This window comes from Plectrocnemia conspersa, unplaced genomic scaffold (genome assembly GCF_051122295.1).
Source record: "Plectrocnemia conspersa isolate PC_06_02 unplaced genomic scaffold, ASM5112229v1 ptg000010l, whole genome shotgun sequence".
In the NCBI taxonomy this organism is placed as follows: Eukaryota; Metazoa; Arthropoda; class Insecta; order Trichoptera; family Polycentropodidae; genus Plectrocnemia; species Plectrocnemia conspersa.
Window position 1 is genome coordinate 6,060,906 of NW_028277174.1, and position 144,179 is coordinate 6,205,084.

The 144,179-nt window shown below is 28.6% G+C and overlaps 2 protein-coding genes and 1 long non-coding RNA gene across 6 annotated transcripts; 1 reads left to right on the forward strand and 2 right to left on the reverse strand.

The window, feature by feature from the left end:
* The first annotated feature begins 1,682 nt into the window (after positions 1 to 1,682).
* LOC148230484 (uncharacterized) lies at positions 1,683 to 71,969 on the forward strand. Of its 2 annotated transcripts, XM_088195037.1 has the most exons (8): positions 1,683 to 1,771; positions 1,889 to 2,040; positions 41,331 to 41,487; positions 41,558 to 42,649; positions 62,267 to 62,823; positions 65,637 to 65,722; positions 71,197 to 71,364; positions 71,427 to 71,969. In XM_088195037.1, exons 3-8 carry the CDS (start codon positions 41,350 to 41,352, stop codon positions 71,645 to 71,647), a joined length of 2,262 nt encoding a protein of 753 aa, XP_088051163.1. In that variant the 5' UTR covers positions 1,683 to 1,771; positions 1,889 to 2,040; positions 41,331 to 41,349; the 3' UTR covers positions 71,648 to 71,969. The 2 variants fall into 2 exon arrangements, with proteins under 2 accessions (XP_088051163.1, XP_088051164.1); XM_088195038.1 differs by lacking the exon at positions 1,683 to 1,771 and having other exon boundaries at positions 1,858 to 2,040.
* LOC148230485 (uncharacterized) lies at positions 40,145 to 40,698 on the reverse strand. The gene is made up of 3 exons (XR_015811198.1): positions 40,583 to 40,698; positions 40,438 to 40,483; positions 40,145 to 40,369 (listed from the first exon to the last, which is right to left on the reverse strand). It is a non-coding gene; the product is annotated as an uncharacterized LOC148230485 (long non-coding RNA).
* An 11,749-nt stretch (positions 71,970 to 83,718) lies between the features above and the next one.
* On the reverse strand, positions 83,719 to 118,683 carry Blimp-1 (PR domain zinc finger protein 1). 3 transcript variants are annotated; one of them, XM_088195186.1, is made up of 9 exons: positions 118,344 to 118,683; positions 93,053 to 93,128; positions 89,855 to 90,049; positions 89,643 to 89,759; positions 89,439 to 89,480; positions 89,171 to 89,319; positions 88,994 to 89,094; positions 86,680 to 88,926; positions 83,719 to 86,438 (listed from the first exon to the last, which is right to left on the reverse strand). In XM_088195186.1, the coding sequence occupies exons 2-9, from the start codon at positions 93,059 to 93,061 to the stop codon at positions 86,149 to 86,151; spliced, it is 3,150 nt and encodes a 1,049-aa protein (XP_088051312.1). In that variant the 5' UTR covers positions 93,062 to 93,128; positions 118,344 to 118,683; the 3' UTR covers positions 83,719 to 86,148. The 3 variants fall into 3 exon arrangements, with proteins under 3 accessions (XP_088051312.1, XP_088051311.1, XP_088051310.1); XM_088195185.1 differs by having other exon boundaries at positions 89,828 to 90,049; positions 118,344 to 118,682; XM_088195184.1 differs by lacking the exon at positions 118,344 to 118,683 and adding an exon at positions 99,402 to 99,534 and having other exon boundaries at positions 89,828 to 90,049.
* Between the last annotated feature and the right edge of the window lie 25,496 nt (positions 118,684 to 144,179).

Here is a 144,179-nt window from a genome sequence, read left to right on the forward strand (position 1 = left end):
GTATTTTTCTAGTCAAATTTAAGCGTTCATATTAAGACTTTTTATAATAATATTAGGTCATACAATAAGTGAGAGTCGCATATCTGAACCAAATTTTGACCAATAGAAGAGCGCAAAAAACAATTATCCCTTCTCAGAAGTCAAAAATCCACGTCAAAAGCAATAAAATCGTGCCGTCGCCGTCGTAGTGGGAACGCTCGTTACCGAGTGTTCCCACTGCGACGACGCCGACACGATTTTATTGCTTTTGACGTGAATTTTTGACTTCTGAGAAGTGATAATTGTTTTTGCGCCCTCTTATTGACCAAAATTCGGTTTGAATACACTTTGAGCAATACTATCATCAGAAGTCCGTAGTAATATCGGTAAGGAACGCTATTATATTTTTAAAACATAGTGTAACATCGAAGTGCAGTCATGCTATGGAGCAATATGCGAGATGCGATGTTTCTCTGTACTTATTTTCCGCTTATTTTTTCCTGTAAGATGAGTTGGCTTAGTTTGTATTTTGGAGTTGACCTAATAAAAGTTCTAAAACTATAATTACTTTTAGAACTTTCATTAGGCTACGCTTGGCTTTGAATAGCAAATGGACGTTTCGAAATTGTCATATCCAAACAAACTATGAAAATTCACATTCAATGCAAATATTTTTGCAATAGATTCGAGACTGATTTTTCTAGATTTTTTTTATGAATAACCACATGACAGTTATTTCAATTTTTTTTAAATATTTTTATTTTAATAAGATTCATAGTAAATGACATGCATTTTTTTGCCTTAATTCAAGGGGAGGAAAATGCCCCCATCTGTCCCCTTCTCAAATGATGTCCCTGGTGAAGACGTTCGATCGATTGCTCTCAATTTGTTTATTCTCTGATTTTATGCTCTTTACGTAAACTTAATTTTTAATTTATGTATAATTTATAGATAATTTGCAATTTTTATAGAATGTATAGAATTTTAATTTTTTTTTTATTTTAAGTACTCTCACGCTATATATTTTATATATTGAAAAAATATCTTTATTATATATTTATAAAATATATTACTGCTAGATCTATTCTTTATTTATATGCATTGATTTTAATATACAATTATGAATTAGTATTGAAAAAATATAGTTTGCTGTTTAGTAATGTTTATTTATTTAGATTTTATTAAGACCATCGTGACATAACCCAATTCGTCACGATGGTCAAAAATAAACAATACATTATATTATTACAATACACACAAAATAATATAAAAACAATAAACAAAAACTAGAAATATTTATACACATACACATGTATAATTAAATTATTTATTAATAAATAAAACCACTGATGCTACAAATAAAATAATACTTGACTCATTCTCCATTGCAATTAAGAAAGTATTTGTACAGATATTTAAAAATATTTTTTTTATTGTTTTTTTCAAATAATAATTATTTGAAACAAAAATCGTGTGCTACCTACCAGTTCCATCCATCATTTGAACTGATTTACACCTCCTTTTACGTGTTAAGATCGTCAAACGTGTTAAGATCGCATAAAGCTTAAATTATGCAAAAAAAAATAGATTCTATAAAGCTCTTAATGTAAAAAAAACTTAAGCTTGCCTTATCACGTAAACACTCGATGACGTCAAGAGACGCACATTCGGAGCGCGGGTTAATTCGAAAGCCATTGAGCCTCAGATTGTCAAGAGCGTCCGTCCGTCGAGGTTGCGTCGTAGCACGCATGCTTAGTTTTTACAAAAAAAACATCATTCTTACTATGAAAAAGTGAACTTAATAACTTTGAAAACACTTATATAAACATTTAAAAAATATATACTGCCATATAAAATTAAAAATATATATATATATATATTATTTTATAACTTAATATATTTTTTTAAGCATGTAAATAACATTTTTATTGCTGAATTTGGAGATTGTTGTTGATATTGTATTATATTGTGTGTGCTGTGCTAAAAACTTACAAGAAAAACTCCGTCGGCATGAGAGTGACAGTAAATGTTTGAAGCAAAGGCGTTGGACTGTAACAATTGGTGAGTTAAAATAGTATTTATATATTTAATTTTACTAATAATTAGTTCACACTTGTAAAAGATAGCTTAAAGTTTAAACTGGTTTACTCCATAATTTTAAACTTTACAAAAAGTGGAGTAAGACAATTTATATTAATCAATATGTTACATAAATAGCGATAAACGAACGGTTAAGCTGCAAACCTTAATCATCATTTTTTGTATATATATATGCTTACTATAAGCTAATTATATTTGTTTATAAATTAAGCTTAATAATTAAGCCTCTAAACAAATTTATTATTATATAATATTTTCTTCATTACAATTTGGTAGTTATTAATTGAACATGTCTATTATTTCTGATTTATATTTAGAGCTCAGACGAGAGACATAAGCGTTTTAAGTTCATGACACTAATAAAGTGTATTATAATCCATTGATACATATTTTAAGTAAGGATAATATAAAATTTAACTCCATTCAATTATTTTCTCTTTAACTTTTTAATTAAAACTAAAATATTAACATTAACTGTATTTTGATTTTAATGATGTATGTTACATCTACTATTACATATGTTCGTTAAAATCAAAAGACAGTACAAAATACGCATTTTAGATTATGATTCAAAAGTTTAAGTAACAGAAATTAAATGAAGGAAAAAATCAGTTATTATGTACGATATAAAAATAATGTACAATTCAATCCATCTATTTATGATTTTATAGACGATTAATTTTCAGTATTATTCGTCGTATTGCATGCAGTCTAATTAAAGTGGGTCCATGCCAGATGTTTGAAAATATGCTTTATTCTTAGAAGCTTTCATAAAAGTGGGAAGTATTTAATTGACACAAAAATTGTTCACGATCTTTCTCAACTATTCTAATCGGCTTTATCTTTGCTTTGGTATTATAAAAACTGCATTAATAATCAGATAAGATAAAACCGCTCCGCGTAAAAATCGGCAGAATGCAAAAAATTATGAGGGCCTTCCGCAAAGTTACGCCTTAAAATTACCTGTCGGCGAACTTAAATCCAAAGATGTTTTTTACCTTTATCTTGTTTAAAATATGATAAATTTAAAGTCGGAACAACTGTTATTGACAGTTTTTTCTACGATTCGAGTATAAATACGGGAGTTCGAAATTTCTCAGTAACTCGACGCCCTGTAATCAGTCGAAGTAGTTCTTTGATTATTCGCGTCCATTATAACAAATCATCGTCTTATTGAAATTTTTTCACATTATCACATACTATAATTTACATATATTTTTTTATTTATCAAAATTTCTTGAGAAAATCTAGAAGTGAAAATGCCTAATCGTAGTATTATTATATATACATAATATATATCTTTATCAATTTTTCGTTTGCTAAACTCTCTGACTGTTCAATTAGATCTAAACTTAATGATTTTTATAATTATATATATTAATATAACCTTTATATATGTATATTATATAATGAATTTATTTTAATTAATACTGACTCACTTTTAAGCACTCAAATGAATCATTATCACATTTCTTTATAAAAGTCAAATAACTCCATAAATTAATCAATTTGTCCATATTAAATGTTATTGAAGCGACTTTTTGCCACTTACCATCCAGCTTCAATACAAAATGGATGGTTGCAATTAACTCTATGAAAGGTTATGGATGAAAATGTGAAATCACTTCGATCATAGATTACTTGATTAAACGAGCAAATCGATTATCGTACATTGTTGTGGCCTTACACTTAAAACGCACTGATTGAAAAAGGAGAACAGAAGCAGACAATGGAGTGAGTAAAAAATAAATAAAATGATGTTGCCTTTAAGATCACTTGCTGGCCATGGAGACATTTGAAATGTCACTCGCCAATTTTTTTCCACATGGAACACGAAGCTCTTAAGATCATCGGACGTGTATGTAGATCAATTATTTTTTATTGTATATGTGATCATATGTCACTGCGATTATATTAGCATTTAAAAAATCTGGTTTGCAATTAAGAAGCGTCAAGATTAAATAATCTATTGTAGATTTTATTTACAAATTTATGCCCCACTCATATGTCGCTATAGTATGTAATATATTATTAGCAACTAATAAATTAATCTTTGAGTGTAATTTAAACTTTTTAATCTAATTGATGTTCAATAAAAAAATATCGACTAATAGTAATCTTCATTTTTTACTCTCTAAAATTTGGGTTTCTCTAATTTGACACTCACATGGCTTATCATGTTTTGAAATCTATGTATCGCTCTGTCAGAAGCGAAACGCAATTATTATGACTCATAAATATATTTATACATATTAATCTAATTCATAAAAAATATTTGTGGAATAAAACACAAGATATTGATTCATTTTTGTGGTAACCGGTTTTATTTTTATATTTGATTAATTTTATTATTAAAATGAGATTTCTTTGCACAGCTCTAGATTAAATTATTTTACAGTTAAAATAAACCTTGTAGTAATTCGATATATGACACAAAATGGCTTTGTTATATCGTAAATTTTTATTGGAAATTACGTTTTACATTTACGATCGTGCTGCGGTTGAAATACATATCTGCCATATATTCATAATGGTACATGATTACCAATATTAAAGTATTAAATGCTTCATTAAATTCAATTGTGGTTTATTTTTACGCATGAAAAAAAAAACAAAGAGGAGAACTTGTTTTACACATGAGGCGTAATCACACTTTATAAAAAAAATATGGATCTTGATTTTTACATTTTATGTAACACGCAAGCGTTTTGCTAAAAAATGCTAACAATTATAGCCAGTGGTCATTTTACTTGACTTGGTCATGGTCATGCGTATATGATTGGATTTGGTCATATGTCAACGCAAAAACACATTTTTCAATAATTAGCTATGGAAAGGCTATGTTATTTACCGTAAAATTAAATAATTTGCAGTTTAATATATTAAGAATTTAATTTATCTAGTTGTAGTTAACTATTCTCATTATATAAAAAAATATAACATAAAAGCTTTTTATCACTCCAGAAGCTCTACGGCGGTAATATGACATAGATATCAGAGTATTGTATTATATCACTATTCATAACATAACAAATGAGTATTTTGCTATTGTATCACTATCGCAACATCTATCAAATACAGTCAAATTTACACTATTCACATTTGTATAAAATGTTAAAAAAATACTTAATTCTATGGTGAATATTTACCGCGTGTATCAGCTAAATTCATTTTCACAAAATAATTTAATGAGTTAGCATTAGCTGACGTTAATTATACAATAACATAAAAAAGATTTATAGACGTACATTCTAAATGAACTATGATTACGTATTAGATTTTTTTTGCTGATCTATAATGTAACATGTTCATTGTTATATTACTGTTACCTATCATCTATAAAAAGCGACAGTAGCATTAAAATATTTTAGATATTCTAAGCATTTTTTCAACTCATACTAATCCAAAAATGCAAATTATTGTATGTTCACAATGAACTCTTAAATATAGTGAATTATCCCTCGGATTTTTCTTAAAAGGCTTGTACTAATTCTGTTGTTGAATTTATATTATTTGCATACCTTTTTTGTATACGTATACTTTTTTCTAACTTCATTATGTTTTTTTAGTGCGGCAAAACCATTATTCAAATCTAGTGTGTTAATGTTAACAAATTGTCAAAAGAAACAATACATACGCGTTCGCAAACGTATAGTCATGAATGACATTAATTGATGACACCGAGAGAAAGAAGTATATGGGAAAAGAGAAAAAAATATCTACTTGCGAGAACAATTCAATTAATAACTTGAATGGAAACTTAATTTGTGATTCGATCTCCTCGATATATATCCAATATTGATGAGCATGTAATTTTCAGTGTTGTTAGGATCATTTAAATGTTTCATTTATGATATGATAAATTCTATCAAATGGAACATGTTCGAAAAGATAATTAAGTGGCCTTTGTGTATAAAAAGTACCTGGTCATTGTGACAAATTATAAAATTGTATCAGATGTAAATGAGTGCTATAGATGGATGAAAAAAAATGATAGCATTTCTAAATAGATTATTTGTTATTATTTTTGGAGAAGGTTATTATTTTCACAGCTATTAGTTTTAGAAAAAAAAACTAATATTGTTTTCATTAAAATAATTAGGTTCATTGATTGCACGCTGCTTGTTCTTTGTTATAATATATCGAAGTCGTACTTATAAAGGTCTATCGAGTTTTTTATATAACTTCATATAAATCATGTGTTAAATTTATTAAGTACACTTTGAACTTATATTAAGAAATTTTACTGTGTTTCTTTGGGTTATAATAAAGCTGTTAAAGTTTTTAGATACGTTATTTAACCTATATTGCTATTTTAATGATGTGTGTATCAGAATGATGAGGGCAAAGTTGAGAATATTAACTCTTTTATCCTCAATAATTTTTAGCGGTATATGCCAATAATCTAGCAGTTGTTTTCATTAAAAAATACTTCGTAATAAGTATATAGGATACAGATTTGACAGTTTTAATTTAATTTATAATACTTTATATATGACAGATTAGGGCTCAGAGGGTTAGATATAAAATAAATAAATATATATATTTATCTATTTTTTAAATCTTAATAAGAATTAATATAAAATAGTTTAATATTCACTATTAAAGATAATACTTCAAACTAGAAATAAAAATAGTAAAACAAACTATACTACATATAGATTTGAAAGCACTATATAATTTAATATTATTAATCAGAAAAAAATTAATAATCTGTAATTAAATCAAATATAATTTAATTATATTAAAAATATAATACATAATATAGTGTTTTACACAACATAAATTTAGTCAGTGTGTAATTTTGTATATAAATATTTGTGGCAAAAATCATGTACGATTTAATAAATCAAAATAGTAAAATCAAGCTATATTTTATTTTATTACAAATCTGATCATTATGACTTGACAGGTTTTCCCAATGCGTCATGATGGCCATTATACAATTAAACATTAAAAAAATATGGTTCATACCAAAAAGTGCTGGGCATCATACCACATATTTATTTCCAGCTCTTCATAGCTATCGCCGAAAAGCAGTAGTATTTTTCAGTATTAATATTTAATTCATGGTATTGAAAATCTACCATGAAGTTTTTTAGAGTTAGTATACAAACGTTTTCCATATAACGCTTTATTTTAAATGAACTTAGAAATAAATTAATACCTATTTATGTTACTCCAAACCGAGAAAGCGTATGTTATAATCGGTCTAATTTGCTGAAAATAGTAAAATAATATTTTGGTTAAATATTGGTTTTTGGTTCGCAATGGCAGCAAATATTTTGTCAGATGTATGGCACGTTCAGAATACTCGAATGAAGTCGTACATATTTTATAATGCTTAATTTATTTTTATAAAACATATACATTGTTGCACTAATTGAATCCTCACACGTTGTACGATAAAAACGCGTGTTAAACACTTCTCAAACAATAGCACTTTTTCCGCCTATTTTATAAGCATATAAATTGTATAAATATAATGGTGTGATCAATTAAAGTCGCCATCCTCGTTACAGATGCAGCTCATTACCAGATGAGCCCATTGTTGTGCAACGACATCATAATTAAAAGTAACCAGTCTATCTAGATATTGTAATTGAATAAATCAATCGATTGTGAGCAAGATAATGTGTACGCTTATAAATAAACCGAGACATTATTAAAACGTCGTTGGGAGTTTGTAATGGTCTTTTTGTGATAATTTATCAAGTACTTCACGCAATTTTTATATGGACTCATTTAAATTAAACTGAGATAATGAGTAATATGATTACTAACATCCCACTGTCTTCAAATCGAAGACGAAACTACACGTGTTAATTTCGAAACTGTTGTTAAATACAACAGTATTACTTGTACAGGTGTAAATTACTCAATTAAATTCGCTCAAATCGATTGTGGGCTTAATTAACGTCTGTTGTGATACGATTTGAATAATTTGTAGGATGGGCACGAATAACACTTTAACAACTATCGCGTTTTCAAGGTTCGTATAGAAAAAAGAATATACCAATCTAACCGCTCTATTCTATGTTAATTGTAATTTTTAATATTTTCTCGATTGCCCTGCGAAATAACTGCCAAGGCGAGCTTGTCCCGGTTACGGAGTCATTGTTCTAACCCCCACGGATTAACTAACTTTTAGCACGTTGGTTTAAATATGTGAAAATAACATTTTATCAAATACGTGCTAATGGATAGATTAAGGTGAAATTTTGTGACTCAATATTATTTTTATTGATTTTTTAACATAATAATAAACTGATTTCTAATAACGGTAATTGTTTAAAATGGCGAGAAAAGTGTTATAAATATATTGCGAATAATATTAGATTTCTAATTCTTATTTTGCTGCTTTCATTTTCAATTGCTATTTTAATTTTGGAATTTATAAAAAATACAACTAGTTTTTAAATTATTTTTTTTACGTTAAGGATGTATTAAATACTAATTTTTTTATATCTTCAAGTACATGGAAAATACTGCTGTTTTAATTTAAAAACAAATTTTGCTATTTACTTCTTCTGACTAGTTATCTACTTTTTATTAAATAAATTTATTATTATTATTACATCTTAAAATATGAACAGCTTCAGTACATCAAAAATAATTTTAATTCCTTATTACTGTTTACTCATGAACGAATAATTTTGTTAAAGTTGACTATGTGTTTTTTCATTAATTCGTAATAATATATTTTTACTATATAAAATGTTAAAAAATAAGGATTTTAGAATTACATATTATATGTATTCATACAGTTATTAGCAATTTTAATATTATATTAAGTATATATTTGTAATAGTATTTATTTTAAGTTCTCTTGCACAATATATATTACATATAAAAGCCTCTCAAACTCGATTACTGGTGTGGGGCAAAAATATAAGATTTAATTTTATGTAAACCGCAAAAAAAGTCACACCAAGAATTTTTATTAGTAAAATGTCTGAGGTGTGATCTTTTTTTAGCCCCCATCAGTATCCCTAAACAAACGAAAATTTTCAGGGTGACCTTTTTTGTCCGGGGCGGTGAATATTTTAAAAATGGGTATGACTTGAGATTGTTTGTGTCTCAAAAAGTGCAAAAGCTTGTTCTGAGGCAAAAAAGTGGAACTCAATAACTAGAAATATTAAAGTATTTATTAAATTTCTACGGTAACTATTTTTGATATTCAAAATGTTACTTGTTTATTTCTGATACAAATATCATATTTAAAAAATCTTGGTAAAATATGTTTGATCTTTCTATTATTTTAATATATATATATAAGGGTTATTATTATTATTATTATTTTAAATTAGAAAACAATGATTGGTATAATTATATTTAAAAAAAAACTTTATGTATGTTGAAATAATAATTTGTCGTGACATGCTGCACATGGTTTTAGAGATTTTTTCACAGTTCTCAGATTAAAAAAAAAACATACATCGGGTCACGATCGGTAGAAAACCGTTCACGTTCAAAGTGTGAACTTCGTCATTTTGCCAAGCGACGTTTTAACGGTAATCCGGCAATAAAAATAGACAAAAGGAAAGATTGTGCGTGATTGCCTAATTTTATACCATGTTTCGCAGATTAAGTACGCTTTGCCTAATGTTTATCGCACTTTTTGTCTCTCGCGAAACTGTTTCCAGAATAAGAAAGTGTGCCATCTTTACACCATGGCCAATCGAAATGGCCAAAGAATGCCTGCTGGGTTTTAATGGATAGGAATATAAAAAAAATATCACGGAATGAAATGCTGACTGATCGCATTGTGTATTAGATGTTTTTTTTTTCAGACGCCGACTACCGGTGTGTAACAGGTACAAACATTTTTTAATGTTCAATATGCTTTCAACACTTGCTTGATAAAAGTATATTATCGTTTTTTGCGATGCGTTCATTGAGTCAAATAAATGCAAAACAAGTGTTCGAAGTTGTGTCTCAATCGATTTTTAATAATGTCATTATGGCGATGTGCTTATTATGAGTGAAAAGTTTTTTTCACTGAATGACAGTCACGTTCGATAATTAACAACGTCTCGTTACCGAGTTAATTGTGATCATGACAGGTTAAAACTGATTACATGTTATATATAAAAGGTTTACTCCTACGCAAAAAAATATATAGTACTACAATTTTTTACACAAAATTTAATCATCTGTAGATTTATTTTTCTTATTTTAGCTCTGTGAGATTCATTCTTACAAATATATTGTTTACTAGACAGTTTTTCTAGTAGCATATATTTCTACTATTATACTACTATTATGTATTTATAGTACACTTTTTTACGAATCTGAAATCTAATTTTATTTATAAATATTTTTGCCGTAGAAAATTTTCACTTTCCACTGGCATTCTGCCGCTGTCAAACTTTCTTACTTTAACCCAAAATGATTCTTCTTTTTCAGCGCAGCATTAGTCTCAGAATTCTATTATGTTACTTACTAAGATTTTAATAAGTAATATTTGATGGATCACTGTCTGAATATTTTTTTTATTAGATGAGAACTCCTAGCATCAGTTATTCGCTCCATACTTTTTTGAAGTGTCTAGAAAAAATATCTGTATTAATACTAAAATAAAAATAACCATGAGTTTTGAAAATTGTAAGTCTATGTTCTTTGATTTTTATATAAGATGATGGAGATTTTATATTATTTAGCTTTTCTATGATGTGAGAACATTCATAATAACACTATTAGCTTACATTAAATTTGTTACTATTACTTGTATTTAAATATAAATTTAATATTTACGAATATTAAATTTCAATTAATACTGTATAACTTTCTTGGTTAAGAAATCTAAAAAACGCATAAATTAAATGGGTGCGATTTAACAGAGAATTAATTTAAGAGTTATGTGCATTTAAATAAATACTGTTTGAACATTTATTCGAAAAAGTTATTTATAAATAGTATAATAACCAATACTGGCTCGCAACTAATCTGTCCAAAAGTAATGCACAAACAATTCGTTTTATGGAACAAATATTTTATATATTGCTCATTTAAATTATTCACAAAATAAATTACGTATTTCTAAAACCTGTTAATTTATTGTTGTAATTTATCAACTATATTAAATAATATTTTATTATATAGACAGTATATAATATATGCATAAGATTTTATTAACAGTTTCAGTTTATGTATGTCTAGACACTAAGAACTTTAATAACTTTTGCAATAATAAAACGCCAATCAAAAGCTTGACTTGATGCAATTTCATGAACATACTTTTTGTATCGTTTAATAAATAATTTTATGAGCAAGTTTTGCTACCGTACATCTTTAATAAAATACATCGAGTGTAATCGTGCATCGTAAGAAATGGCTACTTATCATATTTGTATCTCCAGCATTTCGAATTATACCGGTACATAAATGACTCGTACATTTTGGTTTACAGTGCAGTTTTTTATTGCTGAGTGTTTACTTTATTTTTTCAATATAAATATATTGAATTTATCAATAGCTCTGAAATATATTGAATCACGACTATATATTATAATAGTTATTACTACATCTTTGATAATTAGAATCACTTTTGATAGATAAAGTTTTGCTTTCAGTAATAAATTCATTGAATCATCTCTATGCATTACTCAATAACAATATACACCACATTATGCAATCCAATTAATTAGAATATTGCGGATTCAACCGCTAATTAAATTGTAAAAATATCATCTCTATTTATAAGTAAGATATTATAAATTAATAGTAAGTGTTGTATTATAATCTGCTTAGTTATGCAAATTGGTTGTATATCACATAATTTATTCGAATCACTATGCAAATCGTGCAATTTCGTGTCGATAATTGATCATTTAACTTAACTCGAATTAAAATATGATAATCTTTGAATTAGATCTTTTATTATACAATGTATAATATATATGTTTTAATGCAATTTTATATTACACGTATACTATAATAAATAAAATAAAGCATAAAACTGAAGAAAAAAATATAGTAATAATATATATATACAATATATAGCCTAAGGGGTTTAATATGAATATGTGGGTAGAAAACATTTTATACTATAATATATTTATGCAAATTTTATGTATTTAGTTCAACTTTATTTTTAAATTAACGATTGATAGATGTTAAATCATTTCATGATTCATGATCGTCTTCTCGTATAAAAAAATCATTGATTAACTAACTAGTTATTATTTAACCCATTTTTTTAACATTCCTATGTTGTAGATGTTTTATTGAAGACAACAAACACACACGTGTGAATCGTAAATTTTGTACCATTTCTCCTATTAAAACAAGTTTGTTAAATAAAATTCTTTATGCCCTATAGCAAGACATACTAATTGCCCAGTTTTAGATAATAAAAACTTTAGTTGAAACTCATGTGAAATAAAACATTATCATTGTTTTAAGATTATGATAAATATTTTTTTTTAATTTATCCTTATTAAATTTGAGTAATTCTGTTAACTGACATATGTAGTTACTTACCGTAATGGTTAAGTGATTGTTTTTATAACATAATTTCCTGAATTGTGGAAATGTTCAAAAGTCACTCCGATTCATAAAAAGGGTCCCAAATCTCAGATTAACAATTACAGGCCAATAGCTTTGATCTCATCACCTGCAAAATTATTTGAAATTGTTTTGCATAAATACATTTTTAATCATTGCAGGTGTATGCTTCTCGACCAACAACATGGTTTCCATAAATCTCGATCCACTGTCACTAATCAAATGGTTTTGTCTAACTATGTTTCAAAATCATTGGACTCTGGTGTACAAGTGGACGTCGTATACACAGATTTTGAAAAAGCATTTGATAAAGTTAACCATGCTTTACTTCTAAAAAAGTTATCTAATTTCGGGTTTTCTGAAGATCTCATAAATCTATTCTCAAATTACTTGACCAATAGATATCAATTCGTCAAGTATAATAACTCCTTTTCAGAACGATATAAGACCCCTACTGGAGTACCTCAAGGATCCAATTTGGGTCCATTGTTGTTTTTATTGTTCATTAATGACATAGAAACAGCAATAGAGCATTCAGATTTTTTATTATATGCAGATGACTTGAAAATTTACAAGAAAATGCATTCGATTTCTGATTCCCTCGACCTACAGGAGGATCTCAACTCTATATGGAAATGGGCTTGCTATAACCAATTGCCTTTCAGTGTAAAGAAATGTCACACAATTTCATTTTCAAGGTCATTAACGCCGGCAAAATATTCATACCATCTAGGCGGATATTTTCTGGAAAGGTTTTCTTCAACTAAGGATTTAGGAGTGACTTTCGAAGAACGTTGGAAATTTAGCCAGCACATTGCAGAGACTCATAGCAAATCCTTAAAAATGCTCGGTTTTATCTTGAGAAATGCGCGTTACTTCAGGAATACTTTAGTATTGCGCACTCTTTATGATACTCTAGTCCGCAGCATACTAGAAACTAGCTCCATCATTTGGATCCCAGGCGTAATGAATCAATGTAATGAATTGAAGCTGGAAAAAGTACAACGTAAATTTCTTCGATATTTATACTTGAAGGAATACGGGTATTATCCGTTCTTGTTTCCCAGTGCTTTTATTTTGGGAGCCCTGGGATACGTTTATTTGTCGACTCGCAGAAGTGTTTATGTAATTAAACACTTCTGGAAATTGCTCAAGGGCATCGTAGACAATCCTTCAGTGCTCGAGCAGCTTCAAATGTGGGCTCCTGAAGGTGGTTATAGTTCTCGATCGCGTCCACTATTCTTGCCTGTTAAGTCTAGAACTGGAGCACTAGCCAACTCTTCTCTGGCCAAGGCTATTTATCAGCTCAATTCTGTCCATAGTAATATTGACATTTTCTCTTGCACATATGGAGTTTTGGTTCAGTTCGTATGGGACAATGCACACCTGTTGAGGTGATTTGTGTCTGTTGTTTTGTCTTGTTTATATTTGTATGTATTATGATGTATTAGTACTTTTGACTATCGTGACGCATTGGGTTTGCCTGTCAGGTCACGATGGTTATAATTTTAATAAATAAATAAATAAATAAATAAATAAAAAAATGAAATTATTATTTCTAACTTAAACTGTATAAAATAATGTTGGTGTAGTAAGATTATTTTTAAATAACTAACACTCTTCAAATAAAACTATTGGTATCTTAAACATCTTTATATATTTGACTTTCTATTTTTTATATATGTATATGTTCTGTAAATTACTATACATATAATATTCGATATTATTGATTTTTCTATGCATAAATAATTAATAATAAGGAGCAAAATTAACTATAATTGGCTTTTATAGAAAAATTATTTTGAATACTTGTTATTAATCTCTGAATAACGACCATATATAATCTTTGAGAAGCAAAGAGCACACGAAGATTATTCTAACGGATACTCATCTGTACAAATGTGTTAGTTTAAGCATGTTATAGCCATGGGCTTTTCAAATAGCGTGGCGTTATAATATATATGGTCAATAAAACGTTTTAGTCGCTCACTTTTCTTTGTGTGTAGAATCGAAGAGCAATTAAATACACTTTTTGTGCAATCGATATCGTAAAATGCGAATATATAACTCACCTTCGTGAAACCCATTAAGTCATTAAAAACAATAGGTTTGCTCTTCAAATTTCTCGTTGAACAAATCATCGAGCGGTGTTATTTTAACTTCACTTATAGTGCCAGTTAAAAAAATAAACGACCAGAGGTTGATTGTTCGTCGGTTCATTAAGATGTATGCAAAGAACGACGCATGACAGTCAAAATCTATCTCTCGTGGTTAAAGATACAACTTTAGCGTGACCAACCAATTGGTTTTCCGTTATTATTTACTGGCGGTACATGCAAAAGGGTTAATTGCGATTGAACTTGAAACGAATAGACGATACGTATTACATGTCTATATGATCGTTTATTTTTTATGCATTTTCAATGTCGTTTATGTCTATAGATCCTATTGTATTTTATTGGACAGTATCGTTTTTTGTATATGTTTTAAATTACATTTATAGGTACTTTTAATTAAAAAATATATTTTTAACTAAAAGTTGATTATTTGCATTTGAGAAGTATTAAATTTGTTTAATAAACTTGGAAAGATTTATAAATATATTTGCATGAAAATGTTTCTAAGTTGTCACTGTGATTTAATTTTTAAGCCAACATCCGCAAGCTTTCCTCAATCATCTTTGATACATTCCTCGACAAACACGGCATGTCACCCGCACACGGATGCTCATTTGTCAACGGGCACAATTAACAATCGTCGTGAATGACAACAATAAAAAAGCTCGTACACATTATGTACATTTACGTGAGTGGGACGAGTGAAAATGCAGTGTCTTTGTGGAAATTAACATACGAGGTGTTCGACTCGATACGATTTGTCAGACGTCCTTCTAAGGTCGCACGTGGGTGTACGACCTCACCCCCCATTATCTCCTCATTACAATACAATCGAATTATTTCGTGGCTACACCCCGGTTTAGTTATGAACCGGCAACCGGTTATTAAGTACACGTAACTCACGTACTTATGGGCGGCGACAATTTGAAATTGTAATCGAAGACCTTCAAGCGTTTCTTTCCTATATTTTTCCTCTTATTGTATACTATTCACATTGTCTTTCAAATCCACCTGTCATATATGATATATATCTTCTCAATTTTATGAAACAATCTAAACAGATATTTCACTAAGTCTCATGATGACTGGTAGAAATGTGTATCTAAATTAAATCGACAATTTGCACCTAATAGATTAAATAGTTCACACGTGTGCCCTAAAACTCGACTTCTCAGAATAACTAAATGATGCCGCTCATTACTTGCTTCCAACCGAGAAGTTAATGTGAAAATCTTTGTTAAAGAATCACTTACAACTCTTTGCCGTGCATATCGTTTCGTTATCGGTGAAATCTAGATTTGAGAAACACACGTTTACATTGTGTCTAGTCAGTGAAAAGATATTAAAAACATATTTCTTACAAGGTCGGTGTTAGTGACCCGTAAAGAAAGTACTACAATAATCGTTCGAACATTATGGACTGTGTATGATTTGGTATAACTATAATGCGTATTGTTAATATCTGACTGGTGTTATGTTACTTTACGACTTTTTTTTACAAAGTTGTATGTTTTAAATAAAGCGTATATATTTTTTTAGTCAATATTTATGTGTAAATATAACATGAGTTATTATTAATATTTTTTGATGAATAGAGACAATTTCATTATCTATTAGATTGTAAAATTATTTTTTACTTAATAAGCTTATTTATTTTTTGCCAAATTTCAACAAGAAATATTTTCATTGCATATTTTTTAAGTGTTTCAATTTCTTGTGGTTGAATGCGTTTTCGCGGAGAAATATTTGGTTAATATTTCTAGGAGTCGGATTACTCCGAACAACCACATACTGGGCTTTGCCCACACCGGATGTTCATATTCTCAATTTTCCCCTGAGGATGGCCGGGCGAATCTGGCCGAAACGTAGGGACCATGATTCCACATGGAATCAAAAAAGTACGCGGAGTAATCCGACTCCTAGAAATATTAACCATATATATATATATATATATATATATATATATATATATATATATATATATATATATATATATATATATATATTTGAAATCTCGGGATTCATCGCGATTTTTGCTTACTTGTATTCTATATTTCGGCCGTGATTTTCCGGCCATGATCACGAATTATTCGCTTCATTTGCGAATACTATTCAGTTGCGAATAATTCGTGATCATGGCCTAAAATCACGGCCGAAATATAGAATACAACTAAGCAAAAATTGCGATGAATTCCGAGATTTCAAAAAAATAAAAATTTATAAAATATTCATTTAATTATCTATACTTTGGAAAACTAAAATATTTATATAATCCTTAAGATATATGTACATTGAATTTATTATCCGGGAATAAAATCGCGTATCTATGTTGTCAGTGTACCGCTACTCTTTATGTACTTCCACGTGCGTGTGCATATAATTTAGTGCACGCAGCGGGACACATTTGCGCACGACAATATCGCACAGGCGATAACAGCTAAATGTTGACATCGATACACATATCAGCATTCCGTTACTTCGCAATTGGCATACAAATGTTGTACTTTTTTGTTTTCATTTCATCGCCGATCGATTCAAACGGACCCATTAGCATACGTTGGACGTGTGACACTCACATTCTTCATACATTATGGATAAAGGGTTACACGATTATGTGGGGCATGTATGTATGCGATTCGCGGGGTGAGTTCGATTTACCGTTAAGGCATTTTGGACAGATCCTGGTTCGAAAATATATTACAATAGGCAGTTTATATGAGACATGTTTAATTTATCATTTTTATAATGTCTATTTATTATCACTTTAAATTTATTTTTACTAAACTTAGTTATAATGTATATACATATTATTATAAATGTATGAAAAATATTTAGTTTGATTTAAAATTATTACTAGTTATATAGTTAAGCAAATTTTCATATCACTATGAATTTTTTGCTAGCTTATTATTTTAAATTAAAACATATACATATATATATATATATATATATATATATATATATATATATATATATATATATATATATATATATATATATATATATATGTATATATATATATATATATATATATATATATATATATATATATATATATATATATATATATATATATATATATATATATATATATATATATATATATATATATATATATATATATATATATATATATATATATATATATATATATATATATATATATATATATATATATATATATATATATATATATATATATATATATATATATATATATATATATATATATATATATATATATATATATATATATAATATATATATATATATGACCATTTTTAATAACTTACGCAGAAAATATATTTACACAAATGGGTAAAGTTCAAAACATTACACATATACTGTATTAGAAATCTACTTGTGTTACGTATATTGACATACACAGTAAGAGAGTTTCCAATGTCTTAAAATAGAATCATTGTTATATAAATCAACTCAAAATAATGATGCTTCTCAGAGAAAACGATAAATGTGTAAAGATTCACATATCAACATTCTCAAACGTTATTTTATTTAAAAATTACGTTCATATTTTTTTTGGGGTTCTATCAGATACATTTATAACAATATGCTTTTCTTTGATTGAACATAAATTTAATCTAAAATATATTTAAATGTAAAAGTATTTTTAATACAGGTATTTTTTACATTTAAAAATAAATAAATATAAACTATACTAAAATTAACTGTTAACAATTACTTAATATAAAATAATATACAAAATTAATCAATATTATAAATATAGATTAGCAAAATAAATTTAAAGTTATTTATAGATATCTAGATTTAAGATCGTAGAATAATTGCAATGAGCACTGCAGCTTTTTCAAAAAAATGTATCATAAAAGAACGTCAGGAAAATGAGGTTCATTTTAAATAATTTTTAATGATTGTATATAAGATAAGGCATTGTGTGAAAAGTTATTTTGAGTAACTATTGATTCTAATATAACATTGATATGACCTTGCACATTGAGTTTGAAATTAAATTTCTTTTTTGTATGTAGTATAAACGGTTTACAAGATAACAGCATTAAAAAATGTTTAAAAAAATGCTACACACGTGCACAACGTTACCTATTAACATATCGATTACAAAGCATGAAAATATACTCGAGTAAAAAATGTGTAGCTTTTGAGTGAAGTTCATCTCGAGGCGTCTTTTTGTTATGAACAATAGTCAATTATAGAAAGTTGGTATCATCGTCTGCTGTTAGAAGCACGACTTTAATTATACATATAAAAAAAAATATATTTGTAACAGGTTGTCTATATAAAATTAGTAATATTATGCATGTTTTAAAATTAAATATTAAATTTAAAATTTACAGTTACAAGGGTCAGGCAGCGTGTCAAAAATATTACATCAATTATCACAAATCATGTCTAGTAGAAGTCACTCGTTTCATGCGACGAATATTACATTCCATAAATAAGTGTGTATGTAAATTGACCCATACTCTTCGGGCATTGTCCGGTCTTATGTGGTTATATCCAAATATTCTCGTAGTGACACTAGAAAGTCTTACTAATTTTTATCAATCGACGTTGACGAGACGTGTCTACAAAAGGGTCGATTGTTGTATTATAAAAATGGCACGCCGAACACTAATAACAAGGCTCGTGTATTGTGTTTAATAGTGAATATAAAAAATGTATAAGAATATAAAAATATGCATATTCATGTATGATGTGATGATGATGTGCTTGAATTGAAAAATTAAAAGAATGTATGAAGAACGATAAAAGAAAATATCATCGATTGTATATTTATTTTATTTAAAAATACGGCATTAGAATTATTGCGTAGAAAAATAGTTGAGATGATATCGATGCTATTGCTTTAATATCTTACTACATTTTCTCTTTGTTTGCATATTGAATGTGGGAATATGAAGCAAAAATATAAACATTACTCAATTTTCGATATAGAAACAATATCTGATTTGTTACATCTTTACTAATTAATATCACATTTTAATTTAAAATATATTTATCATATTTAAAATTTAATTTATTTTCAATAAATATATATAAATATGTATATCTATAAACTACATTTATATATATGTTTTTAAACAATATATTTAATTCCCTTCTTCTTAAATTCTTATATAGATTTTCCAACAATTGTAAGATGCATTTTTTTGACATGTTAAGTGACGAGAGTGAGTGAGAGATAAGGGCGTGCGGAACGCATGTAACGCACGCCCTTATCTCTCACTCATTCTCGTCACTTAACACGCGAGCGAGCGAAAGGGAAAGTATCTCACGGTACGCGTCTGGATTTTACCCAATTTATTGTCTTTGAATTTGGGAGTGCGTCTTATAATCAATTACTCATTTAAGAAATGCTGCATTTGGAATAATGAAGAGATTAATAACATTGAGTCGAAATAAGATTTGATAAAATCGTAAACTAAACATGCAAAAGTTCAAGATTATATACTAATTTTATTATTGTATTTATAAATGTAAATTTTCCTTTACGTTTTCTTACACAATATATCCGTATAGAATGGCTACTACAAAACTGATTTTTCATATTTTCAAATTCTCCAAGTTGTAAATTAGCAACTTTTATTTAATTTAAATAATTTCCATTGAATACAATATATGGTTAATCTTATTTGCCTTTTTTGTCACCTTTACTTTTGGTATAGATACTATTATTAATACTTTAAATTAATGTAATAAAATGGTGAAATGTAATTGGGCGCAAGTACTAACTGGACGCAACCCTTGCCGCTCTCTATGATGAAATTTAAAGTGTGTTTGAGCAATGTTTTCATAGAAAATAAAACCGCACGAGTTGTTATTGAAATAATTTTTACAAGTTATTATCTATTTTACTTTAAGCCATCACTATATATCAGGTGTGATTAAAAAACAAAGATAATTTATTTTTGGTTGAGATCATGTCAATTGTCAGCCATATTGAACGCATAAATTGTGCATTGAAAACGCATTTTGTCATACTCTGTAATTATTTTTATTTTGAAAATAGTAAGCAATTTAGCATTTTAAAATAAAATAAAGTACAGTGAAAGAATAATATTTTCAAGCAATGGGTTCAAATATTTAAAAATGAAAATTTGATACTAATCTTACTAGGAAAAATTTGATAATATGGTTTATGTGAAGCAAATTTAAATGACATTTTAGACTTTTTTTTTTAAAACTGTAATTTTAAAGAAAAACAGCATCACAAATAAATTTACGAGCAATTGTTTGATGAAGTTGCTGACGATCCAAAATTGCTTTAATGAATCATAACAGGTGACGAATCATGGGCGAATGACTATGATATCAAAACAGTCTTGAAAAAACAATATCAGAAAAGCACGTCAAGTTTGCTCGAATGTCAAGTTTTTATTTATTTATATAACAGTATAGTGCAATACTAAATCTTAAAGTACATAAAGTACATATCATGATTAGAAGAAAGTCTAGTATAAGTGTATTATATTTAATAGGGACTGCTTTGAAGGTGCCAATATCAACATTGAAAAATAAATTTGTCGTTATTTTTTTTATAAAATAAATTGTTTGACTGTTATTATATTTTAGCAAGAGTAACTCAATTTATATTATGTTTACAGTTTGTTACACTATACACGCCATAATTCTTTAATATAATTAATTAATTCTGAGCATGACGTCTTCCTTAAAAGTCTCACAATTGCTTAAAAATGATTGATGATTATTTTTGACCGCGCTGCAAGCCATAAATTAACACAGAATCACATAGCGTGTTCGGCACTTCTTTTTGATAATTAATTAACACAGAACTGAGCGAAAGCTTCGTGAGCTTCAATTGACGTATAATGAACCGAATCATTTTTTTCACCGGCGACGAAACTTGCTGTACATATTGAAACGCAATAAAAGCGATTCGGGTTAACGGCTTTCTGTACACTGCTACACATTTCGAGGGCAGAATTAAGTGTATGCTGATAATTGGCGACGTTGGGAGAACGTATTTTTACCATTCACTGAAGCCTAAAAGTGTATGGTATCATGTCGATTGTATCTGGATTGTAACTGTACATTCGGAACGAAATAACGATGATTGATTTGTAAGGGTGAAGTTTATTATACATTTTGTAGTAACACAGATTAATCCGCTATTGAAAAAAAAATACTAGTCGATGAAGTGCGATTTCTAACACGTCAATTTTCGGCAGTGTGATTAGTATACAATGGTAAAAGTTTTTTGTTTCGTATGTATGCATCGGTACGTAGGTATCAAAAGTGATTAATTGTGAACATGTGGACATCATTAGTGAATCTTGTTTTTTTAAATGTATGTGCACGTTATTAAGATTAAGATTAAGTGATTTTTGGCAGACATTTTATTACAAAAAAATGATACTTGTTATTATTTTGTTTGCTATTTATTTTGTTGCTATAAATAATGCCTAAAATATAACTACATCAGTTTAACAATCAATTTGTTTTAATTAGTGCAGATAAACATTTTTTTATACTATTTATTCATTACGACTTGACAGGTTTTAATTCAATAATTTAATAAATTATCGATATTTACAAAATAAATAAGAAATTAAACTGTACCTATGTAATATAATTATTTTTTATTTATTTCACGGAGAGTCTTGTGTTCTTTATTTAATTTTCTTATTTGTAGTCGGACTTAATTTTTACGTTATATGTTTTCACTACAATAATTTAAATATCTGTACGAAATTTTTAGATATACTTATGCTTTTATTTCAAAACTGTGATTCTGTTAATTGCTAAAATTTAAAACACTATAATCTAGACGTAAAAAAAATAACACAAATGAACTAGAATAAGAAAAATAATAATTTTGTAAAATAAATACTGAGCATTTTAAAACAGAAAATCTCACATTTTACACTTTTAATATCTATAATATGTATCCAAGCCTAAACTTAGTAGTAAATAAATTTATTAAATTTTATTATTTAATATTTTTAATATTAATTTCTACATTAATTAAGCATAAACTGATTTTTTTGGTATTTTGTTCAAAGTAAAGTAGTGTAAAAAAATATTTTTAAAAGCAGTATTAAAAACATAATTTTATCAAAAAAAAACATGAAAAATTAATAATCAATATGTACGTAAAAAATGCACAATTATTTTATATTAAATATTTTTTATTTTTTATAATACTTTTGGCCGAATAAAAAACAATTTTTAATACTATATTTTAATCAAGTAATCTTAATTTAAATTGTTACGTTAACACATGTGCGCGTTTTAATTTTTTTTACTAAGCGCCGGGACGCGCATATGTGCGCGTTTTGACTCTTTTTATTTGGCGCCGTGTTACGCGCACATACGCACACTTAGATATTTTTTAATGCTAAATGATGTCACTATTAGGACTTGAAAAATATTAGTAAAAATCTTAACAAATCTTAATTACCATTTATCTAGCAGTAAAAAGTGTAAAAATAAATACAGATAGTAATTACATGCCTATGTGTATTTTTTTATCTACAATAAAAAATAATAAACTCTTTTCTTAAACTAGAAAGAATCTAACGTTTACTTAACCCATAAATCTAAGAGTTTGCCTATATTAAAATAATAGTTGACACATCGTGTTATATAAAATAGTCGTTTTTTTGCAAACGAGGTGTCTGCTGTAAAGATTTATTTATTTTAGTCATCTGTCGGATGACTTTCGTTTGGGGGTGTGATTTACGGTTTATTACCTGAGACCTCCGTTTACGGTTATCAATTCATTCCTGCCACCACGTGAAAGCGTAGTCGATTTAATATGTCCAGCGCCGGCTTGTAGACAGGATATATGGCATTTATTAAAAGCTCGGGGTCCACTGACAGCCGAGGTCCAATATGTATAATGGTAAAGTACAGTTAGCGCTAGTGGTTATATTTTAATATTTTTTAACATTAAAACACGTATTATACGGTATATTGATTAATCTTAATCAATATACATTTATTATTTAACTAAAATTATTATAAATTAATTTTATTACTGAATATAAATTTATGGTTATTGTATCTAAATTATGTTTATTTAAAGTGATAAACCATACTTTAAAGGTCAATACTGGCTACAAAACCATTAAATTTATTATAATGGTAATGGTATATTACTCGATAATGAGTATTTTAATGGCAAGAAAGGTTACAGTTATTATTTATTTTATTTAGAACATTAGCCTTAATATAAATTTAAAAATATATGTAAAATTTTATGTCTGAAATTGAAATAACATTACTATATAAAGTTAGTATAGTAAATTAATTATAGCTTTTCAACAAACTATTTAGCTTTTCAATAAATATCTAGTTTTTGTTATGGGCAAAATTTTTAGTTCAGTTTACGTTCGATTTAGTCCAAATATTTAAACTTTTACAGGTGTGTCGTAGAAATAAAAATTATATTTTGGAAGTCATAATTTTTTATTAAGTTAAACAATTTCAGGCTTATAAAGTCTAGTCGCATAAGACAATTTTTCTCCAGTTCTTATGTACGATGACGCGTACAAACAAAACCATAATGGAAAAAGCACATTTAACTAATGCATAAGATCAAAATTTTATCAAAAATTCTCCTCGCATTCAGACAATGCTACTAATATATAGGTAGCGCTATATACACTAATGACTATTCTGCTATGGTTTATGTGGCACACTTTATTTAGCGATACGTAATAATATTTTCGTTCTAAAACGTTGTGATACCTGTACCTTACAAAGCCATCAAGATAATAAATAATTGTCTAAATAAAATAATGCTATACAATCTGTACAGCGTCGGAAGAGATAGGATAGAATCGCCAAATAATTTAGAGTAGTAAGACACGTGTTTTTATTAAGTTTTCCGTTATTGTACTGGTTATGATATTTTAATTTAGATAATAAAAATTAAATAACCTCTTCTCTAATCACATAAATTATTTTGGATCAACGATGCGAATTATAATTTAGAGAAGGCATTTGTCAATGACAACAGCAGCAACTTCACATCCTAGCAATTACTTACATTAACTTCCTCAGAACATTCAGGAAGCTCATTCAAGTTGATAGGATTATGATAATCAACGAGAGATATATTTTTATTTAAGTGAAACTATATTGTAACAGATTATCATAATTTTAGAGTTACTATAAAAAAAGTAGCTATTTCATAGTATGTTCTTAGTTTCAGACATGCAAACTTTTCACTATTACCTCGACTGTACTGTTGATAACAGCAGTGACTATTTTCCTTGTACATAATAAAGTGAATGGCGCCTTGAGCGATGGCTAAGAGCAAAACCAGCAACTGTCCGCTGATAACATCTCCTATCATTGGTCGCATAAACTCACACGCTAACTATCTCCCGATAACCGACGCCTTTAGAAATTGTGTACACGTTCACATACTAGCTAAATTCTACTATGTTTCCGTCAATTAGATGCAAATACTTACGAGACCGACCGTGCCCAGCCCATATATGTCCGAGACGAGAATCAAATAACGGACCCTTGGGAAGCTTTCACCTTTAAATCGACCTCGATTTGAAATAATTACAAGTGTTCTATTCTAAAAAAAATGATTTTATAAATTTTAAGACGAAGTTACTATATAAATTGACGAAGTGCCAAATGAGACGATATCGAAGTACAGTATTAATTGCTTTAAATGCATAAAAAAATATATACTTTTACTTATAAGATAGTATACTATTGAAGTAACGTAGTTAAACATTCATTAAGCAATTAATAACCGAGTCAGCTAAAAAAAAAAGTTTCGCGTTTATAGCGCGTCGATATCTATTCAGCATTTTCATACAATCCGTGCAGTTATCGTATTAAAAATTAAAAAAAGCATTTATATTGATTATTTATAGCTATAAATAATAATAATAAGCATTACTATTATTAAAATACCTGTATCAAAACTTCTTCCTTTGAAAAATTATAATATTTGTAAATATGTGTAATGTTTAATTAAATATGTGCATTTATATATACATATGTACAAAGCATCAAAAAGATTTTAAGGTTGTTTTATTCATCATATTTATATATAATTTATAGTCATAATATATAATTTATAGTCAAGGAATAAATCAATATGTGTATAAAAACTTTTTTATGAACATAAATGTAATAACTAATTTATAATATTCTAGTTTATCGATTTCAATAATCACAGATTGAGGTGCACTTAAGATACCGCATCAAAATTGATGACGACTAACCCGTTTTTCCTGTTAGTTAAAAATCGCATCATGTTACTTCGATTTTTAACTCATTATTTGGTACGTGTTTTAGAGTCGATGTATATGCATACAATTATACGGCTTTGATCGGCAATAAATATGCGTTAGATGAAGACGATTATTTTAGAATTTCTTTCATAGGCTTTTAAAGTATGCAGTTACGTCGTACGTGGTAGTGATTTAATTATTTATGACCGTTTCAATACACGACCCGATTACGTCTCGTGAATTGTGCGCGACATATAGATAAACTTTCTTATCGGACATCAAATTGCGTTATTTGTGTCTTGCCGTTGAGTACATGGCATTAATTATGAATTGCGCGTTGATTGTGTCGGCTTCATGTCATTATTGCACTAATCGATTCAAAGCCTAGCAAAATCATTTTCAATTCATTGCTGATATGTTTATATTGAGAATAAATGCTGTGAATATTTATTCTTGTTTTTATGGTCTACGATTAAACGGTGAGCGTTCTTTGAACTAAAAGCGATGTAGGTTTTTGTTGTTGGATCTGCGTAAGACAATAATCTGAAATTGTTTTTTTTATATATATATATATAATATTATAACATACAGCTATATATGACGCAAAAATTTAAAATACTATTCAATGAAAAGCAAAGATCATGGACAGATATATCAACGTATAACAAGCAAAAAATATAAATATTTAAAAACATGATTTTATTATATATTTTAGGGCAATAAAAAACTTTTCCTCAAATTATCATATAAACAATAACAAAAAGTAGATATAAAAAACTTCTTAAAATAAATATGGTATTTTTATTGTATAATATTATTGTAAAAATAGCAGATATAAAAATAAATAAATTGAAAAATCTTGCAAAATTGCTTAGAATAATGATTATTAAATAAAAGCTCGGGTTATCTAAAATATCTTTATACAAAAATAAAAATACGTATTTTTTAATATATGAAAATTTAAATTACACGTATTTTCTGTGCAAAAATAGCTACGTGTCATAAGTAGCCGCTGATTAAAAAATCAGCCTCAAATGAAAATATTACTTAAGTAATATTTTATTAAAATGTTTATTTTTTTTATATACCTGGAATTTATTTAGGTGATTTAATTAATAAAATCGTTAATCGAAAGCCTATATTTTTTCTTATTTAAACATACATATTAATAATGTAAAGCCTAAAATTCTGTATTAATAGTATAAATCATAGATTGTAAGACGATGCAAAATTTTCAATTAAAATATGAATTTTGCAAAAAAGTTAAAAATCAGAATTTAAAAAAAATAATATTTTATCTGGACGTTTATTATTTAAAAAAAATACAAATTTTTGAGCAACTCAATTAAAAAAATCATTATTCGGTGTTAAGTCTAATTTTATTTCTTATCTAAATATTCATATTTATTATTTAAATCAGTGATCACCAACATACGGCCCGCGGGCCGGATCCGGCCCGCCAAAGATTTTCATCTGGCCTTCCAAAATTCACATCAGCGAATCGTCAATATTGCGGCTTCTTACCAGCTATAAATTGTACCTATTAAATCTTTTCCAGCGTATTTTTCTACAAATTAACAACCCTTCTATATATCTTTGTAGCAAAAAAGTGTATAACGATAGTTAGTTAAGGTTAGATGTATTATTTATATTTAAATAATAAAAAAATATCTATAAATTAAGGAAAATAAACTGTAAGAACAATCTTGATGCTTTCGATTCTAAAAAAGTTTATTTTTTAAAGCTTTATGAAAATTACATAAATATATGCTTTTTCAGTCCATTTATTATATAATAATATAAATTATATGTCGTTACAGTTTAATACGCAACAGATAAACACACGCAAGTAAATGACCGCCGATTAAAATAAATCTCGTTTACGTTCGTCAACAATTAACGTTTCAACGTTCAGCAATCGCAACGACGATCTCGTCGTTAAATTAACGAGTGTCAGGGCGGATTCCTGACGTCAGGGTGGAGCAATTCTTGACTCTATCGTGTGACATTTTTGCCCTAGTTGCTCTCGAATGGTCACCGCGATCTATCATATATAATATTTTCCACAATAACGAAAAAATTCTTACACACGACGCTGAGTTGTCGTGTGACCTGAAAGGGCGCATTTTTATAAAGTGTTGATCGATAAGTGTTATCTAATATCGGCAATTACACGCGGACTGACACGATATATTGAAAGTAATTGCTCTATTATGACCGCTTGATCTTTCGGATAACATACAGCAGCGTTGACGTTCTGAATATGAGTTATGAATATTAAACGATCGACGGATTGATCAGTAATAGCGATAAATTTACCAGAGCAAACATTACGTGCTATTTTGAGAAAATAGTTGGATTAAAAATTAATTTATAGAATGATTTAATCTGGTAACGTGATATAATTTATACTATAATATTGGACTTGTTATGTCATTATGGAAATAAAACTATTGAGGGTATTATTATAGTTAATTTAATATAAATCCATATCAACTTATTATGTATTATAAAATATGCTAAATTTTACTTGAGTAATGTATAATGTGATCTATATCACTTAATAAATATTTATTTAAATTCTTTATAAACAAATATTTATTATGATTCATTAATTTCAAATATAATGTACTTTCACTATTTTTATATTTTAAATATTTTCTAATGGATATTTTAAATTATTAATTTATCACTTTCGTTAATACAGGAAATTAAAGAGTTTATTAACACAATTATTAAACATTTTTATTCATAATGCAATCAAATGATATATATAATTAAAAAATAAAAAAAAACTAATTGGATCGGAAATGTCAGAGGTTTATTATTCCAATTTCATGCAGAATACTATTGTATATGAGACGGCAGTGTGAATTCTATCGATTCAAAAGACTCGAATTCTATTAGTTTACTTTCATATATACCTATTTAGTTTATACTAATACGTTTTCATTCATTCATATTTTAACAATTATTAATTATTTTACATTTATCATTGGCTTTATTATCATATAAATACACGGTGCTCTAAATTTGTAATTGATTAACTATTTTGTTTCTGCGAGAAGCTACTTTAATTAATATTAAAGTAAAACTTGAATAAAAAATATAATTATAAGTATCAAATGATCAAAATCAATCAGGATATATTTTAATTAACAATAATTCTCATTGTTATTCAATATAATAATACAATACATGTTTACAATAACAGTAAGGTCTCTTAATGTAGCAAAAAGAAAATGAATTATATTTTGTAATTATTCAACCCTGACATTTCATTGTAAGTTAAAATTATTGTAGTGCTGCAAAAAATGATATATAGTTTTGTATAATTATTAAATTAAATTAATTATATTAAGATCCGCGTTTATTATAAAATTATATCCTACACATTTAATATCTTAAATAATTAATTTTGATTATATTTTTATAATAAATAAATAAATTATAATAATACATTGCATATATACAATTGAAATGCTTTCGGTTTTTATGACATGTATATACAGGTACTTATTTCCCGTGTGATTTTGAGACACATCGTTGATCATAAAATTCATTCCACTCAATTTGCTTTGATTTTTTTGTGCTATTTATTGTTATTGTCATTAACCACAACCGCAGAAGACGTATTGGCGTCACGGTAGAAAGTTTACGTTTTCAATTGACAAACGAAAGAAATTACTCGAATATTTCAGTAACGAGTTTGGATCAACGCCTGCTCTTAACTTTGCTATTCGAAATCGGTTCACAAATTACCGGTTGGATTTTGGATCATTTTGGTCTTATAGCATAGTTCGTTTTACCGGTTCTGGTGCATAAGATCTAATTTTATACCATACAAAAAATAACAGAGGCGTGTAGCTTATTATTTGATACAGATCATCACGAATTTATTTATGTGTATGTAATTATTATTCACATACATTATGATGAATAGAATATTTACTTAAATGGAAATACGTATTTCAGATCATCCGTTTGTGAACAACACAAATTTACTGATTTTAACTGGCTTAGTAAAATTATATTTATAGTTGTGAAAATATAAATTCACTGTAACACATACAATCTAAGTATGTATAGTGTATACGGAGAATTATATACATGTATGTACTTTAGAGACTGTGTTACTACTTTATATATTTAAAACAGCGGTAGATAGTTTTTACTATCATAATCTACTAAAAATCGTGAACGTTTATTCAGCCATAAAAAAATGAAATATTTGCGCCCATGCAAAAAAAATATTAGCCTATAATATTATTAAAAATATTGCAGTTTTTATATATAAGTTGGAAAATAATATATTACCAGAGTGTTTTATTAATATATAAAGATGTACATGCTTTTAATACTAGAAATATAAATAAGTTAAAGGTATATAGGGCATATAGAAAATGAGTAGGTTTAGGGGAATATAGTACGGAGGTGTGAATTTGTATAAAAAAATTCCTGGGATAATCCGCAAAAATAAAACTGTAGCGGGTTTCCTAAACAAAATAAATAAAAATACATAACTTTTTGCATTAAGAAATATATTATTTTTTATTTTTTCTGATGTTTATATTATGTATTATATGTATGCTTAATTAAAATTTGTTTAGTATAAAAATTGTCTAAATAAATAAAATAAATAAATAATAAATAAAAATAAAATACTACTAAATTTTAAACTAGAGCGGTAATAGCATATTAATAGCTAGTTTAAAATGAAGAAAAATGGTATGAAAAAAGTTAAGCTCTAATTTTAATTTTTTGATTCCTACCATTTGAGTGGTATCGCCGTACATGTACGGCGGTCAATCTTTCACTGTTTTAAGGTACCCCATATATTTATATATTAACATATATAGCTGAATAAATAATTAATATAAACCATATATTTATTTAATATTTAAAAAAATGTAATTTGATGTAAATGATTTTTGTAGAAAATAATACTTATAAATTAACAAAAAATATGTTGAAATATTTATTTTTTTAAATATTAAGAGCTTCTGAATTGATATAAAAAAATTCGTAAAAGGCAAAAAATATATAAAGTCGATGTAAAATAAATTAACAAAATTTGATAATAGAAAAGTCTTAAAATAAATTATTAAAACACAAATAACAACTACTACATAAGTAGAGAGATATCAAGCTAAAATAAAAGTTTGTGTATCAGTCTATTTTATTATATAAACTATTTTATAGCTTACATATTTACACTATGAACGATATAACATATTTATTACAATTATTTATCATGATATTAATTTGTGAGATAAGGAAAATATAGAAAAATCTATATATGGTGATCAATCAAAATAATAATTATATAATAATCACTAATTTAGATCTTCTAGACTTGATAGAAATTGTAAAACACTAGAGTCTTCCAGATATTAGTAATGACTAGTCTATCGTACAGATTAAATATATAATAAAATATATAAAGCTTGTAGACCTATTTATATTGTAATCCAAATAATCCATTAAAATCAATATACAAACATGTAAATGGCGCCTGTATTAATACATTTTTACTTTTATACTTATATATTAAATTATTAATATACATAGATCAAATTGTATCACTTAATTAAAACTTTGTAGGGTATGTAATTAAATTTTAAAGGTCTGTGTTGTTGATATTTTTTTAAATATTCAAAGGGGTTTTACTTTATCGTGATACTTAGAATTGTTTCTAGTTTGTACGTATGGTTTTCTACATAATTTTAATACTTAACCCACGTGTACACCTGAATACGCACATATTTCTTAATTACGCACATTGTCAGTTCGAGTGGAGAATATCGTTAATTTTGAATAATATATTTGACTGAGAGCTTTTCAACAGAGCTGGCAAACGAAATTGTGTGTGCGTGTAATAACAATTGGCTCATAACTATTATTTTTCATGACTCGATGATTTTATTTTGCTGCGTACTTTGCAAGTGTCCAACTGAGGAAAACTGTTAAGAAAAGAGCACTCGATGATTTTTTTTACATTTCATCTTTTAAACAAGTTAAATATTTAATGTCGAAATGTAAACTTAGCCACGTTTTATAACGGTGCGTTTGTATGTACAATACAAGTGAAGCGTTTTTCAAACACGACACTCGACACGAATGTTTTTTGGCGAAATTTGGAGAATGTCAAAGTTTCGGACTTACGGTCGACTCGTCGTGTGACTATGGCTAAAAACGCCAATTGACCCGGTTGCTTCTATGTACAGTTCACTTGGAAGCACTAACCAGAAGCGCGTGTCGAGAATATCAACAATGGGCGGAACGCTCAATAGGAATGTTGCAAACTGCTTCTGTCGCGGAGAAATTTATTTTTTGGCAACGTTTTTGACGCTTTTGGCCGCATATTTTGAAAGGCTGCTTTACGAGTGTGACCTGCCGAGATTTATTACTTTGTGTGGATGCATAAAAGCGGCAGTTTATTTTGTCCGTTATGCCTTTTTGGATGAAAGCTTCTTATCAAGCTCATCGCATGTGCAAGCCCTTTGCGAAACGTGTTCTGGTCGTGTATGCCAAGTTTTATGACAGCGATGAGTGTATAAAGTTGCGAAAACAATTGTAATAAACGTAACTCATTTTTTAATGTTCAAGATAGTCAAGAGACATACATATATAAAAGATTAAAAAGTGATTAAACATATTTAAAAGAGTGGTCAAATTGATTAATACAAATAAATTGCGTGTAATGCTACACCGTAAGCCTTTTAACATTGTTTTCAATGATAATCAAAAATTTAAATTTTTTTAGCATCACTTAACTGATATGGAATTTCTCTCTTAGTATCTAAAAGTTATTCATTTTAATTGATTGATAAAAATAATAATTAAAAAGCTCCATAACATCGTTATACATCTTAAATAATTCATTATTAGTCTTATACTACTATTTTTTTTCATAAACAAACATTAACAATACAGCAATAAATATTTTTTTATTTTTATAACGCTTTTAAAGTAGTAAAATTTAGTATATATTTATATGTAAAAATTGTTTTAGATATATATTTTTAATATGATATTACAGTATGTTGAATATTTTTGTGGCTATTTTTAATGCACATTTATCGTGATATTCTGCATTGATTTAAATATATTTTTTATTGCAATAATGCCTCAATAACCTAATTTATATTTAAATATTGTACTCTGGCTTACAATAAATAAAAGATTATATTGTTTATGTTGTATATACTTAGTCATTTAATATGAATTTTTATATTTTTCGCACCCTTAAATCGACGTGTTTTAAAAAATAGATTTTTTATATAGAGATATTTGATATCAATAAACTAATTTTACAATTAAAAATTTGTACTGCAAATAAAAAATAATGCATACTATATAAATTAATGTGATTGTAGATAATAAATATATTTTTATTGCTTAATTTCACAATAAAATATTTTAATGGTCATAGGTCATTTATAATTTATACTTTTAAGTTAATACTGTAATTAAATATGACAAACTTAAGTATCATTATATTAATTAAATATGAACGAAATATCAAACAATATACAATAACATTTACGACTAAGTAATTATAAGCACCATAAATTTACTTAGACACACAATTTACGATGAGCCGCTGATTTATCGACATTATATTAATTGCAGTCTATCTTTGACCCACAACTAAGCATTTAAGTATAGACTGGTTAAACAAAGTAGTATGCCACACTAAATTATTAGCAAAAAAATTGCAGTCCGTGAGGAAAGTTTGATTTATGGAATATATTCGGACCGAAGCATGACTTTTTATATATTCATAATGCGTTAGTTGCTTGCAATGAATTGTGCATAAAAAAATAGCATGTACGGTAACTGAATGTCAATTATGATATGAGTGGGTAAACACTTTTGGCTCGTACCTTATGCAAATTGGCAGTGTGCATAACCGACGATCGTAAGGCAGGCTTTCATTCCGTCGAATATAAGTAAAAAGAGAGTAAGTCTCCTAATTGTATGCGCAAATAAGCACAGCCGGCAATGTTTGACCTTAAAAAAATTACCGTAAATTTGCGTCCGTGATATGGAAAAGTCTCACGAAGTGCGCGTGAGTGAGGTACCATAATAGGCATTGTCCAGATAATGCGTTTTTGAGTCATTCGTGCCGCGTACAAGGCTTATTTCAATACGAAATTTATTAATAATATCATGGTTTGTATTCAAGATGAATATGGACTGGAGTACTCGTATATAAATATGTATATTTTATGGCAATAGTAAAAATACTTTCTATTTTTAAAACGATCGAACGTTGAAGTTCAATAGATTAGTGTTTATATTTTCGAGGTACATACATACTATTGTAGATAGATATAAAACATGGTTATAATATAAATAAATTAAGTAAGTAGAACAGGATATAACGTGACAACTTATTCAAAGCTAATCGTTCATATAAAAAATATTATATTGTTTTAAATTAAAGTACATATTTAAAAAAAAGTTTTTTGTTCCGAAACAAGGTTAGTATTATGAGTCGATCGGCCCACCATACAATTATTTATAAGACTTGCAATATAGCTAAGGTCAGTATATGCTTATTTATATCGATTAAGAGTTCAATTTTGGTGACAATGTAGAATTCTTAAGCATCCTGTATATGTTTGCTAGCAAAATCCAATATGTAATTTTTTTGCAAAATGACGGTAAATTTAAAAACTTAAACACTGATAACTCCGTAGGTTTAAATCTTACGTAAAAGATTTCTATTTATAAAACGTTTAAATGCTAAACCTGCATTGAAATAAAATATAAAAAAATTGCTTTTTGCTTCAAAACAAGCGATGTATCAGATCGATCGGACCCCCATACGAGCCTTTTTGAAACTTGCAAAAAAGTTAACGCTCTTAATTCCTTTGTTTTGAAGATTAAGATTTGAATTTTTAGTTTCGTATAGAATGATTAAGCACCCCCTTAATATTTGGTATGAAAAATAATATAAATTGTTTTTACAAAATGGCGGCCAATTTAAAAATGTAAAGTGTCACAACTTTGCGAAATGAAATCCTACTAAAAAATGTTTAAAAGCTTAATCTACATCTAAAAAAACAAGTTTTATTGTAAATTGATTGGACCCCCATACGAGCTTTTGTGCGACTTGAATTTTTGATGCAGAATAGAGCTTTTGGATACAGGGGTATTATCATAAGGATGATACACTAAAAAAAATATTATATGTATATTATCAAATATACTTAAAAAAGATAACCCTTGAAAGTCATTAAAATTTTTAATTAATTTTTTTTTATAAAACAAAATATAAATAGTTTAAATAGACGTTCATTTCTTGCGGATATTTTTCATTATAAAAATATTTGATATTTCGCAAAGGCATTTGTTATAATTAATTGGTAAAAGCTGGGCAAGGCTTAATAAAACAACCCTAAAGCATTTGGTTTGCTATTTAATTGTCTATTGATGTCACTCACAATGTGCTTAGCCTTTGCTTAAAGTTGATAGATTGAAATATAAATATTTTCCCGTGACACATTTTTTTCCACATGGCGGCTATCATCGTAAAAAAATGTTACAACGCTCATCTTGATTTAACTTATTTTTTATCCCTTTCAAAAATATGATTGGATGAAATTGATATGTATTCATGGTTTTAAAAATGTGCTAGTGCGTAAAATAGCTAGTTTGTTTATATAATATTATACTAAGCATATTTAAAGCTTCTAAAAAATTGGGTTGACTTGAGATGCATGTGCTTTACTGCTTTAAGTATATTTAATTAGTATGCTATGTAAATATATTTTATTTATATATTTAATAAATAATTATATGCATTATAAATATTTTCCCACGCTTTATAATCAATTAAATACCATTTATAGCGTTGGTATCTAGGTGAAATTATAACACAATACAATTTTTAATCAGTCAACGAATGACTCGCATCATTTTTCTTCGTCATTATTAGATTAGTTCTCAGGAATTCAATTAATTTCATTAAACAGCTCGGTGCCGATCACAAAGGAGCTTCGACACGTATGATTTATTGAAATTCGATATTATTCACCTAAGGCCCTAAGGGCTAGTGTTCACTCAAGGCGACCGCAACTGCCACTTACGATGATTTGGCCTATTAGGCTATTGCTGATACCGGTTCGCAACACAAACAAGGATCGTTCGCCTTATGATATACCGACCGCCCTAGTCGCAAATAATGAGAAAAGCCCAGGTTAACATCCTCGTTGGAAAATCATGACCCATAATACTGTTTTATGAATGAAAATAATAACACATAAACTATGCACTATGCCGGCAATAAAATGAGCATCAGGTGCCATTAACTTTTATTAGTTAATTTATATAGAAGCTGCAATAGCGCTGTGACTAAATGATTTTATTACTATACTTTAGTTTCTAGTTCAAGTGAAATTAAATATAAAATGTAAAAAAAAACATTAAGGCTTTCAGGTTTTGTGTGATTTTTATAAAATAAAGAATGGAATGAAAGCTGTATTTTAAAATTTAAAAAATATTTTAGAAGTTTTTTTTTACTTCAGAGATACTATTTTTTATTGTTTAAAGAGCTTTAATGATACTAATAATATGTAAACCCTGATTATTATTATTTATTTTATGTTCCAAAAGAGAATATAAATTTTAATAGTGATTCATTAATATTTACAGATTTAAAACCTGATGGTCTATTTATTTGTTTCGGGTTTTGAGGCTGAAGGGATGTAACTTTGTAACAAAAATAGACGCTAGAAAAGCTGATAACAGTTTATTTTATAATCATATATTAAATATATAAATGTAACTGCCGCTATCCGGTGGGCGAGTAGAAATGGCAGGTCTTGGAAGTCGGAGAAGCTGGAGTGTCGAGTTGTATTCTTGTCAGCTGTGATCAGTTGTGATGTGTTATTGTGAGGTGCTGTAAAATCTACTGATGCGTCTCGTGTTGTGACTTTACTCCTTCTGCATATCTCTCTCTGTCTCTATCTACTCGACACGCCCACGCAATATGTTTACGCCTTAAAAGTTAACAAAGATGTAGAAACACAATAGTCCATTTGCAAAGGGTGGAATGCATTGTGTATTGCACATCCTTTCCAAGCAAAGATTAGTTTTTTCCGGTCCTTCACGCCTCGAGAACGATGTGCTTATAGGTGGTTCGTAAAATAATAACTCTTACTTTCGAGACGAGTTGATATGTCTTTTCATTTAGTAAGAATTGTCATGAGAATGATCTTTAAATTAATTATGCAGGTGCTTGAAACTCCAACATTTTAATTTATTTAATATTGTAACATGATTAGCATACATAAGTCCAATGTGTTATAACGGGGTAAACCTCATAAAAAAACTACAAAATTAATAGTAAGGCTGAAATCAAAGTATGTAAGTCAGTGACATTTTTTATTAATTACAAACAAATAATATATTAAAACAAATAAATTTTACTGTGATTCTTAACTTAATTTTATTATAATTATTCGTTCGTGAGAAATCTAGGAAAACATAAAATATGGTGATCGATAGAATTTATAATTATATAAAAATCACTAGTTCCGATCTTTCAGACACAATAGAAATTGTAAAAATTAAGACCAATGTGAGATTACTAAGGTATATGTTCCATATGAATAATTATGTCTATACGGTCCATATGTAATTATTTAGTCCCGAAAATTATCAACGTGAATCTTAATTTCTGGATTCTAAAAATTGGCAATAATCAGAAATGCAGGTAATTAACAATAAAAAGTTACTTGATTTTACAAAAATGTTAGAAATTATTATGTAAAATTACTTTTTAAATTATTATTTAAAATTAGTTTATTGCAGTTTTTTTAGAACTAAATATTTATATTTGCCCCACTTATAAATATTTTAAAAATCACTTTACTTATTAGGTATGATAAGGTGAAATACTAAATATTAGGGGTTAATTTTACAGGGTGTGTTTTATAATAATTTATTATATAATACTATTATTTAAACCTTAATTTAAGAATATATCTATATAGTAAAAATAATAATTTTATGTAAAATTTATTAAATTTATAATAAAATGCTTGAATAAATTGTAGCATGCATATACTAAGTTTTTTCTTATTTTTTTAATAACTTCATAGTACGATATTTTAATTTATATTGTATAATAAATTTGGAAGGATTTTCCGAAGCAGGCTCAATTTAAGTCATTTTTAAGTTGAACAGATCGATTTATTGCCTGATAATTTAGAGTAACACAAAAATAAGAAAGCACTAGAGATAGAGCACGGTTTATGGAGCATATTATTAAGGGGCACAGACCCCCGGTGACGCGATGATAGTTCTCATGACGACGAAATGGCTTAGACTTTTGGCTAAACGTCAAAGTTGGGTCACTCTGTGGAAGCAGCTCTCTGGAGGTTACTATAAAAAAGACTCGCTCCGTAGATACTGAAGTAAAAAGGAACCTCGATATGGGCCTTTCTCTGGAGGATACCTTAAATGGGATCCGACTGGCCAAAGTTTGAAAGCTCAGCTCCGAATCTTCCATGGGGGCGGTCAATCAAGACAGTTTGGCAAATAACTGCTGTATTGTTTGCTATGAGGCCTTAATGAGGGGGACAATAAGTTAATGGTTAAATAAACACTGGCTATGAAAAATGGTATGGGGTGCTCTCTCTCTTTTGGCGTCTAGTCAAGGGAAGGGTTTTCTCGGAAAGTCTCAGAAACGTGTGACTTAACGAAATATAAATTATAAATTTGATCACGTTTTATAATCTTTCTTGAATTGCAGTTTTAGTGGTTCTAACATTTAGTTCCAAGAAACTGCGATATTTTATTTAGCGAACGGTCCAAAATTTGTTAATGTAAAAAAGTCATACTTTTTCATAAAATATTTGTATATGTTTTTATAATAGTGTACAGAGTCAATTTTAATAATTATTTTTGGCTAGAACCGTTTTATTGTAGTTGGTATCAATGTCACTATGTTTTTTACCGCTTATATTATTAACAAACCTAGCGAAAAAAATTAGCGGAAAAAATTTATTATATGCATACATTTTATCATATATAAAAATACATAAACATAAGAGTTAATATAAAATCAATCCATATTTTTGTGTAGTTCTCTTAAGTAAGCCGCGAGTAAAATAATCCACAAATAACTAATATTTGGTATATTAGGATAATAATATACTATTTGATTATATAAAATACAATAACATATTTTTAATTGAATAATTTAAAAATAAATATGAATTGGAGCACAAATTTTCATTAGAGTCTTGCCACTAACTTTTTATCAGTAAAATAAGAACATGCATTTTATTTTTATTTATTTTTATACGATTTATTCAGACAGATTGATGTCCATCCAAGCTACTCTTACTATGCTTTAAAATCAAGGTTAATGAAATTTCGCTTAATCAGTAGCTGAAGATTATGATTAGACACATAATATAAAAATGATACAAATATATTTTTTGCACTTAGTGCCTATTTTATTTTTAGTATGGATTTGCATTACAATTAATACTATGATATATATTTTACTCAATAAAACCGCAACTCGGTGTGTGAAGCTTCGTACGAGACGAGTTTTATTTGTATGGTCAAAAGGAGCAACAGTAACTTGTTGTGTATTAAAAATTCACACTATGTCCAAATTTACGTTTATACGTGAGAACTGGCACTGACACGCCTACAGAAATCCGGGTTAAATGGACGATAAGCACAGTGAGGTATATTTTGAGTAGGCAATGCGGATTTTTGGATTTCTATGTACAAATATCGTTAGGCTAACGGAACCGTGTCGAGTGCGGTCATGTTTGATTTTTTGTTAAATTTGGAAATTTGGATAACGCGTCTTGCGTATTGAGCTACGGTAGAACATGTCAATAAGTCGATAAGTGCGATAAACAGTGATATTAAATTAATATGAATAAGTTAATTTAATTATTATTATAATAATATAAATAAAATATTCAAGAAACTGAAGCCCTGAATTTTAATATAAGTGAATATATATATATCATATAAGTGAAGGAGTTACATTTTTATAGTGTCGCTTTTAGTGGCAATAGAGTTGCCATTTTTTTTTTATTTTAATAATTACTTACTATTTTGGAAATGTAATTTTTTTATAATATTTCTAATTTTATATTAAAGTTGGATCAATCAATCAATATACACTCATTTTTATAATCATTTTATTTAATAACCAATTTTTGGACATTTATGCGATGTTGCATATAGCTCAATAATGATGGTGATAATCGTCGAAATGTTCATCGTGGTGATCCCAATGTCCATGGTCTGGCACTGGCACTGGATACGGCACATGCTTAATGACTGGTACTGGATATGGCACAGGCTTAACGACTGGTACTGGATACGGTATAATTTTCTCGATCGGCTCTTTATATTCTATTATTTTCGGTTCATACTCGTAATCATCTCCTAAAATTTTAAATTAAAATCAATATATTTTATAATAAATTATAATTTTTACATAAACATATTATTACCGTATACTGCGGCGATGCAAGCAATGAAAGCCAAAGCGACGAAGATCTAAAAATAATAATTACATAATAAATATAAATGCACATTATATTTATTAGTTAATAACACAAAATATATAATACAACATATATTTTAAATATAGCTTACCTTCATTTTGATTTGCTTCTGTATGTTAACTTCACAAGTGAGATACAATCACTGAACAATAGCTTCGCCTTATATACAAATATAAAATATGGTATAACGTATTTTTAATGTTTTAATAATGAGTGTCGCCGTTTCTAATCAATATTCTAACGAAAATTGGTACACGAATTATCATTAAGAAAAGAATTTTCCTTATCATCAAAATTATTTTCTTAAATGCTGTATGATAATTTCTATTACTTACGTTGCATCTTATTTTTTATTTATTAAATTACTACTTCTAACTTATCATTTAAATGTTATACACACATTTATACTAAATTAATAACAGTAAAACAGTTGAATAAATAATGCTATTTTTAGATCGATATACATCATCCGTTACCACAACAACAAAGTATTTTTTACTGCTTCTAAAAAAGCTGTCAGATTTTTGGACTATAGATAAATTATAAAACGCAAGTACCGTTATTGATACATCATAAAAAATCAATATCTACTATTTACAAGGCAAACAACGCAACATGATGTATGCAAAAGGTTTTTTACCGTCATTTTTTAACCATCGTAATTACAAATTATACATATTTTTTTCCGGTGCACTATGAAATTATGATTAATTTAATAATCTGTCAAATGATTGATCAATATTATTTTAATATTGTATCAGATTGATTCAAATTAATAATTTATAAGCAGTCAGGTAGGATGTGTTGTAACACTTTTTTATTATATTTTTTATTTATAGGGAATGATCTTGGTGAATCATGGAAGAGATGGTGATTGGAAGATGGCTGTCGGAAGCAGTGATGTCCAGGAAATGGTGTGATGTCAGCATTTTGTGCAGCGGAAGACACTTTTGGGCCCATAGATTGGTTTTATCGTCAGCTAGTCCCTTTATTAGAGTAAGAATAAACATAAAACAATAATATATATAACAATAAATATAGATATAATATAAAAAATATTTTATAGGGTCTTTTATTATCGAGGCCTAGTGATGACATTCCAACAACTATAGTACTCGCTGATTTTTCACACGAAATTGTAGAAGCTTTACTTCAATACATATACAGTGGTGAAGTGAGCGTTTTTCCTGAGCAAGTCCAAGATTTTTTGTCACTGTCAGAAGCTTTAAAAGTTCACGTGGACATTGCCAACATAAAAGGAATGAATATAAATAATAAAAAAGTTGTTAATTCAAGACATTTTGAAGAGAAAATAGACGAAGTAGATTATTTTAAGCAATTTGGTGCTAATAAAGATTACTACCTATCGAGACTGATACATAAAAAATCCGATGATATGAAAAACGGTTGTTATGAAAAATTAGAAGTAGTAATAAAGAGTGACAAAAGTCCTATCGATAAACTAGACAATATCATAGAAGATAAGCAATCGTTGCAATTTAACACGAATATGATTGCCGAAAACAGTGAAGCTACAGATTTGAGGAAGAACGCGCAAAATGGTTATAATGCGAATCGTGTTCATCAAACTGCCGAAAGCTATTCAGCTCTAAATTTATCTAACAATGGAAGTTTTGCTTCACAATTGTCTATAAACTATCCTAGTCACGTGCCAAATTTACAAAGCAAATCTGACGGTAGACTGAGCCATACTTCAAGGAATGAAAAGTTAGTCAGACCAATACCTTCTCTGATGCCCATCGATAGTTTAGTTTCAATCCTAAATCCGAGTGAGAGAAGATCGCCGATGAAAAAAATGCCAGATCTATTAGATCTGTCGACTTTAAGAGGAAGTTTGAGTTATAATAAAAATAGTGCCTTTGAACGCGTTAAACATTCGTCCAACGTAAATTTGCAAAGGAATGGATATTTACAAAACAATTTCGATCACGTTAACCCTCAAGCAGTCGAAAGCCATAAACCACCGTTACGATCAGGTTTCGAAATTACAATAAATGAAAATACAAAAAATGATTCCCGAGTTATAAAAAAGATTCCATACAATAAAGTATTGGATAGTCCATGGAGCGCTAGAGGTCCGATTTTCTACAGATGCAAGAATAAATCAGTCGTAGTTGCTGGTCCGGTATCTAGTCAAGTAAGTCTTAATACTATTTGCTCTAAAATCATAATTTATTACTAACAATGTTCCGTAGTCTAAGATAAATCGATCTATATTTTTTATTCAGAGAAATTGCTTTTGTATCCGATTAAAGTATGCAATAAAAACTTACACACATATGGTGTGAATTTATCATTTAAAATTTCAATACAATTATTAATCTATTTCATCTATAACATTGTATATGTAATATAAATTAAAGTTAAAATTATTTTTCATGGTATTAAGAGTAGAACTCTATTTATCATAACGAGTTTTACATAAATTGTATTTATTGCACTCAGATAAAATAATATTAATTTTCAACCTCCGATACTAAATATTGGCTTACATAATAATGCATAATTTATTTATGTATGATAAATTTAATCTGAGCAAACTTGGTATCATTTCAGAAACAGTACCGTTTAATTTATTATAAAGTGAATTCTTAGACTCGTTTGGAGACTTTTATAATATATAGTTGACAAACTTATGGATGGATAGTTTTTTTATAAATATAACATCTTAGATAATATACATTTCATATGAATATTTTAAATAAAAAATATAATAACCAGTTTTCGTCATCAATCATTAAAAACTAGTTTGATATTTTTAGCATTGTTCATTTTTATGAGAATAATATACATATGTATAATATATACATATATTATTTTGTATATGTGCTAATATTATTTTTTTATTTAGAAATTTAAATTAGATTATGAAATCCATGAACTTTTAAAAATTGTTTGGTTTATAAACGGAAAATAGCGATTATTAGTGCATTAATTTTAAAATGATTTTTTCTGTACAACTTGCTTAAATAATAAAGCAGCAACTTTGGTAAATTTCATTTTCTTGAAAACCTAGTAAACATATCTAGAACTGGACATTTTTGCATTTCGTTGTATAAACAGTTATCAAATTTATTGTAAAAAACTGATACTATTAATTTAAGTAAAAACCTGTCAGATATATGTATAGTGCGACATACTTGGAAAGAATCGTGACGAATAAAAAAAATGCAATTTTTGGCATTCATTTTTACCCATAAATTTACCATTAGTCATTTTTTTTATTATATTTTATTGTAAAAAAGGGGAATATTTTTAAATTATAAAAACAAATCTAGTCTTATGAAACAGTTAACCTGTAGTTTTTATTCCTGTTTGAATATAGTTATAATATGTATTTAAAAAATGTGTCCGCGATTGCGTAAAAACTATGGCTTAAAAAATCGTACTTTTTTTTATTCAAAAATTAATTTTGTGATTTGAAAGTCCTTTACCGAATCTATAAAATTTATCATTGCAACATGGTAGACCCTGGCTTGTCGTGAGGGTAGGGAGGGGGCAAATTCCCGGGAAATGTTCTCCTTGAGGGGCCCTATAAGTAAAAATCGAACTTAAATAATGAATATGAACTAAACTACACTTGTTTGAGATTTACTGGTGTATTTCAGGTATATGTTCTTTCAGCTCTTTTTATAAATATAAAAAATAAAAGGAGCAGAACATTGCCTTCAAAAACACCCACTTCTTAGGTAGTACTTTCACAATAAACATTGTTATTCAAAGGGATTTGTGTCTTTCTTGTATTAGGATAAGTCCAAAATACATACTAAGCTAACTCATCTCTCAGGGGAAAATAAACAGAAAAATAAGAACAGACAGACATCGCATCTCACATATTTCTCAATAGTTCATCTGCATTTCGATATTACACAATGTTTTAAAAATATTATAGCTATCCTTACTGATATTACTATAGACTTATAATTAAGAGGGTTGATCAAAGTATATTCAAACCAAATTTTGCTCAATAGAAGAGCGCAAAAACAATTATCACTTCTCAGAAGGCAAAAATTCACGTCAAAAGCAATAAAATCGTGTCGGCGACATTGCAGTGGGAACGCTCGGTAACGAGCGTTCCCACTGCGACGGCGACGGCACGTTTTTATTGCTTTTGACGTGGATTTTTGACTTCTGAGAAGGGATAATTGTTTTGTGCGTTCACCTATTGGGCAAAATTCGGTTTAGATGTGCTTTATTCCATTCTCATTTGTAATATCGTTATAAAAAGTCTTAATATAAAAGCTTTGAAAAACATTGTGAATAAAATATTTATCAGCTGTATCTACTATGACCGAAATTCGCAGAATGCATTCGTTTAACGAAACAAAATGTTGAAAAGCCCACTCTTTATTATCTTTTAACGCTTATCTCAAAAACATATGTGCGTCGCCAATTTTTGTGAAGTTCGTGTTACGTTGTTGTATTTGTTAAATTATTATTTTTATATGAATTCGCACAAAACAAACGCCGATACTAATCCGATCTTTATGTACATATATAAAATTCATAACTTAGCTATTGTATATTCAACAAAATTGTGTAATTAAAATGTTCCATTATTTTTTCTGAATTAATTTAATCGTAAATTGTTTTAAGTCTGGTGATTTTTAAAGCTTTAATGATGTTCATTATTTCTTTTGACGTGCTCACTGATCAGTAATTTGCACAGCATTGTGTTATGCATATTTTATGAAATTAATTAATAATTAAAATAATTAAGTAGTAATTATTTTTTAATTAAAAAATATTTTAAAAACATATAATTGATTTTTTTGCATTAATTGGTTAAATAAATTATTATCAGTCAAAATGGAAAAATAAATTACAAATATATTCGAATCTATTTTTTATTCAATATTCGAATAGTTGAAAACTACGAATATTTGAGAACTCTAATTAAATTTTAATTCACGTATTAAATTTAAAGGTTGGATAACAATTTATTGACACGTTTTATCATTAAACTTATCGAAGCATATAAAACGTTTTTCAATTGAAAATTCCAATTCGCTGAACTTGATATAACGAATAATTAGTGTCGTGTGTTTCTAATGAGATGAATCTGGAGTCGCATCAGCAATAATATCAAAATATTCAGCTCTTTTAACATCTTCAATGATCGCGTTTTGAACAAAGGAACCGCAAATATAAATTAGCTCATAATACACAGTAACAATCACAAAACTGACCTGCAAAAAATATTGTTATACACTAAGCCATATTACAGGCAAGTGTTAAAATAATCATACTATGTAATGATGAACATTATTATTGAAAAAATTATGTATGTAGCACTTTTAGGATATAAAAATCCAACAACTAAAACTGTTCTTTAAAGATAATTCACTGTAGGGAAAACTTTTAAACCACGAAAAAAAATGTATTTTGATCGATTGATTTAAATTAATCATATTATTATAAAAAAGTAAAGCAAATATTTTGACGAAAATTTCTAAAAAAAAAACGACGGGCGATATCTAAAAATAGAAACTAATATGTTCAGGTTGTAAATTTATATTTAAACAAAAATTTTTGTAGTGTTTTTTTTTATCTAACCGACTATTATAGATCATTATCTTAAGTGTTGTTAATTAACGATACAATAATTTAATAAAATATTATTTTTATAAATTTTCCCCTTGTGCGAAAAATTTCCAATTTCCATTTTTGCATCACTAATCTCCACACAAACGAATCATCGCTTGAAAGATTCGCTTCCGTCGACGTATGCGCGACCATTTCGCATCAAATTCAGCGTAAAGTGGTTCTCCTTTACGCGCGAACAGTTTTCTTTTGATTCACTGTCGTAAAGCCATGTTTCATTATCAGTCACAGCCACTGGAAAACTGCCCGTGTATTTTCTTCAGCGTTACGTTTTTGTGTTTTCGGTGACAGTTGACCGACGGCCTGTTAACGGGTCGTTAGCGTAATGCACTTTTCTCGCATTCGAGCCATTTTCGCCCTCGCCCACGGGTCGTTACCGTAATTACACGCCATAAATAACGATTTAGCGACCAATGCTGGAAATTTGGATAATAATCGACACCAAATAAAATGATAAATATGCGCCGTAAAATGCGCCAAACGAGCGCTGCCATTCATGTCGTATGCAAATGCGAAAAGGAGCGATTTGTGACGTTAAGAACACATTTCTATGGATCGTTTTGCCAAATTTGAAGAGTCCAAAGTGTGATGATTTATTGTTCTACTTGCGGAATTTCGGTAGCCTCGCGTGGATAATGAGGCGCATTAGTTATCCCAATTGGGTCATGTCATGGTTTAAGGGGAAGCATGTTAGAAAATAACTATTCTAAAACTGTACGTAACAACGACCTATCTGACGATTTATGAATGATTTTTTGTTGTTCCTTATATTGTATAAAATCACATTATTTTATTTTAACCACTTTCAAGCATTATACTATTTATATTATAAGTTTTGAATACATTTTTAATTAATAGTCAATGTTATCTGTCATGACTTGTTTACATGCAATTTATTTTTAAAATGAGTCATTTAAACTTTACACCCTTGTATATTACAAATATTGTATGAGGACCAGTTAGTAAATGTGCAATTAGTAACACTACATTTAAAAATCATTATTAAAAATTTTCACATAGTACGTATGAATTATTAAGAATGTTTTGTATAGCAATCCATCCTGATATTCATCAAAACTTCTATCTTTAAATCTCACGTGGGCGAATCAGCGATTCATCCGGACAACTATAAATCAATTTTTCACTTCAATCTTCCTGTCGATCTCTTCGATTTAATTTATTGGTATGTTTCTCCAGTCATTCCTTGTATTTCCGTATTTTTTCTAGGCAATTTTTTTGAAATATTTACTTCCTTCTAAGCAATGCTCCATGAAATTTTTCATTTTCAAGTCTTTGTGAATATGGAAGTTTGGGACATACTATACTTAAAATTTATTTTAGAACCTCTCAATTATTTATATGTTGGAGTTGTTTGCTGATCCCAAAAGTTAAATACTCTACATCTAAATTGTCTTTAAGATGGATTTATATATGAGCAGCTTTATCTCCATTGTCAGTTGGGAGGCTTTGCCCATATGCCAGTAATATTTTCACAGAGTCCTAGTTGTTTCTTTTTACTACAAATATGCGTTTTATTAGTATGAGTTGCATAACCAAATACTTTGAGAATAACTTGTGACTTCGTTGCAGTTAATTTTTTTAGATAGTCTTTTTTTGATTGGTTCTTAATGTCACTTAAGACTTGTTTTAACTCTTTTGTTGCATTATTAAGTTTGGTTTTAATGCTTGGTTCTCATTTTAATTACCGCACTATTTTAAGTATTATTTTCTCTGCAATTTTTTGTTTCTCTTTTCTTATGAAGAAAATTGCTCATTTTTATTTAGAATTTTGAATAACAGAATAAATATAAGGAGCTATTATATCACTACATTTAAATCCTCATTAGTCTATGTATAATACTACTTTAGTACTATTTCATTAGGAAGGACCTGAATTTTGTTTGTTTGGATACTAACTCATTTTTCTTTATTCACCAATTCATAATCTTTCAATTAATGTAAATTTGTGTCTGAGTAAGTACAACTTAATTGTACACGTTTTTTATGGTTAAGGTTAAAAATAAAATATAATATAGAAAGATACATATGTCATATGCTGAGATAAAAAATAGTGCGTAATTGTAGATCGTGATTTTTGTTAATTATATTATTAAAATTAAAGATAATCAATAGTCAATTATTTTTATGTATAATATATACATATTACAATCAGTAAGACGATGCTTTTTAAAATTGAATTTTAATTTATGAAAGTAGCGAGGACAACTTTTTCCGTGCAGCGTGAAATTTCCTGTAAATAAAATAACCGCAAGCTAGAAAATAACAATTTGTATAGAACATTTTTTTATTAAACTTTAAATTATATATTGTATATGTACATACACATGTACATATATTTTTTTATAAAAAATAATTTTAATATTCTGATTGAATTAATCTATTATTGTGGGGCGTTTTTACTAATTCTTTGTTGTGCGTTTGCGATTGTAATATTATATATTTTTATTTATTTAGAAAATATATACATATTCATTCATAGATTATTGTATTTATTAACTATGTTTATTATAGCGTGATATCATATATACCATATTCACGACTAAATATATAAATATTAACTGAATTCCAGATATAAGTTTAAAATATATAATTAAATTACCCCAGCGTTCCCCGGAATTGATACAAATTCATTATTTATTAATTTTAATTAATTTTCATCCTGTTGCAAAAATATTATATTTATTCGATTGTTTTTACGTATTGCAGTAGCACGTAATCGGTCGTCAGCACGTCGCTGTTAAGTTTATTAAACGATTTCTTTGGCACGTATTGCAGTATAGCCTGTCGATGTTTAGCTCAAATTTTACCTTTAAATTTTAAAGTTTAAAATAGCACAACTGACTTATAAATGGCAGCCAAAATGACATGTGCAAAAGTCAGGTCGCGACTGTTCAATAAGCAATATTCTAAACGTATTAGCATTATTATTGTTTGCCTCACAATTATCCGCATGTTAAAGAAAGTACGATGTTCTGCTCCCTTCCAATTAAAAAATACGACATTGAGATACTCTTTATGAAACAATAATAAGTGCATTGTTGTGATATTTCAGTAATTTAATTTTTTTTGTAAACATATTTATGTTGAAAACCCAGAAAAATAGTAATCATTTAACTTGCATTCTGTAGTACTGATCATTAATGAGCAATATAACTTAGGCTGCCAATTAAAAAAACTTATTTATTACCCATGAAAGTTTATTAATACAACATAAAAAGTAAAAACTAATTAGTTCAATATGAAAATGAATTAAATATGTAGATACTTATTAATTTTTATTTTAATTGCTTCACATTATTATAAATAATTGCTATCAACGTTCAAAGTAGTAGTAATTAACTAAAAGTTTTATTATTTAATACTAATAGAAGGAATAATTTATTTATACAAAGTAATAATAGTTTAGAGGTATTAATCTAACAATAAATATTTACGAACTGGGTTTTAAAAAAATAAAGATTCACTAAGCTATTTATGATGCATGATAATAATGTTAAATTTTATATAGTATGTTGCTTTATGCATTTATAAGCATCTACTAGCAATATGTTGTAGATTTAATTAAAGCGAAAATAATTTAATAAAAAAAATATTGTTGTACTTAAAATAAGAATCAACTATATATTTTCACATTTTTTTCTTAAAAGTTAAATTTTTATCGGGTTTTAAACTATTATGTTTGATATAAAATTTAAAATGATTTACATACATATGTTTATGAGCTTTCTTTGATTTTCATGTATACTGCAATACTGTATTTTTATATTGAGAAATTTTTCATTTATAATTATAAATATGATTTACATTAAAATTTTGTGTTTATAAAATAGATTAAAAACCATAAAATTTGATTTATCATATCATTTATAAGTACAATATTTGTTCTCCGAGTATAATAATATTTTCGACTCATATTAATATATCATATTTTTAGCAAAATTCTAATTATTCATTATTCATTGTCATATATATTTATTATTAGGACATTATAACACAATATGTGTAATACGCATGATATATTATAATACTTTTATTTCATCATCAAATCTGATATATTTTATCGAGTACGAAATCTGATACTTCTTCAATATACAAATTTTTCATTCATATTTATTAAGCACGAACGTCGCGAGAAAATTGAAAGTTAATCGTCCACGGTTAAAAGTACGGACATCCCGCCGTGACCGAGACCATCACTCTTTTCAACAGTTACCTTGCCATAATAAAAGTCACATCCATCTTTCGTAGGCGGTTCATCGCACAAATTCAATTTTAATTTACAAGACATCCGCCATTTTTCATAAGAAATTCATTAATATCAAAGTACTGGGTATTTTTTAGTAAAATTGTATGGTATATATCGGCTAAAGAGCATGACGTTGAACCGGTTATTTTATTTTGGTGAGTGTGTTAAAAGTGCAATAAACCTCTGAACCGGTCGTTAGATCTCAAAAACACTGATATCATATTTTTATACATCACGCTCGAACAGCAAGTTGGAAAAATCGATCCGATATACCTACTACTAGAAAAGAAATTGCATAAAGAAACCGTAAATTACATTCCTTTCATGTCGAAATCGGATCGCGAGAAAGAAAGCGGATCTTTGTACACTTCGATGTTAGAAAAATATACGGCAAAAAATTTAGGTCGTTTACAGTTATCGATAAAAATAAATTTTAAGGATATAACTAATGATCAGTGTAATGACTTTTCTGTGAAAATATGCTAAATTATGTTAATAAGGTATTTTTATCATTTGCATTAATAGCCAGTGTATTTAAGTTAGCTGTAAAGCATAACCCGTTTCTAATTAAAAATATTTTAACCGACAGTCAAACAACATAAATCATAATTAAATGCAAACTCCTTGCAGCAGGAAAAATGCATAAATCAGTATTTCATCTGAGACATTTTGAAAATTTTATTTATATGATAAGTATTGAATATCACATTTATACCTACACAAAGTATTATTTATTATATATTCTAGAGCAGAGGACCAATCTTTTGGATATTCTGAACCGCATTTCCTGATAAAAAATTATCAAGGGCCGCATATAGAATTTAATATTTATTTTCTACAGTTTAATCCATATTAATAAAAGATCATTTACAACTTCATTTTTTTACACAGAAAATCTTACAAATTATTCTTAATCTGAACATTAAGCTTATTTTTTCGATTTCAGTGCATCGATATATTTTTTAATAATGAAAATATCGATGCAAAGAATATTTTTAAGATGCTCGTATTACGTTTTTGTATGCTATATACGGGAAAAAAATAAACGTACTCTCCATAAATAGAGCATATTGTATTTTTCATTATGCAGTAATACACTTGAATAAATATATCTTAAAATTATATATTTGCTTTCTAATCAATACATTTCCTTAAATTTGCAAGTGCGCAGGCAATGTGTCGATGTCAACTAATAATAGAGTAGCAAATATACTGAAATGCAGTTTTGAACTTTTAAAATTTACTCTTAAATCGTGTGATTGAATATCAATTATAGCAGCGTATTTTTTGCTTTTTACGTGATTTTGTTCAGACAGTATCTGGAACATTAAATTTATTAACAAATTTAATCTTGGAGATGTCTAATATGTTTTTATATATGAGCAGTGATATGCACTAAATATGTTAATCAAGTACTGGTTTTACTTTTGAATTCATAACTTAACCACTTTACTGCAGTTAGTTTTCAGAGGAGTCATAAACTTAAATTTATAGTGATTTGATTCAATTGATTGTAATTCAATTTATTTTATTAATGACGACGTTTATTAAAGTGCTTATTTTTAATGTCGCTATATTGATGTAGAATGCAGTGATACTTTTTGATATTTTTTATATCATTATCCATTAGTTTCGCTAGTCTTTTCTACAGCTAACCATCAGTTTTTATATCACACATGTGACGGTCAAGCGAATTCTTGTTAATGTCGTTTTTTCTGCTTCATAACAATATGTGAAAAACTTGCCATTTAAGGGAACTAGGAAAGTCAGTTTTTCAGTTCTATGAATTTTACATAATATATATTATATGTACTATACGAAATTTAGAAAACATAATAATTTACAGCCTGTAATTTAAAAAAATTATATTGTACATTTACTATTAAAAAGTAATTTAAGAAATTATTTTTTTAAATTTCTTTTATATAAAAAGTAATTTAAAATAAAACAAAATTTATAGTTCTTCAATTTTTTTGTTATGTATATAATAAAATTTTTAATAAAGTAATTAGTGCTCAATATTACATTTAAAACAGGTTATTGAACCTTTCAAACAAAAACATCGATTTATGCTACGCGTCATGCGTAGCAGTAAAAGTGCCACAAAAAATTAATTACAGCTGTTGATTCTACACTTTCTTGTGAAGAATTCTTTTTCTGCTTAAAAAATATTTCTCAGTCCAAAACTAAGCCATATAATATTATTTATATTAATTTTAGAGTTTTTAAATAAATATACAGATAAAAAAGTAATTTATGATTCAAAATCATCACATCTATTTGCAGTTTATAATTTATTAGAAAAGTAATATTAATTGTCTAAGATTTAAATTTGCTAATTTCACTGAAAGATTTTAAGTATAATATGCTTCTCAATATTTCTAACATTCTAAATCATATGCTATTAAAATCATACAGCAAAAAAAATAAAGCAATTCTAAAAATTGCTTTTAATAGTTCTAAAAATTATTAAAAAATATAAAAAAAAATATTTATTGCTTTATTTTAATAATATTTATTGCTTTATTTAGGCTACCTTTAATTTTAATTCAATATATTTTTAAATGCGCCGTATTTCTTATATATATATATATTATATTATATAAACCTAAAATTTATATAATATTTTATATACATTTATATTATATTTAATACAGGGCCGCCGAGAGAGAACTCGGGCCCTTAGAAAACAATGATTCCGGGCCTCATGACAAAAATGGCACTGTAAATATTTTTAGCATCAAAATTTAATTTCTTAAATAAATAATAATAGATACGAGCTAACCCTTTCTATGCTATAAATAAATATACAAATTAACCACCGTTGCGATATATTTTCTGAAAACATATTTTATTCGAAATATTTTAATTCGGCATTAAAAAAAATTATTATAAATATCTACTCGAAATCTTTACTTGATAATTAGTAGTGTTTTTTTAGCTGCTCAGTGTTGCCATATAGTAAATTTTCAGCGCAGGTGAAAAGCAATTAAATCGTGTCTTCACGGTGAAAACGCTCAATTATCAAGCGTTTATATTAAGTATTTTTTTAACAATATTACAAGTGCAAATCAATTAAAGAACACCTAAATATGATAATGATAATTGTTTTTGCGCTCTCCTATTGACCAAAATTCGGTTTGAATATACTTTGATCAGCCCTCTTAATTATAAGTCCATAGTATTTATTATCAGTAAAGAGAGCTATCATATTTTTAAAACATTGTGTAATATCGAAATGCAGACAAACTATGGAGCAATATGTGAGATGCGATGTCTGTCTGTACTTATACTTTCGCTTATTTTTTTCTGATAGATGAGTTAGCTTAGTATCTATTTTGGACTTTACTTAATAAAAGTTCTAAAACTATAATTATTTTTAGAATTTTTATTAGGCTAGGTTTGGGTTTGATGGCTGCCATTTTTAGGGAAAATGTGATATTTTTAACTTTTAAATTGCAAATTTTTAAGTTAAAAGTTGAGCTGAACAACGACATGCTTATGACTGATTACGTGCTACTGCAATACGCGAATACAAGAGTCTTAAAATATTGTAAAAATTATATTATTGAAATAAACTTGTAATAACAAGATAAATAAAATTAATTTAAAAAAAAATAATTGAATAAATGTTTTAAAACTTTTTGAAAAATCAATTTTTCAATTTTTTTCTAACATTGAACCAAGCATTTGTTAAAAAAACATTAGTTAAAACCTAGCTCATTTAATTTAATTTTAAGATAAATTATTGAATTTATTTTTAAAATACGATTTTATTATTCCAGAAAAATTAATATAAAAAAAAATTTTTTTTTTACTGCAATTTAATATAAGAAATAGTATTATTTTAACCATCAGACTATAATTTAAATTTATATTATTGAATTAAAATTTATATTTTATAGTATGTTCTTTACCGTATTTTTATTTTAGTTTATGCTATGTATGATTAATAATTAATGCCAGTCTTGTGTCAGCCAAATTGGCCCTTGTCGAATTTTTTCCTGATTATACTGAGAAGCTGTTAAAAAAATGAAATTTCACTTGAGTCTTTCATCAACAAGTATGCGTATCACACGATCTTGTTTCGATTTGAATGGAAAGGACCTCGACCATAACGGGACTTCAGGTAACCCGTGATCCACGTGTATTTTACTCCGTTAACCGTCACGTCCGTTCCAAATATTTCGTCTCTCTCTTAAAAATTAATAAAACCAGAGCAGAACCCCCTTGCAGTCCTTATTTATATGCAACCGGTTTTTTCAAAAGACACATATCGAACGGGATGCACACGTGATTTGCGATATGCGTTTACCAAACGACCATCGCCGAAACACGTTATATGTTCAGGTAACTTTTTTGGATCGTTAACGTAATTTGTTACACGCTTTACGGCGCATTAATGTTACAATTAAAAAGGCCAATACATAATTCAGCGTCTTCTTTTATGGATTTTTAATTTAACGGTCAGATAAAGGGAGGCGAAAGCGTTAATATAACTTCATCTTATTCACAGGCAAATTGAAATAATAATAGCAGTTGGTCTTCGAAAACAATTTATTTTTTTGCCAGTGCCCATTTCAAAAGTTAATGTATATGCGTATATAAAACGATTGTTGGATTTATTATGATAGCAGATGCTTTATTTACGTGACACGGAATTCCAATCTATCGTTCAATGGTCGACCGGAAAATCCAACAAAGGGAAAAAAGTTCTGGTGTATATTCATACCTATTTTTTTATTTGGCATTCTACTCTCTAAAAAAATGTTTTGATATTTTGGCGTCACGGATGTTTTCGATTGTGTGCTGAATTGATTGCGATTTATGACTGTAAATTTTAAGGTTCATACGGTGCAATTATTTCTGACAAACGTGCACTTACATGTGCAGCAATAAATTCTTACTGTCAACCGTTTAATAGCAGTTTTAAGTTCTAAAGATCAAGAAGTCAACATTTGTTTTATGTGTATATGTTTATAAATCATACTAATAAAAAAATTTGTTCTTATTTAGTATTTATAAATATTATTTTACTAAGAGATAATTAAGATAAAACGGAACATGCTTTTTATTTATACATTTAAAAAAAAAACTAAATCAATGGAAAAATTATAAGTTTAAGCTCTAAATTATTCATATAATTAAGATTTATTCATGTGAGATCCATATAGTTCAAGAGCAATTTTCTTATAAAAAAAGCCATATCCAAGAAAGGGCAGAAACTGAAAATAAAATCGCTGCGCGTATAAATCGCGCATAAAAATACAGCGATTGCTCACGATACTATTCGACCGCACCGGAGCGACAATAACGCAAATAAGTTAATTGGCATTCCGGAGATTTCATGTTTGTTAAACGAGACGAAAAAGAGAAATTATTCGAATCGACTTAAAAGCACATAACGATAGCTAAAAAAGTTTCTTGATAAGCTCGCGAGAACGAGCTTTTCGTTCAAGTACCAAAAGTATTATATGTTTGTATAAAAAAGTATGTACATATGTGAATGCACTACAATAGATATAAAACAAATCGATTCGCGTATACAAAAGCATTTTTTTAAATTGTAATATAAATATAAATCGCATGATGATTTCCAGTATGTCTAACAATGGATCGGTCAGTGTGATTGTATGTTATATATTGCTGATTTTTTTTATCTTATCGATTGCTATTCATATGTAGAACATGTAATCTTCGCAAATTTAAACAATTGCCTCCATTGTCCGCATGAATCTGTCGATAGGTCACGAGGAAGTGGATCGAACGTGTCGAATTATGCCTCCAATTACCCCGTCAAACTTATTCGCTTATTACTTCAATCATTTTTTTGCATGCGCATTATGGCTATGGTTATTCTTCTTCGATGAAAACTTTTCATTTATAAAAAAATAGCATCGTGCGTTAAATTGTATACATTACCGTTAAAGATGTTAATTATCCATCTTGCTTTTAAGACGTAGCAAATTGCAATAATTGGTCAGAATTGAAATATGTTTTAACATTTATAACACTTAGATTTAACGGTATTTGGGAGTGTTTCTCAAAGAATGCACTCGAAGGTTGAAAGGCGTCGAACGCCTTCGAACATACCTAATCAAAAGCAATAACTCAAAGAGAAGAGTCGATGGATTCGTTTATCTGATATTTGACATGAATAATGCAGATGTTATAAAATCATCGGGTTGATTTATATCGCGCTATTAATGAGTGATTAAAATGCATTTGAGCGTTCGCCATCCTCTTGTGTATGATATCGTATAAATTAATGAAACATACAAAGTTGTGTAATAAAATTAATTTATAATGCAATACTAGCATGTGAATTATTGATATAATAAAAAAAATACGATTAAATAAATGGATAGATAATTTGTATGTTTCAAAGTAACAGGGCTAATTGATTTTAATATATTACTAATAATTAACAGATATTATTTCTTATATATATTATTCACATATACCAGATTATAGGGTTTATATTTAATGTTCATTCGATCAGTACTTTAAGATTGACGTGACATATCCTAGATGGCTTTCTGATGAGATAATTTTATTACTAAAAATAAAGCAAGCCTTCCATAAGTTATAAAAGAAATCAGGACACTGTCTTCTCTCAAGGTATTTCGGTCATTAAGAGATGTTTGATGATTTCCTGTCATCGCAATTATTACAGAATTATATTATTGTAATTTTTAAACAAATATGGTTTATTTGTTAGTACATATTTTTGTTAGATTTATTTATTTTGAGAATATCGGTTCTGTGAAAATACATATTATTGTAAATTTGACAGCAACTTTCTCTGTTGGATAATTAATGGTTTGTGTTTGAACTGATTTAAAAATATTAGTAAGCAATAATAGACCTAATTTATATTGTTTACAGTATTTTTTCATAAAAATTTCATATGCAATAATAATGTTATTGAAGTAATTTAAACAACGGACATGTTTTAAATTGGGCCCAATGGTCTTACCTCACTTTCAAAAGCAATGATTTTATAAAAATGTTTATTTCCTGTTTTCAAGACTTCAATTGTAATAAGAAAAAAAATATTTCTTTACTTTTCTATTTTATTTTAACACTTCATCTTTTTTTCGAATAGGTGCAATAACCCTTAGACCGCCAACCGGTAAATTCTTAATTACTCGCTGTACGCCATGCGTTTTTAGCGATATCATTTTTTGCCTACTTACTCTGTTTAACACATCATTACAGCCAAAATACTCAATTTTTATATTTTAAAATAAAAAACGGATGATTAAGACGATTTAAACATTCTAATAATATTAATAAACAAACATTTTTCATCGTTTTGTTGGTAATATGAAGTAAACAAAACTTATTATGCACTTAAATCAATTGGCTGGCCCGCGCGTTGGCCCGCGTGCTTACACGTACACACACATGCACGCGCGCGACACTATACAAGCTAATGACAAGCAGGCTCATGCTTCCACACTGAGACAATTTTAATATATAAATTTGCAACGCATTTATTCGTCGTCTGACCCACATTCTGTTACAAAATTATTATTATTATTTTATTAATTATATATTATTTTTATTTATTAATAAGTATTTAATAGTAATTATTATTATTATTATTTAATTATTACAAACAATAAAAACCAACCATAAAAACAGTTGAAAATATTAAAACAGTCGAAATAACGTATAACTATATTCACAAGTATTTACAAATCACAATAATTATTAAAATATTGATGACATCATTAAATTTCGATTCATTAATTAAATTATAAAAAAACGAATTTCCGCGACGCGTTTGTGCCAACCCTAAAGTGGCGCTGCAATATCACGATCAAAACCGCGCGCAAAATACAAACGACTAAAATTAAGGCGTGACTTTATAATTATATATACCACTGTTTCATCGCAAATTCTATAAATAAAATCACTGAAATCATTTACTGGGAATTCAAACGGATTTTTAAAACATATATTGCTAACTTTTACCATTCCGTTTCTTTAAAAAACGAAGGTTTTAAGGAACGCATCATATGATGCTCATGGCGTGAGAGAGTCGATTCACTTGCGCATCATATGATGCGCGTGGCGTAGAAAGGATAGAAAAGAGAGAACAACAAAAATAAAAATATAATAATTATATACATAACACACAACAACTTAAATACAATATAACAAAATTCCTAAAGGAATATTACTACTATTTTTTTAAATTAAGATAGTGCAAATTTTTGAAGTACTTATGATGTATGGATGGTACATAATAAATAAATATATTTATCATATCTTTATATTCCTCTTCAGTAATAGACCTAGTTTTCCATTTAAAGATGGCAATGTTATTTTGTAAAAAATCTTTGGTCTATCCCATTTTGGCGATAAATCAATAGTTTTAAATTGTGAATCACTTTCGATTGATGTTTTACAATTTAATTTATACGCTTCTTAAAAATCGTATTCAGAATATTTTCAGCCAGTTGATTTTTGGTACTTTTCAAAATTGCCTCTTCTAGAGATTTGGTTGAATAAATGTTTTCATTTCGTGTTTCATGTTTGTATTAATTTGTAATAATAAAACACTTCGACTGGCATTTACAATTGAACATCCGTTTCAGATCTTAAATTTTTACTACATCTATGAGAAGGCCGACTCAACTTTAAGCCACTGAAGATTGCAGAAGTCACCGCTTCTCTCTTCGTATCCACCTGTCACGAAAAACATTTTTTAATTGTTTCAGAATTAAACCCCTGACGCCACGGTCCGGACAGTTTTGAAATTAAATGTGACAGCTCTCTTTTTATCCAGATTTTTTACTACATCAAAGTTTTTATTTGATTTAATAATACATACTTATATTAATAAAAATACATAATTAAAAAATAATTAAAGATTTTATTTAAAATGTATTTAATGGGGCTACTGGTGTTCAATATAGCATTAAATATAAGGTCAAAGAAAATTTTATAATAAAAAATTAAAAAAAAATCTGTTTGAGCTACCATATACAGCACAGCTTTGTTTCGAAATAAACATATTATTTTTTGTCTCGTATTGAAAGTTGAATGAACACATGATTTTTTATAATGAATTTAATAATATGTTACTAAAAGTACATAGTTAATAAAAAAAATATATATAAATACATATTTGCTTTGAAAGTTAGTAGGATTATTACTATAAAATATGATTTTAAAACAAAAATTTCAATGAAAAAATCTTATTTGGGTTGCTACATATGGAGATATTTGTCTTGATAAAATACAAAAAAAAATTGTTTCAATTATGAATAATCACAATGTGCATTTTTATGCAACAACCTATTAAGTTGAGTTGCGGTGTACACAATATTATATTTATTAAATAAATAAAAAAACTGTATTTAATGTCATATAATTAACTATGTCAAGTAGACATTGATCTACAATAATTCAATTCATATCAGATACAGTTTCATAACATTATTTTTTTATTACGCTTACAATTTATTGTTCCGGCATTGAATAAACAAAATCTTTATACTCGTATTAACATTAATGTATTTTTCAACGTTACATCAAAGCTTTGTTGAGATTTTGTATGGGCGGAATGTTTTGTGTTATTTTTTCACCTATCATTATGCGATTATAATATTGATCTACGCATTTTTTGCACTATTATTCTCGTTATAATGTCTAGCAGTGATTATTAAAGCATTCGACTACAAATTTAATTGATAAAAACTAATGCAGGTTATAGGTGTATTCATGTATTTGTATGCAAATAATTGTATTGCAATGTATTTTTATATTTACATTAAACAAAATCTCAACGGGTTGCGGTCGAAAAATATTGGGACCAGTGGGTGGTTGAAATTTATGTGTTCGATTTTTTAACCGTTGAATGTCCAGGTTGATAATGAATACAATCGATTTGTACCATATAATAAAATACGGAGCTGATACATTTTATTATTAATACATTCTGTGTTGGCTTATTAATGAGATGCGTGTAGGTGGAGATGGATATAAATCAAATTTATCTTGGCGGGCTAGATTTAATTAATGATACACGGAGCGATCAAATAACGGCAAATTAGTAAGAAAGTGAAAATTGGATCAACAATGTCGTGGATGTTGTGTATATAAATATTCCTTGATAGGCGTTGTTCCGTGTATAATAATTATCACGATAAACTATCATATTTTTACATTTAACTTGACTATGTGACAAGTGTAGTAACAATTTATTTTTACGAAAAAAATGTATTTATATATATATATATGTATTTATACAAATACATGATTAGAGCACAAATGAGTGACCTTCATTAAAAATATAAATGACAATTTAAAACAGTTAGATAATATGTTTTTTATGTCTGTAATCTTTGGATACAATTGGTTAGTGCGTTAGAAGAAATCATTAAAACATTAAATTTATTTTTAGAAATAAATACATATTGATTATATGGTTTTGGTTAACCACTATAATATGCCCCATTTAAAAATATCATTACATAGAGTATTTAAAAATTAAAATTGTTTAATTAATATATACATAATTAGTAATAGTATTATATTTCTTGATTCATATATCTTAGACACTCAAAAAGTAGTAACAGATAAATAATTATGAATCAATTTTAAATGCTGATTAAATCGCATATTAAAATATTTTAATGGCAGTGCATTTAAAAGTAGCCTTTAATAGTTGCAGTATATATATTTAAAGAATATTATTTTAAGCTTGGCATAATTCTTTTTTACCCTACAGTCTGAAAATTCTGATTTTAAAAATATTTTGGAATCTTGGGAATAAAGATGTTTATAAATAAATCACATAATTGTTACAGAATTTCAGTATGAAATGGACTTTGTGTTATGTGTTTGTATACATAAAATGTGTACAAACACATCAATTTTTTCTTAACAAATTCTTAGGCGTAGGTACGATTTTTTATAACCTCTTTATTATGCATTTTATTTTATAGCTTTCTAATTTTTTTTTTTTTTTTTTGGAAAAAATCGTAGCATTAGTTAATTTGAAAATGTAATTTATTTTTTACATCATATAAACAAAATCAGTGTTAAAATTCGGAATTCATAAAAAAATGTATTTGTATTTATATTACAGTTACGAGTCTTATTTACACGTTTTATATACTTCTTTAAAGATTATTAACACAGTGAAAGATTTATAGTATATTATTTAATTTGTTTTTAAAAATGGTGATATAATTGGAAATTTATTCATTTTTCATTTTTTGTCGTATATTTTGCCTTTTCATTTCACCATTTCTATAAAAAAATAATGTAAAATGAGTGTTATAGGCCGCATGCGGCCACGCGGGCCGTAAGTAGATTAGATTATCACTGTCTAAATCGATTTTGACAGTATTCTAAAATACAAATATTACATATATCATTATATAATAATTAACTTCAACGGTATTAGCAGTTTTACATTTTTTGTATTAATTTAGTGATAGCTATGTTAAGTTCATGATTTAAACATAGCTCATTTTGTAATTCTGTAAATTAAACATACCAGAATTTTCATTGTATTGTACTTATGTTTTCTTAAATTTAGTTTTAATCCATTTAAATTTTTTTTTATATTTTTGTAATCACTACAAAAAAATATTTTTCGTGATTTAAGACAGAATCTAAATATTATCTTAATTTTTCCTTTTAATATTATACATATTTGAGTATTAACATTAATAAAATAATTGTTTTGAATTTCTGCATATTTAGCTACTTTCTTAGAATACAAGAAACATACAAATATGTCTAATAAGAATCTAGAAAATATCTTATAAGCGTGTGGAAAATATATTATTAGAGTATGGAACATTTCTAACAAGAAACTATGTGAAAATTTACTATAATATTTTTTTTATTTTTTAGCAATCGCTAAACGATCACAGGCAGCCTAACGACAAAAACAACAATAATTTCGAAAAAAATGAAGTTGCTACCATTCAACAAAAAATCATCGAGGCTAACGGGCCGAAATTTGTCAACGGAACAATCGAACCTAATGACACCGGAACAAGAAGAGACAATTTTATGTTGGCAAGTATACTGGACTCAAAAAAAAGCAAAAAAACTCCTGAGTTCGTCAAAAACATAGAAGAAATTCCAACAAACGATGTCAGACTTCTACCGACTTCCACAAATCAAAACCAGGAGGAATCCACCGAAGGCGATGCCTGCGTACTCAAGTGTCCTTCCTGTTTTAAAATGTTCACCTCTAGGGCTGTACTTAGCGCACATGCAGCTACCCACGTGGCTAGGGCCAGATACAGGTGCGACCAGTGCGACAAATCCTTTTCACAGCTCAGGAATTACAAATACCACGTGTCTGTGCACAAAGGCACTAAAGAATTTGCGGCCACTTGCAACGTGTGTGGGAAGTATTTCAACGACAGGGGGTACCTAAGCAGCCACATGAAGATACACAGGTAAGATATTCATATAATCCTGCCTCCAGTTGAGTTAAATTTGCATATAAAAAAATTATCTCCAGGATCAATTTAATAATATAAACTTGTAACATTTTTTTAGTTAATAGTTTGACTGACTTTTAAACATACACTATTTTATAGGGCAATCACGAACGTATATACAACTTTTAAATACACTCATTGATTGATAAATGGCATTAATTTATTTATTTAAACACACTTTGGACATGTTAAATTAATAACTATCGTAAAACTGCGTAGAAAATTTGATGCGTATAAACAACTCGTTAAGTGGGTTAACTCGGTCGATCCCTGTATTAATCTAGCATTTTTATAACTCGTAGAGATAAAACACATATGTATGTATTTTTATCGTCTTTAGAAATTCTCGGCTATGTTTGAGAATTTTTACTAAAACTCACCGGAGAGAAATCTGTTATTAATCATCCTCGTCGCGGTAGGTCAGCGTTGACATTTTTCCTTCAAATTGGCCACGTTTGCTTACGCTGGTTATGATTACGCAAGCCAGGCACGTTGGAAATATTTTTATATAGTCTCAAAGAAGCCGACGTATAACGGATATGTCTTTCTCAGGAAAAGGAAAGATTTCGATTAAGAAAAAATCTCATATAGTTAAGCCGGATTGTGATGGGGACGTTCCTTTCTTAGGAATTCACATCTCACTCGCCGTAATTGCTCTTGTGCTATGTAGATATTTATACAGTTCTTCATTAAAAATACTATCAAGGATCGCTGAGATAACCCGTAAGGCGAGAATATTTTCTAAAATTCACAGATATTTTTTATGTTACATCTTTAATTTTCAATCTATTACTTTATAGTATTTTTTTTTGCTAATGAATAGATTATTTAAAATAAAATTTACTGCTACTAAGACAGGCAAGTAAATTTTATTAAATTGAGTCCTTATTAAGTCATTATTACTCTTTTATCTTGATAGAATTGTCTCAAATATGCTTTATGAATGTCTTAAATTTTTACAGCATGAGTTACCTCATATGATATTAAAATTTCATTAAAAATATTAGTGAAAGTTATATACTTTTTAATGGCCAAACTATAGTTGTATCATGATAATAAAATTACTAAAGTGAACGCTCTACTTATTTTTATCATTCAATCTATTATGTTTTCCTTTACGATCGAAAATTGTACTCATTACGACTCAATTAATATTAAATGCAAAACTGTCAAGATGACATAAAATTACACATTTTATGCTATAGTATCGACATAAATAAAGGTATATAATTACAAGAGTGAGACGATCGTTATCAGATTTTTACTGAAAGTTAAACACAAGAACGGTACTTTGCTAACGACCTTTTTTAATCAAATATTTATTTTATAAAAATACAAAGTTATCGACAATTATAAGTAATTAATAAAATTACTTTTATGATTTGCTTCCCACTCATTACGAAAATACACATTTATAATAAACGTTCGCTTATAACAAATTATATCAATTTACAGCGTAATGAAATTTCGTAATGTTTACACATACATATAATTACGGTACAACGATTGGGAACGTACTATGAAACTTCAATGGGCGTGTATGCGTTCGCAATCCATTGACTATGATAAACTTATTTCTTATTCGAGATTACCATTTTTAATTAGATACATGAAAGATTTATTTGATTCGATGTAAAATAACATTGTATCGCGAATTCAAATGCATCAAAACGATGTTAAGTGAGAGATAAACTTTAGATGCCGACTTTCATCTCCTCGGGGTTTATGTTAGAAATTATTTATAATACACGACTGTAAAGCTTGTGATTTCGATAAAAAACTGTATTGTGAATAATATATTTTCTCTTAATTTAATAGTATAAAAACGTAGCATATATTGAATTTTATGTTTCTGAGTTCTATGCTAATGCATAAAAAATGGTAGCTTAAATGCCACTCGTAATGCCCACACACTAAAGGATTCAAGACTCAATTATTTATTTTGAATTACTTGAAGTTTATTAAAATTACTATTACTCGCGTTACTCCACACTGAACTAACTTACGCTTGTTCAGTGTGGAGTAACGCGAGTAATAGTAATTTTAATAAACTTCAAGTAATTCAAAATAAAGCCATAAAAATAATTTATAATACACCGTTTTATACTAACCTTAAAAAACTCCACACCAAACATTTAATTCCTACCATTAAAGAATACTGTTATTATCAAACCGAAAAATACTATAAAAAAATCTCGCGAGACCACGCAAACCCACTAATTTCAAGAATCGGTGATTACGACAAAGCAAAACTTAAATTTAAATACAAACATAAAATGCCTAAGCACATATTGCTTTGATGCAGTTAAGCTCATCACAGTGTCATCAGTTTCAGGTCTACAGGGCTAGGTTTATTTACCTTTGTATGTGTTTTATTTTGTATATTATGTATTTTGTATAATTTGTTTTTCTCATCTGCTTCATTCTTTTCCAAAATTTTTTTTTTTTTTTTTGGATTTTTTTTTAAATTTGTAAAAGGTTTTATGTATTTTTCCTTTAATTTAGTATATTCTCGTATAATTTATTATTCTTTTTATGTTATTGTATAACTTAACAATTTGTAAACAATGTAAATGGTTATGAACCAGTATTGTGCATTTAATATATCTGTATGCTATTTTACCTATGTCTATTTAAGAAATAAACTTTTATAAAAAAAAAAAAAAAAAAGACTCAATTATATCCCATGTCATAAATATTTTTTTATCTACCCTTCGCTGACAGCCGCGCCAAAGAGAAATTTCACTGATGAAGATGTTTTGTTACAGAAACCGCAAGGAGTACCAATGCCCACATTGTCCCAAATCTTTCAACCAGAGGGTCGCCTACAACATGCACGTGAGAATTCACACAGGTGAGATACAATCACTCGAGTAAAAAATATATGTACTTATGAAAAACGTGATGCAATTCCAAAAATATAAATATACCAATCATCCGCGACAATGACGGATTTGATTGAACATACCTTCTACTGAGTTCAAGATCAAATATGTGTTAACGAAAAATTCAAACGGTATTCAATGGTACACGTCGAACGATATTATTACGCGGAAGTGCTATCTTGCCGATAAAGCCTTATTTGGAAACGTTAAAAATTCGAATCGATTTCCCATCTAAATAAATCCAGTTATTCATATACTTAATTGGGTACAAATTGTATGACTAACGCGAGCCTTTATTTATTTAAGATTTATTTTTAAAAATAAAATTTCACTATCTGTAAACTTTCGAATGCGATTTAAATTTGTTTTATAAATTTAGATAGCTCAAATATTGGAATTCGCAGTCAACGCCTAAGGTAATAAACAATAATAATTAACGAAACCTAAAGCTCATATACGGGTTTTAACCGTTACTTGTGTAAATTACAAACGTAACCAAAATCTTGCTAACGCCTTCTTTATATACGTATATATATATATACATACATATGAAAAATGTATATGATATGCATAAATAATAAATATGTTGTGTTACATTTTTTTCGAATGATCAGATAAGTTGTAAAAACAGGTATGTTCTATTTAAAATAATAAAATATTTGGTTAACTTATTTTTTTTATTCTTAACTTCTAACTTATATGATGATAATAAATTATTAACATCGTTCATTTATTTTCACAAAAAACCTAGAACATGTATTTTGTAAAGATTTTAATGAAGTGGGTTAAGAGGTTTGTTTGTTGTTGATTTTTTATTATAAAATAATTGTATAATATATAATATATGTATATGTATATATACGAAAATAAAAAGCATAAATATTTTATTATTTAGGCAGACATTGTTGCAAAACTATCTATATAAATTTTACTACAAACTTTACTATGTTACTACAAACTTTTTTTTTTGCCCTAAAAAATAAATAAATAAAAGAGAGAACGAATTAATAGATACAAACTTTATTTTAAAAATACTACTACTCAAACCCGTATTATTTATTAATAGCATAATTTAAATGATAAAATTTTAACACCATATCGTTTAAAATATTGCAGTCATCAAATATATATTAATATAAAACAATATTATTATTTATTAAACTACATAAAACACTAAAGTAATTCATATAAAATGACGACTTTTTATTCGATTAAAATGAAATTTAATTCTCTATAGTAGCTTCATAATAAATAAAATACTTTATTAGCATTATTGTCATTACACGCTAAATACAGCCTTTTGCCTATCATAACATATCTTATGCTCGACACGTCCTCGTCGTTTACATCGAACATGTCGCCTTTCGTTGCGTAATTTTCCTATGTTTAAACGCCGCGCGATATATGGTGGAAATTATTAAAAAGCGATCATTTTATTAAGCCCGGGTTGCTAGACATTTTCTTAGAAAGCAACAAGGGCCACCAGAGAGCGATTACGGATAATCTCCACAGAGTCGCCGGGCAAATAAATTAACCTCAAGAGTCGCGATTACCAACGGCGACGGCAGTTGTGATTCTCACAGGAAAAAGTAGCCGGTAATCATAGGTTAGCCACTTTCCCTGAGTCGTTAACTTTGTATAGATATAGAAGACCCTAGATTAAATTGGATAATGCTGCGTTCAGGCGCCGTTGTGAGCTTACTAGGATTTTAAGGTTAACTGTTGGCAAATAAATCGATTTAAATATAATATTACTCAATAAAGAATCTAGTAATATTTGTAAGATTTTAGAGATATACAATGTAACGTATAAAAAAACTTAAAGAATGATCTTATCCGGAGATGTCTAACCTTTTTGATATTCTCGGCTGCATTACACAACAAAAAAAATTCGAGGGCCGTATATAGAATTTAATATTTATTTTCTATCCATATTTCCAATGGATCGATTACAATTTTACTTTTTTCAAAAAACAAAACAATAACAAAACTTGCTTTTTTAATTTAAGTTAAGCGTTATCTGGTTTATAGGTCAGTTTTTCGATAATATTTAATTCGTTGTCAATTCCTCGAAAGAAGTTGAACCACATCTATAACAGTGGTTTTATCCAAAATTATGTAGCAAGACTTGTACGTTCTTAGAACAGATTTCTGCAGCGCTTTCAAAACACAAATTCATTGTCAGTAAACGAATTTGCTTTGTGTAGAAATGAAGTTTGTTACCACATAACCCTTTATTAATGAATGAAAAGTCATTTTTCGAAATACTTTTTGTTGAGACCTGAGATTTTTTCTAGATCTACATTTTTTTATATAAGGCACATTCATTGCAGTTTATTAAATTTTAAAAGAAATGAAATATTATGACTTACAAATTTAAATTTTATTGCATTACATAAAAATATTTTATTTTTTTCTACAAAAAATAGTAGTCAGTCTTTTTTTATGAAACGCTTTTTGCCGTATATTTGAAATGAACAGTAATTTTTCAAAATAGTTTTTGCTGAGACGTGATATTTTTTCTAGATCTTCAACAATTTTTGTAGAAGGTAGAGTACGCTCTTGATAAGGATGCCGGTTTGTTATTGTGTACGTGTACATGTATATGAGAGGGAGAAGCGATGTAGTGTGTACTTCGTTGTCTCGCTTTCTCTTTTAAGGACAGTCTCTTTTAAGGTATTCGTTATTAAAGTGCAGTGTGGCACAGAAGTTGGATCTTCTCTAGTGATTTATTTTAAATAATTTTGTGTTGATATTGGTTTAACCCAGATATGCCCACTGTCCCATGGGTAGGTAACTAAACTCGTGCCACTGTTTTTTATTTATAAATTAAATTTTAAGAGAATAAAATTTCTTGGGTATATCTGGGTTAATTGATATCAAGGCTTCAAATATACACTGTAAGTTATTCGTTCTCTTACCCGTGGATTAATATATTTTAATTATTTTTCCATTAATCCGTAAGTTGTTGGGTTTTTTGTTGGTTGGTAAGGCTTATAAAAGTTATTATTCTTATCGTTGCGCCAATGATATTTTTTTAATTTATTCAATGGATTCTAATGATTTAATAGAGTCATCGAGCCATTAAACAATCTGCGAATAATTTCTTTCTCCATTTTATATATTTTTGCTTTTGAAGAATAGCTAAAGACTTCATTATTTTTTTGACTAGTGGAAGATTTTGAATTTTGCAAATATTTAATTAATGACATCAATGTCTGGTTTCTTCGATTATAAAATATATTTTTAATTGTCCGTTGAAATTTCCAACTTAGCTCAGATGTATGTATGTTAAATAAACATATATTTTCTTTTAAAATAAAAAAAATTAAATATTCTGAGCGAAATTGTTTTGAGTCACACAGTTCACGCACACAATAACAAACCGGAATCCTTATCCCGAGCGTACTTCTACCATTCATTGCAGTATATTAAATAAAAAAAAATAAAAAAATATCATTACTTTAAAAATGAAATTTTATTGCATTATCAAAAAATATTTTATTTTTTTCTACAAAAAATAGTCGTCAGTCATTTTTTATGAAAAGATTTTTTGCCGTATATTTGAATAGAAAAATAATTTTTTGGAATAGTTTTTGTTGAAACGTGATATTTTTTCTAGATCTTTAATTTTTGTATAAGGTATATTCATTGCAGTTTATTCAATTTAAAAAAAAAATATTACGACTTTAAAAATGAAATTTTATTGCATTACAAAAAAAACAAAAAAATAGTCATCAGTCTTTTTTTATGAAACGCTTTTGCCTTTTTATTTCACCAGTTTTATTCAGGAATTTTAATATGTAAAAGCCATATCAAAAAATAATGAAAATTTTTGAAATCCTATTACATATTAATATTTTTTTAACAATATTGATATGCGTATTGTAGGCCGCTTGCAGCTCAAGCGGTGCGGATTGGACATCCCTGATCTAATCCATCGTTTTAAAGTCGTTAATATATTACAAACAACTGATACGAGCAATTAAAATTTACTTCATGTCATAACCGGTTCATGAGATATCGGTATTTAAACTATATTTCGGTATAATAAATTTTAGTATAATTGAATTAGCTTGTGTTCATTCAATTTATATCTAGTTAAGTCTGTGGTTTTATTTGTATACCTTTTTACTATAATTATGTGGTAAAGAATTATGAAAAAGTATAAAAGTTTCATAAACTATAGTTCAAATGTATTTTGTTTAAAATTATGCATTAAAATTATACATTCATTAAATTATGAAATAGAAAAACGCATAGAATTGTTTCTAATGCTCAAGAAATCGTGAGAAATCTTTTTTCTTTTTAACTACCTTTTAACCCTTTGAGTAGAATCGCCGTACATGTACGGTGGTCTTACTTTCATTATTTTAAGGTATTTACATATATAACTAAAGAAATAATAAATAAAAATCTTTAAATTTATATAATATTTTTTTTAAATTTGATTCAATAAACACACAAAAAATAATATATTAATTTTAAAAAAAAATTCACTAAATTGATATAAAAAAATCCAGAAGAGGCAAATAAATAATAAGTAAAATAAATTAACGAAATGTAATTAAAAAAGAGTGAATAATTTATTAAAACATACTAATACAAAACAAGTAAAATAAATCAAACCAATAAAATATTGAGAATCACTAATTTTTTTCAATAATTTGCTATAAATGCAACATTAAATAATAATAAATAAATAATAACGAAAAAAAACGTAAAATTTTCTTCCTCTCAGTATATTAACAAATGCGTATAAATTTACTCACTACTCAAAGGGTTAAGGGATTTCTTATCTACTTTTAAACTCTTTTGTTATTTTTAAAGTGATAACTAATCTTGTTAAAATTTATTAACACAAAAGGATTTAAAATAAGTATATTTTATTTATTAATAATAAATAAATATTTAAAATTATGTGTTAATAAGTTATTTAATGATTGATAAAGAAGTGAAATAAAATACGTAATATTGTAAGATAAATTTATTTACTTTTTAAATATTATTTTAGTTCTTTAATTTTTATATTTATTTTTGGGGCGCGAATAAAGTTATTAGACGTTAGTAGTAAATTTATTAATACAGATCAAGTCTGTAATGTGTTTTTTTATATTTATAAAAGTCTACATATTTATAATATCAGTACAGATATTAAATTTCAATGCTATAATTATTTATAAATAAGTCATTTTTAATATTTATGTGTATAATTTTTTTTTTATAATATTTTAATAATCTTACTCTTACAAATATGAATAATAAATTGTATATCTTACGTAATTGTACACAAATATTTTTTAAGTGCCTACCGTTTTTATCAGTTAATCTAAGCGTTGAATAACTCGCATTTTTAACTTTTCTCCTCAGTTATGGAATTTACACGGTAGTCGCTTTCGAGAAGCGCTTAATTTTTTATTAATAATATCATTTTTATGTCTAGGAGTAAAACCACACCAATGCGAGGCCTGCGGAAAAGCTTTTTCGCGAAAAATGCTTCTGAAACAACATTCTAGAACTCACAGCGGAGAAAAACCTTACGCTTGCAGTTCATGCGGAAAGAGATTCGCTGACAGGTCTAATATGACCCTCCACATGAGACTGCACTCAGGTATTATTAACATTTCTTTTTCATCGTTTTTGACGTCAAATCAATTTGAAATTTAATTCCAGGTGTCAAGCCTTTCTCTTGTAACCTGTGTCCGAAGTCATTCACCAAGAAACATCACCTGAAGACGCATTTAAACTATCACACCGGCAACAAACCGTACGCATGTTCCAAATGCGGTTTGACTTTTAGTCAAAGCAGCAACATGAGGACCCACATGAAGAAATGTTCAGTGGTAGGCAATCAAGACGAAATGAGTCCACCGAACGAGCCTATGGCTACTTAATTATATTTTAATTTAAATTGTAATATATTTAGATTACGTATAACGTACTATCTGTGATAATCGAAAAGAAAATATAGAAACGAAATAAAAACGCCATTATATTTGTGTTAAAATTTGTCATAATGTAAAGTATATTTTAATAAACTTTATGTAAACAAGTTGATTAATAATATGTTATACTTTAGCAATAATTAAACTAAGTGTTCATTAATAAATGATTATTATTTACAATAGTATGTAAAAAAAACTTAACCATTTTAATTTGTTTATTTATATTATACAATAGTTTCTGTTGAATAAACTTGTATTAATATTAATAATTGTTTTATTTCTTCTTTATCAAGATATTATAAATTTGTGAGTGCATAAAGAATGGCTTCAGTATTTGAGTGAACGTCTTTTGTCTTGCTTACACCAAAGCATTTCGTTATCAATACATTGCTTTTACTCGGAATTATTAAACAAGATAAGGGTTGCCAAAAATCGTATGATAGATAAAATACAGTCAGTGTGCTTTGTACTGTTCAAGGGGTAACTTGAGCAGTGCTGCGTATATTTTTTAATAAATTCTAATTTGCCATTATTTTAAATATAGTGTTTATTCATTTCTGCTTAATAGTAAAATCAAGTGTTTGTGAAATTATGAAGTTGAAAATTTCTGTATAAATTTTCATCTAGTTTGCTGTAAAGAGTAAGAATTTGAGTTGAAAATAATACTTCTTTAAATAAATTAAATATAATAAATATAGACAATAATACAATAAAATTTTGGAGAATTAACACGAACAAACCATTAGTTGTTTTCACTTTCATACACGAGTCATGTCCAAATTGCGCCAAATACAAATCTATTTTTCTTATCTATCGCTTACCACTATTAGCAATCATTATTGATCAAGATATTTTAATTTAATATGACAGCTAATAGTTTTAGGTGTTCTTTATATTGGGTAGGCCAAAAAAATTTGTTCAATTACACATAATATATTTAAAGAATATTAAACATTTTAGCAAGTCCATATTCATAAACAAACCTTAACTATAATAATCATATATTAAATATTTTATTAATTGCTATTGATCAGATTAAATAATTATCAAAAACATTGTGGTATTTAATAGAATGTTATTATTATAAATTGTGTAATTTATATCTAATAGTCCTGTTTTTTTTATAATAAAATATTTAATAATTTACATAGTCTATAAAAAATAATATAACTTTCACTTTTGCACGAAAAATTTCTTCATATTTAAGAACTTTTTCTTATCGCCATCCATTAGTAACCCCGATAAAAGATATAAAATAAAATGTTAAATATAACTATCCTGTAAATTTAAAATAATATTTTATTTATTTCTGACTTTTTTATGCCTTTCGTAAAATTTAAAGTTTTGATTGCACTTTTAGCAATTAATATCTGTCGCACTGTTTTTTATATATTAAATGTATTAAATATATTAAATTAATAAATTAAATGGTTTTCTACCGCTGATTATTATTGAATACGCATATAATCTCTAATGCTCACAAAACCAAACAAATTTGTAGTATTTGATTAAAAAACGCCGGAAGGAATAAACAGGTATATTCAAGAATTTTAGAACAGTTACCGTAAAGTTTCAACACAATTTTAGCAATATAAAAACTAGTTTTGATGCGTATTTATTGTCAGAATAATACTAGGTGTTTTTTATTTAACTATAATTATTAAATATATAGCAATTATTAGTTTTTATTTTGTTACAATGATCTACTTACATGATGGCTTAAGCAAAATATATTAACTGCTATATAAACAGAAATTAAATAGCATACATTGCAGTAGTTATGAGAAAAGTATAGCCCTTTTATTTGTGGCCCTTTTGCGTCAATCACTAGTCAAATAGTTGCATGAAGAGGCAGTTTAACAAACGTATCGCGGTTATCAGTTTTGGTTAAATCTTAATTCACGCATCAATCAACAGAGGCCCTTCGAGTTACATACATTCTGATATCTAGATTAAGAAATCAATTCTTGAAGAGCGGATGAAATTGCTCAATTTTCAATTTGGACTCTAGAATGACTAGTACCATTTTTTTCCATTAGGTTGTTCGAACCCGATAATATATATTGTAATTAGTGAGTGAAAGATTAATTGATAACAATGAACTTCGGCAGTGTGACGTTTAAGAGAATGACACAGAAAACGTGGGTAAGTACTGTTATTTAATTACGTACAATGTTTATAAAGTATCTAAAATGACATGCATAATGTATGAGGCAAATGTTCTTTCATTGACGAATTCTTTAGAAAAAATCCCGTAATGCATAAAAATTTAAAATCAACGAGCGTCTATTTTTGAGATAACGTAAACATTTCACGTTTCTATAAAAGTGTAATATAAGGAAAAATATATTCTGGGTTTTTAGTTTTAATGGGTATTAACGAGTATTAATTATTATTACCTAAGCATATAAAACCATTGATTTAAAAATATTTTTGTAATTTTTTTTTTATGGTAAAGTAGATTTATTAATCTACAGTGTCTAATATTTATTTTTTTCCAGTTCCTGGCCAAAGCCATTTACCTGGGTATCTATTAATTGGTTCTCACTTTTATTTATTTATTTTTGGGGCAAAAAAAAAAAAAAGTAAAAAAAAAAAAAAACTTTGTTTCTTATTACGTTAGCTAGCACTTTTTTTTACAAATATTCATGTTACCTTATTAAGGTTTTTAACTAATGGGTTAGAATGATTTTTATTTCTGTCATGATAATTTACTTTAAGTTTATCGAAATAATCGCGTAAAGTGTCTATTTTTAAATCTTTATGTATAATTGAGTTTCGGACAAACCATTGGGCATTTGTCGCCATTCTTAGCGCAATATTTTGTTGCGTTTGTAGTGATTTCGAATAATTACGACTAAGTATACCTCCCCAGACGGGGGAGGCATATGAAATAACTGGTCGGATGATCGATTTGTACAGGAGCAGTTTGTTTTTTACATTTAGTTTGCTCTTTCTGTTTAATAATGGATATAGACGAGCACGAGTTGTTTTGACTCTTGAAGTTATGTTATTTATATGGGATTTCCATGTTAATTTGGAGTCCAGAGTTAATCCTAAGTATTTGGCTGAATTTTGCCATTCGAGGCTTTTATCGTACATTTTTAATTTAGAGAGATTATTATTAGCATAAGCGTGTTTTCTCCTGCGATTAAACATTACAGCGACGCTTTTGTTGGGATTTGCTGTTATTAGCCACTTATCGAACCACTTTTGAATAGTGTTGAGTTTGTTTTGAAGGTGAATTATTGCACGATGGGGGTTTTTATAAGAGCATAAAATGGCGGTATCATCCGCGAATAGGGCAGTAATTACTTTTTTATATGGCTTGGAGGGAAAGTCGCTAGTAAAAATTGTAAATAATAATGGACCCAGAATTGATCCCTGCGGAACGCCTGCTAGAATAGGTCTCGGACTCGATAGATGGTTTTCCAATTTAATTTTAAAGGTTCTATTTTTAAGAAAAGATTCAATTATTTTAACCAGTTCAGATGGAAATTTGTATTTTATAAGTTTAAATAGTATACCATCATGGTATACTTTGTCAAACGCTTTGGCTATATCCAAAAATACTGCTCCTGTTGTCATTTTTTTATTAAAGCCCGACTGGATGTGGTTTACAACTCTATGCAGCTGCTGCGTAGCCGAGTGTTCCGTTCTAAAACCGAACTGTTCATTGGGTAATATTTTATTTTCTATTACATGTTTTAATAATCTACGTTGGATAAGCCTTTCAAATATTTTACTCGCGACGGGTAGGAGGCTTATGGGTCGATAGCTCGCGGGAAGAGTTGGGTCGGTACCGGGTTTTCTCAGAACTATCACATTAGCTTGTTTCCAAACTGTTGGAAAATACAGACAGTTAAATGATGCGTTTATGATATTAAGAAAAAAACTGATAGCGCTAGGAGGAAAGATTTTGAAAGCTTTACTAGGGATGGAATCGTTTCCAGGGGCTTTGCGGTTGGCTAGTGATCGAAGAATATTTTCTAGTTCAATTGACGTTACTGGTTCTATTTGGTTGTGTTTTTTTCCTAGAGTAGTTCTAATTTCTTTTTCTATTTTGTTTTTAAAGTCTACATTTATTAAAGATAAGTTAATTGTACATTGATCTTGGAGGCTATCGGCAATAGCTTCTGCTTTATCTTCTAAAGAATAAACTAGCACTTGTGAAGGAGTCATAATTTTTTTTATATCTACTGGATCTCTGCGTAAAATTTTTGACATATTCCAAAGGGAATTGTCTTCAGGGTTTAGGTCGGTAAGTTTATTCTCCCATAGTTCATTATTGTATTCTGAAATTGCAGTTTTTATTTCGGACTGTAAGCGGTTTAATTTTGATTTATCTGACTTATTCTTAGATTGTTGCCATTTCCTACGAATTTGATTTTTAATTTTAATAAGTTCGCGAATATTATTTGGTAAAGAAATATCTTTGTTTGACTTTCTTTCGAGAGTAACTCGTTCTATCGATTTGTTTATTGAGCAAGTGAGAGTATTAATTTCTTCTTCTATTTCTACCGTGTTGTTAAGCTCTTTTTGTTCAGGAAGGGTTTGCTCTAAGTAATAAGGGAAGAAATCCCACTGTACTTTTTTTATGTTTCTTCTAATGTTAATATCAAAATTTATTGGAAGGCAAAAAATGACTGGGTTATGATCAGACGCGAGACTATTGTGGACCTCTATATTGCATGTGGGTAAGTTGTTTGTTATGGCAATATCTAAAATATCTGAAACACCCCGTGTTGAATAGTGGGTTGGATCTGTTGGGATTTCTAAGTTTATGTTATTATTATCTTTGGCAAATTTATTTAGCGTTCTACCATTTTTGTTAGTCGCCCTGCAATTCCATTCTCTATGTTTGGAGTTAAAGTCCCCTGCAGCAAAAATAGGTTGCGAATAGTTAAATAAATGTTGTAAATCTTCAATGGGATACGCCGGTTTCGGTGGGGTATATACAGAATGAATAATTATGGGCGATCGAGCATCAGCTTTAACTTCTAAAGTTGTAACTTCAAGCTTATTAAATGTTTTTGTAAGCGCATCATTATGCTTTATCTCGTTTTTAATGTAAATTGCAGTTCCTCCCCCGGCACCGATTTGCCTGTCCGAGCGATAGGTTTTGTAATTAGCAAAGTTAATTTTTATCGATTCTTTTAGGTGTGTTTCGGAAATAAGAGCTATATCTATGTTTTGATCTATGAGGAATTGATTAAGTTCTAATTTTTTATCGCGAAGGCCATTAGCATTCCACGCTAATATCCTTAAAATTTTGCGGTGGTGGGTTTTCCCTTTTTTTTCGCACATCATAATGTTGGCAATAGGTGGGAACTGATAAATTTCATTTTTTCACTTAATTCCATAAACATCTTGATTATGACGTCGCGATTGGAGGGGTTCTCTGTTGTCACATTATTGTTAGGAGTCACTTCCGGGTTTCCTTTAAGTTTTTCGGCGAATGAGCAGCCGTTTATTTTATTATTAATATGGTTATGGGTTTTTTTATTATCTCGCGGTTTCTTGTAATCTATATTTTTTTTATTGTTTGGGTTTTTAGCACATCCCCCGTAATTCGCAGGATGAGAACCGGCGCAGTTACTGCATAAGGGCTTATCAATTTTTTCCTCGTGGGAGCAATCTCTGGTGAGATGGGGACCGGCACATTTCACGCATGCAGGAGTAGCTCTGCAATTAATCGCAGAGTGGCCGAACAATTGGCAACGGTGGCACTGGAGAATGCCTTTTGGTCTATTCTGCTGCTCCACCGTAATACGCTGGTGCAGGAGATATCCCAAATTGTATATTGATTTATTGTGCTCACTTTTTTTTAGCGAGACTGCAAATAGTAGCATAGGTTTGCTTGACTTTTTATTTTTTAATTGGTTGATGGATTCAACCTCGAACTTAAGCGACAGTTATTAATCTAAAGATATTAGATTTATATTAAAAAATCTTACTAATAGAGAGATTTATTAAATATTAAAATTTTAGGTAATTTGTCAAAAAATTTAGTGAGATTTGCATTTTTGCAACTAACCATTTGTGGATCACATATACATTTTATTTTTAAAAATGCCTACCTTAATCATAAAAGCGGTTGTATCATGCACGTGCGGTTTAGCTTGAATCAATAATAAATATAATAGATAAATAAGATATTGAATCAATCAGTGTTGATTCACTTTTGATTTTAAACCTCACAAATATACATTTTTTATTGGGTTATACAAGATTTTATTTCAGAAAGTTTTGTGTTGCAGCTTTTAGTTGTATTCTTAAATTTGATTTGTATCTAGTTCCGTTATATTGATAGCAAAGTCCGCGGTCACGTTTCCGCCATGGTGGTCAATAAATTTCTAGAAAATAGTGTTAACTCGCGGTTAACGTATTGCACAACGACTTAAACAAAAATTTAGTTCTAAATGAACACATAATGACCCCGATGTCGGCATGGTCGAGAACGCATAGAAACTTGATTGTGCATTCACGAAGCAGAATATTTAGAAGTTTATTGTTAAAATCCGAAAAAGAGGGTCACCGGAACATGGCCCTAAGACAATTTGTAATATCTTTATATTTGACACGTGGCAAGACATCGGATATAACCATTAAAAATAAAGTTATCACTATTTTTTGTGTGAATATTCATCGATTGAAGAGGAAAAAACGATGAGTAATATGTAGCAATTATTGTTTTGTGACCTTTAGGATTTCTTGTCGAATGGCATTAAACCAGTTCTTAATGTCGGCAGCAATTGAAATAGTATCGTACAATATTTATGTTAATCGAGTTGATTGAAGAAAAATAACATAAAAAAATGTCTGGTGATATCAACGCAGCGATGTGCTTAAAACCCATCATATAAATTTTTATTTTACAAAATATGTTCATATCCACTAATATATGTTCACATAAACCAAATTAAATGCTATTACAGATAAACTGATAAAATATTTATTTTTAATTGGCTTTTAAATTTATTTTATAAAGATAAAAATATGTTATTTATATTGAGGGAGTAATAAATAATATTATATAATAGTTAGATGATGTTAGCTTTAGTTTTGCTACTTCTAATGAATCTTATTTACTATTATAAATGAATTTAGGTTAGTTTAGTTTACTTTAATTTTGCATAAATATTTTATTTCAATTTAGTTTATATACTACAGTTTTAATGAGGTTAGTTTTGCTTTCAATATATATTTCTAAATTAAATAAAGCTCTAGTTGTGGTAATTTTAATTAAATATTTATTATGTGGTTAGGTTATATTTGTATTAATAAAACTGTGGCTTGATATATAAACAAGCACTTAATATATTTTATAATGGTATCTTATAAATGTAGTGGGCACTAAAATCCATGTTCATTAACAGCGATGTAAGATTAATTATTGTATTAGGTAAATATGGTCCTTATAGTGTTTTAATGATAATAGAGGAGTCTATAAACTTTTTAAGAACAAGTTCATGTTTGAACATATTTATGTGAGTATAAGTACAGTACAAAAAACATTTAATATTAATATTTTTCGTTGTACGAATAACGACGATGGTATAAAGAATATTCTGAGATGATCTCAGTTTCCCTGGATTTTTTTTTCGGGAATTCTAGAATGTTACTGGAGTCTGTGTTTATAATTTATGAGTTTCATAGATATCTAATAAATATTTTGCATATTAAATAATAAGAGAATTCTGATCTAGAGAGATTAAAAAATATTTTTCTACAAAGTCAAACATCATAAAAAACATAGCGTCTCAAAAAAATTTATAGATAAACATAAGCTTAAACTAACTGTAACATTTTAAGTACGTATAATATTATCCTGATTTTTTAAATTTGATTTACCAACAATTCAGGTTTTTGATATCGATTGTTCTTGTTTCAAGGTACTTAATAAACCAGTTAATAATTGATATTATTTTAAAGGATATGACGTAGCAACTTTAACAATCGATTTATGAATGCAAGCATTACCGTAAAACACTTGACGTTGCTTCAACATAATTATTGGTTCACTCATGCGATTCTTTTTTTATATTCACTATTAATAATACCCCATTATTTTTTATGAGTAGCATTCATAATGGTATCAATCGTTATTTTTTATTTCTTCTTCGAAGGCCTCCTAGGAGCGTTCTCATACATTGCAAGAGGAACCTATAAAATACGTTGGTATTAAATAAAGCTGATTACTCTGGCGGAAACGTCTGTCAGTAAGAAAATGTATCCACGTCGGCGACAAGAATAATGGCACCATTAAAACCAATTTGCCCTGGACATGTCCACGTTTAAAAATAGATGAAGAACTAATCTCGCTGAAAGGGAAACTGTAAATAAATATTTTTATATTATAATAAATGATTGGTAGCCCCTGTGCGTTTTAGCGAGGACGAATTAAAGTTCCGATGTACAATAAATATAATGAAAACGTACGGCAGCAAAGGTGATATAAATGTGAACCAGATTTTGGCATTGATGGCCTAAAGACGACGTTTGCTTCTCGCTCTTCGCTAAATGCCACTTGATCAAGGATCCACTTCTGTAATCCTTGAACAAGATTATGGACGAAGCTCGGCGTAGAATGTTATTAAAAAGTCACACAACTTACCTTTTGTTGAATCGTGACTTTAAAAGTTTAAATTAGCAAGCTTTTATATTTATTTAGTTAATAATCAAACATTCGCTTTTTTATTATCTAAATGGGTAAATAGTAGTTCGATGTACGGAAAAGTGATACTAATGAATTTATTTAAATATTTGATATGTATGTATATAAAAAGTGTAAAGCACATAGCATTTAGCGCTCTTGGACTAACCTGTTTCTCAGCTTTTGCTCATATATTATTTTACAAATATTAATATTTAAAATAATAAAATAGAATTTCAATGTCTAAATAAAAAAATTGAAAAAATCAAAAATAAATTAATATATTTATAATATTAGAATATTTATGTTTAAAATCTATACTATGTACAGATTGTAAATTTATTTTGGTGACATAATTAGTTCAGATAGAATGTTATATATATTTAAAATATAGATATTTATTTGGTATGTAATGACTTTTTAATTTAATTCAGTAGATATTTACGTGAGTCTCATAATTTGTTATATTTATTTTATTATAAAGTAGATTTAAGGGGATAATAATATTTACTAAAAATGCGTAGTTAAAAATTTAAAATATTTTTTCCTGTTAAGCGCGACTTAAGATTTATTTGTAGACTGTTTACACATGCTGTTTTTGAATAAAATTATGTTACAATAAATTATTATTTTTAATAATATTAATGGAAAAGTATAGACATCTGTTGGTTATAGTTAAAATTAATTTAATAAATTGAATGTAAATGTTTTATTATTTCTAAAAATAAATTTAAATATGTAAATCTTAATATATCATTTTGTTTATTTCTTATTCACTTATAAATATTTTTATAATTTAAATAAATATTTAAAAGTTTCCACAGTTGTTAAGAGATGTCACTGATAAATATATTATTTAAATATTAAATGGTAAGAGAGAAATGAATTTAATTTAAATAAAATTAGTATTTTTATTATATATAACTAAATAAAAAATACATTGAAAGTTTTTTAAATCTACTAGCAAAATTAAGCGCTAAATCAATAATAACACTAAAACTAGACGATATATTTCAATGTGAAATAAGCAAATATTATTTTTATTTAATATCTAAAAACCTAAATTATTAATAATAGTTTTGAGCTAGTATTGTAAAAATTTTGACTTAAGATAAAACTAAAATATAAGTAGTCATTTTGCTGATTTTTTTTATTGATTATAACAGCTGTTTAAACTACCGATGAATTGTGATTTTAAACAGCGATGAATTAAATTAAAAGTAATGAATGAAATGCATTTTATTTTATAGTACCCCAGAGAGTCGCGATCGCGTCCCTCATTTTTTACCGTTTTGGCCAGACAATGCTCCTCTTGCTCGAGCCATCTAGCTTCTCAAGGAACTTGCCAAACACAATGATGTTTTCGGCCATAGCTATGAGGATCTGTAAAAATTATGAACGATTGTGTTAATCTATTTTAGGCATCACCATAACTGTTTTTTAATTAATTTATTTTTAGATTATTGTTTGGCCATAATGACGCAATGGGAAAACCTGTCAAGTCATGATGGTCAGATTTGTAATAAAAAATAAAATGAAAGCTATTATATTTTTATGAAAGCTATTGTATTATTATTGTATTTTTTTAGCAAAATACCTAAGGTAGATAACGATTATATTTCCAAAGATACGCTTGGGTTTTTTTAGTACCATTAAAAACTTTATTGAATATAAATTATTAAATCTTGATTATAATAGTTTAGATAATAAATAATTGAACGGTATTAGTATGGCTGTATCGAATTAGATTAATACACGTTTAAACAAATATAATGATATTTTAAATATCATATAAAAAAAATATTTGATATCGGTCCGCGATGCAATGGAAAATTTTGTTACTGGTCCGCCAAATGAAAAAGTTTGGAAAGCACTGCTGTAGGTGACGCTCAAACAGGAGGCTAGACGTAAGTCCGTGGAGCGATGTCCGAGCGTCGATGTGTAGAGGAGTTGAGTGTATTCAGTCTGATTTTGTTCCGCGTTTTATAGACAGTTGTCCGCGTAAACCGTATATATTGGAGGGGGTCCTAAGAATGCAGCGTGCTTCTCTACCGCTTCTACCTAGGTCCGTATCTCTTGACTGGTGTTGTATATGAATCGCTACAAAACCAGTACCCAAATTACGAATGAAACGAGATGAAATTCCGATTAAAGATTCTTAAAAAGATTTATTATAATCAGAACACTATTCAGAATTAATTGTAAAATCTTGCAATAATTTCAATAGATTAAAATTTCCATGGAGTCATTTTTGTGATTTATGTCGCAGATATAAAATTTAACGATACAATTATTATCAGAGAAGATAAGACGTAATAGCTTTTTAGAAAGTCAGCCGCGCGTTGAGGTGTAGAAACACGTGACTACCCTCCCACCTAGCGTCGAGATACGAGATACTGAAAACAACAGTGAAGGGCTGGTCACACACCAGAGTGCATCAAATCATGGCTCCGCCAAAAGCGCGCCAGCGCCATCAGGTGGGTCTTGGTGGTCAGAATTATAAGCTCCAAGCAGATTGGGTCCATCCAGATACAAATGCCAATGACCGGGTGGAGCAAACAGCAAACTGGGTGCAGAATTTTTGCCCCACAACGGTTTGCTGAGCAGCATCATCACAAAGGGTTCGTCCCAGCAACATGTTTTTTCATTTATTTCCTTTTACCGTGTAATTGGGGGGTGTATTGTATACGAGATATATTTTTAAAAAATAAAAATAATTTAATTTTTATAAAATAAATATTGAATGTGCAATAATTAAAATAAAATTATATAAATAAATTATATCTCAATCACATGTTTTTAGAAAAAAAATTGTATTACCAAATATATTATTTTGAAATACTTGCAATTAAAATAAATAGTAATAACATATTGTTTATATTTTTTGTGGTAAGCGCGTTCTTTCTATTAAATATCGGTCCAAGGGGCGCAATAACAGGAAACCCTTTAGAGCTAAAATATTTAAAATTTAAGGCTAGTCCAAGTCCACGTATTTTACGCTAGATTTCCACTATACGTTATTTCTTATTATACGTTATTTCTTATTCATTAAATGTAATTAATCTTAAGTTGCAATCTATTTATATTAAAAGTATTATGTCATTAGTATTTAACTGTAAAACTCTTTAGGATTACAATATATGATATTATATATATTTCTATGTTGTATATTATATATTTTATAATAATGATGCTTGGACGTCAATCGTAATACAGATTTAAATAAAAATTAAAATACTAAATCCAAAAAAGGTGACAACTTTAGCTATTTTAAACTAAACTTTAGATCATCATTTTGAAATATTTAAATAAATTTTGAATGATTTTTATTTGAGTGTGCTAGGAATGCTGTTGTTAAAAAATGTTTTTATTTTGAAGAAGTTTTTTATTTCCTTAATTTGGTCTAATCTCTCGATTTTTACACAAATATTACAAATATATTTTTTTGTAATAATTTATAGCAAATTTCAATAAACATTAAATACACGAGGATGACAATATAGTGGAATACATGAGAATCACATCGTCATATGAATTTCGTTCACATTACATCATTATCCCCCCATTATCAACGACACTTAACAAACATATATTTATAGACAAAAAAAAAACAAATAACTATTATAACAATAAATTATATAATTGAACCCAGTCAAACATAATTATAACAAGTCATTATGTACAACATACAAAATGTTTTTTACATTATTTTTTCAGCAACGCAATATAATAACAATATATTTTATCGGAGTTTTGGGTAGAAAGTAAATTACAACTATGGGAAGTTTTTTAAAGGGAACAACGCTATTATAAATGTATAATATAGACGAGATACGTTTAAATATCAAAAATATATATATTTTAACCTTATGCTGAAAAGTCAGGGATGGGGTTGTTAAAAAATTTAATCGTATAAAAATTAAAAACAAATACCGAATGCAACAGTTGGAAAGTTACGCCTTAATATTAGTGGAATACAAACATTGCTGAAAACGTATAAAAATGAAAATCCATCAAAGTCGACTACTTTTTTTTCTTCGTTATAAAACTGTACATCGTTCAGTCAATCTTGAATCCCGTTAAAATATTAAATTTACATACCGATACATATGTTATATAAATTTATATGTATATATGCAACATTTACATTGGTTTTTAAATCTCATGAACTCTTTTGTACAAGGCACCATATATTCTGCTCTCATTTTCGTAAAAATACTACTAAACATATTAAAAGCGCAGGAAACAACGAAACAGCACATAAACGCTTCTATACCATTCTTTCCTCATATTTACATGTTTACTAATAAGCGTCAATTTAATATATGTTAAGTATAAAAATATTTTTTCGAACGACTGAAGAGGGGCGAAAGTCCTATTAGCAATTGACAACGTTAAATAGTTATTTATCGATTTTGAAATGTTATAATGCGAATTTTGAATTTTCTTAAAGAAGTATTTATCGTGATTAATATTATTTTTTAACAAGAAGAGAAGATTTTAATTTTATCAATTATAAGTACTGTCGAAATTGTGACGAAAATTATACGTTACAAACGAGCTTTAGTTAAATTTATCAGTATATAAATAACTGTACACAGTACATACTATTTTATATTTTAGACAAATGCTTATTTTCGTTATTCATATAATAATGCAACTGAAATTTGGGACGATTTCAAAATAATCATAACACGCTAACGCACTCTATAGATCGGTGGGTTAAAAATATTCACAATTGTGCGTTTTATAAATAAATAAATAAAATAAAAATGTACCTTTTGATCATAATTTTATGTCACACACATATATTTATATTCAGTTTTATATATTAATAAAATTAAACAATAAAAAAATCAGCACCATATAGCGATACAAAATGGATGTATAAAATTTAACAAATCGTACTTATATCATATATATTTCACAATTTACAAGTGCAATCAATACATATAATAATTGTAAAAAATATATATTTATTTATATTACGAATCGTTTGTACAAAACAAAAGGTACAATCAGTACAATTAGGATATATGTACGTACAATAAATAATCAAGAGTCGTTAAAAAGGTACGCAAGTATCTTATATGAGTATGTCTCAATATTAACTTTTGTTTTATGTATGTACAAATATTACTCTGTCTTAAAATCTATGAAAATGTGCACTGCACTACGTACATTTAAAAATTCATATATAATTCATTCTCCATTTCCACAGAAACGCTCAAATCATCTCATCTTTGGAGGAGTAAACGATAAACGATATTTGGTTTACATTTTAACGAGTTAATTATGTAGCAGTCAACGCTAACAGTTTTCAAAATGATCGCAAATCATAATATACAACGTCTAACATCCAACTCTATGTACATGAATCTAAAATAAATTAATTAAATTAATAGGCACAACAATTAAATAATCTATATACAGCCTTAGTGTAGGATGATTTGTTTAAAAATTAATCATGTAATATAAATTATCATTATATAAAAATCGTACAATCTATGCACATACACCATTCGCTTAATCGAACATTGAACTTTAATCGTATATTCTAAAATAACAATATATTTATTAATCAGAGTTATATATCTATGCAATATAAAAATCGTTTCAACTTAGAGATCACTTAAACCCATACGCTTGTCGATTTGGGCGTTTTACAATAAAATAATAATAATATAAAAATAAGAAAATTATTTGTAAAAGTTTCAATAGGGGATCACAGAAATATAAATAAAAACGAAGATTAGATTAACGAGGGCCATCGTTGAATCGTATATCACTGGGTTTACGTGCATTCAATGATTAGAGGTTGGTTCGACTCGATGACGCTGGGTCTCGATTCGTCTGCTGATCTGGGTGGTGTGTAGCGGTGGTCTTGCTGTTGATTCGATGGATGGGATTGGCTTTGAGGCGGTTCTTGTACTCTGGGGTGATGATCCTGCATCGAAGGATGTGGCTGATAGTCCATGTGGTTGGACATCATAGGGGGCGGTCTTTGAAGAAAGCTCTGTCCCAGCAACATGGGCAACGGGCGCATGTCGAAAGGCTCTTCCGGACTATCCTTGCCAGGTGGACCTGCAAAACAAAACAAAGATAAACGCGTGTTCGGAGAAAGTTGGCGTTGACGACCTGCAGTCGGCTCAATGACCCACGGAGCGACATAAAGCACTTTCCCTTGTTATTCGCAGATCGTACCACCACTCGCGGTAGGATTGGAAAGCTGCGCGAAGTCGTAAGTGAAAGTGGCAGTGTCGAGGTTCACCGCGGAGCAAACGGTCGTATTTTAATGTCGTGTGATGTGTTGTGATATATTTACCTAAATATTCAGTGTTAGCCGCGTTCGCCATGGCCAGCTCTTCCTCGATGTTATTCGGCTTGCAGCTGGTCGTTTTCCAGTGGGTCCTCAGACCGGAAGCGCTGATGTACTTCTTATCGCAACCCTGACAGACGTACGGCCTATCGTTGGTGTGCAGCCTCTTGTGTAACTTCAAATGGACGAACTGAGTGAACTTCTGCAAGCAGAGATCACAGGCGTACGGCTTCTGCCCCGAGTGCAGTCTCAGGTGAGTCTTTAGATTAGAAGTAGACGAGAACCTCTTCTTGCATATATCGCACTGATGCGGTTTTTCGCCAGTGTGCACCAAATGATGTTTTTGCAAATGAGCCAATTGCGTGAAAGATTTAGTGCAGACGTTACACTTGAACGGCCTTTCTCCCGAATGCGTCCTTAGATGAACTTTCAAATTCGACAGTTGTCCGAACGTTTTGCAGCACACGTTGCATTCGTAGTGCATCTTTCCGTCTTTCTTTTTGAGCGGATAAGGTAGGCTCCTGTATCCTCTCGAACCCTGCGAGTTAGGACTCAACGGACTGCAACTGCGCGTGCAAGATCCGCCATCGGGACTTAAACTTCCGTGTGGAGAGGGTCTAGACGGGGATAAGTGTTGCAGTGGCGGAAGTGGTTGTAGGAGATGTTGATTAGAATTTTGTAACATGCTCAGTTGAGAACAATTCTTTATTGTGATAACACTAGACGTCGGATATTGCTGGTGGTGGTGTCCGTTTCTTTCGTAATTGTAATGACTTGAAGAAATCGGCGGAGAGTGTGAGTTGTTGGGTGGCGATGCGTTCATTTGCGTCAGCATTGTTGAGTTTGGCGGTGAATACATGCTGTATCCGTATGTGGGCGATGGGTGGCTCTCGTACCTCGTCTCTCTGATCTCCCGAATCTCTCTAATTTCGCGGATTTCTGTCGCATGAGGAACTACTTGATGAGTGGGAGATGCGTACATCAGCGCCGGGGGTTGAGGAGATGGCGCTTGATGGTTATTGCGGGGTATGATAATCTGCGGTCCCAATGGCATAAGACTAGGCAGCGGGCTTGCTAAATTTGAGCTAGAATCGGGGCTACATGCGTTACCGTACCTCTGGCTCTTTTTGTATGAATACGCCATTTCTGTAGGAGACGTCGGTGGAGGCGTCGCATTAGGTTGTCTCCTATTTGAGTCATTATTGTTCGTATCTAAACGATTTCCCGTTAGTATCGTCTCCAAAATGCTCGAACTAGGCGGCGTGTATCTCAAAAACGCTGCCGGAGGCGGCGGAGATGTGCTTTCCGCCTCATAATAAGGCTTATTCAAAGGTACGACCGTGTGTTGTGACGATTCTAAAACTATAACGGTAGACGTGGCCGGATCCCTTCTAGGAGGAGACGGCGACGAGAGTGGCATTTCTTCGTTCACATCCTCGGCTATAATCAGTTCTTTTTCGCTATCGCAGTCGTTGTCTTTGTTATTTTGATAATGATACGCACGCGGCATCTTGATCTTTACCTTCCTGAATTCATTTCTCTGAATTTCTGCCATATCTACGCCCTTCTGTACGATCACCGTGGTCTCTTTGGGCGCGTTGGCTTTTTTGGAGCAGTCTAATACGTAATTGTTTTCCGAGTCTGAATCGCTCGAGTCCTCGGGCGGCGTGAAGCCGTCGTCGTGATAACCGTTGCTGTGATATCCTTCGTCGGATCTCACAGACCCGTCCTGCGGGGTCAACTGGTGTTGGTCGTAAGGCGCAGGGGGGTGGGAAGATTCGCCCTGACCCGACACGTGCGGAGGGCTATCTTTTTGTTGTTGTACTATAATAGTCGTTGTTTCTCTGTGGTGAATCCTAAGCGGAGATTCTTGTCTTTGGTGCATCATTTCAGGCGAGAGCCTCTGATCCCTCTGATCGACCATCATCGGAGCTTTATAAACGTGAGGCGGAGAAGTCTCCCTTTTGATCATATGCCTCGGAGTCGGTGAGGTGCGGCGGTTTATAACACGAACGATCTGACTGTCGTGCACCCTCAGCGGCGACCTATGAGGAGATCGCACTGCGATTCCTGGAGACGTCGATTGATTGCTGATGGGCGTCACGGGGCGCTGGCTAGGAACTGGAGATTCCGGTCTCAATAAATCCTTCGGATGAGCCAGTCCTAAAACGAATTTCATATGATTGAATGCGATCTCGGGATGCACCGGCGCGGGAGGAATGCCATAATGCTTCTTGATAGTCTCTTCCTTGCCTATAAACAAAATAAAACATTAAGTGCGCTGTAATAGCGATAAGTTATACAATTACAAAAAACTTACAAATTGTATAGGTGGCTCTCTCCGGATCGATGTCATACCCCAGTCTTTTAGCAAAGTCTTTACAATACCACACCATGAGTTCTTCATTCGGCATTATATCTCTATATAGGCGTAAAAATAACGTTTTAACTTCATTGTTATTTAAGATCAAATCTTAAATTACATAACAGTACTTACCTTATGGTATAAAAGTAAATGTGTTCTCCATGTTGGCAGGCGGCCAGGTTCATTACCGAAAAGGAATAGGCCGACGCCACATACCTCATCCAATTGGCCATACTCGTGTCAGATCCATCCAAGTAATAATAATCATTCTCTTTGAATATCTGTGAAATATTAATAAAGTTATAGAATCATATTTATTTTAACGATAAAATTATAATGTACACATTCAGATAGGGAGCTACTGAAAAATGTGCAATGTTTATATACAGATGAAGCTCACCATTATATTTCCATAGGTATGATGCCTAACAGTTTCCTGCACCTGAACCAGAGAAAAAGAAAGGATAGGACTTAGCATACTATAGAGAAAATAGATTCAGTATTTCGTCTAATAAAATACCAAAACCACCAAGCGTTTTATATACATACATGGTTATTTATATTTATATTAGTTCTTTTATTATTCAGTAAAAATGATACATACCCTCCAATAATACCTCCATGATATTTTGTTATCGGGGTAGTTGGGTGTTCTAGTGCCTTCAAAAGGACCGAATCTGGTGCCTCTAGGGATGACGCCGGTGCTCCAAACGCCCTCAGTCTGTAATTAAAAATTTAGTTAGTATAATTCATGCTTTTGGTGGGTGGGTCTGTGTTTTAAATAAGCACCGGTGTGTTGGGCGTTGAAAGTACTACCGATGGCTTCAGGGCCAGGCTCCTGGGTAGAGTTTTCTCGGCTCGGTCAGGAGTGCCTTGAGGACAAGGCACGTCGGGCACTATGTACACGGTGAGGCGCTCGTAGTCCGCCTCCCGAAGGTTGCATATCTCTGGAACGTCGTCGCGCTCCGGAGACTGCGCCTGATGATGCTGCCCGGTGCGTTCCATATTGGACTGAAAAAAAAACAAATAAAATCATGTTAGAACATATGATCCGTATTGTCATAAGATGTCTCTTTTCTTGCTGGTCGATATGCGGGGGCGTCAACTTACGCCAGTGACCCACTTTCCTCCACTGCGCTTTTCATACTGCGCACTACCGCTCGCGAGTGCATCTGTGTGTGTCGGGAGAACTAATCGAAAGGACCACCCTCTATCCTGCCTACTAGAGAAAAATTTCGATTGCGCACTACAGTTTACCTTGAGTTAGGTCATGATTTTTTTTTAAAATGACACGCAAGATTAGCATAGTCGATCTTGAACTTGATGAGTTGAAAATGAATTTGCGTCGCAGCTCATGATCATGAACGTTACACGGTGACGTAAATAAGAGGTCAGGATTGCAGCGCTTTCAATTTCATTGACCGTGACCACCTATGGAAACACAGGTGGGTACGAACTGCATAAAGAATAAGGTCATTATGATTACTATTATTACGTATGAGATAGCATCGCGTGCGCCATTTTCATTTTCATTTTTTTTGCGGGCTATTGTTTATTTATATTATAAACAATACGTTGCAGTGTCAATGCAGTGTTACGTAAACAGCGGTAATGGATTCATACAAAGGTCAGGTGTGGTCGGCAATGACGTCACTTCCCAATTGATTGTCAAGGCAAAGCTCGCGTCAGCGGTCGTCAACTGACAGCTAAAATGGACACATTTACGAAACTAACGATTTTTAAAACGCCGGTACACACACAGATGAACGGTAATGCGTTGTATGTATCACTATATTTATACAATGATGTACCAGGTTTAATATAAACTGCAGATAAACGTGTGAATAATTCGATTGATAGAAAAAAGGCACTCTTGTTATATTAACATACAAACATAGACTCCTTAAGCCTTTGGAGTCCTTTGTCCACACGTATCGGACATTTTTTCTAAAGTTATTTAAAATTATATCCACAATTTAATAATATTATAAATAAAGCGTATTTTAAATATTGCATTTATTATATTTATAAATATCTTAATATAATACAATAAAATAAGAAATTAATAAAAAACAATCTTATAAATAATAAGCTTTTCTCTTCTAATAGGATTAATATTTGTACATTTTTTTAATTAAATTTCATTAAATTATAAAAATGAAATTTCAGTAAGAAAATAAGTTTCAATTAAAAAAAATCTAATAATAAAAAAATAAATGAATATATTAAAAATATATTTTTCAAATTGCTATAATACTATTTATCAGGGCTGTGGAGTCGGAGTAAAAAATTGACCGACTCCAACTTATTTTTAAGTTTTTCAATACAAAGAAACAACTATTTTAAAATTTAAGAATAATTTAATAATGCACTGGAAAAAGTAGATAAAATTAACCGTGCTTCAAAATTGAATGTCAAAGAAGCAATAATCCAGAAATCGTTCAAAATTCAGTTTTGACCGTCACTGCGTTACCACCAACGCAAGTCTCAGCAGAAATAAATAAATAAAATAATTAAAAATAAATTTAAAATTTTAAGATTATTTTACCAAAATTTTTAAATCGGACCTTGCGAAAAAGTCGGAGTTGGAAAAATTTCCAACGACTCCACAGTCCTGCTATTTATATTATAAATATATAATTTACCCTCTAAAATTAATTCTGCCAAAATATACTATAATATAAGAAATGTTTAATTTTTATTATATTTAATGATCATTAAATTATTTAATTAAATATATTCATTCAAAATGGCTTGTACTTGAGGCAACAAAAAATTGGCTACAAAGAGTTATAAAAAGTACATGAATATAATATAATTCAATGTTGTAGCGTCTACAGGAAATATCAAAAAAATAAAACAAGTTGCCATAGTAAATAGTATAGTTGTATGCAAGAGTTCGTACAGATGAGAGGGGATGGGGGGAGGGGATAAAAATATTTCCCTCTGTGTTTTAAAGTGCATCTTAACAAAATTGGAATGATACATGTGGGATCGAGGAAGCTATATTTTCGGCATGGTCCTAAAGTGCAACTGAGCATATTTTAAATGGTACTAATTTATTTCAGGAATGATTTTATTAGGTATTCTGATATTTTGATGATTTTCATTTCTCGAGAAATAAGTACAACCTAGCTCGATTTGAATTAATCATAACAATATTTTTCCGTATATTAGGAAAATCTAGGAAAACCGAATTTGTGATGATCGATTGGGAGTATAATTACTAATTCTAATCTCACAGACATGATAGAAATTAAAAAATATTATTAGGAGTACGGGACCCTACGCAAAAATAAAGCGCAAGCCCCCCCCCCCCCCCAAAGTTTTTGCAACGAATAAAAATGTATAAAATACACTAATATAGTATTGTAATTCCAACTGAAATTTCAAATAATTTAAATTTAATCGACATTTTGATTTTTTTAATCACAAGTAATTTTTCTAAATATTAAATCTAAATCACAAGTTATTTTTTTAGTGATTTTTCTAAATCACAAGTATTTTTGAAACATGGACATCAAACATATGCGTCTTAATGGGCCATATTTTTTGTGTATTTTTTTGATTTATTGCGACGAAGACAAACGTTAAGGAACGATTCATAGAAACGACATATTGAAGTTGTTCTGGCCTTTGTTTCTTTTACACAAAGGGTTCCAAGTGTTCCGCAAAATTGCCGGTGGAGTTTTGGTTCGCACAATTTTGATTTCATCGTGTTTTTAAGAAGAATGTAATATCGCAATCTAAAATATAATTTCACATTTTGTGATTAAAATACTATTAACGTCTGTTTTTATTATTTTTTATTTTGAGTACAGACCCCTACGCGAGTGAATCGGTTGCATTTGCATGCTCAGAGCTGGTCTTGCTAAGGTCCATACAGTATTTAAATTAAGCTTTTTGGGTGTTAGTCTAGTTTCGAATGCTCGAATAAAATAAATTTTATAGGTGTTGGATCATAATATATATACCAGTCCTCTTAATTATTTATATTTAAAGCGATTTGCTCACCAGTCTCATGGTTTTCTTGTAGTGTTGTAGTCTTATTTCAGTCTGTCCGCTATCATCACTCTTTCTAATGCGCCAACTGTGAACGAAACAAAAAAACGGTTTAAAGTCTCAAATATTTACTAACAAGTGTGGCAGATCGCTGCGGCACGCCACCATTTTCGTGGTTCGTATCAATTTAACACATTCGTTTTCCACCTTCCGTCAACGCAAAATCACGAAACAGTTCCAAGTGGGCAATTAGCCAAATCTCGGTCACAATTCATTAACCAAAACGACGCAAGCTATGAGGAAACTGAATCACATAATGTGCATGTAGGATACCCATTATATGTGCATGCACATCGGGGATGCTGCGAGATCGATAATAAAGCGAGCCATTCTCGGCTCAATATTTGCATCTCCCGAGCCTCGTTACGTAACTCGGTCGTTTTGTTATGCTAATGTGCTAACGTGGCTGTGTATTTTTCAACGGCGAATGCGCAACATCGCCGCCGATGCGACAATGGCAATATTTAACTTTGAAATTCATATGGCAACACTTTCGATTGACCTTCGCCGAGGCTCGCCTTATCGGGCGGTGCAACTGCACCGTTACAATGTGCATCTGCGATAACGCGTTTTCAGTGCGCAATTGTTCCCAGATAACGCCCACGTGCATGCTCGACTTACGCAAGTTTACGTAAATCGGAAATTGAAGCTCAAGTTCATTATCTAGGCCCACGCGCAATTTGAGTGTCAAAGTCAAGTTTTAAAAATTCACAGCGCAAAAAACATCTTAATTTGGGATTGCCTTATAATACATTTAAAACAACACATTATTATTTTTTAACAGTTGATTCAATATAAGCTTCACGCTTGCATTTTTTTCGGCACATAACGAGCACAGAATCTTGGCACTACTTAATCGATGGTCAAATGTCTATTAAAACATATTTTCTTTAATTTTAATAAATGATTCGAAAAGCTTTTTATGTTACTTCTACTGTCTGGAATTTACAATACAATTTTTAATATAGTCACACATTTACTACCCTTAAATACTTTCTAATATTACGATGCATACATAGATATTAAAATTTTTAAGTGCTATTTGATTCATGACTATACCATTCAGGCACGTATATGTAATAAGTACAATAGCCATTGATTAATTAATTTTAATATTGATTAATCAATTTTTAAGATTGTAAGACAGTAAAAACATTTTTTTTTATTGAGATATGTATATGTTCATTGGGCATTTTGGCGTGTGTTAACTTTGACTTGATCTCTTTGTATTCTCTACCGTTACCGAACTGTTACCGAATCTCAAAATTCTCTTTCTAAAGACCATTGGCAATTTTCCAATCGCCATATAGGACAACGATCTTGTTCAAAAGTGCAAAGATTCTCAAAGCGTGGAAAGTTCCCCTTTCACGTAAATTAGAGACGCGATCACGCGTTCCCTGTGTGCCGTCGGAAAACACAATTTTCTCGTTTCTAGGTCAACGCTGATAATCGTGCTTATCGCCGATCGTTTTCATTGAACAACATAGATGCATTATGCAACCCAAGTTCAATGCTGAGGTCCGCGACGAGCGATAAACCGTTCGATCTTTGGAACTCCAAAAATTATTGATACAATAAATATGCAATGCACCAGCGGATGAGATAAGATGTACGCGACTCGATGTTTAGAATTATTAGATAAAACTAAACATTAATTAATTCCATCGCATATCACATTCGCCTCGATGAGCTCACAAATTCCAAGGAATTCTATCATAGTTTTGTACTTGTAAAGTAGCGTAAATAGCTATTCAAATGCATATCATTTCAATTAAAAACTTCACGCTATAAGAGACAATTTTTCACATGTGATCAGTGATGTGAATTGAAATAAAATTCATTCGACTCGAATGATATTTTATCTTAGCGTGTAATAATATATTTATAATTTATTAATATGAAATATTATTTAGTAAAATTATTAAATAATATTCAGTGTTTGCTGATTTATCATTTTGTGAATCATCGAGGAATTTGCTCTTGAGCTTACAAGGAAAAACTGATGAAAAATGTTGTAACCACACATCTCATGTAAAAATATTGCATTTTTAAATTGCACATTTAATACTAGCCAAACTTAATAATTGAGTAACATATAGCTCAAATTATGAAGTACATTTTATAGTATGTTAGCAAAATGTTGAAAATAAAAATAATATATAATTAATTTAAATATAATAGAGTTAATAAAACATATTACTCTAAAGTAATCGATTAAATAAATAATAATATATTTTCTCATGATTTGTTGAAATGAGTCATATAAAGCATGAAACAATATGAAATAAATTATGCAGTAATTCCATATCAATTATTAAAATAAAATCAATCGGTGAATCATATGACATAAGTACAGTGTTTACGTTATATTATACATTTATATAATCTAATTATCATATTTTCGTTGCATAATGAAAATATTATTACGCGTCAAATGATTATACATCGTTATCAGTAGAACGTCTGCATTTTTATTAGTTCAAGTAAACATCTATATGAAATATTGTGTTTAATTGCAAAATTGTCATGGTATCAATCATAAACATTTATTGAAAAATCTTCCATACACAAAGTTACGACTGAAATGCTTATAAATCAAAACGTAGCGTGCGCTACTAGTAATGGTCGCTGCTTTCAAGTACGAAAGATGACACAGGAAGGTCAGAATCGATAATTGGACATAATTCATAGTAATCGTCTGCTGTGAATATTTTCGATTCCAGCACTGCAGTTTGCGTCATATGAAAATCGTGAAAAATCTTTCAAGGTCTACGTTTCTACGGTTTCGTTTGACCTTTCAGTTATCAAAGGACGCTACGCCGATGGAGCGATTCGATGCGCGTAGTTTCAATTAATTAAAAATATCGTTTGTGCATTTTAATACAGCATTAAGTGCAATGTATGCAACATTACTGTTTTTAAGTGCATTTGATCCGCATGAATCCGGAATAACGTGCAGCTTGTTCGACCTTAAAGAACAGAAGTGTCAATACAAGGCAGATTTACGATCGACGATAAAGAAGCATCTTGAAATTTTATGCTATATATGCACGTGTCTAAAGTTAATCTTTGCCGTTATAAATTTAAAAACAACTTATATTATATTTTAGTATAGGCTGAATAAAAGTGTTAAATTTAAAGACACTTGTGTTTATAATTTTTCAATTAAAATAAATAGCATTATACGTTTATAATGAATATATTTATAAACACTGTTTCGTTATAGAATTACGTGCATATTAAAATGATGACAAAGAACATTTTATATATAAATAATAATTAAATTAAAAAATATAGTACATAATGAGTGTAATTTTGAGTCATATAAAAATACACCAACAAATACATTAGTATTAAAATTTAATTTGCTGTAAGCAAGAAGTATTTTTATACATTTTATTTAGATAAAAAATAATGCAAAATGTATATATTTTTAAACCAATTAGACGATTTTAACTAACTTAAGCAAAGTATCACTAAAAATATTTAAAAAAAAATATATAATTGAAACTGTGGTATATAAATTATTTTAGATAAACTACGAAAGCAGATCCGCGACATAAAAAAATATATTAACTATGGGGTAGTAAATAATGTATGTTTTAGTATCGGTCATAACTTTGGGGTAAGATGGTCTTAATTATGTTGCACATAGATATTGTATATTTAAAGTATGTATGGGATACTATTTTTTTTTATAATATTGATGTTATAAATATTATAGATAAAAATATTTTTAATATATAATAACCCATTCATGGTCTTAACTGCGGAATATCGAAAGTCTTAATTCGTTTTTAAAATGAAGTATGTTTCACATTATCACAAATCATGAATTTCCCAACGCGCGGAAAATCTCACTAGCAATGACTCACTCGAGAGCGACTCGCCGCAGCATCCCGAAGGGTCGGCTCGTTTCATGTGACTAAACGCTACTCGCGCACGTTATTGATTATATTCGAGATGATAGCCGTTATCACACAGCACCGCACTGCATATGCGAAAACAAAAACAAATCCAAACAAACGGATCTAGAGATGGTCAGTGTCAAGTGCAAGATCGTTCATCGTACCGAGAGCGGTGCACGCATCGAAAAGTGCATCGGCTACTAAGTACGATGCTGCATCCACAGATGCATCTCCGCGTTCTAAACTAAATTTGCCAATTGACAGCATGCCAAATAGACCGACAAGGTCGGCTAGCAAACGGAAAAGCGAACCGAGTGCACAGAAGATGGAAGCTGGCGGCTTAACCTTGCCGTGCTAATTATACACCGCGACGAGAAGAAGCTAACTTGTAGGTATACGCCTAGTTATCATGAACGTGGAAAATTCGCACGTAAAAGAGGCTTTACAAAGAGAAAATTATTTTATTAGAATCATTTCCATTTGATTTAACAGTCAGATAAAATAACATCTTTGACTATTTTAGAATATGAATATTAAAGCTTTATTATTGTGTACGTTATTAGGAAATATGTATACGGGTTTCAATTCTGAGAATAAAAATAATTTTTAATTCGCTGTAATATGATTTACATATAAACACATTAATTATGATATAGATAAACATTGTATTCGTTGATGTAGGTTATATTTAGTGGTTATATTTAATATTTTTAAATAAATAATAAAATACTACTTCAAATAAAAAACAGAAACATGTAAAATCACCAAAAATATTATTTGTAATAAAGTATTTGGAGCTAATTTTGTATTAGTATATGCCTAATAAATGTATAAAGATTTTTTATTTATAGCAGAAACTCAGCTTTAAATAATAAAAAATGTACATAATAATAAAATTTTAAAAAACGAGCCTATTAGATTATGGACATATTGGAATCAATTATTTACTGGAAGTGTTATAATACTAAGAATGACATAATCGCAATCATTATTTATGTATTATCGATTAAATTAAAAAAAAATATTTTTAGCAATTGGCAAATGCATCTATTTTAATTATTATAAGACTAGATATAACTAGTTAGTATGGTTTTTCTTAAGATAGTATATTATAAACAATGAGGAAATGTATATTTGCGTCGTATAGAAAGTTTTGTTTAAATAGTAATGATAAGAATATATTATAATGAAAAATAACAATACATAAATATACACAGTGCTCTGGCGATAAGGCGAATAAATCGAAAGCTCTTATAGCGAAAGTGTCTTTGACAGTGTAAGAATGACGTAACTAGAACACATTGTTATTTTATATAAAAGGATATTTATGTTCATAGTAACTGCATTTTTCTGCTACGGGAGCTCAAGGCGCACGCGCGGGTCGTAGTGACCGTGAAAAACTGGTGATCGATTAATGAAAATTTTCCTAAACCGTAGAACGACACTATTGAAGTAATTTTTTTAGCAAAACTAATCCTGAAACAAAGGTAAAGGTTGACATGTGATTTGTCCAGCACGTGGCCAACATAGTTTTTTCACCGGCTACATCACGTGAAGTTGTTTTTATTTTCATTTCAATGTCGCCGAGATAAAGAGCGATCGTTTTGCTATGAATTGCGCAATTACAAACATCCATTAAATATACAATATTAAAATTGCACAAATAGTTTGAGGATCGCACGAATATACCGTGTAAAAAATCATTAATTAAATACGTTTTTCTTACGTGGACATTTGCATCGTACGCGGCGCCATGTTGGATTTTCAAATACGTTTTCACGTATTTATAGACATTGCATTGCAATAGTGCAAGGTCGCTATAAATTATTGATGTGTACATAATTCAGTTGATTTATAATTTTCCGGTGTTTAAAAATAAAATTATTTTTATTATATTATAATATTATTCAAATGTTTAAAAAATATGCACTTGATTTAAAATAGATGAATAACTGTTTTGCTGCGAATTAACTACTTTGAAATTATACGCATATTATTTAAATTCAAATTGAAACAAAAAACTTACGTGATCCGATTCAAATTGTGCAATGTAAAAATAGCGTCCTTCGATTCAAATTGTAAACAAACCTAACACTTGAATTTAAAAAAATCGTCCTTGGATCGTTCAAGCTCGTTTCATATTTGGCCATAAATAAATTCAAATCATATTAATAACACTGCGATTTATAAAGATTTGTCCTTAATATTTGCCCATAAGCGATTCAAATTTAAATAACATCGTTTGAATAATTTGGCCATAAGTTATATAAAATTTAAATTTTGAATATTTTAATAATAACACTTGCGCGATTGGATCTAGATTATAATATCGTCCTTGATGGAAGCTTTTGATTATAACTTTTTTTAAATTATACTTTAGGTTATGGTCGTACATGCGATCATGTTGTTGATGTTCCGTCATGTGTGCGCATGCCGTGCTTCTCTAGCGGCTTGTTTACGTCGTTTGATTGTCGACGGGAGAGTTTTGTTTCGAGTTGCCCGCGTGCGCCGCTGCCGGCGGTCGGCGCTGCACTCTACGCGGCGTCCGGAAAAGCGGCGCACCACTCGAACTCGACGCCAGCCACTGACCTTCCCCAACGGCGCCGAGACGCAGGCGGGTGTAGCAGGGCGCTGCGTTACCGGCCGTGCGCTTGCACTCCGCATCCGCATCGGAAAAGTATCCGCGTCTCTTTCGCGCTCGTCCGTTGCTGTCTATAAAGCGAGACGAAAGATATAAGACGGCCCAAAAGCTTGCGTATTCGACGACAATTTTCCATCAAAACTTTTATAATATTATGCAACTCTGCAATAATGATGACCTAGATTATACATATTTATTATCATTGACATTCAAATGTTTTGATTAATTAGTACAAGTGACCTTAAAGGTTATCACTTTAAATTTTCCGTAAAATCATAACATAGATAATAAACACACACAGCATAATATGACTTGCACAACATGTTTGAATGTAATAGAGCAATACCAACCTTATATTGCAGTGCAACGTTCGGTGTCGAGTAGTAATAACATATTATAACATATATTATTTTTAAGTAATAGACATTTAAGTAATAGACATATATAATTCTATATAATCATAACCAGAAGATCAATATGGGATAAATACATTTATAAATACAAGTAGCCCAACTGAAGAATTTAAAGTAGACTATTTATTGTATGTTATTAAACGCTTTTTAAGCATTTATTATTAATTAGATCTAAAACATCACAAGTCATTCGACACAATGAGCCAGGATTATTTATCAAACGCACAGCACAATAGATACCGCTTTGGCATGCGTCCGGAAGCGACATCCTAAAACAATTATATATAAGAAACATATAATGTGTAATAACAACGTTCACAATTTTCTAATTAGAAAAGTCGTCAAGAAATATAGAACAATGCTCTCTATTAAAGTCATTTTTTTAAACATTCTGTGTATATTATGTATAAATTCTACATATATTCTGTTGAAATAACTGTGACTTATTATACATATAAAGTATATAAAAGACAAGGGTTCGATTTCTATCATATCTAGGAGATCAGAATTACTTAAGATTATAAAATTATAATTCCGATTGTTCATCACAAATTATGTTTACCTATATTTTTTCTAATCTTACGGGTCAGTATTAAAAAAAAGTATAATGAACTTATGCATGGTGACATATATTTATTATAAGCTGTATTAGTTAATTAATAAAATAAATAGTCACTGATTTACAGATTAGATTTTAGGCTGGTATTTCACTACTTACTCATTAGTTGTTGATTTTACTTACCCCGATGTAACGCATTGAGCTAGCACCTGTCATATTTTAACGAAAGATTAACAGTAAATAAATGTAAATAAAAAAACATTCAATAATTGTAATACATATTATAGAAATTTTTGGGTACTTTAAAAAAATGTTTTTTAAATAGCATTCATTCAAAACCCTATTTATTTGCAACTGATTTAAATCTGTATTATCATATTTGTTATGGGCTATTTTAAAATGTGCCATTAATTAATTCAATCATTTCAATATTAATAAGAAACAGCGATATGTTTTATGCTATTTTTAAATACGTCATAAAGTATTTCACGTTCTCTAGAAATCATCAATTCTAATAGTTAAGAACCATATAAATAAGTAATTGAATTTATAATGTGACTGCTTTTAAGTGCGGATTTACTGTAGCTATGTAAGTTAACAACTATTAATCTAAATCATCAGATTTTAATGGATAACTTTTAATTGTAAATATTATTAAACGATTAATTCGAATGTAATCAAAATTGCTTGTCAATGGTTTAATTTTTACACTTCTGCTGTAATATTAATAATTACAAGTAAATAAATAGAGGTTCTTTAAAAAATAATGGGCAAATATGTAGAGTGATGATTTGAAAGTGCATCATAATGGATTTAAAGTGTATTTTATACCCAATGTTCTGTAGAATACATAAATTAAATGAGAGCCATAGAATAAAGTTTCAATTTATAATGTGGTTACTGTTAAGTGTGCTTTTACTGCGTTCATGTAAAATAACAACTATCAATCTAAATCATAAGATTTTTATGTGCTACTTTTAAATGTGTTAATTATTACTAAAGTTATTTAAGTGCAATTTAAATTGCTTATCAATGATTTAAATTTTGTATTTTAACTTAGTATGCCAACTACATAATTTAAAATTCTTTCAAAAATAATGGTTGATGTTTTATGCTACTCTTAACTGTATCATTGTATCTTGAAGTTTGATGCAGAAAAATATGCTACGTTAATTTTTTTATTATTAAATTATGCATTTAAAACACATATTTTGAAGTATTTGATTTGATACACAAATATAAAAATGTTACATTTGAAGTTCTTTAAAAATAATGGGTACGATGTATTTATGATACTTTTAAGCGTATTCGTATTTTTACTGCATTTCACAAAATAAAGAACTCATTTGATCAGCACTGAAGTATATCTTCCACATCGTGGATGAAAGTTCGTTGCGAGATCTATGTATGTATGTTTTATTTTACTATATTATATTGCAAACAGTGGCAGAATCATCGTCGATCACTGATTTTATATTTATCATATACATATATTTTTTATTATTTGACAATCACAGCACAAACAATAATTATATAATTAAACATTTTAAAACAGTTACCTAAAATATATGATCCTACGTATTTTTTCCAGCTCCTCAACTATCGTTGAGAAGCTGGAGGCTCGTGTAAAAAGAGTGTTCTCAAACACAGCTTCCTGGCTGCGACGGACAAGAATAAGGGACGCGATCGCAACTTTCTTGGGCAATCAAAAGTGGATACATTCGTGATTCACGAAAACTTCCGGAATCCAAAACTGGAATTCCTCGAAAATAGTTTAATTGCCGATAGCATATTTCAGTAGTTTGAAATAATGTTAAGCGACACACAACTTTCTGCAAGAACTCATTAAATATTAAAATTTAATGATACGAATCGGACACGTTCCTAGTAGCTGACATTAAATAATGCAACAGATCGAATGCATTTATATAATTTTAAAACATATACATACAGAAAAAAACTTGAATTTATAATTGCCGTATTTATGTCATTAATAAATTATGTATATAATACGTTCCTCCCTCAGTTCTTTAAAATGAAAAAATATATTATAAATATCAAAGTTATGATCATTATCTTTTTGCAAAATGACGACTGTTTATATTGGTTTTGGAAAAAAATAAAAAAGACGTCCAAAGTACTAATAATATCTTTAAGAAAATATATTTTATATGCAGATATAACCTAAGTTAGTGCCGGAAGGAATTTTAATTAATGTTCTAGGGTATTTGTAACGGTTAACCAGAATAGTTGTAGTAGACGAATGATTTATTTCTAAATAACGTATTTAGTTTATTTTAGTATATTCCATACTACTACTATAATAGCTGACTGTCTGACTTTCTCAACAATTAGTGCGCTTCATTATTATGATCAAACTGTAATAAAAAAATATTAGCGCAGTGTCTAATATTTGTGTTGAACGGTGCACCGGTTCGCTCGTGAATCTCCCGTCTCTCTATTGACTTGCAAATGCGCTCTGCGAGCGAGCGAGAAGGAGAACATGCTGTCGGTTTCGTTCGAGGTGGAAAACCGGGTAAGAGTCGATGTACACTTATCGCGCAGAACTAGGTAAGATTCAAGTTCATTATTTCTGGTCCGACGACCGCGGCAAGTGCAACGCGACTTGCCCCTGTTCGTGCCGATTGACCAGACACTGCCAATCGATGCAATGTGTGAGCAGAAAATGTATATAATAAATATGCAAGAAAATCTGCAATGATAAATGCGTTAAGGATATGCAAGAATTTATTTTTATTTTTCAATTTAGGGTAAACTATGGTTTATAAATCCAAATAATGTGTAAACAATTATTAAATTAATAAATTCATAATCAAGCTAATATTAGTATTTAATCAAATATTAAATATAATTAGCTAATAATAAATGTTATTTTTAAATGTGAATGAATATATAGACGATGAATAATATTAATAATATATAATTATATGGAACGCGATAAGTACCATAATTAAAACTTATCTAATTTATTGAGTAATTAATCGTCATTATAAACATTGACGCTTCTATAATAGATTTATTTTCAGATTACTTATAAAAGTCTTTAGTTTATTAAAAAAATATTTTTTGCATATTTTCGATGATATTTTGCAACCCCTGATTTAAAAATATATTCGATGCATATTCACGACTTTTATTTAGCTTATCTAAATTAAGAAATCTTGATTTAGAGGAGCTAAAATTGTTGTTATAATGTTGTTATAATTAGATAAAATTTTTATTAATATTTTTTCTGATTGTATAATTACATTATGCATAGAGAAGTTTTTTAGGGTTACTTGACATTATTTTAGAGCTATAAACTTTATACGTTTTGTGAAATATGAAACTAGATTTTTTGAGAACAGAATTTTATTTCTACGTATGTATATATTATTGGAATAGTGCAGAAGACTTTTGTATATATGTACATATATTTAGCTAAGCCAAAAGTTGTTGAAGTTTACGTATTGAAAAATATTTAAAAACTTCTTTATAATCTCGATTTATTCTGAATCTTTCTTATTTAAAAACACGAATGAATCTTATTATGCCGTACATTTTTAAAATTTTGATGAAGAGATACTTTTTATTGTAGTATTGCAACTGAATTTGCTCAATCATGACATTGTCAATTTCATTACATTGCATTAATTCTCAATTTGCAAACGCCGCAATTTATTGATAAACAATATTTTTTTTATCTCATTAGACAACATTAATTTATCGTCTTGTAATATAAAATTTTAACTGCACTAATATTAGACTACTATGGTTATGTATATTTCAATGGTATATATTTGCTATTGTAATAATACTAGATTATTATCGCTCCTAACATATCACAAACGCCAAATCGCCAAATGTTTTCTGACCTATCCAACATTGTTACCCGACACCAGGATAAGAATCGAATTTCGTCTCTTCCCGGATTACGTAATGAACTCTTCCGAGTCTAGACGTAGCTGTGGTGGTTGTTCAGTCAATAATACCGGTCGCGAATAATCCTCGTTGCGTTGGTTAAATTACGGCAATGCGAGGTAATTTCTGCTTGTGAGGTAGTGGTCGTCGGGACCATCGCCACCACTACAGGTGGGACTGGGTTCAGTTTAGAAAGAGAGAGTGAAAGCTTGCTGGAGGGGCAGTGGGGGGTGGCTGGGTGGCGGGTGGCTCAGGTTCGTCGACCTGTGCACAAACACAACCTGATTTGTTCGTTTGTAAATACACGCGTACGTAACGTAGGCTGTGTGTGTATAGTAGACTGGAGGCTCGACGCTCGAAATTCGCCTGCAATGATGCAACCACGATAAAAGCTTTTGGGGTAGGTCGAAAGTTTGCGATTTAATAGCGCAATTTTATAAGATCGGAAAACTTGACAATAATATAGTCTTCGGGTACTTCACATCTTGCCACGATTTACATAACAATTATATGCGACTGTAATTTACTACTATTCGTGAATACAATAATTTACATAATAAGGCTATTTTTAAATGCGCCATTTAATAATTTAATTAAAAGTTTTTATTGTGTTAGTCTTGCTTTTCTTAAATAGTTTTTTAATTGCGTCTTTTAAATTGGGCTACTTTTAAGTGCGCCACTATACATTAAAACATAATTTAAAACTCAAATAATTGCTTATTGAGCTTGTAATTAGAAAATAACAATCAATCTAGATTAACATATTTTAGTATGGTCTATTTTTAAATAAACCATTTATTGCAGTTACTTGAATATAATACAAAATTACTTGCTTATGATTTAAATTTTGCATTTTAAAAAATGATGCCACTTTATTATCATAGTATAAAAATTAAAATAAATAGTGACGAGGCTCTTCTAAAAAATAATTAGAAAAATGAGTATTTATGAATTTAAGTGCGTCTGAATATTATAACAAATATTCTAAAGAGTATAAATCATAGAGGATATTGAGAATATTTTATTTCGTAAGGAATAAATAGCAAATCTTTAAAACCTCAGTCTCACAGTTTAATTAAATAATTGCAATTTAATTTATAATGGGGCTATTCAATATTTAAAGCGTAATTTAATATCCAATATTTTATAAAAAATATATTTATTTGCAATTAATTGCTCATTGACTTTGTGAAAATTAATAACTGCCAATCTATAGTAGATAATATTTTTAAATGCACTATTTATTATAAAAAATACTTGGAATGATTTAAATTTTGAATTTTTAAAAATAATGCCACTTTATTATCATATTATAAAAATATACTACATGCTTAGTGCTGATCATTAAAATGTAAGCTTTTTAATTGAAATAATAATAAAAATAAATAACAAAAATGTTACTCTTTAATGCATCTAAATATTATACCCAATATTTTCAGGGATATAAATTCTAGAGAATATAGACAATATTTTATTCGTTAAGAAAAAAATTTGCCAGTATCGAATAACTGAGAACCATGCAGATTAATTGGATAAAATAACTTTAATTGCAATTTAATTTAAAATTGGGCTACTTTTAAGTGCTCCATAATGAATTAAAGCGTAATTTATTATCAAATATTTGATAAAAAAATATTTATTTGCAATTAATTGCTCATTGCCCCTGTGAAAACTAATAAATCATTAAAATGTTAGCTTTTAAATTAAAATAATTATAAAAATAAGTAACAATTATGTATTCAATGCTACTCTTTAATGCATCTACTGTACCCAATATACTCAGGGATATAAATTCTAGAGAATATTATTTCATTAACAAATAAATTGTCTTGAAGAACTGAGAGCCATGCAGATTAATTGGATAACATAACTTTAATTGTAATTTAATTTATAATGGAGCTACTTTTAAATGCATATTTCGGGCTACTCATAATTGCACCGTTTGCTTATAATTTAAATAAAATGTGATTGCACTACTTCTAAGTGCGATATTAATATTTTAAAATCATATAATGGGGCTACTTTTAAGTGTGCCGTTGTTAAATTTAAGCATTTTTATCAAAATGTCTTATTTAAATAAAACAATAGTTTTTTTCATGTTAAGAAAAATAATTTAAAAATAAGTTAATTTACTTATAATTTTATTATTGTAGTTACTAAACATTTTTTTAATAAAAAATACTATTAGATAATGTATACTCCAATGTACATACTTTAGTTATGGTAGACGTATCAGATTTCACATTGTTTCTGACACATCCAGCTGATATGAACCCCAACCAAACTGACGTGTACGTCCGGAATTCGCGTCTGGATTGTAAAGTGGTTCAATGGGCATACGTAACGCCACAGCGTTATTCCGAGGGTAGAAGAAATTTAAAGGCAATAAAGGAAAGAATACGGCCGTCTGCAGGAAGAAGCGTAGACGTGCATGCATACTATACTGCCTGTGCCGTACATGTGCACCAGGGCTGGTCGATATTTGGCGAAGACGCAAGTCCTGACCCACCACAAACGCTCGTGTGGTGTGCTGGGAGTATTTTAGACATCAAAAAATATAATACTAATCCTTTTGGATATAGCAATCGAGGTTATGAAACGTCTAAATGGCCACGAAATCACACGACGCACATATCCACGTACGGAATGTAAAACTGTAAGTTGTTCGACATAACGGAACTTCCACATTCACTTGCGTATGAATGAGGTTGTATTGCTATACTATAGGCAACAGTGTTTAAAATCAGGATTTGAAATCAAACTTACAACCAAATAACTACTGTCTTAAATTCTTATTAACTTTTAAATGATATATTTGTATTGAATTTTGATGAATTATTTTATATATTTTTGATTATTATTGTGTAGTTTTGATAATACTACAAGATAGATTAACTAGTTGAGTGTGAAAGAAAAATAATTCATGAACGTTTTTGGCACAGCCTGTACAAAAACATTGGATATCGGCGGGGTCGACGACCGCTCGCAGCGTTTGTTCTCATTTTGTCTGCGCTACGCCAATGTCTTTTCTCTCGCAGACGCAATCTACTTTTATAGACAATTATAAATATGTATTAAATTTCTTATGTACGTACGTCACAAAAAAACATACCTAGGTATGTATATATGTATTTATCAAATAAAAAACACGCTTCAAGCGGAGCTTTCTCGCGCACAAATGTGTATGCAAAAGTGGTGCATTTACTTTGATACTGCCGCAGATTGGATAGAACCACTGCCAAATATTATAGTAGCTGTAACCTCACACCATCGTAGTGCATGTTCGATGGGTGGTTTGGGTGGTTAATACCACCACAGACTCAAAACGTAAACGTATGAGTGCCATTCATGATCGCATCCCCTCTTTTGTGCACTATTCTGTTCGAATATAGGGTTGTAATGATTGTTTTAACCCTTTGCGAATATGTGATACTTTTTAGATACGATCTGATGACGCGGCTATTAATCATCGATACGACACGCATTGGTGATTTCTAATATAAAAAACACCATTTACCACATTTATATTATAGCAATAGACTAATGTAAAAATATTTTTTTTCCCTAATAATAGTCTGACTCTACTTTCTAATGAAAATAATAAAATAAAAACATTTTCGTGCCAGCATTCTATGCTATGAAAATCTCATAGCATATAATCACAAAAAAACACCTTAAGAAAATTATTGATTCTATTATCATAGAAAAAACAGGATTTAGAAAAAAATCAGATTAATCTAGAAATAACTACACATTAGTTTTAAATAAGGAATTTAAAAGTAGCCTTTAGAAAAATATATTTGTAATTTAATTTAATTTTACACTATCATTCAAATCACGAATATATTAAGCTATTTTAAATACGCTAATAAATATTTAATCAAAGCTTTTCATATTTTCTTTTATGATCAGTTTTAATTAAAATACGATGGGGTTACTTTTAAGATACAGAAATATTTTTATTATAGTCATTTTATTTTTAATTGAATATATTAACAATTAACAATAGTAATTGTCATACAGACGGAATATGTAAATTTTGTTTTTTAAATTAAAAAAGGTTCATAATTTTCCAAAGTGCACAAAGGCGCTAATTGGTTTTCACCGGAACAATTTGAAGTAAAATCGATATTTTCACCGATGCACGCAAAGTTCAGCCCTGTCTCGCCTTGTGAAAGTTCCAAGTAGAGCTTCAGCCGCCACCCACTCGCCCCCCTTTCGCCCACCCCGAAAAGCCCTCCTATCCTACTGCCAGCCAGCCGGCCCGACAACCTACCCCAATGCGACGAATTTTGCGTAAGGTTATTGTCCTCCGATCCTAGCCTAACGTAGACGCTGTTTGGTGAGGCAATGTAGGCTAGGCATTGAACCGCCGAGCGAGGGGAATACGTTTATCCCGAAATGCAGACCAGTCAACGAACCCATAAAAGTGGAGCATTTCGTACACCCCTTTTATATGTTTCTGACGCAAAATAAATTGTCAAGTACTATAATAAATGCTCTATTGATTTATTTAACGATTTTAAATATACTTTGAGTCATACAACTGCATAAAAAATCATCTGGTGATATAATTTAATGTTAATAAAGTATTGAGAAGCATTTTTATATTTTAAAATTAAAAATTAATAAGATAAAAGTATATTTTATGAAATCCGTAAAATTAATTCAAAAAGTATTAAAATGCTTTAAAAATATTTTTATTACACCGTAAATTAAGATTTTGGCTGCAAAGATAAGATAACTTACAGCATCTACATACAGACTTGGCCATAATAATGGGGCACCGCAATAAATGTGTTTTACATTAAAAAATCGTGAAAATATAAATTAAAAACAAACTAAGATGATTTATTTTTAATATTTAGTAGGCCCATCCTTAGCTATAATTACAGCTACAACTCTTTTTGGCATACTGGCAACTTAATGACTTATGGATAGACTGAAATACATTTCTCCATTCCATCTGCAATTTTTCTCACAGCTTAATTTTGGGTTTGCAGTTGTATTGGGTAACATTTTCTTTTAATTTTGCCTATAAATTCTCTATAGAATTTAGGTATGGTGACTGTGTAGGTCATTCTAAAAGCGTCTAACTCCAGCTTTTTAGCAAAGTATGGCGTGGAGCGTTTTCTTGCTGGAATCGGATGGCCTATGCTTGAAAATATTTTCCAGTAAGAATCCATTAAATTGGATACTTTGGTGGATTCTTACTGGAAAAATAAATGAAATGTACCGTTAAAATACAAATGTGATTATTCAAGTGTCCAGGTTTTCTACCCTTGCCTTGCAACCCCAGAACATAACGCTTCCGCCACAATATTTTACTTTGGGTACTAAATAATTCTCCGGCTCTTTGACGCACGTGTACTACACCAGTCTTCCATTTTCCTCCAGTTTTCGCCTTTTATTTCTAAGAATTATATTCGTTGAACCGTTAAAAATCATTTTGTAGAGCGTGTCGTGAACAATTAATGTGCTTATTAATTTCCGATGTATTCAGTCAATAATATACAATAAAATTATATTCGTTCTTTTAGCTTCACTTAATTCGCGTTTTTTGGCATTTTATGAATATTTATATAATATTCAATACAAATTATTTATCGAAATATTATAACCACAAATAAAGGCCGAAATCACGCAACTGAACATAAAGGTCACTTAACCGAAACTGGACAATTTGACCTGCAATCCTTTTTTTAAAACTCAAGTGAGCAATTAAATACCTGCTAGAATATTTCGGTTAGACTATGCACTTGTAAAGAGTTGCACATCATTTTAAGGGGTGCCCTAATATTATGGCCAAGGTTATATATTATATATCTGAACATGTTCATTTTAAATCAGCATTTTTTTATATTATAAATAGATTATGGTACATACTATGTATTAATTTAATGATAAATTGATTTAAATTTTTAAAGTAGAAAATGTAATATTTTATATATAAATGCTTAATGTATATAATTTACTGTTGTTATTATATGTATTTTTCTAGCCGAATTAATTTATATTCATATTTTTACTTTTTGGGAAAAATCTTGATTGACACTTTCATCACAAAAGTAGTAGTTACGGAGTAATACTAGAATAATCTGAAGCCCAAAACTTATTTTATGTTTATTAAATATCATTTGTATTTAATGAAGAACTAAAGAGTAAAATTTTCTCACAAAAATAATGGCATGTGTTATATATAATATGTACATACAAATCGTGGTATCATATCTTTATGCCAAAAAAATAATAATTATAAAATCTGGTAGTTCCGGAAAATTACTAAAATAATCTATAATTCATAATTATTTTTTTTAATTAATTCAATATTTTATATTTACCATAATAAACTAAAAAGATCAATTTTCCAAACAAATACTTCTGAAGTAATTAAAAAATATATATCTTAGCACAATTGGTAAAAAATAAATAATTATAAAATCGTGTAGTTACTGAATAACACTAAAATAATCTAAAACGCGAAATTCAACGTTTAAAAAAAATATTTTTATATATCATAATAAATTAAAAATTTCTCAAATTAAAAAAAATATATTTTAATACAAATAATTTGTAAAGTATAATGGTTAGTATATATTTATTACAAATTTAGTAAATAACAATAAAATCTTGAAGATTCAGTTAAAAGAGCATTAAAATTATTTTTATCGATACTTTACATATATTATTGCGATTCAAATATACAGACTAATTTTAATTACTTTTCAATTAATGTTTTGAAAAGGTAAGCTTTTGTATCTAAAGACTTTTGAATAAATCAGTTTTGATACTTTGATACAAATATTTCATACAAAAATATATCTATAATATAGGATTTATCTTCCGAATAGCATAAATATACCTTATATAAATGTAGTAACATTTATACATATGTAGATAGTAAAATTATAATACGAAGACTATTGAGCTATTAAATAATTCATTTTATGCCTTAATTGATATTCTTTTTCTCTGGATGGATGTTGAAATCAATTTTTATTTGGATTGATTGATTAAGCTTTTTTGCTGGAAATATTAAAAATTTCTTCCCTAAAAATGATTCTTATGAAAAATTATTACAACCAAACTAATCTAACATGCCTCCAGATAATAAATAAAATTTTATTTATTTGTTAATAAAAAATAATTATAACACCGCACAAATAATTTTAGACATCCGCTATCTTTCTTTATTCTGCTTTTCATTTCCTCACGCAAAGACGTATAGTTTAAATCGCCACAATTCCATAATAAAAGCTTTATCATAATATATTTTTTCACATTTACGACATTCGTCCGTCATTTTTCCATAAAATTTAAACATTTCAAAGGTTAACAGCTACGCCAGCATTATCACCATGGGGACAGACAGCTCTTTAGAATAGATATAGCCTGCACCGCATACAGAGGTTGCCTGGTAACCGTTAATTTAATGGAACCCATACGCGATCACAATTACATTCCGGGAAATCCCGACAAAGGAAAATCTCTGACGGCGATGTTTTTCCGATGGTGCGAAAATTTTATCGCCGTGTAACGACCGGAGATGGCCAAACTTTGACCGGAAACTGCGACCTAAGATTTACTACTCGGTACCGTCTAATTTATATTATTGAACCATGCTTTATTAGAGGAAACTAAATAGATCAGTATATATAATGCTACTAAAAATGATATTAAAATAGGTTAGAAGCGCAATGAAGCTATTAATAATCTTTAAAAAAATATTTTATAGATAGTCTTTTTGTATTTTTATATTAAAATGTTGTTGTGTTAATTAATTAGTTACAGCCAATACTTATTTAGAGGTATTAAATCCACAGTTTGATTACTCGGATTTATTATAATAAAAATTCAAATAAAATCATAACTGAATTTATTTAATTTAAATTACGATTCTCTTGTTCTTATTTTATCTATCTATAGTAATTCATACCCATGTAAGAATTAAAATGTCCGCTCTAATGGCGCACTGTGTACTCGATTGTGGAGAATCTTGCGTCGGTCGTTAACCCCAGCTCTATATACTCTCCCGTGAAAGCCTTCGGTACTACTCTCACCATCGCACACCACCACCCTGTCGCACAGTTGTAGGTACACCCACACACCCGCCCGTTGTGAAAACGACCCCCATGAAAGCCACCCCCGCGTGCAGCGCGAGCCTAGGTCGACAGCGAAAAACTCGTGCATCGCACTGCGGAAAATGAAAGGGAGTGGCGCTTTCACCGTTTTCCTCTGGAAACAGGGGAGGTGAAAATAATTTTCTATTTTCATAGTACGAAAATCATATGGGCTCTGCGTGTGAATCGTACTTTATTACTACCTGGCGTATAAGAACATACAATATATTTTTCTATTTATATTTAAAAATATTTTTACTATTTATATTTAAAAAAATATATATAAATGATAATTATACAATAATATAAAATAAATCTAAATAAGAAAAATTATAGCCATGCTACATTTAAATGCCGTTTATAAATAACACTTTGTAAGTACATGTTTTTATTTAATTAGAATTGCACAAAAAATTTTTTTTTCTATATAAGTATATATATATTTATGAGGATACTTTTAAATATTTATACTAAATTGATTGTGTATAGTTGAATATCTTATAAATATAAAAATATATTTATTTCATGACAAACATTTTTCAGAGTTCAATAGACTTTGGTTTTGTAATATTTAAATTAATTAATAGTGAGATCTGATTTTCTATTCACTGAGAAAAGTTTAATCAACAAATTGATATGGTTAAATTTAAATATTTTTCAATATTGATTTCGGTGATAATGGAGTTATATTTCTTAATATTTTTGAGATATAATAGAATAGTGGAATCAAATTATTATTTATTTATTAAAACATAATTAAATATAAAATATATAACGAATTTTTCATATATGCTTTTTGAAAAGCTATATAGTTTTTTCGCACTTTTTTGGAAGTCTAGAGTCTAGACATTCGAATTGCGTAACAGGCAATTATTCAGCTTGTCATTCTTACGTGGCTTATATAACGTATTGTTTCTGAATTCAAGGTAGGGCTTCTCAAAGTGAGCTATATTTAAAACGCTCATATAATAAGCACGTTCTTTGAAAATAAAAAGCAATTTATAAAATAAATATATTATCCATTGTCAAGATTCAGTTAGTTCAATGACAATGCAGCATATCGCATTTCTGCAAAGCTCCACAGTAGAAAAAAATTGAAAAACCATTTCCGTTATTTATTCAACGTATACAGTTTCTAGAAATCCCTTTTGTGCGCACCTTTCACTAATATTTAGCTATTCTACCCTTTGGTGAAACGCTTTCTACTTATTTGCATTGTTGCGGTCAAGAGACCTGGCAGACGACAATGGTGCCAGTAGGACCCGAGAAAAAATGGAAAAGGGAATCGCTAATCGCCTTTGATTGACGACTTTCGAAACGTTAAAGTAAAATTGGAAACGGTTTCAGAGTGTCCCGAACAATTATTTGCTTTCAACTCGACGCAGATGTCTTTTTGCTTTCTTTGCTTTTGGAGAGCATGCGCGTGTGCATACATTTTTCATATCGGGTTACACAGTCAAGTGTAGACTATTTGCGGCTTTGATTGAAAAATAATAATAAATGTGAGCATGCATATAAATACTATTGTTATGGGGCGATAAAATTGCGAGTCAATAAAGTTTACGGCCGATATGCAAACTTTTGATCTGCTATTGTTATTTTGCACATGCGCATATTAAGACAATTTCTGTAAATAAATATACTATAAATATAAATTTTATTTTAATATGATTGGATGACTAAAGGCGTTTCTAGAATATCATCAAGTACACAATCAGGAAAATTTTATAAAAACATATTTCAACAAGTTATACGTAAATTTTAAAATATCCTCATTCATAATATTAAATTTAAATAACCGGTTTATCATATTTATCATGATCTTTGAGAAACTTTTGTATTGTTCTATTATTCAGATCATTGTGTCCGATTATTTAAAATGTTTTATTTTGTGGTAAACTTCTTTATGTACTTCTGTTATAAATATTAAATATGGATTATAACAACAAAAAATCTATATTGAAAATCTTTTCAGAGCTAAATATTTTTTATTTAGGCTCTCCTAAAAACATATGTTTTTATGTTAGTATCTCATCGTATTTATGTTATATAAACATACCATAGATCCATAAAATTTATAAATAATCGGTATTCATAAATATTTTTGCTAGTATCAAGAAGAAGCGCATCAAATGTTTCATCAAATTGCCGAAAATCGTTTTGATACGGATCGGTCATGGGTGCCTATCGAACCCATGCCTCAAGGTGTTTTCAGAGTGGCTAGGCTGACAAAGGCAAGGCAAGTAGGCAGGTGAAAAGAGGTACAAAGAGAGCGACAGCAAGCAGCGCAAGCTAGGGACTGACCTAACGGTACAGCGTTCCGCCACACAACCCACAATAGACAAACAAGTGCCCACCGAGCATTCATCTATGACGGCCCAAGATGCTTTCACACACAACACCGACAAAAAATGCACACACCGACAAGGTGCATCTCACGCATGTATGCTCAGCCATTAGATATCCAAGAATGTATTTTTTGCACAGCGGCAAAGAGCCGCTACAATATTATATCTCAACATCTTATAAATTCAATTTAGCATCGAGTTACGTGCCAATATTAAAATGCAACGCAGAAGTTCAAGAACTGTTGGATATACTTTTGAGGTCGAGCTTTAGAAAATGCATTGCGCATAAAGCCATAATCGAAGATCAATAACAGCATCTGTTATCCGGCATGTGCGTTACAAACCCTTTATAGAACATATTATCCCTAATGATTTTATGTCAATAGTAAAAAGCGTGACCTAGATATGGATTTTATATAAAATAGTGGCATGTGCTCATATGTGCCATCTGCTTCTGGAAAAGATTGAATTTTAACCGTTATTCTAACCAATATTTTAGCATATTTTTTATAAGAAAAATCCCGTTAGGTGCCCGAAGGAAAAAAAAGATACCCTTCTTTCAGGGTCGAATGCCCAAAGAAGACCCACGCTGATTTAGTAGATATATCTAGGTATCTGATCAAGGATTTTTTCTTTATTGTTATGGCCATCGTAAAATAAATCGATTTTTTATTATTATGATACATAATTTCCAATTAGCAATAGGCGGTTGTAGCAAAATTGTTAAGATTCACCGGTAGTGAGCGGCAGAGAGCCGATTGAGTCCACGCGAGTTCGTTGGCCTTTGACCACCGAAAACAACCAACAAGTAGTTCGGCCCTGGTGGTCAAACACCGGAAAGAGTGTTCATCAAATGTAATATCCTAATATTTGCCAATTTGTATTAATTTATCATTATTTGTAGAAAATAAACTTTTATCAAAAATCCTTATCAACATAAATTCTCAATGAGTGATAAGAAATTATCACACATCGATCTATTCATTCAACTTTCGAAAAATCACATTTTAATAAAATCAAATTTTTAACGAATATTCCAAAAAAGACATCGACGCATTTCAAGCGTAAAACCTAAAGTCGATCATCTATCAAAATCAACGCGTCGAATCCGATCTTTTTTAATCGAAATCGAATCTTAAATTTAAAAATTAGCTTTTTATATTCAATATCATTTCTCTCCGTTACTCGATGAATATTTCTCGATCGATATGCTATACAATGCAGAGCGTCAGCAACGAGGAAGAAAGAGAGAGGCCGCCGACCGAAAAAGAACCGTTGTTTTGTACATAACTGGTTCTCACAGCATCTCACCGAGTCGAGATTTTTTCTCCTTCTTCTCCATACCGACGTATAAAGAGAGGTGATCGGAATGCTGGACGGCACGAAAATAAACTTTGTTAATTATCTCACGCGCTTTTGATATATGGATGCGGATCGCCAGTGCTAGACGGTGAAAGTTGGGGTCATTAACTGATAAGACTTATCTTTTACTGATAAGAATTGCGTTATAGCTCAAAGTACAGATCGATTTAAGATAAGTAAAATTGTGTAATTATTAATACAAAAGGTCATAGATTCAATTTAAATGGATATTTTTTTTATTGAAATGTGATCAAGTATAAAATATTAGTTTTAATAATTTAATATATATAAATACATTAATATGTAACAATAACATTTAAATAATAATTATAAAAAAAAATTAAGCAGTGAATATAATTTAAATAGGTATATAAATATATTTATGTAAAGTACTTGTAACATTTTTTGTGTCTCATTTATAATTCATTTTTGAATGTATCTATCTGCTTGTCCATTTTTTATTTATATTAATAGTATATTTATAGCTTTATCGTATTCGGCAAATTACTATTCACGCCGTGGACCAGGAACAACAGATTTGCACTATCGCTTATAGTTTGGCAGTCATTAATTGTTATTGGAGTCATCTTTGCCCGTCTTCCACCACCACGACGATTACGCTCGTAGATGTATTTGCAAAATCACTCATCGGAAAGCAAACCTGATCTGCGATTATAGAACTTTTGCTATACTAAACATACTATCTATTTTCGCTTGGCAGGTATACGGCATAGAGTCGATTGAGGTTCAACGACCGACTTTCAAGAGTTTGACGCCACTAAACGTCGTTATATCAGTGCCAAAAATACGCACACAATTTGTTCTTGCACACGTAAATCATACATATACATGCGAGTTACATAATGTGTTATGCAACGGCCTTGACTTTGGAAGAGCGACTTTTCCGCAAGACGTAGCGCGCCGGATATATGCATTGTTGTGTCGAGAATTAGCCTAGCCAAAGCCCAGTGGTTTCCAACATAACTTTCGTGTAAAGATAATAACTTATAAGAGCCAGAGAAAGCCTTTTAAAAGATTAAGATGTTTATGTTTCGACATGGCTATCATTTTCCCAGGTAGTTTTTAAATAATCTGCTTTTAAAATGTATGCGATATTAGCAATTGATTATGGTTCTATTGAAATAAAATCCATTGCATAAAAAATAGAGTTGAGAAGCGTTGAGCTAGTAGAATAAAAAAGCGCACAAAAGTTTCGTCTGCAAGTTCAAGGCCATCAACATATACCAATATAAGTGATATTTTACATTATTGTTTGCAGTGTCGTAGTTAAGAAACACATATACATGTTATGCCCATTATGTGTAATAAGTGCCAATAAGCAAAATAAGACAAAACAAAAATAAACCATGACACTTCTAACCATAATAATGATAAGAACTACTTTTACTAACAATAGATTTATTTTTATTAATTGACTTCTGCAGCTCAAGTCGATAATTATGTTAATTGATTAATAATCCGATTACATATGTATATAATAATTATATATTTTAATGATTCTTAAATTATTGTTTGTTTATAAATATTGAAATTGTAAAACACAATTTTTTCCGAATTCGCGTAATTGATTTTCTCGCCCGTTTTGCAGGAGTAGATGTGCAACCCAAAAGCATTTTTAATGAATAAAGGGATAAAGATATATTGAAGATAACAAACCGCGCAAAAAGAAAAATTATGCATTAACACAAAATTAAGCTGCACAGCTACTAATCATTAGTAACAGACACTGATGCCTTAATATTACGCTAATAATATGACGGGGTGCGGCAGGGTGAAGAGAGGGTGATATTTTTAATTTTAAAATTTGTATTTTGAAATATTACATGCATTTTTTCAATGTATAATATATTGTACATATATTGATTGAAGTAAAAATGAAATGCTCGGGTTTCGCTCTACTCCGCTCATCGATGTCTCTCGGAATTAAATCGTCTTGGAAGAAGAACTCACCGTCGCGCGCAGAATCACAGGAGCGGCACATTAAATCCTCGCGTATCCGTTTTGCACTTTTGTTTTATCACTTTACCAAATCACTTTGCACATGATGTGTATGTCACAATATCACTGAAACTATGATAATGAAAATAATCCAAGTTCTCGGTTCCTTTCCAGTGAGTGAGTAGTAGTAAGTCGACTGAATTAATTCTACGTCGACACTAAATATGTTGTCGGTTGTTGGTGTTTTCGTTCCATTATGATAGTGTTATTGTCAGAGATGAATCCGACAGAGATGCATGCGTCCAGCGCGGCGTATTGTGTGCGACTGACGGTCGTCGGGCCGGCGTGCCGTCTTCAATGAGGCGGGTGAACGAACTGTGCTCGACCGCGGCTGTGTTACGTCTGTTGTTACGTATGACGGTCCCAGGTTCGCGGTCGACTCCGTTACGTCCTCAAGACACTTCCTCTTCGTGGCAGCCCCCCTGATGGTAGGGGTGCCCTTGTTCAAGGTCTCCTTTTTTCGCGCGGTGCCGATTAAGCGCGGCGCACTCACCGATATGACTCGAGAATAACTAGCAAAAGCTCGTCCTTGGGGCAGGTATTTATACGTGTATACTTATCGCAAGTTTTTATCTAGGGACAATGAGAAAGTTTGATTTGAAAGTTCAAAATTTCCGTTAACTTTTTTATTTAGGTAAATATTTTAAATCTACCGATTTTTCAACAAATATATAATTATTTTTTTGATTAGTAAAATATTGATATAATATATATATTTTTGGCATAAAATTCCGTAACGTCCACATTATCATATACAAATATTTTTATCTCCTGAAGTTTATATTTTAAATTGTATACTAGAATAATTCTTATCACAAGCTTTATTAATCAATAAAAAAAGCTTTAAAAAAAATTAATTTTACCTGAAAGCTCAAAATTTCAGCTAGTAACTTTTTTATAAGTTTTGAAGTCCACCGAAATTTCAACACATATTTATTATAGTTCACTTTGCTATGTATTATTATTATTTTGATTATTATAAAATTGATATAATAAATATTTATTTTTTGCATAAAATTCCGTAACATCCACATTATCATATAAAAATATTTTCATCTCCTGAAGTTTATATTTTTAATTGTATACTAGAATAATTCTTATCACAAGCTTTATTAATCAATAAAAAAAAGCTTTTAAAAATTTAATTTGCCCTGAAAGCTCAAAATTTCCGTTAGTAATTTTTTTATTTATATAAAAGTTTTGAAATCCACCAAAATTTTAAACACATATTTATTATAGTTCACTTTGCTATGTATTATTATTATTTTGATTATTATAATATTGATATAATAAATATATATTTTTGGCAAAAAATTCCGTAATGTCCACATTATCAGATAAAATATTTTTATCACCTGGAGCTTATATTTTTTAAACGTATATTAGTATAATTCTTATCACAAGCTTTATAAAAGGATAAAAAGAAAGCTTTCTGGAAAATTTGCAATTTCTATTTCTAGAATTAGCCACCATTGATAAATTTAAATTAATAAGAATCCGTTAAATGCTTTTTAGAGATCTTAGATAATAATTATAATTGATAAAAATGATGTACTTGTGCTAAATTTTATTACATCAAAGATAGCTACTACAGTGTAAATTATCTAAAAAATCAAAAAAAAATGTATTACCCTGGTATATATAAATATTTTCAAAACATTTAATTTTTATTTACAAAAACTTTTCTTGAATAAAATAAAAAAATAGGAATAAAATATAATATGTAGCTTTTACTAAAAAAAATATTTTTATGATATATTCTCTTGACTAATTTATCAAATATTTTAACTGTGCAGCCAATTTATTTTTTATGCGTTTCATTTTAATTTACAGTAACTTTTTTAAAATCAATAAAAAATATTTTGAAATAGACTCTTACTCGGGATAAAGATTCGGTTTGTAGTTGTAAATTTAATAATAATAATGTAAATATAATAATAAATTTATGATATTACAAAGAGTCCTTTATAAATTGGTAGACATTTTAATTTATTTCTTTGGATTAGGCAGAAAGTGGTTTTCCTTTTTCAAGTTTAGACATTATTCTTAAAATATTAAATGAACCATTTTTAATTAACTTAATCGAAACGCAATAATACAGTAAATTTAATTTTCATAATAATTGCTACCTTTCTTTTTAAAATAAATCATAGAAAATAAAATTAAGAATGTTCCGTGTCATACTACACTTCAAAAATAAATAACAGCTATGACAAATCAACGAATGTCATTAAAAGAAAAAGCGAGACAACGAATATTCTAAATCAATAATCATACGCGCTTATATCTTTTCTCCCTCATTTATACCTGTATACAATAAACTCACAAAATGGAATTCTACAAAAAATCAAATATTTAATATTAATAAAATCCTCTCTTGTCAAAATATTTTAAATATTTTCACTGCACGACTGATTTATTTGTTAAGAATTTAATTTTTATTAGCAAAAGCTTTCCTAAAATAAAAATTTTTCAAGAGACAAGAAGAAATATTTCTTAAAATTTCAAAAAAAAATTACAGATTATTTATTTCGGTGATAAAAAATTTAAATAATTGGATTCACTACTAATAATATTAAAATTCATGATTTTGACAAAATAATCTAATTATTTAAATAAAAATGAGTTTTGCCTATTTAGTTAAAAAATATTTACCTACGTGGAACCATGATAAGATAAACAAGAGATAAGGGTTGACTTATCGATTGAAATTTCCACGAATTATCCGAATTTTGTGTTTTCAAAACTTGCTTTCGTCCAGAAAATGGGAGGTACAAGGAATTCTAGCCACCATCGCAAAGTAGTCTTAGTTCATTTGTCCCCGAGGATGGACGTAACACGCGCATCACAACCCTCAGACTTGACCGTGGCGTCAATGGGCCTTGCCTATTGCCGGTCTGGTTTCCAACCACAAAAGGCAACTACTGGGACTGCAGCATCTACAACTCCATCCACGGAGACTAGGTATTTTTAGTGATATACATATATATTATTTATATATAATGGAATGTAAAATACAATTAAATATTTGTAAATATTAAAAGAATAAAATCACATCACTTGTTAAGCATTTAATTTTTACTTACAGAAGCTTTCTTAAAAAAAATAACAATTTATAAATAATATATCATTTTAACAGATCCTTACAAACAAAAATATCAAAATAATTGTTAAATAATAAATCTTTTCTTGACAAAATATTTGCACTACTTAAATGTTTTTATGAAGAAGAAAAATATTTTTTGTACTAGTTAATTAATAAAGTATTTCTTGACAAAAATTTTCTTTTACTTAAATGTATACACCTATGATTTTAATATTTTTTAACTAAACACAAAACTCTCAATTTTTTAAATAATTAAATAATATTAGTTTTAGCAGTATCATAAATTTTAATATTATTAATAATGAAATTTAAATGCTTTTAAATTAAATAACAATTTATAAATAGTATATCATTTTTTATCAACTTTTTACCTAAAAAAATGTAAAAAATATCAAAATATTAGTTAAATGTTAAATCTTTTCTTGGCAAAATATTTGCAATACATAAATGTTTTTTGTGAAGAAAAAATACTACAAAATATTTTTTTATTATTATACATATTTTTCAATGCAATGTTTTTAACAAATAAATGTTTTTAAATATTAAGAGACTAAAATTGTATCATTTGTTAAGCATTTTATTTTCACTTACAGATATTTCCTAAAATAAAATACCAATTTATAAATAATATATAAATTTTGTACCTGAAATAAATATTAGTTAAATTAATTTATCTTTTCTTGACAAATTAATTTTTCACTTTATGAAAAAAAATCATATTATTATCACACATAGTTTTCAAGAGACAAAAAAAATCTTAAAATTTCTTTTCACAGATTTTTTTGATTTTTACTATCTTCAGTGATAAAAAATTAATATTTTTAAATTGACACAGCAATAATTTTAAACTTTGCATAAAATAATAATAATAGGATTCACTGTTAATATTATTAAAATTCATGATATGGACAATATAAATATTATCTAATTATTAAATTTTTTTTAGAGTTTTGCCTATTTAGTTAAAAAATATTTAGCTACGTGGAACCATGATAAGATAAAAAAAGAGATAAGGGGTGACTAATCGATTGAAATGTTCATGAATCATCCAAAGTTTGTGTTCTCCAAACTTCCTCCCTTTTACCAAATGGGAGGTACAAAGAATTCGAGCCACGATCGAATTATAGTCTAAGCTCATTCATCGCCGAGGACGGACGTAACACTTCCATCACAGTTCTCAGACTTGCTCGTGGCGACAAAAGTCTTTGCCTTTTGCCGGTCTGGTTTCCAATCACAGAAGACAACTTCCAAGACTGCACCCTCTAGAGCTACATCCACGGAGACTTGTCAATTTTAGAGATTTATATATATTATTTATATATAATGTAATGTAACAATACAAATAAATGTTTTAAAATATTAAGAGACTAAAATTGTATTTTCTTCAAAACCCAGAAATTAAATTCTTGGAAATACATCATCAGTTTTCGATAACCTTTTTAACTTAGAAATAAATATAAAATTCTAAAAAAATATAAAATGGCGTATTCTTAATAAAAATGTGCGATTCGAATTAAAATATTTGTACATTCCACCACATTGTATAATTTTTTTATTTAAAAAAATGGTTACGTTACTTTGAATGCAATCAAAGAGATTATTTTCAGCAGCTAAGGAATATAATTACTTTAATAAAAAAACTTTCTAAGTTTTAAAATTATATATTTTCAAAATAAATGATAAATATATTTTTATTATTATTTTGGAGTCATTAAATCGAAACAGGGCCGTGCCTTGGAGGTCGGCCGCCCGTGTGCAAACATGATGGCCCCACCACCTTCAACGTCAAAATCAGAAATTTTATTATAAGAATCAGTAATTGTCTTTGTTTACCTACATATATCATTTTTTGTACAAATAAAATAAATCATGCCGTTTTTACAACAATTATCATAAAGAACTTCATAAAAAAATATTTTAAATTTATCAATCACAATATAAGAAACTGATCTAACGGCCTGAATATTTTGTGTCGATTGTAAATCTATATATGCAAAGGTATAAATTTACTATCGCTAATATATTATATTAAAAAACAAATATTATCAAATAGACTGCATATATGAGAAGCGCGGCTCTATACCCAAAATATACTTAGATTTTGAGAAATCAAAAGTAAAATAAATAAGAGATAAGAATGAATTCTTATCGCTGAACTGAATAAGCGATATGAATGAATTCTTATTGCTTATTTAGATCGTTATCAACAATTTCTCTTTTTAATAATCAATATTAAGAATAAAATATATTGAAATAAGCTTATCGATTTCAAACGGTATATTTGTTAATGTCGCAATAAATAGCAATGAAATTTATTTTATAAATAGCGTATTATTAGCAAATCTAAATATATATTTTATGTTATTTAACAGCAAAATAAAAAATACATTTCAAAAGCATATACTTCAAACACACGTGTGTATGAGACATACCTGACTACCTGTCCATGTTTGTAATATGGACCTTTTCGATAAATATATCTTAACACCGGTTCCAGATATAACGGTAAAAACTTATACTTTTACCTGCCTCGTAAAACTTGTAGGGTTTTTACTTTGGGCAAACGTGATTAACCGTTATTATTAATGTTAGAAAAACGCAGAAGTGTTCAGTTGAATTCTTATGAAACCGCACATTAAAGAATTTAAAAAATTATATTTCTGTTGAGGTTTTGCTCTCAACCGGCCGTTGATCTCTCCGGCTAAGCAAATGCAACAAAAACGCTAATTATCATTTTATTCGTTCATTAGTACTTGTTACACAAGACAACTAACAAATCATTGATGTAAATAATTTTATTGATGCTTTTTTGCACGGTTTTTTAAACATTTTATTGCTTCTATAATTTTTGAATGGGCGGGCGGTTGTAAATGGTAATGAAGATTAAAATTAATAATGTGAGATCTTAGCTCTTAAAGACGTAGGTCATAAATGTAAATATCTATGACACGGCGATTAATCTCCATTTATTTTTAAATCGCAATAGTTTTTTGTGGACGTGTATGATACGGAGGAGGAAGAACAATGATCGATTAAAGTATTTTAATGTACTTCATTACTCTTGCTTTCGCGTCGATGGTTTGTGTTCGTTTCTTAAGAAAAGTCATTATAAAGTGAACGCCAGATATTTTTAGTATAATTGTCTATTAGCTGCATATAAGAAATTTAATTTTAATTGCCTTATGGAATATATCTAAGCAGTGTTCCAAAACAATAAATCGACTCTCAGCGTCATACTCAAGCCATCGCGTCGAGGCCGAATCGTTTCTTCAGGTTCGTTCACTTTTAAACTTGGCATTCCATCCACTATGCCGTAATCGAAAGCAGTTTTTGCGCATCGACAAAACTAAGATCAGGGTTTTTGCAAACGTTGGTCACGGCCCAAAGTGAATTTCCAAAAGAAACCCAAGCGTGATCGATATCGATGACTTAATGCGTTAAATCACTGAGATGAGTCACCCAATTGTGCGGAGGTGGCAAAAACAAACAGAGTGGACTTCTCGCAAAACACTTTCACAATTTCTCCGTAAAAGTGTTTTGAATCAACCGCTTTTTTGAATCGCAAATCGCGGGGCCAAGAGCAAGCAACTCAGTGTTATTGCCAGAAGACGCGCTAATGGAACCGGAAAAAACTTTTATAAGATTTAATAATTCGAAAACGATGACGTATGCGAAGATCGGTGCGCAGTATCTCGAAAACAAATTGACGGAAAGTAAATGTTTTGTTGTAATGTTAAGCCGATTAACGCACTGGCAAAAAATGGTAAATACGTAGTGTTTGCTTAACCGAGTTTCGGCAAAAATCAATAGATTTGCGCAAAAATAACGAATGGAATAGAAATTGCAATTATTTAAATCTTCAATAGTGTCAACAAATTATATATATTATAAAAATATATTATCTCATTGTAATCATTAAAAATTAATATTTTTTACATCTGAATTTTAAACATCGACATTTGGCAATAATATAATAACATTGCACAATAGAAAAAAGCATATAAATCAGGATTTTTACGTAAATTTACATATAGTTTTAAAACAGCAACGAAATAATAATATTAATTATTTTATTTTATTAACCCTTTGAGCGGTATCGCCGTACATGTACGGTGGTCGATCTTTCTCTACTTTGGGGTACCACAAATATAATAAATAAAAAACATTATATAATATTTATTTGATACTTTTTTTAATTTGATTTATTGTTAACGATTCTAAGTAAATAATATCAATAAATTACAGAGAGCAAAATAAAATAACATAAAAAAAAATCTTATTTTAATTTTATAAAAAATATTTAGAGCCTCTGAATTTCTATAAAAAAATACATACAAGCAGAATAATATATTAAAAATATGTAAAATAAATTATTACAATTTAATAATAGAAAAATGTTAAAATTAATTAATAAAACATATTATACATAAAAAAGTAGTAAAATAAATCAAAGTAAAAAATAAGCCAATATAAAATTATAAAAAAATAAATAATCGTGGAAAAATACATAAAATTAACTCACTACTTAAAGGGTTAAGCAGCTAACTTAAATTTGTTTCATTAACATATTAGAAAAATTCACAAAAGCCATTGGAATTAAAATATCAAATTTATATTTTATAAATTAATAATTGATATTATAAATCTTAATGTATTGTTAATAAAATTAGAAATTCGAAATAAATATTTTATATCAATATATACTTCTGTTATATTAAAAAATAAAATTACATTATAAAATTATCATATTTTTTAGTGTCATTTTAGTATGAAACAGAACATTGAAAAAGTATTTCTGATCTCAATTTAATAGTAAAAAAATTATAAATCGCCGCAAAGGTAAATTAAAAAAATATATAAAATATTTGTATGTAGTACGTATAATATATGAAAGATTTAAAGGTGATTTACATATTTTATAATTATATAAATAATGTTTTTTATTGATAAATCAATCGATACATCAAAACCTTAATGCGCCATGATTTTTCGTAAGCATATTATTTATTTTTAATTATTTATTATAACTTATCTTTAAATGCGTTTGATAAGATATTTTTCAATATATTAGCAATTTTAATTATTTTCTCTGAGGTTACAACTGTGAATGCTCCTAAATATTGCATGTTTTCAAATATAACTGTAAATACAATTGCAAAAAAATATAAACCTATAAATTTTACCGTTATTTGGTTTAGTGCAACGAATCATTGTTTTGTCGAATTCAATACAACACAAATGTTGCAAACCAACCACAGGGAGTCTATTTCACAAAAAGCACCTAACTGTAACTTGTGTCTCGAATGCGTAGCAGTTGTCTTCAGTTTACCGTAATTTATGGCTCTTGTGTAATCCTCCCTTGAAAGGGTTTAAATTATGAAGGTTGGAGAGGAACAAAGGACGAAGAAAAAAACAATACAGGAAGCAACCTTCCCACGCGCCTTTGCATCTGTCAAATAACTGTACCATATTAAACACATTGTGCTCTAAACTCTTATTATAAATTTAATTAATAATTAAACTACATACATTTGGATTATTATTCTTAATGATCATATATTTTTTTAGTAAATAATGAAATCAAAAATGTATTTCATCTCTCAAATGTAATCTACATATTTTACATAAATAAAGATTCAATGTAAACAATTATATATATATTTGTTTGAACAACATGCTAGTATTGCTTTTATTATTATATAAATAATAATAATATTCTCGATTGGTGAATTGATAATAATATATAAATGTATTTGAGAGGATTGAGTTGTTTCGATTAAATTTAATGTTCGAACATTTTACACATCTTTAGAGAAGACGTCATTAGTTTTTCAACTTCCAAGAAAGTGGATATGTACAGTATTTTCTCACGATTATTTTTCTCTAGAAAAAATTTAAACTTTCCTTCTTTCACCCTCATAAATTATAACGGTAGTCATCCTTAAGGAACTTTCTCAGTTTTTCATTGTGTATGCATCACTATTGTGTCGTTGATGTAGGTCCTCTTTCTGAGCATTCTCCAATAGAATTCCAAATGATTTTACTACCGTTCTTGCGGTGTCCAAGTCTCGATTGAATAGCTGCGTCATAAATCATAGAAGAAGCACTAGTCGCTCTTGGACTACTGTTTTCAAAACAGAGCAACAATGATGGAACATAAATTTTTCCCTTACATTTTTTTATGTCTGAATCGAATCTGCGCTGACGAGCGAAAACGATAGCAAAAGGATCGTAGATGACAGATTGTGTTTTGGGGAGAGGTTTTGGCTAGCCAAAAAAACGGCTATTTAAACAGGTTCATAGGTATATACTCAGATTGCGGGTTCGACAACCGAAACGCCTTGAAACGGCCATTGGCACAACACACCTCGGGGTTTCATCAGAAAGTGCTCATTACTCGTTTGACTATTACAAATTGTTCGCAGTTTATTCGGATTTAATCACTTTGTGTGTTTTTACGATGTGTGAGTTTTATTGTCGATTTTTTTGTTGTATAGGGTATAATTTTATTTGGGCCGCAGGAAACAATATAGAAAAAAATACGTAATTTTACATCTTGTTTACGTGTTGTTCCATAACTACATTTAATTTAAAACGTTCAAAGAATCATTAAAATTAATTCGTAATAAAAAATATATACAAAATAAGTGCAATTATATATAGATAAAATATCGACTATGAAAATATAAATTACATATAATATATTTTATAAGTAAGGAATATATCTATTATATAAAATAATATTCTTCGTCCTTTACAACGGTGGTGATACGCTATTTGACAATTGCCAAGGTCTCATAAGCAAAATGAGGTAGAGTGATATACAGAATCTATCGGAAGGGTATCAAGAAAGCAATTGCCCCAGGCCAGTTGCCTCACAATTTTAGGGGCCTCATCTTGGTAATTTAATGTGTAAAAATAGATTCTGTATGAAATTCGATTAAAATGATTTATACCATCTTACAAAAAATCTTTAACACATAAAGATATATTATATATGTTAAAAATTACATAAAAGAGCTAGAGATTTAGAGATTTAGAGAGATTTAGTTGATAGAGTAATAGAAAATTAGCTTCTAAATGATATTAATGAACAAACAAAATATTGAAAGAGAGCTTGCGTTTTTGGATCTACACGCGTTTTTTTTAAAAAGTTTATTTCAAAAATATACGTATGTTCAGAAATATTAAATGCACAATTCTGGTCCATAAGCATTTTCAAAAAAGCGCACAAAGCTTCTGTGAAATAATTAAATGTTTTAATTTAATAAATATTAAATACCATTGATTTTGTTGTATTGTCCAATTTTTTTCTTAATTTTGAAGGACCTTCAGAATGTTGCATTGGATCTCTAAAAGTGATATAATGATTTAAAAGAGCTTTCAATATACGAGAAAAAATATGATATTATTAATCAAGTGCATATAAATACTAATTAATATAATCTGAATTAAGACAAGGAAAATAAAAATGTAATTTTGATTTGAACCAAATCGCTTCTTGGTAGTTGGCTAACCCTTCCAACGCAAAAAGTTCAAATCCACGTAAAAAAATCCAAGGGCACGCCGTAAATATTATGTAACAACAATAACTCAACGCCTCCTCCGAGAGCTTTTGTGCAAAAGTGTCTGTGTGTGTAATCATTGTGTGCGAAACTCGCGAAACGTGATTCGCGACGTTGACCTTGGGAATCAGTCATCAGTTACAAATTACCCTCATGATGATGACCGTGATTTTGGCATTGTTCGCATGCTCTGGCAACACAATATTGATCGATCACACTTCACTTTTACGTAATGGTATTATCATGTTTTGAGCGAATCGCGAGTGATATTGCTGTAATTCTACGGTCACGATCGAGGCATTATAACATTATGTGCTATATTGATATTATATTATATATATAATAGGATTAACATATTTTAGCTTTATGAGTCAATAATGACTTCTGAAAAATATGTATATTAAATTACACATTCTTATAAAATATTGTATCTAAATAAACGATAAACTTGGTAATCCCATTTTTATGTCATTAAGAAACAGTTTTTAATCTATTTATGTACATTTTAAACACAATCATAATATATTTTTTTTGAATATTTTTTGTATATAGTAAATTTAAATGATATTTACAATTGAATTGAAAAACAAGACATGAGTCAGCTCTTAAGTGGCCTTTTATTCTTTGTACTTTTGCACTTCTTGCTTACCTACTTCATTTTAATTTAAGACTGATGCTGGGATTTTTTTATGTTGGATAAAACAAATTCATTTACTTATAAATAATATGTAATTACTTATACGTTAACGGATACTTTTTAAAGCTTTGAAACAAATAATATTTTATTTTATAAATCGTATTACGTAACTTAACACAATGTTTTTAATTTTAAAATATTTCAAATTTTATTATATATTAAGATTTAATTTGTATCTCAACTTAAAAATATTTTTTACTCCAAACATTGTACAATAATCGTTATGGTAACAGTATTCCAAAGAAAAAATTGTAAAAATTTAATATGATTTAAAATTGCATATATTTAATGGAGCATTATTTTATACAGTAATTAAAATAAACGGTAAGTTGTTTAATAAATGGTCAATGGTTAAATAGCAACTATTAAAAATTTAATTATGTTTTAAATGTAAATGGTCAGTTATATTTATACCGAATATATGTACTGATTGTACTTTTTTATATATTAGATGAACCCGAAATAAATGTCGTTTTTTTTAATTTAAGTTTTAAGTCAGTCGTGCTTAGGCTGTTGAAACCTGAGTATGTACATATGTATTTTGATGTACCTGTTTTAGTGCATATAAAGACTTTACATTTATGATTGCAGATTTTTTACCAAATAAACAATTTATACAAAACTGCATTGCTAAAAAAAGTTTGAAATGGTAAGTGATTCATTAGATATCCATATTTCCATTAATGGTAAATATAGTTGGAATAAACTGGAATGAGAAATTACTATAACAAAAAAGGTCCTGGGTCTGAGAGAGATGATGACAACAGAAATGGAAGCAAAACTCAAGTTAACCATCAACTGGCCAAGAAACTAAGCAAATCCAATTTAATAGTGCATATATGCATTCAGAAGATTAAGAAGTAGGGTTCATAATCGAATAATCTAATTATTCGATCGATTTTCAATTATATGAATATTAATCGAATATTCTGAAAAATATTTTTGGAAAGCAACATACACTGAAAATTCAATAATTTTCTTTTATAAATTTAAATCATGAAACTAATTCTCAAGAATCTAACGTTAAATTAAAACATATTTAATTTTACTAAAAATAAATTTCGTCTATGACGAATTTTTTAAAGTTTACAAACTGGCTAAAATTTGCCTAATTACTATTTATTTCGATTGATGCAGTACTTAAAAATTGTAAATGCAGACGATATAAAAAGAGGGCTATAAGAATATTTTGAATCCAAGTCCACAACATTTTATGTTAATAGAATCAAAAAATTGACCGAGAAGGGGCAAAAGGTTATATTTAATAAAAAAAATTTAAGCATTAAAATAAAAATATTTTTTTTTGGTTTCATTAAGACAAATATTTCGGGATAAACTAATATAAACATTTATTACAAAAACACAGGACACACTTTAAAACTAACGAGAAGTATATGTTTTGTAATATTTTTTAATATTGAAAACTTTTACAAAATTAAATAAAAATGTATTACCTAAATTAATACAAATATTAAAAACTATTTTTTTAACTAAAGACCACGAGCTATTATTATATAGATGTGAAAATAAGATATTTTTGGGAATAAAATTTATGTTTGGTCTTTTCATAATCACCGATTCTGGGGATTAGTAGATTAATATAGTCTTGCATACAAAAATTATAGTAGTTTTTGATACGAATATAGCAATTTTAATAAATTATTTTTAAATATAGTATATAATAAATTTAATATTATTGATAGAAGTATGTATAATAAATATAAATAAAAAACAGATAAGTTTTAATCTGTCACTATGACAAGATAATAGCTAAAATCGGAGCTTAAATGACCATTTAAAAGAAAGGTACCAACTGAACACTTTTAATTAATATTACTGACTGTTTTATTAAGAAGATTTAATTTGCTGCCATTTATTATTAAGCCATTAATGTTTTCAGAATAATGTATTTTTAAAAATATTTATTTTTAATTAAATTTTTCCTATAATTTATAATTTTTATGATAATTATAATTTAATATTTAACTATTGATTTAAATAATTAGTGAAATTTTTAGAATGAAAATCAATAAAAAAGTTTTTTAGCAGTTTTGTAAATAATTGATAAAGATTTTATTTCTATAATATTTTTTTTTATTAAAATGTTTTAATTTAGTCTATTATATTTTTAAAAATCCAGCGTTAAGAAGGGGAAGAATTCTTTTTACATAATAATAAGTAAAATCAAATAAATGTAAAAATTGATTAAATAACATATTTTCACTCAGCGTTATAATATTTTAGCAACGCTCGTGTATTATAGTTTAATCATGGCAAAATACCTTACATTATAAATGTATTAAAATACTTGCTAATCACTTAACCTAATATCTGTAATATAATAGAAAAATTATTCAACTTCAACATCGATTTATAAATCAAAAGTCAAAATTATATTTGTTATAACGCAATAATAAAGTTATTATAGAAAATAAGCATAGACAAGTTTAATATTTTTTATATATTTTGGAAAAATATTCATATATGTAGTACATTTCGAAAAATCTAATTTGGCGTTTTTTTTTTATAACTTTACAATCGATATTGTACAGCAATATTTCATGCTACACACTCTGTAAATATACTCATAAATACCATATAGGAATGTATGAAGCCATTGTGTTATAAATAATTATTTTCCTATTATTTAGATTCGCCCACTTCGTATATGACCATGACCCGTACATTGTTTGTATGTAATCATCTGACGCAATTCGCAATCCTTTTCATATTCAATAATTTCAAAGGAAAAATAATTGCGTTATAAAGCAATAAACATAATTTATTTACGTATCGAATTTACTTTATGGAAATTTTAATTATTTATAAAGTTATAATCGCATTTCCAAAGATAGAACGAGGCAAATCTGCCATCGTCTGCCCACTAACTCCTGGATTCACAGATCATTAACCGAAGAGCGATCCATTTTCCGATGAAAAAAATGCTTGTCCATGCTTATGGATGAGTGACATAAGTCATGTGAATAATTATGTTTAATTCATGTCGTCGGTCTTTATGTCAAGCGACATAATTAACTCGACGAGAGCGTGCTTCGTTCTTCGTAGCGAATGTGGAACGATTTCAATTTTTCCATATAAAATGTGTGTTATAGACCACGGTCGATAACCTCGACTCTAGTCGGTTCTGTCTAGCATTTTCTTACATGCATATGAATGCATATATAGGTGTAAATAAATAAATAAAAAAAGTTGAAGAAACACGCGCGAGGTTTATGGCTTATGCGCGTCGATGTCTTTTGCGCGTTTAATTGAACTAAGAAAATATTTTATTTTTAATTAAATATACCATACATTTTAAAGTGTATTTTACAGTCATCGTTATGTTAAGTAATATAATTTTATTCAAAATAGTGCACACAAAGATTTTATTAACATGTTCAAAGAAATTTTCATTAGTGTTTTTTTTTCATGAACCTAAAAAAAGATCTTCATAAACGTTTTACAAGTGTACTTATACATTTTTATTGTGCAATTCTGTGTTTAATTTTAAATGCAATTAATCGTGTAATTTCTAAACGAAATTGTAATTTCTGTAACAAGTTTATTTAATTGTCGTCTTCGATTAACTTAATTACAGAATAGAAATCAATCGTTCTCAACGATATATTGACGAAGTAATTAATTTACCGTATAACACATACTAAAAACAGTAACATGTCAATAAATCATTTTAAAATGTTCTGTCACCTCTTTTGATGTTTATTATTATTAGACGTTACAAAGCGGCAATGTGCGAAAAAAGCGGTGACACAACGCTTTCAATGCAAAAAGACACGGTAAAATTTTTGCTGTACGTGCAAATTTAAAACACTTATATAATACTTACAATGATGAACCGAAATAATCTCAGCGACGCAAAGAGCAAGCATAATTAAATTTTTCATCGTCGGATACACAATTAAAATCTTAAGAATTATACTCACATTTTAAATTCATCACGAACGTGCAAGAGTTCAACGACAGTTCGCACGATCCTTTTTTCTAAAGAACATCCTACGTTAGATCGTAAAAAACTGCTTTTTACGCTGTAGAAGTTTGTGGAGCTTTTCGGCGAGCTTTTCTATAATATGTCCTATAAATCACTGACCCATAAATTGGACAGTGTTATACACCCATAGGTGCATTTTTTGCCATTGGTTTATGTATAATGAAGAGTATTTTTTCGATCGGTATGTAGTCCAGTGGACTTGAGCTCTAGACTCGGCTCTATCGTATCTAGGTGGAGTCTCAATGTAGGCGAAAGAGAGTTCGTTGCCCGACCTCGTGCTGTTTAACTGGTTAATCACGGCGATTACCTTTCTTTTCGTATCTGCAACGTCGCATTTCTTCGCCAAGTTTCTTTGCATGCTGCACATGCTCTGCTGAGGAGGCTGATTTGTGCGCGGAACAAGAAAAGAGAAGCGTTCCGTCTCTATAAACTATGGGCAGACGGCCAGAGTTGTATTCGTATGAAAATATAGAATATATGCACTACGTTGCCGGCTTGGTTCGGTTCATAACATATTTATGGCTGAAAATTTCATACTTTATATCAGGGTAGGTGCTATCTTGGGCTCAAGCCAGACGAAAATTTTGAGCTGAAAGTTGTACATTTACATCAGGTGTCAAGTAAGCGAATTATATTACCCTTTATGCACATAATAAAATATAAGAATATTTTACAATTATTATACACTATTTAATATAATTTTTTTTACCAATGATACAATTTTATTTTTAATATTTTTACCTAAAATAATAGCATTATTATTATTAAATATATTGTTTTAAATAATATCTATTTATTAGGTAAAGCTATAAGATTTTTTTTATGCATTAATTTATCCACTCATTAAGAGTTAGTAATGGGTTCTAGAGATGCAGCTCTACAATAGAGACAATTGTGAAAAAGCATAAAAAAATATTTAATTTAGTGTTTTTAGGTTTTAAACAGTCTTTTAAAAAACTAGATTGAGAGAGTAAGAGTGTTAAAGTGGACAAAAAATAATTGTCAAATAAAAACATAAATTATGGCGAAAGTGTCGCATACTTAATATATAAACTAAGACAAGTAATATTTACATTATTTTAAGATGCGTTTTTTTGCTGCCGATCCACTATTGTGTGATTGATAATATAAACAGTATAGTGAATTCATCAAACGAAAACGAAAAATTAAAGAGTGGTTTAATGATAATAAATTTATAATAAATATACAAAAGTAAATTATAAATCCGCAAATTATTGAATCATATACATATGGATGTGTAATTAGTATTTATAAATTAAATTGAATGTGTTTCTTAACTTGAAGTATAATGATAAATATGTTAAGTATGGATTATAAATAAATTATAAATAATAAAATAGCATGCCGCATATTTTTTTTAACTTTAATTATAATATCAATACAAAAATATTCTAAAAGTATCATAGCAAATGTATGAAAGCAGCAGAATAAAATTTTGCACATTACATAATAGTTAACACACTAAAATAACACGCAAAAATATAAGTAATTTTAAATGCAAATTTCCACAAAACCTTTGTATAAAAAAATAGCTTGTAATTAGCTGTCAATTTATATTAATAAATTATTTATGTATGTAGTATATAGCACCACAAAAATACTATTTTTAGCTAGAATAATAAATATATGTATTAATGAATAATTGTTATATAAATGTATATTAATTAATATTAAAAATAATATCAAAAAATTCATTATTAAAAAAATTGTACATTATTTAATATCAAGTAAATATAGTATCAATTTATTAATTAATAGTTAAATAAGCCTAAATATTTAGTTGAAATATTGCTAATATATATTTCTTAATTTAAGGATCTTCCATGAAAATTGTAATTTATTTAATTATTCTCCGTATTTATATTTAATAAAATACTAAAATAATATAAGATAACCCATATTTTATTATGCTTTAAAATATTTTTATTTTTAAGTTGATTTTGACTCGGTGTAGAGCTTTTTTTATAATAAAATATATACTTAAGAGCTAACTTGTTTTATAATTTTACTATTTTAATTCATGTTCTTTTAATTTTAATCAGCACAAGTACAGCTGCTGTGCAATAGTATATTTTTTTAATAAATTAATAAAATAAGTATTCTTTCTTTTCCAGCTGAAAAAACTTCGATCAGTGGCCGGCCGAGACCTGATCAGCAAATTCGGTTGCGGTCAATGGTTTTTCTGCAAAAGTGACGTCAAGATCTACGAAAATTCCACGAGCCAATGACCGGTCGTCTTTGGTTCTTCCGCGCCAACCACCATTAGCATTCTCTGCATGCGTTTTGAGCACATGGCTTTTAATTTCTTTCATTCGTCCGCTTGATTTTGAAAGCGGTCAACTCTCGATGAAGCCAAAGAACGGGGCCTGGCAACCGAGCATTTTTCACCGGCAGTCTTCCGTGCAATTTACGCACGTGTTTACCACACAACGATAGACGATAAAATAAACATTATAAACTGTGATTGAATTGTTTTATTTCAAATAAAATGAACACTTACCTATCCTTAATTCACCTTAAACTTTTATTTATTGAGATACTATATTGCCCAAATAACGTATTTAACTAAAAATAAAAATAATATTATAATTTTTTATATAATATTTTCAAGGTTTAAATAATTATGTGAATGATCGAAAGCTACAAAAATGATATTATGTTCACTCCGGAATAGTCTGAGTTTTTATTTCATATGATTATTTTTGCAATAAAGCTGTGCTTTCAATAAATTTTTATTACTAAGATGTAAAAATTCAAAGCTATTAATAGATATTTTTTATACACTTATGAAATCTATATTATCCAACAGCTTCAATAATATTCAAATAAATTAAGTAACAATTGCTTCATAATTGTGATATTTCTATTAATTAAAAATTATTGAAAATATTAACTCATTATATTTACTTAATAATTAGTCGTGTTTTCTTTACTGCTCACTGTTGCCATATAATCAACTCGATTCCAGATCAAAAGAATTAAAATCGTGTCATCGCAATGAAATATCAAGCGTTTATATTCAGCCTTTTTATAACAATATTACGAAGGAAAATCGAATAAAGCTCATCTAAATCAAATTTTGCCCAATAGGAGAGCGCAAAAAAAGTGATAACTGTTTTGCGCTCTCCTACTGACCAAAATTTGGTTTTAAAATACTTTGATCAGCACTCTTATATTAGAAGTTTATAGTAATATCGGTAAGGATAGCTATTATATTTTTAAAACATAGTGTAATATCAAAATGCAGGCAAACTGTGGAGCAATATGTGAGATGTCTATGTTGTATCATAGATAAAGTTGTTTTCTTCTAAAAATCAAGTTATCCAATTCAAATTTAAGGGCATCAATGTATAATAAAAAAAATTATGTATGTTAAGGAAATAAATCAAATTTATATAATAAAAGAAATATAGTAATTATCTTGAAAAAATACTAAAATGTAATTTAATAAAGCAGAATTAATGTCTGAGCATTCAAGAAAAACAAAGGTTAAATAGATAAGATTTTATTTAAAAATTTCTCTAAAATACACATTATTTTTAAATATTTAAATAGGTTTGTTTAAGGATTTTGGCTAAAATGTACTTATACTAGACTAAAATAAAAAATCAGTCTTTTTACTGTATGGAACAAAAAAATATGTAATATGTAAACTATAAAATGTTATATTTAAGGAGATATTCCTGTAATTCTGTAAAGCTCTAAAAAAATTGTAAATTACAGAAAGCTTCAAGAATGATAATATGTTCATTCTGGAATATGATTATGTTTTGCTTACAATCGTTTTTTTATTACTAATATCTGAAAACTCAGCATTATTTATAGACTGATTATTTTTACACATATCGATGACCAAGAATATCAATTATTTAGCAGCTTTACAGGATACCCAAAAATATATATATATAAAATAATATATTATAATTACATTATATAAGGTACCTTTAACATTTATCTACTTACTTTCTAATAATATTTTTTTTATCAGTTCATTCGCGTAAAATTTATTTAGTGTTATTATTTTAAAGCTTTTACAGATTTTTACAATTTTCTGAATACAGTTTTTATAATAACAGGCTGTTTTTTAATGTGATATTTTTATAATATATTTGTGATAACAGCACGTTGTAGATAAAGTATCATTAATAAGTTGTTTTCATCCAAAAGTCAAGTTATCTAATTTAAATTAAATGTTATCAATGTATAGTAATTGTTTTGATTTATGTTAAGAAAATAAATCAAATTAATAAAATTAAAATTACGATAAAAAATACACATATAGTAATTGTCTTGGAAAAAGATGACTAAAATGTAATTAAATTAAGCAGAATTAATGTCTGAACATAAACATACTGAAAAATATAAATAAAAAAATGCGTTTATAAACATAAATTGTCAATTTCGTCATCATGCTGACTTTACACATTTTAAATCATACCATGAAACTAAAAATTAGATATTTACCGTAAGATATATAAATATATAGTTGTTAGCATGCCGATAAAATGTATATGGTTTTCTTAAAATTATTAAATTATACCTAATGGCAAAGCCAAAACATTTATATGCTTTTAAATAATTATATTTTTTAACATACTAACAAATTTTCAAAACCACTACTTTCAAAAGTTTGCCAGTGCACAAACATTAATTTGCTTACTATATTTTTTTCCGTTCCATGTTAGATTATTTTTAACTGTTGATCCTAACTTTAATAACGATTCATAGGTTTTGTTCAACTTCTTCCGGAGAAATGGGCGAAATGATGCATTGAAATCCCTGCGCACACTCATCGATCTTTCTTCGAATTGCTGACTAATAAAAACCATATTACAATCTGAAATTAAATACATAACCAATAATTCACAGAAAATAACCATTTTTCGTATTTACACACGTACTATTATTTTATGTGCAAATAAACCAGATTTGTAGGGTCAATCTTTTGTATATCTTTTGCTTGATGTTTATGATTATATCAATCATAACAAAAATGTGCTATAAATAATATCAACACACTTAAAATTTAATATTTATAGTGTGCTTTCTATTAAGAATATAAGTTAAAATCATAATAATTACTATAAATTTATATTACACTAGTCAGATTAATATTGAAGTTCTTAACTTAAATACATAAATTTTACCATATGAGGAAACCATTAAATAATTTATACGTATGTATGACCTATAAACTGAATGTATTATATCTACTTTTATGTATTTAAGATAGTTGATATTAATTTAAAATATATGAGTGTATTGTGTCTTTCTATTTATAATTTCATTCAAGCAATTTCCTTCTATTAGTCTCTCTATTACAATTATTATTTCTCGAGCGAAATCTTGAGACGCAAAAAATAATACAAAAACATTTTATATTGAACAACATAAAACACTAAATTTTCCCGATAATTTTTAGATCTAGCTTTTAAGAAAATGATACACAATTTCTTCCGGAGAAATGAGCGAAATTTTGCCTTCCTAAAAATCGCCGCGCACATCGTTCTTCGAAATCGGCGATTCAACAACCGATTAAAGAGAACATCACTCTCGGTAAGTGAGTCAGTCGTAAATCGGTCAAAGTCGATGTCGTCTCTATTATAAGTTTTCGTAAAAGCCATATGCTTGGAACTGAGTTACTGTGACTTGCGTCGTTTCGCTTCTTCATTGCCAGTGTCACGGTCGAATTGCGAACGAAGAAACGCTGCGGTGTGACGTACGAATAGAAAGGTTTAATGAACTCGCGACGAGGCTGCTGTGGCAAAGTGTTACGAGAGAATATGCATAAACAAGAGTAAACACCGGAAAGTAAGTATGCAGTCATATTCGACGCAAACGCGAGGAGTCGACGAACGAAAAGTGGCGTGAGCGGCGAGGAAATCCGCCGAGACCGAATCTCGTCTGGGGTTTTCTTGCCATGAAGAAAAACGACATTGATTGGGCGAATGCAGCGGGTCGATTGCGTTTGTGTGTGGAGAGGAAAATGGCGAGATGGGTCTCTGCGATATCTAATGAAATTGTTTTAGCTGGAAACAATTTTAAGAGTTGCTTGTTTTGCGGATTGTTAAATAAAATATTGCATTGATAATTTATTCAATGGGTGTAAATTGAGCTACTATTTCTTTATATTAAAAATATATTTATGATTTTGTTTTAAATAAATTGAAAAATCGCACGCGTGTGAGCTTTTTCTATATGAAAACCAAATCTATCTATTATATTTACCATAAAACTTAAGATTAAAAGCAACAATATTTAAGCATTATATTCGTAAGTTAAAGTTCTCCAAACGAAATAGAATTTATTTTAATGCTCTTCAAGAAAAAAAAACAGATACGAGCTTTATTGATTTCATATTGAATTTTTTATAAAAATAATGTGCAATACTTTTAAAATTATTAAAAAATCTTTCTGTTTAAAATGATTATAAAAAAACGTAATCAACGTAACATATATTTAAATCGAATACACCTATATTTAAAATATGATTTAATTTAAATGTATAGGGAAAAAAGCATAATAATATAAAATAATTATCCGGCAGTACAAGAATCTGCTACTTAATAATGATATAAAGGCAAAAATTTAATAAATTTGAGAGCAAAAAGTTAATGAAAAAAATTCTACAATAATATAAATATTTTGTAGAGTAGAACTATTTCTAAAAAATTGTAATAATTGAACATGAAATATTATTACTTTACCTAAAAAATTAAATTATTATAGTTTTTATTATATTTAGAAAAGAGCTTTAAATAAAAGTTAACGAAAAAAGTAAATTCTATTTTATTTTACTTAATAATTGAAAACTTATATTTTATAAAATTACTTTATTTTAACTAAATAACTAAATTTATTTAAAACAAATAATGTATGTTTAAAAATATTTTTCATCAATAAGAAAGTTTTAGTTAGCATAAAAATGTGTTAATTTTCTATTTAAAAATCAAATATTTGCTAAAAATTAAAAATATAATATTGTCATATAAGAAAATTATTAATGTAAAATTTTTAAAAATAAAATCTAATTTAAAAAAAAATTACATGCCTTTTATAATATTATATAAATTAATATGTACATAAAACGTAAATTTAAATTATTGATATTACCAACGAGCTTACAAATATTTTTTCATATAACATATATAATAATAGTTTTATTCTTAACAATATTAAATGCAATAAATATTGTAATTTCTTATCGGCGATTTTAAAGATATATATAAAAATTAATTTTTATATAAAAAATACTATTCATAGCACGAATTACATATAAAAAATATAAAGTGTTAAGATATATAGCATTATAATAAAAATAATAATATTAAATAAAAATAAAATTTTGAGACTACACATATTACTTATATTATACATACATATTATTTCAATTTAAATTGAGCAACATTTATCTAAAACGATCATGTTTCTGTGAAAGTGACATTTGATTATGATAGGGTAATCAGTAGTGAAATTTATATAATCACAGCTTTAATTAAAATATTTAATTTAACGTTACATATAAAATATATAGGAAATAAATTTAGTATTACTAAATATTTTTATGTATGCATAAGATCTTCCATGTATTTTAATTATTAGCTACATTTTTACGAAAATAGCACATCAAATTTACTGTTATTTACTCTCGAATTTTATACATTATACTAAGTGCCTGCTTGCATTAGATTAGAGCCACAGGTACATAATAATGACAGGTTCAAGGTTCTGTTCCACGGCGTAGAAAATGGTTTGTAACCAATAATGTACTTGTACGTGATCCAAACTCGGTAACCACTAATCTAGTTTCACGGAAAAGAATCACTCTAACATTTTTTTATTATATGCATTTATATTTATTTTTTCATAAAATAATAGTAAAAATTGAAGAGCATCTAGGTGTTAATGCTACAGTCGATCCGGAGGTCGTCAAACCAACGCCGTCTTCTAGTATGCCAACTTTCATAATAATGCTAATTGGCTGAGTGAACCAACTTGCGTTTGGCTTACTTATCTAAGCCAACAAGGCCAAAGAACTCTTGGGAAATTGATATTGAATCGAGCCAGTTGCTCTGCTTACCGACGACAAAATCTACTTCCAGTTCAATGACGTATCCGACAGTGATCAAATAATGCAAATCATAAAAAAAAATTATACCATATTTTTAAGTTAGATATTAAAATTATTTTATTTTATTATATTCAACACTAAAGGTATGTTTATTATGTATATATTTAAATATATCTATAAATTTCTGTCTAATTTCCAGAAGGCTTCTATAATAATGCATTGATGTTACTGCGTTACCCTACATTCTTTTACGTTGTGTACGTTACGTACTTTTTTTTTAAATACGTAAACAACTCGCATAGGGTGTTTAACGTATATTAAATTTAACATTAGTGGTAATTATATTAAATATAAAAAATATGGATTTTAAAACTTTTTGTAAATAATTTATTTATATTTATAACAATATGTCGTTTAATCTAAGGGTCATAAGAAATTTATATTTTTAATTATATAGATAACATTCTAATTATATATAATAGATGAAAACAAATATTTAAGATTCCAGTATTTTTAATAGTTTATTAAAAAAAAGGTATAATACATATATATATATATATATTACAACGTTGTTTATAAAAATATAATATATTAGATAATCCCAAAATCAAAATTGTTTTTTCAAAGAAACTAGAAAGTCACTTTTAAACGTATTTTTTATTAAAATTATATCCTTCTCTTCTCCTACCTCTCGGACATTTTTTTAATTCTATTAGCATCTTCAAAATATCCCAATAATCCCCTTTTCACATCGTCTGCATTTTTAATCTTTTTTGTCTAGGAAGTGTAGCATTTAATGAAATTAACGGTAGTCGGAAGGAGCAAAGTCTGGAGAATAAGGTAGGTGAGATAAAACCTTCCAGACAAGTTTTTTTAAAGTGCAGCTATTTTACACTTTGACTCAAAGCTTTTCCAATCTTCTTAATATGTCTATTTACTGTTAAATAGAACTGATGGATAGATTTGCTTCCACTTCTGCAGGCATGACATCATCGTCTATCTTTGCTGGTCTCCAACATCCAGGACTATTCTTGATCTCGTAATTTTCCCTTTCAATTTTTTTTAATCTATCTCTGAATCACCTAGCACTTCACACGTATTTTTAGTCGTCGTGATTGCCAATTATCTTAAGATTCTGTTATTATCGATTTAATTATTAAATTTTCTTTCTTTGAGTCTAAATGATTTTAAAACTTTCTTTCTTTGAGTCTAAATGATACAGATATAATAAATCTGTACTCAGATATCAACGGCCAAAGCACAATTGATTGTTAAAAATTAAATTTTAAATAAAAGACATTTCTTTAGAGATTACCTAGTACAGGCATGGCGAACCTAGGGCACGCGTGCCCAAGGTGGCACGTTTGAGAATTTGGATTGCACGCGAACGATTTCCAAGTTCAAAAATATTTTTTTAATTTTTAAATTTAAGAAATTAAAATCTTGATTAAATAATCCGTGAATTATTATTTATTTTATTTTATTATTTTATCAAATGTGTTCTAAGATAAGCGAAAATCGTTTTAAAATTTTTTTTTTTCTATCTTGGTAATTTTTTTACTCCTTGGGCACGCTACACATTCGAGGAACAATATTTGGGAATTTTTGGCACGCGAACCCAAAAAGGTTCGCCATGCCTGACCTAGTATAATAATAATAATACGCAAATGATTTTTATATACAATATAATATTTAACCACTCACCGGTGAGTAGCTTGTTGATTATTTTTTTTAAGCAAATTGATTTTTTTAATTAAGCTAACGAATTATTTACAAATTATTTTATTTATTAAAAATTATCGTACGAGCTTAATTTATTTATTTTTAGAAAAAGATACTGACACGTGAAGAATAATAACAGGTGAGTCACTAAAAAGTCGCTAGCGTTTAAAAATATACATTGAAATATATATTAAAGTACATATATAATACATAATTTAGAAAATATAAATTTTAACTCACTACAAAAAGATGATATAAGTGGATAACTGTTAGCCGAAAAACCAGGGTTCTTATCCTATATAAACCTTAGTGTTTTTCTTAATTTGTCATTATTAAAAAAATATAATTTCAATCGATCATCACAGGTAAGGTTTTCCTAGATTTTCCTAATTTTTATTTATAACTATTTTGTTGATTAATTAAAATCGAGCTAGTACCTATGTTTCTGAAGTAATTTTTTTATATATACATAGATGTAAAAATCACTTCAGAAACATAGATAACTTGTGTAAATAATTAAAATTTAGAATATAAGTAATTACATATATAATTAAATAAGAGATTTTTTTATTCTTAAAAGAGCGTAATATGACTTTC

Excerpts from the sequence above, each read along its gene's own strand:
- LOC148230484 (XM_088195037.1), top strand. The coding sequence starts at position 41,350 with ATGGAAGAGATGGTGATTGGAAGATGGCTGTCGGAAGCAGTGATGTCC. Across the intron at positions 65,723-71,196 it reads GCACGTGAGAATTCACACAG|GAGTAAAACCACACCAATGC; the intron begins GTGAGATACAAT and ends TTTTATGTCTAG. Across the intron at positions 71,365-71,426 it reads CCACATGAGACTGCACTCAG|GTGTCAAGCCTTTCTCTTGT; the intron begins GTATTATTAACA and ends ATTTAATTCCAG.
- Blimp-1 (XM_088195184.1), bottom strand. The coding sequence starts at position 99,430 with ATGACGGAACATCAACAACATGATCGCAT. Across the intron at positions 89,760-89,827 it reads TTTCAACGCCCAACACACCG|ACTGAGGGCGTTTGGAGCAC; the intron begins GTGCTTATTTAA and ends TTTTAATTACAG. Across the intron at positions 89,320-89,438 it reads ATACCTATGGAAATATAATG|ATATTCAAAGAGAATGATTA; the intron begins GTGAGCTTCATC and ends AATATTTCACAG.